The sequence below is a fragment of the Podarcis erhardii genome, assembly GCF_964252035.2.
Source record: "Podarcis erhardii genome assembly, chromosome: 9".
NCBI lineage: Eukaryota > Metazoa > Chordata > Lepidosauria > Squamata > Lacertidae > Podarcis > Podarcis erhardii.
In genome coordinates, this window is record NC_138512.1 from 7,907,979 (window position 1) to 8,052,157 (window position 144,179).

Below are 144,179 nucleotides of genomic sequence, written 5' to 3' on the forward strand. Positions count from 1 at the left end.
CATTGTAATCTTCCCCTAACTTTTAACTCCTTCCTTCTGTGCCTTCTTTCTAGAATGTTAGCCTAGAGTCAGGGACTGTAGCTTTGTTTTGATTTGTATCTAAAAGTCTCCTAACCTCTGATCCCTTGTGCATGGAATTTTGTTGTATTAAACGTTAACTGATGCAAGAAGATTTTGTAGAAAATTTTGACTGAAAAACAGCACATTTTTTAAAAAAGAAAAGGAATCACAACCAGTCAGGATATGATAGCCACCACTATCTGCTGTCTACTAACGCAACAGAATTAGTAGCAGTAAGTTGTATGTCATATTCACATCATGAGACCTCTGGGTATAGGGCGGTATAGAAATTCAATAAATAAAAAGAATCATCCATACATTAAATTTATGCAAGTGCTAAAAGCGGGCAAAAGTAGGACCAAGTAACTTGGCAAGATCCTTTCAGAGGTCCCTTTTACCAATCCTTGCATCTGGGTCATGTTCTAATCTCAACCGTAGAACATAATATGACCAAGAACAAGTAAACATTCAGCCTCAAGACAAGCCCAGATCCATTCCAAGCAAATGCTACTGTGTTTCTGCTCAGTCTGTTAGCTAGCCTTTGGGCACATTATGGATATCTGTGCTCCCATTAGTGACCACTCTACCTTCAAACTTCCAAGACTGCTTTGCTCTGCTGCTTTAGATGTTGTTGTTGGCATCTGTCTGTCTTGTGAGACAATGGAGTGCACCTCTGAAGGTGAAGTCAAACCACTGCGCCAGCAGCACTGAAGTGACCTCTTCGGGATGCAAGCCTGGGCAGTGTATGAAGGTCCTGAGCTGCCCAGATGATAAGATGATCCCCCTACTTGGCCTCATTGATGTAGTCCAAAGGGAAGCAGAGCCATACATTTCATACCTGCTGCAGGAGTTGCTGGAAGGATGCATACAAGGCGCCATCCAACCATCTTAGGGTCCCTACTCTAGATTTGTGTACAGTTTACTCCTTAGTCTTTTCTTCCCCAGATGATACCCATAAGGTAGCAGAGATTTAAGATAAAGACTTTTCCTTCTTCTGAATGGGCTACCTTCCCAGGTTGACGAACCTTTAGATCAGGCACCCCCAGACTCGGCCCTCCAGCTGTTTTGGGACTACAATTCCCATCATCCCTAGCTAACAGGACCAGTGGTCAGGGATGATGGGAACTGTAGTCCCAAAACAGCTGGAGGGCCAAGTTTGGGGGTGCCTGCTTTAGATGAAACTTGGTGCAATCATTTTACAAGGCTGGTCATCCAAGAATGGCAGTAAGGCTGTCCCTATGGTGGGTGTTCTTTCTGGACTTATTGACAGAAAAACTGAACCCAATGTAGGGGTTTCAGCATACCAATTCCTGCTCTACTCCCCCCCTTCCATTTTCTTCTGTGCTCCTGACATTCTATGTCTGAACTGCACATAACTGATGGCTCCATAGGGACCAAGGGGTCTTCAGCCTTCCCAATAAAATATTTGAGGGGGCCAGACTCCCCAGTTGATGGGCATTGCCATTCAAAAGGTATGTGTGCACCATGTCATGTGATCAATTATGCAGGGTGGGGCTTACCTGCCCCCCATATATTTTATTCAAGTTGGCACCCCTGATGGACTCATAGTCTGCTCAACTCCTTGGTTATTATTCAGTCCCTTCCCCCTTCCCCTACTGATTCAGCAGCCAGCAACAATCTCTAAGTCCTAGGACCTCCAAGATGTTGACTGTGTACCATGTAAGCTTTTCTATATATAGTTCTCCATATCTAGGGTGTGTCACTCCTGACTGCAACCAAGTATGCGGAAACCACTCCCTTGTTTTTGGGTGGCCTCGTATTGCTTTCAAATGGATAGGTCACATCGAGGCTACGAAACTCAAAGCGCAGAAAGCTTGTGGGGCATTAATGAAATTCTATTTTATGGTGGGTGGTCAGCTATTGGAACCTTTATGGCGGGTGGTCAGCTATTGAAAATCTTTGCCACTGAAGTGGTCTCCCAGATGCTTCATGGAGTAGCGATATGGGGTAAGGACCCAAATGCCAACAAAGCCTTAGAAATAGTGCAGAACAAATTCCTCAGGAAAGTGCTCTCGCTCCCCAACGGGACTCCAGCTGCTCTTCTCCGCGTTGAAGCTGACGTGACAACAATACAGGCTAGAATTGATTACCTGAAAAGACTTCAATTTCTTTCGGAGGAGAGATTCCCCGCTATGTCACACACAGAACAGAAGCAGACCAACTGTTGGATGGACAGTATCCAGTGCCTCTTGTCCCAATTACAATTACAAGATTTTCAGGTGACTATGAAGATGGAGAAGAGGCACTTAAGAGACTGTCTCTTTAGGGATCTAACCATGATGGCTTCCACCAAGAGTTTGCCATGGTTTCCACTTATTAAAACAGAACAGACCCGGGCCAGTTACCTGTCAAAGCTCCTACTTGCCGTGCTTAGAATCGCTTTGAAAGAATTACAATTCCAATCGATGCCCTCAGTGGTGCTGGATGGACGCTACAGCAAAGTACATTATGAAGAGAGACTTTATCTGTGTGGGCAGACTTGTGTGTGGAGGACCTGTGCCACTATTTATTGCAGTGCCTGTTATATATAGACCCAAGAGACCGATTCATAAAACCCCTGTTTCTGAATGGAACTCACTTGAATAGGGTGGAAAGGGTGAAATGGCTGCTGAGCGATACTGATGACTTTGCAACTTATAAAGTAGCACTCTATGCGTTGGCAGCCAAGAAGATCAGGAGGAAAGAAGTAGATAAAATAGCGGTCAACTGCAAAGGGGATTCGGATATTTAATTTGGCACATCTTACTAGAGAATCTTCTGCTATTCTATTTTATGCAACAAACAATCTTAGTAGTTGTGACCGTGGTTTATATTGTATGTGTGGTGCCTGATGATTTTTATGGTTATTGCTGGTTTTCCTTTTGTTATTTTCCTGAATGATGGCATGGCCTATGGCTAGCACAATAAAAGTCTATGATGATGATGATGATGATGGATAGGTACTCAGTGTCACCTGTGTTCACTGGACTCGCATCAAAATGTTCCAATGTATCCCCCACCCTCTAAGACACATGGGTTATGAAAACGGCTCCTGTTCATGGCCTCAAACAGTCTGGAACAGACTCTTTAAGTACTGCTCTCTCTTGTCTTTTCCCTATACAGTGGTGCCTCGCAAGACGAAATTAATTCATTCCGCAAGTTTTTTCTTCTTGCGAGTTTTTCGTCTTGCAAAGCACGGTTTCCCATAGGAATGCATTGAAAATCAATTAATGCATTCCTATGGAGACCGCTTGCCAGGCTGGCGGTGCGGAAAAGGGCTTTTCTCCCCACCGCAAGCCTTCAGGACAGGTACGGGAACAGAGGGGAAGGCGCACAGCGCTTCTCCTCTGTTCCCGGGGCTTGCGGTGGGAGGAGGGTTTTTCCTCCCCACGCCAACATTCAGAACAGCATTCTGAAAGTTGGCGGTGGGAAGGAAAACCCTCCTCCCACCGCAAGTCTTCAGGACAGCCTTCCGAAGGCTGGCGGCGGGAGGAGGTCTCTCCGCCCCACCGCCAGCCTTCGGAGCAGCCATCCCAAGGCTGGCGGCGGGAGGAGGTCTCTCCGCCCCACCGCCAGCCTTCGGAGGAGCCTTCCCAAGGCTGGCGGCGGGAGGAGGTCTCTCCGCCCCACCGCCAGCCTTCGGAGCAGCCATCCCAAGGCTGGCGGCGGGAGGAGGCCTCTCCGCCCCACCGCCAGCCTTCGGAGGAGGTCCGAGGACAGTGGGGAAGACGCGCTGCGCTTCCCCGCTGTCCCGGAGATTTCCCTATGGGCTTTCATCTTGCGAAGGAAGCCCATAGGGAAATTCGTCTTGCGAAGCACCTCCAAAACGGAAAACCCTTTCGTCTAGCGGGTTTTCCGTCTTGCAAGGCGTTCGTCTTGCAGGGCACCACTGTATTTTCGCTCTCTCTCTTCCACACAGAAGTATTTTGTTGTTTTGATGCTCTGTATCAGGGATGGGAAAGCTGTGGCCATCCAGATGTTGCTGGGCTGCGACCCGCTCACCTGGGGCTCATCTGGGGCTGGTGGGAGTTGGAGCCCAACAAAGTCTGGAGGACCACAAGTTCCCCAACCTTGCTATGCGTAGTGGATGGTCTACTCAGTTCAGGAGAATGAGACAGGAAAAATATGTCCTTTTTCTTTTCCTTGTCTTCTGAAGCATGGAGGCGCGGGTTTCACCTCTGCTAAGCTAAGCAGTTGGCTCCTTAACTCTCTCGCCCTGACCTAGCCACTGTGATCCATGCGACGGTCACCTCCAGACTGGATTATTGTAACTCACTCTACTTGGGGCTGCCCCTGAGATTGACCCAGAAACTCCAGCGGGTGCAGAATGCCGCGGCGAGACTCCTTACGGGGTCCTCACTGCGGGAGCACATTCACTCAGTGCTATACCAGCTGCACTGGCTCCCGGTGGAGTACAGGATCAGGTTTAAGGTGCTGGTTTTAACCTTCAAAGCCCTATACGGCCTAGGACCCTCGTACCTACGGGACTGCCTCTCCTGGTATGTCCCACGGAGGACCTTACATTCTTCAAAAAAAAACATCTTGGAGATCCTGGGCCACAAGGAGGTTAGGCTGGTCTCAACCAGAGCCAGGGCTTTTTGGGCTGTGGCTCCAATCTGGTGGAACGCTCTCTCACAGGAGACTAGGGCCCTGCAGGACTTGACATCTTTCCGCGGGGCCTGCAAGACAGAGCTGTTCCACCAGGCCTTTGGCCAGGGCACAGCCTGACCCCCTCCTTCTGTAATCCTCATAGAACTCTAGCCCAGTGGTTGCCATTAATTTGATTTGAAATGATTTTATAATGAAATGATTTTAGAATGTTGTATTATTTTACTGTTGTTAGCCGCTCTGAGCCCGGCTTTGGCTGGGGAGGGTGGGATACAAATAATTTTTTATTATTATTATTATTATTATTATTATTATTATTATTATTATACTCCACCACCTTAACCCCACCCAAAATACTTACCAAAGGTTGTTCAGTGCTTGAATAAACCATTTTGTTCATCCATCAAAGTTGGCAGCCCTGCTCTAGAGTGATAAATTGCCCTTCTATGGACACAAAGCCCCTTCATCATTGTTTGCAGCATGCGGCTATCCATTTTTGGCCCAAGGGCTTAATTCACCCGTAGCCATCTATGTCCAAAGCTTTTCTTGCACCTTTTCTCATATAGAAGTGTCTAGAGCAGCCACTGTTCTTGCTAGCTAGTGAAAGAAAGCTCTGTGATGTCCAAAGGAAATGATGAGGGCAACCTGCTTAAAAAAACAAAAACACCCCAAACCCTGACATTCACTTTTTTGGCAATTCTATGGCAGGAGGAGGAGCCACAATTGTGGGTTCCTTCCTGCATGGTCTGGAACTTTGCCTTTGGCAGAGCTGGGTTTAGAGAAGTGTGATTGGTTGGGTCATGCTGGGCGCAAAGCCTCTGGGGAATGCTAAAATTGGGCAACCCCTGAAATTTGAGTCCCTAAGATCTGCCACTGCTTCTGGTCATAGGAATAAGCTGCTCAGTTTCACCATGTGAAGAGGTTCTCAGGGGTCTGGGATAAAAACTACTGCCTTCAATAGAATCCAAATGTCATCCACATTGATATATTGGTGGTAAGGACAGAGTGTGCATCAGGAATAGCTTTATCAACATGCTTACAACTGCACCTTAAATTACCGTATTTTTTTGCTCCATAAGATGCACTTTTTTCTTCCTAAAAAGTAAGGGGAAATGTCTGTGCGTCTTATGGAGCGAATGTGTGGTCCCTGGAGCTGAATTGCCCAGGGGCAAAAAGCAGATCATGCTTCTTTTTTTTGAAAGAGGGAAGTGGGTGTTGAAACAAAGCCGCTGATCAGAAGCGATTGCAAGCGAGATAAGGGACGCTAGCAATAAAGGAGGCTGCCTGGGAGGGGGGAGGTAAAGACAGCAAACTTGCAAGGAGAGGAGACAGGAAGACTAAACCAATGAGGAGAGAAATTAGAAGAAAAGGAGGAACAAAAAAACTGCTCCAAAAGACACTAAGGCAAACAAGAGGGAAGGGAGTGTTGAAAGGAAGCAGCTGATTGGTGGGATCAGGAGAGAGATAAGGGACGCTAGCGGAGGCTGCCTGGGAGGGGGGAGGTAAAAGCCCATGGATCCTCAGGATTTTTGCATTGGGTCACCCCAAATTCACCATCAGATCACATAGCATGTCCATGGCTACAGTCTGCAGCAACAAAATCATGCACCCACTGTTGTGTGGGGCCGCAATGGCGCAAAAACGTGGTTACAAAGCATGGATCCACATGGATTCTCAGGATTTTTGCATTGGGCTACCCCAAATTCATCGTCAAATCACATGTCTATGGCCACAGTGTGAAGCACAAAAATTATACATCCACTGTTTCATCAGAATATTTTTTTTCTTGTTTTCCTCCTCTAAAAACTAGGTGCGTCTTATGGAGCAAAAAATACGGTATATTTTTGTAGCTCACTTCTCGCTTCCTCATTGCCTTCGACCCTCTTGCTACTTCAATTAACAGAGTTGTCTAAATGGAAATTGACTTTCTTAGCCCATATTATGCAATTTCAGTAAACACACATGGATTTTTTTTTAATTAGTTGTACAAACCGGAACAATATTTATAGCTTGGTGTTCAGCGAGCCATTAGTGTGTTCAACATAGTACAATTTAGTGCACAGTATCGTTAAATTGGCATCTGCTATACTGACTTGTAGCTATCTCCTCCTGGAGATCTTTGGGGCTATAGTTTAAAATACTCAGAGATAAAGGGGGGGGGGGGGAGAACAGATGCAAAAATGTAATGCTGTTTATATAAACCCAGCTGAAAAAAGTAATGCTGTCAGGAGCTCAGCAACTGTAAGGCTTTTGCCCTGCAAAACAAGAAGAAATAAATAGTTTAGAAAGCTGTCTCCTTAAAAGCAGACACTGGATCTTTCTTTTCTATAAAAATACATAGAATTTAAATATTGCATTGTACTTCATGTGCCACAAATATTTTATCATAAGTTGTACCAAGATTTTGGCAATAGCAGCAGATTGACGATTTCAAAGGAGGCTTCACATGCATCTACTGGTAAATTCAGCTTGCATTCTGTAAGCATAAACCCAGGTTTCTGGAAACTACCAGAAATTGATAAACACACTCATTCCTGCATGCACAATTCCAAGGAGCCACATAATTCATAGAATCGTAGAGTTGGAAGGGACCTTGGGGGTCATTTAGTCCAACCCCCTGCAATGCAGGAATCTCAACTAAAACATCCTTGACACATGGCCATCTAAACACTGCTTAAAAATTTTCAAGGAAGGATACAGTGGTGCCTCGCAAGACGAAAAGAATCCGTTCCACGAGTCTCTTCATCTAGCGGTTTTTTCGTCTTGCGAAGCAAGCCCATTAGCGGCTTAGAGGATTAGCGCTATTAGCGGCTTAGTGGCTTTTAGCGGCTTAGCAGCTTAGCGGATAAGCGGCTTAGAAAAAGGGGGAAAAGGGGGGGGGAGTCGGAAAAACTCGCAAGACATTTTCGTCTTGCGAAGCAAGCCCATAGGGAAATTCGTCTTGCGAAGCACCTCCAAAACGGAAAACCCTTTCATCTAGCGGGTTTTTCGTCTTGCGAGGCATTCGTCTTGCGGGGCACCACTGTAGTTCATAACTTCCAGAGGGAGTCTATTCCACTATCAAACATCTCTTCCATTGAGGGATTTTGTTTGCTCTACCCTGGGGTCCGTATTATGAACTCCACACTTACGTCCTGAATGTTGACTATTGGGTACCATTGTTCCATTTTCAGCCTTTACCAGCAAGCACAATGTTTTGGGTTCTAGATCTAAAATTTTCAGCATTCACACCATCATATATTCTAGGGAAGTGCTATTTAAGGCTTTTTAAGACTCACACGTTTATCCAGAATAGACCTGCAAGGACAGTTCCTAAGCATACATGTAGCAGAGGGGTTTTTTCTTGGGACAATCACTTCCAGGCTACCGGTATAGAGGTCCCTTCTGAAGGAAATGGCTCTTACTTCAACCATAGCATGGATGCTGAGGGTGATTTCTGGCTAGAAACTACCAACCAAGTCCACGGCCAAACTTACGGTAGATGAGACCCTACGTTTTCCCACAGTCAATCTAGTGAACACCCCTGGCTGCATAGTTTTCTGTACAATGTTCTTTTATATTCATTTAACACATTAAAATGCATACCTCTTGTATTTACCTTCAAGCCAAAAAATTAGGACTATGAATTTTAGATGTTTAATGATCTGCTTTGTTGATTGATTAAGTTAAGGATACATTTGGAAATCAACAACCTGCCTTTCAACCTACAGTTTAACAATAAATTACCATTGCCAGAGAGAAACTCTCTCTTTCATTCCCCCCACCCCCCATTCCTTAATACAGTTTGACACCAAAATGGAAACAGTTTTTACAAAACTGAAAACACTGAAAGACAGAACTTTTGCCTGTTCTTCCTTAGGCGCAACTGGCTTGAGTGCCCATCTGCTTTGGCTGAATGATCTAACAAACTTAAAAGCCAACAAATATAGTTAAAATACTATATTCTTGGAGAACAGAGCTCAAAGTATTCTGGTGGAATAGCTCTTTAGCAGGAAATGTCCTATAAGAAAAGCATTAGAGTAATACCAGTTAATAAGGTCTTATGTATAACTTGAGTAGAAATAACTTGGGTAGAACTTTTGGTGCACCTCAAAACTATTAACTGAAAATATATCTCACTGGAAAGTGCTCGTTTCATCAGTAAATAACTAGGGTTCGTCACTAAACAACCTGGTTCATAACTAAACAACTTTATCCAGCTAAAGATAAACCAATCTTTTGTCACGTTGATTTCAAATGGAGAATTAAGTGCACATGCTTAAATAGTTCACATTAAACACACTATTAAACTCATTATAAACCCATTATATAAACCCATTAAACTCTATATCCCATTTGGATATAGAAGCACTTAATTTAGTGGGATTTTGCTAATACATTTTCCCCCGATACTCTTATCACAGTAAACCCATCTTGCCATTTCCTTTCTTTTGGGTTAAGACATGTTCCTGCTCTGGTTATCTCCTGCTTGGACTACTGCAATGCACTCTACGTGGGGCTACCTTTGAAGGTGACTCGGAAACTACAACTAATCCAGAACGCGGCAGCTAGACTGGTGACTGGGGGCGACCACCGAGACCACATAACACCGGTCTTGAAAGACCTACATTGGCTCCCAGTACGTTTCCGAGCACAATTCAAAGTGTTGGTGCTGACCTTTAAAGCCCTAAACGGCCTCGGTCCAGTATACCTGAAGGAGCGTCTCCACCCCCATCATTCTGCCCGGACGCTGAGGTCCAGCGCCGAGGGCCTTCTGGCGGTTCCCTCATTGCGAGAAGCTACAGGGAAACAGGCAGAGGGCCTTCTCGGTAGTGGCGCCCGCCCTGTGTAATGCCCTTCCAGCAGATGTCAAAGCGATAAACAACTACCTGACATTCAGAAGACATCTTAAGGCAGCCCTGTTCAGGGAAGTTTTTAATGTGTGATATTTTACTGTATTTTTTGTTTTTATGGAAGCTGCCCAGAGTGGCTGGGGAGGCCCAGCCAGATGGGCGGGGTATAAATAATAAATTATTATTATTATTATTATTATTATTATTATTATTATTATTATTATTATTATAGCTGTAGTTCTAGAACCAGCTCTTAGAAATTCAGAACCACATCTTAGTATGATAGAGACAAAATTACCTTTTCCTCCTCAGCCTCTAAAGATGCTGATGATGTAGGAACAGATGTCATGAAGGGACTCCCAGCAATGCTTCCTCGCTAACTTCATCGCTTCAGAATCGTTCCCAGACATCTGACCTTCTTGGGTTGCTTTTGTAGGAGGCAAAGGAGATGGTTTGGGTCTCCCTGGTTTTTTAAGCAAGGCTTTCCCTGCTTGGCTTTTCTTAACTTGCTTTGGAGAAGTTGCGGGGTTCGGGACTGGCTTTGCTTGATTGACAGTATCTGCCTGTGGGTTTGGCTTTATGCTGGATGCCACTTGCTTCATGTGGGCTTCAGGAGGAGCCCTCTGGCACATGGACGGCTTCAGAACTGCATTGGGCTGGCAGGCGTTTCTCTGTTTCCTTCGGTCCATGGCAATCTGATTCCAATAAATCCTTTGGTTCTTATTAAAAGAACGACAAAGCGATGGATTCCCAGTATATTCACACCAGTAAATTTTGCCTTGACTCCGGCATTCTATTCTGAGTTTCACTTCGCCATTTCCACTCATATTCATCGTGCAGGCATCTTTCGCTTTAGTATAAAAATTTATTTCGTCACCGTTGCTCCTTTTCTTTGGCCTTGGATTTTTCCCTAAGCCTCCCATGAAACTGATAAAAATTACGAAAAAGATTGTGGCCGTCTTCATGGTGAAGCACAGAGTGAGATCCTTAGAGAAACTTAGCAAGAGAAAGATGAATTGGGCTGCTTTAATGGGCTGACGTAGAAATAAGTCTCTCTTCTTTTTCAAGGGTGTGTGTGTCGTTTTCCTACTCCAGACTACTTTTAAACAAACTCCTTTGGTTCAAGCTTATGGCTGTAATTTATAGCTCAAGGGAATGCCAAATAACCTGTGAACATTCAGGAAGGAAACAAGACAAACCTTGCTGCTCCAGCACAGCACAGCAGTTGTGTAACTAAAAGAAATATTTCTGTCTAACATGCACACATCACATTGGATCTTTAACAGATGACTTTTTCTATTCTCCAGTTGCCTTCCATGTCAGGTCTTGTCAGATTACACAGAAGTAGCCAGAAGTATGGTCAAGGAATTAGGGATGCTGACCTGGCTTGTATAATAGAAACCTAGATAGAAAGAAGGGGAGTGTAAATCTCTTCCAGATGCGATTTCCAGGGTACAGAGTGCAGCAATAGGCTCAGCTGGGGGGCAAGGAGGCAGAGGTGCTATACTGCTGTCAAACCTTCTGCCAATGTGGTGCCCTTCAGAAGTTGTTGAGCTACCAACACCCAATATTTCTGACCACTGCTCAGGCTGGCTGGCACTGATGGTAGTTGCAGCCCAACAATATCTGGACGGCACAAAATTGGATACCAGTTGTGGTTTTTTAAAATACTTTTATTTTGCTTTAAACAAATACATATAGACAACCAAAATTACAAAATAAAATTCCTTAATAATGATGATGAAAAAAACTACAAAAAACTCAAAGTACATGGCACAGAACATAACCAACTATGGGAAAGAAAAAAGAAAAGGGAAAACGGAAAAGGAAAAAAGAAAAAAGAAAAAAAAGGAAGATGAGCCAAAACAGGAAAGCTCATCTATTGTACACTTCTGTCAAGTTCACAACAGATCATTATTCTTATCAATTCTCTCTATCTGCACTCCAAAGGAATCCCTCATCTTGGTATCAGGGAGCATTTCTCTATGCGGTATCATTCTAAGCATAACCAGTTCTTTCTTGTTGAGACCTTGTCCCCTAAATAATTATTTAAACATTCCCATTCTTCTTTCACCAATTTTTTAGGTTTATCTCTTATTGCATCTGTCAGCTTTGCGAGCTCCAAGTACTCGCACAATTTGACTACCCATTCCTCTTCAGTGGGTGTATTTTTATCTTTCCAGTGTTTTGCCACTATAACCCTTGCTGCTGACGTTGCATACATAAATAGCCTGGTTTTACCAGTTTTGAGTGTCTTCAACTGGCATTACCTTAACGCAGAACTGAGATTATGTTAGTTTGCCACCAAGCTGTCAGAAGTGGTGTTGACAACCCCAATGCTTTGGTACAACATATATGCCAAGGCCACTTGCTGGTTGGAGCAGCTCTGAATTTCTTGGCCACTGTGACAACCATGGATCTGCCTCAAATCACATTGGGCTCAACATATGCAGCAGGAAATACTCTGGATGTGGCATTCTGTACTCAGTTGCAGGCAAGTGATTTGGGGAGGATCCAAAAAAGACTGTAGCTGTCATGGCCTTCATGATGCTCTTGATTTACACAAGGGTGGGGGACCAATTAGGATGTAAAAAAAGAGAAGAAGCTTGCATCAGTTTCGACTTTGATGGCACAGTCATCACAGAGTCAGAGATGGATGCACCTAGGATACTGTACATGGGTCATGTAATTATGGCAGACTTTCTTTTCTTTTTTTAAAAAAATAATTTTTATTAACAGACCAATCAAATCACATAAATTCCAAATTACAAAGCCAAATTTTAAATTTTTGCTGGGGGTACCCATATTTCAAGTTCCAAAAGGAATCCAATCATCTTGTTGCTGCTGCTTTGATGTCCACAAATCTGTCCAAATGATGTTCACAATTCTATCCAATCCTTCCTTGTTGTTTTCCACATCTCTTCTTGTTGTTTTCATATATTTTTCCTTTTTCTTTGTGACCTCTGATAGTCTCCACAAGTGAGTTGAAACCAATTGTAGTCCTGTGTGGGTTTTTCCATTCATCCAAGGGTCATATTCAGACGGCTGCTGCTTTTCATCACTTCCATAAATAAACACACTCTTGCCGTCTACTCGTTAATCTTCACAGGTCTTTCACTCCCTTTCTCAGTCTTCTGAGGAGGTTCTGCCAGAAGTCCCATATAAAAACAGATCCATAGCTTCCTCCTCCTCAGTCATCAGTCTTTCGACAGAACCTGCCAACATGGCGACTCCCTTTTTATTACTGCACCATTCCAAAAGCCCTTATTCTTTTCCGGATCTCCATACGCCAAACTTTTGGTTGATAATTCATTTCCACACAGTTTTTAATCGTCCCGCTTAGGTCAGTTATGCGATGGTTCTTTTTGGGGAGGGGTTCTTGGGTAATCACATAGAAGAAAAGAAACCCCCCCCATCCAGTCCCGTTCCGACATACCAGCCCTTTGATGTTCTTCTTCATGATGAATTCCTGTTAAATCCAACCCATTGCTCTTACTTCACAGAGGTCACTTCAGTTAGCAGTCTTAACTCCCGTTCTTCACTTGAAATATGTGCATTTGCTTCTTCTCTAATTGTTTAATTTGAGTTCCTGCAGCCAGTTCGCGCGATCAGAGACAGGGTCTGGGAGAGCCGGCTCCCACGGGGTCTGTGTGCCTAGTGCCTTCACCTCCTTCTTTCGAACCCGGGGGTGATTTATGGCAACCACAGGCAAGGCAGTGTTTCCCCATTCCCTGGGGTAAACAAGGGAGGCTGCATACTCCCATATCAGCCTCTTAATTACCCCATGTGAGCCGGAGAGATGGTATTGTCGGCCATCTTCCAATGCGCCCCTGGTGCCCCCCCCAATTATGGCATACTTTCAGCTTGTTCAGCTTATGGATGTGAATACTATGGTTTAATAATAAATGTGCCACCCCCTCACCCACCCCAGTCCCTGCATAGTGCTCACATGGCGCAAGCGAGGTGTTGTATTCTCTAAATCGTGATTACCATGGCTTTGTAAGCAGAAATTTGTCTGAACCCCTGTCAAGGGGCTAGGGCCACGCAAGAGCCACTGGGAGCATTTGGGGAGAGGTGAGGGCATGGTACCCAGCTCCACCTTCCCCCTAAAATGTTTTCCCTTTCTGACTTTCACAGGTGTGCAAATGTCAGTCTATCCCCGGGCGGGGTCAGATAGCCGCAACCAATGCCTAAGCAACCACTCACATTTTTTGTATTTTAATAAAGTTGTGGCCAAAATTATGCTAAAAACCTTAAACAAAAATTCCATGTGAATTGTGTTTTATTGGGGTGGCTTGGGGACCTCGACGCACAAAACCTTTTCGGTTTCGGAAACCTTATGCAGACATGTAATCAAGCTATGTATACAGGTGGCGACCATTTTGCACGGGGGTTCCCTTACTGCTCCTTTTGTGCATTGGTGGAGTGTGCATAAACATGCCTTGCCCCATTATGCCGCCACCTCCTTCTGCCCCTGTTATGCCCTCTTCCAGGTCCAAAAGGACCTGCGTATTGGTGATCACGTGGCAATTGGACACGCCTAAAATGGTCGCCGCCTGTACCTATTTTTAAATTCTGTGGACTTCCATTTGTATATTGATAATCATTGTTTTATGTACACTGCTTGGGGATTCTTTGATCAAGCGATTTATAAATTATTCTCACCGGTCAAAAAATCAGTAAAACCCCAGAAACATTCTGTGGGGGAACTCTGATACCATGTGAACATGTGAACAGTCCCAGGAGAGGAAAGTGATGTAAACAGTGTGGAGATGTGAGGTCAGCTTTGCCATAGATTGCAAACCCCTCCACCTGCCATAGATTGCAAACCTGCCATAGATTGCAAACCCCTCCACCCCCAGAGCATTGAGCATTGCAAAGTCTGGTGAGCTGTCTGCCTTTAGGAGCAAGCTGCTTTTCAAACTCGGGAGAGCTTTGAAACCAACTTCTAGTATAGCACAGGGCTGCCATTCAGGGCAGGGGGAAGAGCAAAATGTTGTGTAACTTATACAAGTAGTAGTAGTAGCAGTAGTTGTAGCAGTAGTAGTAGCAGGAGTAGTAGTAGTAGTAGTAATAATAATAATAATAATAATAATAATAATAATAATAATAATTTTATTGTTTATATCCCACCCATCCGGCTGGGCTCTCCTAGACACTCTGGGTGGGTTACAAGTAAGTTGCAATGCAATGTTTCTCAACTTACCAGTTACTACAAAATGTACCTCAGTTCTTTATTTAAAATGGACTAGGTTCAACTGTAGGCCAAAATCAAATTATTCCAAATAAAATGAGTCCCTTTTGGAAAGAGGCAGAAATCCATTTTACCTCTGGTCGGAGGCGATTTTAATGCCATGCACTAGCTTCTTGCATTTAAAAATTACACAAACGTTAATCAAGGTATTTTATTTAAATGATTTGAGGACATTATCAAATTAAAAATAGGAACTTATTAAAATCTACAACTTGGAATGTCAGATATTGAGATATAATACTTACATACTTTAAGTACAGTATTCTACTCATTGCCTAGTAGAAATAATCAGTTTCCCTAGTGAAAAACTTGATTTATTCCCTATATAATACCAATTCCCATTCAGTTTGAGGGCTGCTTCATGTGCGTCATTTTCCCACCACTGAGATATGGGGGAAAAGGCACCAATTCTGCACGAGGCACAGCACAATAATGCATTTGGTCCCAAGTGTGCAGACTGGGCAAACAATGTGCCATCATCATGCAATTAAGCAATTCTAAGATTGCCAGAAATTATCTTTACAAGAAATTCTACCAAAAGGGTTTCCAAATGAATGGAGACCATCTAATAAAATCAGCAAGTCATGTGTAACTTTAGAAGACCCACCATATTCCCCAGTGCTGACTGTTGCCTTAAAACAGTGATGGCCAAACTTGGCCCTCCTGCTGTTTTGGGACTCCAGTTCCCATCATCCCTGACCACTGGTTCTGTTAGCTAGGGATGATGGGAGTTGTAGTCCAAAGACAGCAGGAGGGCTAAGTTTGGCCATCACTGCCTTAAAAGATAAAAAGCCCTCCCCAGTTTATTGGCATAAAAGCCATGCCCCCAACAGCCCATATTTCCTCACATAGCTTTTAGTTAGCATCAGATAGATAGCTCTTGGCAGCTTTTTTGTGCAGATCAATCCTATTCACAACTTTTACATGTAAGTAAAAGGACAGTGGGGTGCAACAGCTTTCATATATATTCTCAACACTTTACACCTATTTAACAAAATATAGCCAATTCTTTATTATATATATAACATGGTTTACAAGTTAAACCTATGAACACCTCCTCAGGGCCATAGTGTATTAACTTTAGGCCTAGTCACACCTTTGGCAAACTGAGTGAAGCAGCTGCAAAGTGGGATCATGCCCCGCAGCCATTTCATCTCCACACCGCTGTAACATCTAAATGAGGTCAGTAAGTGTGCCATCCCTATGCAGATATGCTCAGTACAAGCTTTCTCTCTCAAAAAAGTGTGTACAAAAATAATGATTATGCATGTATAGCTAGGGATGTACGCACATATGCTACATTTAGGTGTTACAGCAGGCTTCCTCAACCTTGGCACTCCAGATGCTTTTGGGACTACAACTCCCATGATCCCTTGCTAGCAGGACAAGTGGTCAGGGATGATGGGAATTGTAGTCTCAAAACATCTGGAGGGCAGAGGTTGAGGAAGCCTGTGTTACAGCAACATAGGCCAATAAGTGTGCAGTTTGGCACCCATCACACACGCCCTCTAGGAAATTTGCTGAAGGTCTGAACAGGCCCTTTCCACTTTTCTTACTCCTTGCTATTATTCAGGTCACAAAGAAAAAATTGTAGCATCTTCCCGTTGCACATTTCTGCAGAATTTGGGGTTTTGGGGGGTTTGTTTTTTTAAGCTAACTGCTTGCAAGAAAACAATATGCTTCTGGTCATAATGACACCGTACGTTAATTGGTAATTCAGAAATAGGGAAGAATAATCTGCCAAACTGCATTCACTTTTCTGAAGACGACACAAAATATACTGCAGGTTTCCATACGTTTCACAGTCAAATGCAGCCACCCAACAGCACCGAGGAAACACTGGTCATGCTGAACAGGTCGCTTGTGAAGTATAACAAAAAGTATTAAAAAATCTGCTGCGATACAGCTGTAAAAAACACAGATACAAAAAAGTGTCTGTACACAGGTTGTATTCTTCATGTAAACACATATTTTATACATGGTTTTAACATCTCTGGACATGATAACAAGAACCGAGTTAATTTTGACTGGGCAGCGAATCTGAAGAAAAACAACAGCCCACAGAAACGAATATAAACCAGAGACCAGTCTGTTTACAATAAATAAATATATTATGTGACGAGAGACAGAAACTCCAGTGGAAAAATGGTATTAGAAAACAAGAATGGAAGCCACTAATTCCATGTGTTAATGGTAATCCACACACACACACAAATAGATGCCGTGTGGCTTGGCATTTCATGGCATACGATTGCACAGTTCTCTTTCCATTCAACATAAGTTTACTAGACAGGCCCCAGACAAGATGGCTCAGAATTCGGAATTCAGCATTGATGTGTAAGGTGCTTCCCAGAGGAGCTACTTGCACGATTATTTCCTGGGGCTGCAAATGAAGCCACAAGAGACAAGTCAGAATATGCTCCTAACCACCACATTTACAAGGGAGCGGAAATAGAATGCAGTGACCTTCGGAGAACTAGGGGGCAGTTCAGACACGGGCTTTGCGGACCCCCAGAAAAGAGCCCTTGGTGCCGCTGGGCTCGTGATCTAAAGGGTCACATTTGACAAATCGGGTCCTCCTTTAAAGTGGGCACGTGTTGCAGTGAGACCTGGAAACCGACACCCTGTGTTGTGGGTGGGTACGTTTGGATAGCCACAACATCCGGTTGGTAAGTCCCTTGATGCAGGGTTCAATCAGGCCAATGGGACGCAGGCTAAACGGATCAAGGGACTTATATATACCCATGCACATGACCCAGAGCTTCCTCTTTCGGTGCGTGCATCGGAACACCCGCCCACCTCTCCCTATATTTAGGGCTTGCGTGCTTGACCTTGCTATGCCATCATGTGTCATCTGTCGTTGGGACAGGGGCACGGCAGGAATGTTCTCCACTTGGCTGATTGGCTGATGCCATTTCGGTTTTGCCTGCCGTGTAGCAAATCGACACAACTTGTAAAGTTGCAGATGTGAGGAGAATCAGAACTTACAGGGTTAAACAGTTCTGAGTGACGTCTCACATTCCGAGGCGTGGTTATGTTCACATACGGGAGTCTTTCTCTGTGTGTGTGAGTCTCTTTCGCTTTTGACTGAGAGGCGAAAGATGCCGGCTCTGTCGCCGGGCTGATTTATGATGTTTTCTACTCATTAAAGACTGTTGGAGATCAGAAAGAATTCCTGCATTCAGTCTGATTCATTACCCACACAAGGCAACAGATTTTTTGCTGCTGTGTGAACTCTGCTAAAGCCTTAAGTGAGAGAGCCAAGGGAGCTGAAGTTATTTTTCTATCGGCACGGACGTATAGTGGCGCAGGAAAACGTGCCGGACGCCATTTTATCTTCACAGCAGATAGGCTTTGGTTCAGGTGATGGGAGAACACTCTCGCCATCCCTATGTGAAGGGTATTCCGTTAAAGGAATCCAGGGACTCAGTGGTTTGGTCTATCCCTGTGAGGGGGTTGTGCCCGTGCCTGAGTCCAGGGGGACATTTGGGTGGCGGAGATAGCTTGTTCCCGGCTTTCTGCTTATCCAGGTGTTCACCCTTGGCTGACCAATGCTGGTGCCCTGGGTCAGTGCTACCTGCAACAGTGTAGGGAGCCAGTCGAACCAGAGCCTATGCAACCAGTCACTTGCTGTAATCAATAAAGTTGTGGCCTAAATTCTGCCAAAAACCAAAACAAAATTTGAGTCTTGTCTGAATTTATTTAAGGGGGAGGTTTAAAGGTCTAAACACGCAACTGTTAATTCCATGAGGAGCCATACTTGCTAGGTCAAATGAGCTAAGCTGCTCATCTTTTAAAATAGGCTAATTTTTTAGCAGATAAATGAACAATGACACTTACCCATCACATTTCCAGTATGGACTACCACTGTTCCACAGAGCTATACACGTGAGAGAGAAAGAGAGAAAGAGAGAGAGACATATGAAACTGTGTGGGGCAACTTCAGTATAGAAAAGTGAATGAATGGAGAAAATTGTGGGTGGGTGTTTTTATAAAGAAAGCAAAATAAGAATTATCTGCTTTTTCTGAAAGCTCTTAAGATCACCAACCCTTTTCTACTCCACCCTTTCAATGGCTGCTAGATATAAATTCTTAGGCAATTCTGTTATAATTGCTAAGTTAGGTCTGAAAAATACAAACAGGTCGTTAACGTTCACCACAAGTAGCACATGCATTTGCAGTCAGAAAATCCAATGGGAGATCTAGACCTTAGTCTCTTTTTTTTAACAGCAAGAAGACAAAGTCCCTTTTAATCAACTAAAAGCAGTAGTGGAAAGTGGAAAAGCATAGGAGGAGCGTGGCCGAGCAGGAAACAAAGTGGAGACGACTAGACTGTCACACTAAGAAGCAGGGTAAAGCAGTCCAGGCAGGGTTTTTCAAACTCTGTCTCAGGTACCACTCCTATTCAAGTTTTAGGTTTGGAGAGGGAAAAGAAAATAAGGTGCCTGCTTTTCAGTTAGACCAATTTTTCACTGATATTTTTAAAGTTAAGTGTTTTCAAAGTTGGCGATTTGCTTCTCGGCATATTTCAAATAATTAAATCACGCTAAATCAATAACCTTCTACACAATTTTGTTGTGTCATTTAGTATTCTCTCTCAAGGTACACCAACACTTATGCAAGTTAAATGGGGGAATCAGGAGGCTTGTTATTAAATATACCAAGAAAAAAGCACACCAAGAACTCAGGCCAATGTTGAAACTTACATTGGCCTGAGTTCTTGGTGTGCTTTTTTTCTTGGCATCAGGAGGCTGGCTGGTATGTGTGTGTGTGAGAGAGAACAACCAGGATATTATATTTAGGAGCCTGATATAAAACGTAGAGCACTCCTGATTTCATCAGTAAAAAGAACTCTGCAAGATGAAAACTGTTATGTACTGAAGTTCTCACCCTGGGCCAGCAGGGGGATACTGTAGATAGTTATGCAAATAAGGGATCGAAAGTGACATTCAGTGATTGGATAGTTTTAGAAAATTGTTACAGTTACATTGTACTGGAGCTCTATATAAGCAGGCTGATTGAACCCTTCAGTTCAGTTCTGTCCTGGCCTGTGAATAAACAAGAGCTGTTTGAAGAATCGTTGTGTTGTCTGATATGCTCACCCACAACTTAACAAAAACACCCCCAAATCAATTTTTGCCACTTTCACACAGATGCTACCACAACCTTCTGCAGGTCAAGTGCTTTCTTGAAGTGCAATTTTATGTGACCAGACTCAAATTTATTTGCATTTGCTTTAACCGCCTGCCTGCAACTCCCGACTCAGGGGGAGGTACAATCGCGCCCGACCAGGGTGATGGCCTGGCCGGGGGGTGCAATACAGTGTGGCTGCGATTGGACCTGCCAGAATTTTGTCACCCTCAGGGATGTCACGCGGGGCAGGCTGCCCCCACCTTGCTCCACCTCTGTGTGTCGTCTGCAACCATGTTTGTGGTTTGCTTTGCCCAAGCAAACCATGATTGATAATTGAAGAACAAACCTCAATTGTCACCAATTATGTGGAAAAGACAAATCATAAGTTTGGGCTCAGATAACATGACATATCAAAGTTTGGCTAGGATTTTTTTTAGCATTGTGCACCAGCACACTGCTTGTTCACATTAAACCATAGTTTCTTTTAAACCAAGCCAGCATATAATGCGATATAAGGCATATATTGAAAGAGAGAGCTAAGCAATGAGAAATCATGCAAAACAAAAAGTGGTTTAAAAATGTGCAGAAAAAAGGAGTGAGTGATTAATACACGATATATTAAGAGTGCTTATAAGGCAGGCAGTTTCAAATTGGTTTACCTTGTCAGAATTGGATTGTGTATACCATATAAATGCTCTTTATGATAACCATTATTACCATTTTCCAAACTGTAATAAAATAAATATACCAAGAAAGGACTGTGTTAATGATAAGATGCAACTCCATACACACTATGGTTACAAAGATGATAATTAAAAAAATTAACAAGGTGTTTGTTTTAAATGGTATCAGTTGCCCTTCCAAAATCTTTGCCTAAAGCAGCTGAGAATAGCCAACAAAAACAGAAGAATATAAGACAACTAAAACACCTCAGTATATATATTGTTAAAAAACAGTGTTAACTAGTCATGTCCATAGCGGAGCCTGTAGAATACCAAGGACTGTACGGTATGTCATGTACATTGAATTAATTCTACAGAAAGCTCTACTTCAACATGATCCGCATGAAGCTATTTGTGATAGGTATGGTGAGCAATATGCCAAAAAATGTAGAAAATAAATGCAATATATATCAAATATGTAACATCTACGAATTTAAAAAAAAGACCCTCCCACTTTACATGCTATAATATCAATTAAAATCTCTTACTTTTTCATGGGCATAGTTTCAACACTACAAAATATAAAAAAGAAGTAGTTATCATATGTGTTAATAAGTAATGGTACGTGATAAATATTTGGCTTTGCAGTATTTCCCTGTTGTTTTTTCACTGCTATTGTAGCAAAAGTATAATGTCAAAGTGATCTACACAATAAAAATAAACAAATGAGGAAAAGGCACTGGACAGACTTACGGGGAAATGGTTTTGTTTTTTTAAAAAAAGGTAAAAGTGAAGACAAGTGAAAAATAAGTAAAAATAGCTATCATAAAGTAAAATGCCAAGTCCCTGAGACAGAGGAACTGCAAATGGAAGAATAGAAGACTGGTTAGGGGAAGCAGAATAACTACACACAACAAAAGCAAAGGAAAATATGAGATCAGACATAATATGTTTTAAGTTCATAGCTACCACAAAGTTTCTATTGCATTATGGAATGTTTTAAGTGCAGGTTATTCTCTAAAGGTTTAATCCTGAATAACTATTCACAGGACCTGTCTACACCTCAAACCCTCAACTGTCTTGAATTATCCGGAAGAACCACTATTTCCAGAGCTCTGTACCAGGAAAACCCTCCCATTCCAGTTGTCTCTGTTTACTGTGTGTCTGTGCACTATACATGCCAAAGCTGAAGCCTGGGGAGTAAGCATTGCAGAAAATACCCACCTACCAGATTTATAAAAACCTCTGCATTCTATTCTTAAAAATAAAGTAATATATATATATATATATATTGGAATATCCGGGGATTGTAGTACTGTGAGGGAAAGAGGGTCCTTCAGATTTCTCAGTGCTCTCTGCAGACTAGGATTGTCTAGGGAGCAAATCACCGCTGCTGAATTAAATGAAAGCTATATAACACTGGGTTGAATCCAATGGAGCAATAAGTGAACATTCCATCAGTGCAAGGATTTCTGCTTGTGCAACAGAACCTTCTCCTTGCCCTCACCCCCAAATCAGTTCTAGGGTTCACTACTTTTTGCCTACGTTTCTCGCATCCCCCCTCTTTTTATTGCCTCCATTTCCCCTTCCTCTGTCTTCTCATATGCTGTTGAAATTTAAATGGGCAGCTACTTGCCCATGAAACTGTAAAACTCCTGTAAACGTCGGTGGCCCCGGATAAATAATGAATTCCATGCAACCTGTTCCTTTGAGTTGCTCTGAGACACCCTGATTTGCAGTACTATACGCAATCACAAAAGGAAATTATAAACATATTTCACATAAAGTGCTTTCTTGCATTTCTGCAGTCTTCCATTGTGGGCATTCTGCTTACTTACTCATCGTAAACATCTTCTGTATCCATCCGACGGTAGAATTTGGCTAGTTTCACAGCACAAATGATGGCAGGGATTAGAAATACTGAACAGCCCCCCAAACCAAACCAGAAGGCATTCTAGGGAAGACAAGAAACAACATTGAGGCACTTAATATATTCTCTGTTATCCAGCTTCCCTCATTCACTGGAACATCCCATATACTGGGCCTCATAATTTGCAACCGAGCAAGCTAAATGTGAGATGCGGGTGGCGCTGTGGGTTAAATCGCTGTGCCGCATGAGCTTGCCTGTAAAGCGAGATGAGCACTGCAACCCCAGAGTCGTTAGCGACTGGAGTTAATTGTGAGGGGTCCCTATTTATCTACTTGCACTTTGACGTGCTTTCCAAATGCTAGGTTGGCAGGAGCAGGGACCGAGCAACGGGAGCTCACCCCGTTGCAGGGATTCAAACCACCTACCTTCTGATCAGCAAGTCCTAGGCTCTGCAGTTTAACCCACAGCGCCACCCGTGTCCCTAGGGGTCCATTTACCTTTAAGCTAAATGTGAGCCAATAGCCATGTACTGTGAGCCTGCTCAGTGTTTAACAGGCCTCTGGTTATCTTCCTCAGGAAAGCGGGCTGACCTTCATGCCAAGTTGTGCTGCGCTGAGTTGGAGGGCAGCTTTCAAGCTATACAGCCCTACAGTATATGCAGAAGGGCTCCTGCACTGCAGAGCCAGACTACGAGTTGGGCAGAGTGAAGCAGCCACCTCAGGCGGCAGAAACGCAAGAGGCGGCATTTCCAGAAGCCCTTGTGAAGCTTGCCCTTTGTTTGCCTGGTGGTGGTGAGTCTTTGCAAGGGCTTTTCCTTCAAGGGAAGCTCTTGCGGAGATTCCCCCGGCACACACATTGTGTGGCTGGAGACGGGACCTTCTGCCTCAGGCGTCCAAATGTCTGAGGCCCCGCCTGCTGTGTTGTGTTGGAGTGGCAGGCACCAGGATGCTATTGCAAGCCCTGCGCTGGCAAATGCTCAGTTTTTACAGAAAGTAAATAAACCAGGGAAACACCTCACCCTCCATAACGTAAGCAGCCAAACCAAAATATACTTGTAAGCCAAGCTAAACTCAACTGGAGTGTGCCATCAGTCTAGCGCTACCCTGGGATGAACACGGAATGCATGTGAAACCCTTACAACAACTTAAAAAAATAAATAAATCACACAAGCACATTGCTTTATTCCAACCAGCCTACGACAAACCGCAATGTATGTGTAGGCCTCAGAAGATTAATATCCTAGCCAGGCTTTTCTCCTTCTGTAAAGAACAACAGATGTAGCTTTATCCCTGCTTGCAGTGGAGTAAATTCCTTGGTATCTTAGTGCAATTTTCTGGGTCAGGAAATATTGTTTATACAAGAAATAATAATTTAATGATTACACAGACCAGCCCAATTAGTTCCAGCTGTTAAAAAGGTGGTTTTACACTTTGCTTTCAACAGAACTGGAGACAGTCTGAACTTGTTCACCCAGTTATGCATGAAAAATCCAGGCCCATCCTAAATTAAGCAGGAAAGAAAACAACTCATGGTCCTTTAGGTGCCCTCAATTAGTAGCAGTAATTGCAGGAAATTTCTGAGGAACATTTAGCTTATTCCTTTCTGTGTCTTTTGCCAGTTTTCCCCCTCACACAAATATACAACTTCTACATTTCTCAAGGCAACTAGAAAATGCAGATGTTGCTATTTCAGGACAAAAGGAATCAGTGAATGCTGCCACTGTTCAGGAATGCATCCAAAATGTCTTTCTGTAAGTCAACAGAAGAAAGTTTTCCATTGCATTTAAATACTGTAAATTTCATTATAAGCTGCTTGATAAAATGATTAGCTCCAAACATATGTCTCCAGACTGGGCAGATGGAAAACCCAAGTTAAAGCTCAAACTTTTGGGACTTTTTAGCTTTTATAAAAAGAGAGAGAGATGAATGAAGATGAAATTGTAAGGGCTTGTTTATTGATTTAGTTATGAGATTTATATCCTGTCTTTCCTTGGGGTTATCAAGGCTCCTATAAAATTATGCATGCTATCTCCCATCGCACTAAAATTCCAGGCCACTCAATGAAATTAATCAGCAGATAATTGAGAAAGATGGAAGTGCTATTTCATAAAATGCATACTGCCTTCTGCCTTCCCAGCCACATGGAAGAAGCACATCTGTGGAACAGATTCCATGTGACTAGGAGAACATCTAAGCAAGTGGCCCGTGCACTTAGATAATTTAGATGGCCAGGAGAACAGAAAGGGCATGTGAGATGGATTTTCAGAAGGGATAGAACCACTGAAAAGACCACTTGTCTTGGAAAAGTCTAACTGTTGAATCTTTCTTCCAGGGTGGTGTCTATAAATGCTAATAGCCACAATGGCTAAGTGATAGCTAAGTGTGCCTCTGAATATCACATGCTTGGGGGTAAACAGATGCAATTTGTGCTTTTGTGCTCTCCTTGCAAGCTTCCAATAACCATCTATCTGGCCACCACTGGAAGCAAAATACTTTGGTCCGATTCAGCAGGTCCGTTTGTGTGAATAATTCCTCTAAAAACTGAGGTTTCAGCTTAATAGTTTTTTTGAGAATGGGGTCAGGAGAGAGTCAACCAGAGATATCTGATGCCAAAAAATGGCTGACCACTCCATTTCACATTAGGTCAATTGGCTTGGCTTTTCAGCGGCAATATCAAATCTTGTATCAACAAAGCGTGTTCTCCTTCATGGAGAGCATGTGTTGCGGTGGGGTCTATCAAGACATCCCCACTGTTGCTGGGCGGGTGAAGATAGCTGGCCACCACTGTGATTGGGCTCCTCTTGTCGTTGGGGAGAAGCTGATGTTGCCATTTTGTGACTGACATCCAAGAACTCTTAAATTCCCTGCGCACAGTGTTGAGCTTCCACTTTTCGCTGTGCGGACCAGATCACCCACCCTCCCTATATTTAGGGTTGTTCGCATTGACCTTGCTATGTCTCTCATGGGGTCGTCTGCTCTTGGGGCAGGGACCCGGTAGGAATTTTGTCCATTTGGCTGATTGGCTGGTGCCATTTCTTTTTTGCCTACTGGGTAGCAAATCGTCACAACTTGTAAGGGTGCGGTTAGGCATTGGTTTTATGAATTGGTTGGTGGAGGGGCATGGATTGGCTGTGCCTGCCCCTCCGATGCTGATGCTGCTACAAGGGTATTCCATTAAAGGAATCCAGGGGCTCGCCATGCTTTTGTCCGAACCCCTGTCAAGGGGCTAGGGCCACGCAAGAGCCCCTGGGAGCATTTGGGGAGAGGTGAGGGCATGGTACCCAGCTCCATCTTTCTCCCCAAAATGCTTTCCCTTTCTGATTTTCACAGGTGTGCGAATGTCAGTCTGTCCCCGTGCGGGGTCAGATAGTCGCAACCAATGCCTAAGCAACCACTCACATTTCATGTATTTTAATAAAGTTGTGGCCAAAATTATGCTAAAAACCTTGAACAAAAATTCTGTGTGAATTGTGTTTTATTGGGGTGGCTTGGGGACCTTGACACGCAACAAGCTGTTTCTCAAGATTACCGTACTTTCCGGACAAGTGATTTCCAAATTCCTGAAAGACATGTGAACTGCAACTCTTTGGGAGATACTGTGTAATACACATGTACCTTTCTTATTTCCCAAGTCTACCTTTATGCAAATGCTACCGGTTCTCTAGTCTTAGCATAAGCTGTCTCAGCAGAGAAATAAAAAGATTTAACCCTCCCTCCTTCACAATTAATTTTTTTTTGAAGAATGCAAAATATTCTTACCACAGAATCTGTTATATAGCTGCATAGAAATATATCTATAGCAGTATCAACCACATTCGCAATGGGCTTACAAGGTGCCACTTCCACAGCAATCTAGAAGAGATCAGAAAAAAATTTCAAGTGCTGAACATTAGATACAGAAAATTCCCAAGAAGAAGCATTTTATACTAAGCTGCAAAGATAGATATATGATTCTGATACCCAATCTGAATTAATCATATTTGGTAGGATAATTAATGTTATGTTCTAATCTACTATGTTGTTTCTAGTAGCAGTGTTGATACACCAATATGTTTAATTTCCCTCCCCCCCCCTGCAATGGAAGTTCTCTAAATGGCCTTTGCCCAAGAGGTGGGGGGTGGGGAGATATCTTACCGATTCCTTTACCCATTCAGCGTACTGCTCAAAGTAACCGATTATAGTATCCATATACTTTTTAGTTTCCTTTTTTGGGGAAAAAAAGAAATGGACATGTTAAGTTACACACATAAGAATTCCAAATACAATGCACTGTGTGTGGGTTTTTTGTTTTTTTAAAAAAACATTAAAACCTACCTGAATAATAACGAACGAAGCATTGTTGTTTATAAGAAGTTGTGCACTATTAACAGCAGTGATCACACTTCTGACTTTCCCCTGGAAAAGGAGGAAAAAGAAGATTATGGGGTGGTGAAAGAAAAAGTATGCTGTTGAACTACCCAAACTGCTAACCATTATACAGTTAAAAGAAAAATTCTGCAACACACAGTCAGAATTACACAAAGGGGAGTAAAAAGCAAACAACCCAGACACCCACGGCTGGTTCATACATGCATGTTCATTACTTGATGATATAGTGAATCTTGGTTTTGGATTTGAGACTCTTGTCATTCATATGTAAGAGTTTCAAATCCAAAACTAAGATTTCACTGTATCATCAAGTACAGTCATACCTCGTGTTACGTTTGCTTCACGTTGTGGTTTTTCAGGTTACAAACGCTGCAAACCCGGAAGTGTTTACTTCCGGGTTTGCCGTGTGCAGAATCAATCTGCGAACTTTGCACATGCGCAGAAGCGCTCTATTGTGCTCCGCGCATGCGCAGTAGTGGCACTCTACTTTTGGACTTTTTTGGGTGCAAATATCACCCCAAAATGGATCGCATCATTCGTAAATAGAGGTACCACTGTAATTATATAAATATATATGAATTATTTCAAAAAAAGAATGATATAGATTACCATACAGAACACAGAATGCACAATATTCATATTCATTCATATATATATAAGCAGTGATTCAAACAAATGATCTTTCCAAAATAAAAGAACAGTTTGACCAGATAAAATAAGGATCATTTCCAGACAGATACAAAATCTCTAAATTTATGGCATCCCCTGATACCTTAAAACCAAGTATAAAATATGTAGAATTTGTATATACTGTATGAATAAATACCCTTCTAGTCTCACATTACCATAGTTGAGATTCCAATAGTTGGTAAAAAAGTTCCATCTCTCTAGTAGATCACATCTGCCACTCCTTCCTTCCTTCCTTCCTTCCTTCCTTCCTTCCTTCCTTCCTTCCTTCCTTCTAGATCAGTCATTTGATTCATAATGGCCGATTGAATACATTTCACTGACCATTCCTATACTACAAGAACATTTGGGTCCTTCCACTTCCAACTAAACTATCGTAGCTATCAAAACAGAAACCAATTCTATCAGCCTTATATTAGCATTGATTTTATATAGTTCATTATTTTTATTGATGTTTTAAATAGCCTCAAAGTATTTTATACAAAGTCATTCATAAATGGAGTGATATAAATAATGCCACTTCAGTCAGTTATTCAGACCTTAATGTATGTCAAACTACATGTGATGTGGGAGGTCTGCAACTCAGTCTCCCAGAATGTTTTTCTTTGGGTGAAAGCAGCTGTGAGGGGCAGGAAAATTTGGACTGGGGCAGGCCAGAAATTGTAAGCTCCTGACCCAGGAGCTGTAAGTCAAAAGAAGGGACAATGCAGCAGTCTTTTCCATCTCCACAGCTAATAGCAGCTTGTGAATAGGGGCATCTTAATTCAGGAAAACAATGCTAGAGAAAGGGTTGCAGCCCTGATTCAAATTCTTCCATAGCTGCTTTTAACCAAAGACCATAGATTCCCCCATATCACTTATGGTCCTGAGAGACAGGCAAATGGCTACACTTATGATATTATAATACTACATCCAAAAAGTTATAAAAGCTTTGTGTGTGGCTGCCACACTGCTACGATTGTTCGCCATCATGAGATAAACAAGCCAGTTGTGAAAGCTTCACGCTATACATTTTTAGGTGTTTTGGAATATATTTAAGTGTACACTTAAAAATTTGAAGGCTGCATGCAGACAAACCACAGTTGGAGGGTTGGGAATGGGCCCTGTGCTCACATGGACCCTTCCTGTCCCTCCGTTTGTGCAGCTTAATCACCCTGTATTTTTTGCTTTATAAGACTCATTTTTCCCCTCCTAAAAAGTGAGGGGAAATGTGTGTGCGTCTTATGGAGCGAATGCAGGCTGCGCAGCTATCCCAGAAGCCAGAACAGCAAAAGGGATTGCTGCTTTCACTGCGCAGTGATCCCTCTTGCTGTTCTGGCTTCTGAGATTCAGAATCCCCCCCCCCTTGTTTTCCTCCTCCAAAAACTAGGTGCGTCTTGTGGTCTGGTGCGTCTTATAGAGCGAAAAATACGGTAATTGCTTCCTGGTTTGAGCAAACCATGGTTTCCTACATTCCACCACAACTTCAGATAAGGAAGCAATTCCATAGACTGCACAATAAGGGGAGGTGGGAGCACTCAAGCATAGGGATGATTTCCAGTCCTCTAAACTATAATCTGGAGGATCATGCAGTCACGGCTGGAGGCCTAATTTTCACTAAGGTAGCAAATCTGTAGTCTCAATACTTCTTAGTATTAACAAATTCCCTTTGTGTAACAAGCTAGCATATCAGAGAGATCACTAAATTTTAACACTTCCCCCTAACATGTAGTTTCCTATGTGGAGATTATTTTGTCTGGTGGACTTTAAAGTGCTCAGCATTGTCTGAATGGAACTGATAATGTTTGGACTCGGTTATCAGGTGAACTTAATGTACAACGTTCCATCTCTTCACTAGAGTAAAATGAACACAAAATACTGACTAGCAAATATGTCGCAAAATAGGTAGTTAATGTTTTAAAGAAACAACCCTAACAGGGGTTTTATTTCAGAAGAAACAAATGAACAAAAACTTACAGGAAGCTCTGATGATGTTTTCTGCAGGAACCTTATGCTCTGGTTTAAAGTGCTCTGGTTAAAGACACAAAACAAAAGGAAGTCTATCACACAAACCTCTTATACCATATTTCAGAGAAAAAGCTTGATCTGTAAAGCCACATTTCCTGAATATAAAGCCTTGTAAATACGTATCTATTTTAAGTAGAATGGAAACCATTCTCGTGGTGTAGTTTTATGTAGTTTGAAATACAGCTGGAACATGAATTTACGGTGTCAGCTTGTTTTCAATGCTACAAAGTTCAGGCAATGGAAAACGAGAGTGCATAAAAATTAAGAAACTACCCTCCCTCCCATTTTATAGACTACAAAGATCTAGGCCAGGAGCTGCTAATCTTTGGACTTGCTGGTATTATCAAACTGCAATGTCCACCCGGCCTAGCCAGAAAGATGAACAGCCAATGGTAGAGATTGTAGCCAACAGCACATGAGGACCACAAGCTTCCTCATCCCTTCTCTCAGTGGTCCTACAATTCCATGAAGCTGCAGTGTGGACAGGTGTCCACTGTTAAGATTACAAGCACACTTCAAGATCTCTATGGGAGAGGTCATTCAGTGTCACGGGTGCCACACCAATTAAAATCCAGGCTTTCCAAGTTCAAGGTCAGAATTACATGTCATGAGAAAGATGGGCTGCCCAATATCAACACCCTATGAGTTTCCACAGTGCCAGCTCCATGTCATGGGCTGTCAATGGTGAAAAAACGTAACATAGTGACATGAATGCAGGCATAGGCAAACTCGGCCCTCCAGATGTTTTGAGACTACAATTCCCATCATCCCTGACCACTGGTCCTGTTAGCTAGGGATGATGGGAGTTGTAGTTGTAGTCCCAAAACATATTGTACATCTTGCACATCTTGTAACTTGTACAACATGTTGAGGGGAAGGGGAGAAACTTGGACTGGGCTGGTGTTTATGGAGTCAGCCCTAATTTATTGGAACATGTAATTACACCCAACTCAGCTTTTCTTTATTGGAACATGTAATTTATTGGAACATGTAATTACACCCAGGGATGTGGGTGGCGCTGTGGGTGAAACCAGAGAGCCTAGGGCTGCTGATCAGAAGGTTGGTGGTTTGAATCCCTGTGACGGGGTGAGCTCCTGTTGCTCGGTCCCTGCTCCTGCCAACCTAGCAGTTTGAAAGCACGTCAAAGTGCAAGTAGATAAATAGGTACCGCTCCGGCGGGAAGGTAAACGGCGTTTCCGTGCACTGCTCTAGTTCGCCAGAAGCGGCTTAGTCATGCTGGCCACATGACCCGGAAGCTGTACGCCGGCTCCCTCGGCCAATAAAGTGAGATGAGCACCACAACCCCAGAGTCGGCCATGACTGGACCTAATGGTCAGGGGTCCCTTTACCTTTACAGCTTTGTACTATGATGTTGGCTTATAACATGTCATATGCATTTAACAGAGCAGCTGCAAGATGTTATTATGGACCATATGCAAGGACGCAGCATCTGTCTACAACCAAGTGTACCACTGTCTTATACTCTCCCTGTCCCCACTGTTCTGGTTTTTTGCTCAGGTTTCTCTGCAAAGTGCCATGTACCGTATAACATCATCAGGTTGATAAAAGTATCACACTGAGGCTGAATGTGGAGTCCCTGATCTGAAATGTGTCTAATGCCCCCACTCGCAGTGTAAGAAAGGAAAAGCACTTACCCTAGCTCTAACATATTTCTTGACAGTCAGTTTTTGGAAAAAAGAAATATTGAGAATGATTAAGAGTTAATTAGAAGAGCGAGGGGGGAGCGAGGAAACAAGCAAACAAGAACACAAGAACAAGTACTTTTAGGCGAGGAAATTATTTCAAAACAAAATACAGCATCTTGAAGCAGCAGTAAAATCATAAGAAAAGCCAAATTATAGCCTAACGTGTAGAAAGATATGAAATGCCACAACTGGCCCTTCCCCGGCTCAACTCAGCTTTAAACAACTTGTATGCTGGATGTTAAAAGAAACTCTGCTTAGTTTTAAAAGCAGAAACGGGAGAGAAAGCTTCAGATTTCTTCCTCATAGCTGTGCCAGGGAATAAGAGGGGAGTGCGCTAAACATAAAACCATAGTTTAGTTTACACACAAAAAAGGACACTAAAACTTTACTCCAGAAAATATTTGTACAAGAAGCATCTTTGTGTAAAGTCAAGAAATAGCATGAATGGAGGCAGTCTTGACTGATATCCGAAACTGATTTGTAGCTTGTTGAATACACTTTCCCAATCATGCCCTAGCCCAATAACTGCAAAGTTGTTTTTTTTTTACCATTGCTTGCTCCAATGGAACAACTTGTTGGTTATGTATCACGCGGATACTATTTGCATGTCCTTTTAATGCATTTTCTAATGCTCCTTTAGGCTGCAAAGACAAACAAACAAGTTACTAAACATCTTACAATTCTAGATAAATAAGTCTTCTTTTCCAAAGAAGTGAGTCATTTCTCATTCTGTGTCAGAAACAGCAAAATGCCATTAAGGTTCTAAGAAAATATACGCCCTTCTACCAATTCTTGTGAGTTGTTATTTAGATACGTTCCCCACACGGCTGTTTCTCTTTGCAATACTGAAAAAAACGAAGTTCAAATACTGAAAAATATGTTCTGGTAAACTTTAATTTTTATTCAGTTATTGGGATAAATACATTTTCCTTTAAGATAAATGACAATTATTTTTCCAGTGGACCAAAAGGTGTAATGGCGCCCTCCACTGAGATATTTAATTATGGACAAATACTTATTGGAAGCAAATGTACGCTTCCTGCCCCTTTTTCCTGGATGAGTTGTTGAAGGGAGAGAGTGCCAAGCAGGAAGATGTTATGCCTCATCTTAGCAACACTGGCCAGGTGGAACATGCAAAGCTGATTCAGGTTAATGCCCACTGCCAGCAATTATTTTTATGCCAAATAAAGTACAGATAGATTCACCCAAGTTCTGCTTTCGCAGGCATCCTACTTTGCTAGCTCATATGGTCCACTTTAAGGACATACACAGCATCTTGTATTAATCCTGTCTTCCAGGTAAGTCATCAGAATGCTTTAGGTGAGCTTGGCTAAGCAGATATCTACTTTAAAAATATATTCTTCCATTTACAGCCGCGACTCAACAATGGAAAGTGGAATACATTCAGAATAAACACGTTGTGATTCGAGTACCCATCCCCCACTTTGGGTTAATAAAGACACGTGGACACAGTATATTAGGTTAATGGGTTAGAAAAGGCCACAACTTTATTGATTACAGCATGTGAGAAGGTATTGGCTTAGGCAGTGGATAAGAGCAAATTTGACTCCACCCACTCGGAGAGGGGTGAGTCTGACGAATAAGGGGAACCTGTTGATGCCAATACAACTATAAGCTCTCCCCTGATGTCACCGGGGGTCGTGCCATGGCTCCCCGCCACACAGGGCATCGGACAGGATCCACGACCACCGGATTCCTTTAACGGAATACCCAAAAGTGAAGGGGTAGGCGATGGCCACACCTTGCCCCTCCATACACCAACAACACATTCCAATGCCTAACCGCCAAATACCAGGAAAGTTGTGACGATTGCTACGAGGTAGGCGGAAAAAACCAAGAGGCTGGTGCCAATTTGCCAATTGGAAAAAACTCCTACCAGGCCCCCTGGGCAACCAGGGCGACCAACCATGGGTCCATAGCAAGGTCAAGCGAGAAACTACACACTAAAGGGAGTGCTGGTGGGTGACTCGCGAAAATCGGCAGCGCAATGGCGGGGAGAGCTGGCGTGGCCGCATTTGGGCGGCTAAACCACGCCCCCCGCAGTGTCTCCCGATTGGGTGCGCCAGCGATGATGGCAGGGCAGGGGGCAGAACGCCCCCTGCATGACGCGAGGATCTGGTCCCGTTCACAACCCCTCCCCTCCGGAAGGAGGAGAGGCTTTCTCATGACAGTTTCATTTCAATCAAATCAAAACTCACCAATTGGTCTGCCCGTGCTTCCAAATCATTAGCAAAGGACAAGAGATCCACTTTGGTAACACTCTTATTGATCTGCACAAGACAGAAGCAAAAATCAGATCATTGTAGCACTGAGAGAATGAGGATTGTTAGGCTTCTGGTAGTTGAGCATTATTGCTGCTCTGAATTAAAATTGGAGGCACACTCGAGTCTTACAACTGAAAAGGCTGGAAGAAAGCACACAACATCTTGCACAGCAAATACACAGCGGATGACCTCCTTAGAGGGAATGAAGTTTTGGTCTCCCAGTGTGAGAGAGATGTGACCTTGCAGGTGTCTAAAAGGTGCACACCCAAAGTCCAATAGGTGTATTCAATACTGAATTTATTTCTCATGGTGAACTAGCCATTCCCTCAAGCCACACTAGGGAGCACTAGTACATAGAGCTTAAATCAATTGCTTCAAAGGTTTATGGTGATTTCATTGCAGTTTGAGATGAGTATATACAGGCGAGTGCTTATATCTTTAAAAGGCATGCCTTGGTGTCAAATACCTGTATTTACTGGGGTGAGGGGTTGGAGGGAAAAAACTCTCTAAACCACATGAAAACAGAACTTACCTCCCCAGTGTCTTACCTCTGACAGATATGCTGCAAAGTTTATCTCATTTATTCCCGAGGAACTGAAATTCATCAAATTCTCCTTTCCCCTCTCATCAAGCAAGACTATATTGCTTAGATTTATATTAATATGCTTGATTTTCAGCGATACATCTTCTGCATACTATAGGAGACAAAAGCAGGAGGAAGCAGCTCTTATCAAACATTAGAACATTTACAACAGCAAGTGGAACAATTCCTACTGCCAGCTTCTCATTTGAGACACACACAGCTTTCATCTTGACATGCAGCAGAACTAGTGTGGTAAAGTTATTGTTTGTCATTTTCTGTTCTATCGATTTTTTTTAACTGCCTTGAGTGTTTCATAGAAGAAAGACAGGACAAAACATTCTGAAATGAATAAACGGAATATCACCACTTGAGACTGCAGATAGGAAATATTTTTTTTCTGAATGCATCATTTCATTTCATATTATTTTTAAATTATTCCTGCAGGAAAGTGCTGTGCTAGACGCTTCTTTTCTATTAACAAATATTTTTTTACTGTATGTAAAAATGTATTCTACTCTACATGCTATGAAATACCCAGACCCTATTCTAATTAAATCAGGACTCTACTGCCTCATTCAGACAAAATTCAGTGAGTAACTAGTGTACAGAAATGGCCAGAAATGGCCGTCACTATAAAATTCAGGTGTGCCCAAACCTTTTTCAAAGAGGGCCAGATTTGATGAAGTGAACATGTGTGAGGGCCGAACAAAGTTACCCCAAAGTTACTGAGCTTTTTTTAGGATTGAAGTTTACCCCAAAGTTGTTGGGATTTTTTAGGATTGAAGTTGTTGAGCTTTCTTTACGATTTTACCCGAAAGTTGTTGAGCTGTTTTTAGGATTTTACCCTAGGACATATACTGCCACGGGGACCGGATTAAATCAACTGGTGGGCTGGATTAGGCCCCCAGAGCAGACTTTGGACATGCCAGATGTTGTTGGACTACAACTCCCATCCTCCCTGAGCTCTGGCCTTGCTAGCTAGGGGTGATGGGAGTTGTAGTCCAACAACATCTGGGGACCCACAGGTTGAGAAAGGCTGTTCTACAGGCTTGCAGCTACTGGACTGCTGTCCAGGAAGGAAGGAAGGCCTTTGGCTGAAAGAGGTTTCCTGCCCATGATCTGCTGGCTTGGGCTGATTTTTCATCAATATGGCACTCACCTCAACCGGAGGGGCAGCAAAAGTAACACGTCAGCTGAGGAGTGGATGGGCGGGCGGGCTGAACAAATAAACTAAATCCAGGTAAGACCTAAGTTATTTATTTTTAAAAGAAGACTGCAGACATTCAGCACTAAAGTACCCATTATACTATAGGTTATGCTCACAACCGGGACACGGGTGGCACTGTGGTCTAAACCACAGAGCCTAGGGCTTGCTGATCAGAAGGTTGGCAGTTCGAATCCCCGCGACGAGGTGAGCTCCCATTGTTCGGTCCCTGCTCCTGCCAACCTAGCAGTTCAAAAGCATGTCAAAGTGCACGTAGATAAATAGGTACCGCTCTGGCGGGAAGGTAAACGGTGTTTCCGTGCACTGCTCTGGTTCGCCAGAAGCGGCTTAGTCATGCTGGCCACATGACCCAGAAGCTGTCTGTGGACAAATGCCAGCTCCCTCAGCCTATAGAGCAAGATGAGCGTGCAACCCCAGAGTCGTTCACGACTGGACCTAACGGTCAGGGGTACCTTTACCTTTACCTTATGCTCACAACCGATATTAACTTACCATGCTAACATTCAGAAGTTCATGGATGTTGAACAGGTTTTCCAGGCGCAGGGTAGTATAAAGGCCTTTGTTTTCCTTGCAATCACTGAAGACACATGTAAAATAAACACCAACAGGTTAACAAAAATAGCTGGCAACATTGGCCATCAAAAATCCCCCTTTTTAGATAAGTATGCCAGATATCCAAATGCACTTGTGAGAAATAATAGTGTCCTTGAGAACTATTTCCAGGTGAAACTTGTGTTTCACAAACATCCACAACCAGACCTCCCTGGAAAACCCATATACCACCTCTTTTGAAACAGAAAGGAGCTAATCAGTTTGCAATATGTTGTGGAGGTCTGCCAGTGGTACTGGATTACCCAAGAGGCAGTCTACGTATGTGCTTAGGGCACCAGCAAAGCAGGGCAACAAAAAGTGTTTTAAAAAAAGCATTGAAGCAGTCATTATGGCAAAAATCAGAATTTTCTTAGGCTTCCTTTCAGTCCACTACAGACTCCCCCCCCCCAATTTTTTTTCTGTCCTTGCTGATTCCCATCTAAACCTGGAGGAGTCCTACTAATTTATGTTGAAATAATATGAGGAAATCAGATTTGGCAATAAATCTATTTTTATTTACAGATAGGTAGCCGTGTTGGTCTGCCATAGTCAAAACAAAATAAAAAAATTCCTTCCAGTAGCACCTTAAAGACCAACTAAGTTAGTTCTTGGTATGAGCTTTCGTGTGCATGCACACTTCTTCAGATACACTTCTTCAGATATCTATTTTTATTATTGATACACTCTTCGGACTTATATGTACTTGAGTGATTTTTCTTCCTTTGTGTGTGTGTGAGAGAGAGCAGAGATTTAAAGGGCGGCATCTATAAGAAATGGAAGATGACGAAGGAGGAGAAGACACATGTAGTCCACAATTGCAGGGAGGTCAGGTGGGCTAAAGCTCAGAACGAGTCCAGACTTGCATAAAGAGGTTAAAAATAATTAAAATGGTGGCTTTTTGTCTATGTTTGAAGTCGGAGGAGTAAATCTGCGTGGAGAAGAAGAGAAATACTATTGGGTGACAGAGAAAAGGTGGAACTCCTCAACATCTACTTTGCCTCTGTCTTCTCCCAAAAGGAAAAGAGTGCAGAACCTGGTGATAACAGAATAAATGTTATGGCAAGGGAGTTGCAGCCCAAGACAGGAAAAGAGGAGGTCTCACAAAAAAGGCAGTTTTAGTGACATTTTGAAACATGTAAACCTCAGTTTAGTCAATGAGCTTCAATCGTGTAGCAGTGCAAAATTTCAAATAAGCCATAACTGCATTTGTTTATATCATAAGACATGCAGAGTTACCTGTAAACTTTTTCAAATGTCAAGTCAATGTTTGGATTTTTTAAAATGATTCCAGAAAGATAGTATTTCAGCTGCTGATTCAGCAAATATGGCGTATCCAAAACCTGGAAAACAACGAAAAAACCAATGTTCTTTTTCTCTACATGACAATTCTAAGAGCTTTACATATAAAATTGAAGCATCTCATGTGATTTCTTGAGTCTACTGTAGTTTGGTTTCAAGAAAAACCATGGACCTTAAGGTTAGAGAAATCATGCACAATCTATTCATGTCTTAATTGGTTATAGACTTAAACCAATCCTGAGTTTGGTTTTATAAGCAAATAGGTAACACACACCTTTTCTATAATCTGAACACCTAATTTAGACTGATTAGGAACTCATTAAAATAATAATGTCTTAGGATATGAGAAGTTTTAGATGATATGAAGGCCGTGAGACCAGCAAGAATTTGCTACGTCCAAGTGAGACACATTTTATTGTTGCTTAGGAAATTTAACAATTTGAGAAAGAGAAAACCCTCAGCTTAGGTGAAAAGTCTGGTAAGTCAAATTTGTTCTTTGCTGTTGAGCTACCCCAAAATTTCGTGAAAACCTAGGAAAGGATCTACAAATGACAGAATGGACTTGGAGATCTGGAGAAATGTAATTTTTGAATTGTCCTCTGCTGACCTGAAAGAAGACTTCTTTTGAAATTCAGTTTCGCTTGCATTTGCCCCCATTTAAAATTATAACCAGTCATACGATTTGTACTGGCACTTTTAAACAATGCAGTTTTTGGACATGGTCTATAACAACCCCTCTGGAATGTGTTATTAATCTAGATTTATTTTGTAGTCCTGACTTCACTGTTATGTATCCTAAGTGTGACTTAGAATTGACAGTGACTAGATTATAGTCACTAAGATGTGCACTGAGGCCAATTAGAAGCTAATTAGGGACACAGGGAGCATCTTATACCAGATTATATTATGATGATGGTATAAGATGACGAGGCTACAATCCTATACCCACTTACCTGGGAGTAAGCTCCGCTGAATTCAATGAGACTAACTTCTGAGTTGACAGCGACTGAGGGGTGCTATAAAGAGACTGAAGTAGGAACCTGAAAGTCCAAGTTCAGATCTCATCTCTGCTAGGAACAACACACACACACACTCAGGTCCATTCACCAAACTGCAACAGGGTGATAATACTACTTATTTACCCTATAGTGCTGCTGATGGGATAACAAGATGTAGAGGAAGTGCTTTAAGCAAAAAGCAGCACTATGTAAATATAAATGATTATCTAGTGTAGGTAAACATTGAAGTTATGCTATCTAAGGCAATGCTGACTTCAGTGTGTTTTTCCATTGTTGTTGATCACTTAAAGGCCTTGATATGAGGAATCTTACTTTGAATAAACTCCTGTCTTCAAATGGTTCACAAACAAGCTTCTCCATATTTCCTCCCGTAATGAAAGTGACCACTACTATTAGCATCAGAACCCAGGAGAAAAGAAAACTGAATCCAACTCCGCTGAAACAAAACGAGGGAAAAATAATAATACATCATATGAGTTGGTTTAAGAGGCATTTGAAAAGGACCAACTAAAATCAACTTACTGAATCGTGACAAGGAAAACAAAGACAAGCAAAGTGATTCTTAATAAAACAAGCACGGCACACAAATTTATACCATAGCATTCCTAGCAACGATTGCTGTCATATAAGCTCACATGAGCAAGTATTTGTTGTATCTGTCACACGCAGAGACCCATCCCAGTTGGGGGAAGAGTGTCAACTGTGATGAGAATTTGTGAAAACAAGGAGGCAACTCAGAACCTTGGGGGCAAACGTAGCTTTCGAGTAACAGGAACCAAGAACTTCCAGACTAAGGATTGGAATTGGTGGCAATCTGTCCTTTCAAGTGAAGAAGACAGCATTACAGTGCAATTCTAGCCATGTCTACTGAGAAGTAAGTCCCACTCAACTGGCGCTGTGGGTTAAACCACAGAGCCTAGGACTTGCCGATCAGAAGGTCAGCGGTTCGAATCCTCATGACGGGGTGAGTTCCCATTGCTCGGTCCCTGCTCCTGCCAACCTAGCAGTTTGAAAGCATGTCAAAGTGCAAGTAGATAAATAGGTACCGCTCCAGCGGGAAGGTAAACGGTGTTTCTGTGTGCTGCTCTGGTTCGCCAGGAGCGACTTAGTCCTGCTGGCCACATGACCCGGAAGCTGTACGCCAGCTCCCTCAGCCAATAAAGTAAGATGAGCGCTGCAACCCCAGAGTTGGTAATGACTGGACCTAATGGTCAGGGGTCCCTTTACCTTTAATCCCAGGTAAATGGGGTTAGGATTGCAGCCTTAGTACTTTCCCATAAGTGGACCCCTTGGGGGGGGGGAAGCATTAGAATAATCTTTGAGGAACAGCTTAAAAGTTCTCTCTTCCACCCACTTTTCGATTTCCTCCTTCGAGACTTCAGATGGATTTTGAAACGCCTGCTTCAAACAGGTTTGCTTTAGAGACTGCAGTGAAACACTCCTTTTATACCCTAATTAGCATTAGCTTTTCTGAAGTCTTCAATTCCCAGGATGGTTTAAAAATAGTTGCTTGCTGCCAAAGGCAGTTTCATCACAGCAATAGGATTCAATATTCTTTTCTCTGTTAAAGAAATTAGCCAGATCAGACACTATAGAGCTTTTTCTAATCTCCCCCCCCCCTTTTTCTTCTAATTCTTCACATCTAATTAAGGGCCCCTTCATAAATCACATGACAGCAAACTTGGTTTTCTCACCAAGTGTACACAGAGCAGTCACCTGGAGTTCTCAGACAAGCATACCTGTATGGTACAAGCGGCTGCAAGCAAATATTGGTCACATTTACATGTGACATGTTTAGGTCTGTATAAATAGCATGCACATCTAAACAATATCATTTGTGACACATGAACCCACACTAACTTTCTCCAACGTATCTTTCATTGCTCTGTATAAAGATCAGATATTTTAGAAAGGCTCACGTTTTAATGTCATTAGGCTGTAGAGGGCTCTCTCACTATCTTTTTAGGAATTCAGTCAGCTCTCTAAAGGATCAACAGTGTTTGCTTAAATGACCTTTAATTTTTAAAATAATTTAATATCCTGCCTCAGGAAGGAATTCAAAAGCTCACACGCCATATTGAGAACACCCATTGATGCAAAAAAAAAAAAAAAAAAAAAGATTTCTTTTGTTTTCTTTCTTTCTTTCTTTCTTTCTTTCTTTCTTTCTTTCTTTCTTTCTTTTTCTTTCTTCCTTTTTCTTTCTTCCTTTCTTTTTTTTGTCTCCAAACTTATTTTGTCAATGCAGCCCTCTTAATCTGGTGACATTCTTTGTTTTTTATGTTTTCATTAAAGATTTTTCTTGTTATTACAAAAGTACATATTCAGTCTCTGTTTTCCGTTCATAGAATCTTTGCTACAGATCAGTTATATTTGATGTGAGACACTAATGTTATAGACAGTGTAAGGCTGGGGAAGATTCTGAAACAAACAGGAAGGACTCACGCCATCAGGAAGTTTCCTCCAGTGTTTGAAATACAGCCTCTCGTTGTTGGAGTGGCATCTTTGTCATAACCACAGGTACCACATAACAACCCCAGGTAGTAAAACACAAGGATCAATATCACCATGCAGCAGAGAATTAAGCAACCCAGCCACCTAGACAAATCAATAAAAATACAATTGTCACATTAACATGCATGGCAGTGGGCAATTTAAACACAGATTCAGGACAAGAAAACCTACAAGCTAGAAAGCAGTTGTGTGTTGGGAGAATAAAGGCATGCAAACATTTAAACATTAAAAAAACATGTCACTGGTACGACGTCCTTGAATTTCTAGTACTGGAATACTCTAATTTAGCCTCAAACCAGCTTTAGAAAGCCTATATTAGAGTCCTGCACTCTAAAATGAGATGGGAAGAAGAAAAATATACACAAGGTGACAGAATCTGCTTTGTTTATTTATTTCAGCACCCCCTACTTCTTAATCACTGTGATTGGAATGCACTGGAAAAATCCACCAAAATAAGATTTCCACACCCTCATTGAGATATGAGCATTTACCCAGTCACTTGGGTTTTGTTTATCAGAAAAGAAAAGGGGGAAGTGGGGGGCAGAGGGAGGTTGTGTGTTCCAAAATTTTGGATAAACCAAGGAAAGAAAGCTATTCAGAGGGTTGGGGACTCCCTGAACTGTTTCAACACATCTTGTTCATTGCACAATCCAATTTGGGAGCACAAAAGTCTTCCCTAAGACACCCAGATTTGCTTTGTGATTTGGGATATATACAGAGCCAATCCACAACCCTACTAGACACTTTCGCCACACTGTGTATAAGGTGGAATCTACACACATATAAAAAACCGCTGTGAAAATGCTTTTTTAAAAAAAGTTTTGAAAAATATATTGATTTTGCCATAGCTCACCATCGCCATCAGGTGTCACATTTGTACACTGCACTTTACAACACACTTAAAACATTTTATCTGCAGCGGTACAGCTGAGTCATCAGTCACCTGTTTAGTATCAGTTTTACTGGTGTTAATCCCCAGTGCTCGCACTATGCATTTTTACCACTTACAAGACTCACAGAATATTGGGAAGAAAAGTTTGTTAAGGGTGCTGAGAGTTGCTAGGATACGCTGCACACAGATACAGTTTTCAGCACCTTTAACAAACTACAGCTCCCAGGATACTTTGAGAGAAGTCATGCCTGCTAAGTGGTGCAAGTGTTTTAATGTAAGATGTGGATGTGAGCCGGCACACTCACTGCAATATGGCCCTTTGCGCATCAATATCCAGATAGTATTACGTACCTGTAGAAATCATACTGCTCCACCACTGGAAAATATTCTTGAGCATATGTCTCACCCTGAGTAAGATATAGGGTGAAGTCAGCTATTATCTTGTGGATGGGAAGCCTTTTAGTAAAGCTTGTGATATTTGAACCAACAGCTTCCAGTACATTTTTAATATCTGAAATAAATGAGTGTGTTTATGATGATTATTATAAGGCTACACAAGATAAAACGATTTGTCACATACTAAAAAAAAAAAAAAGCTTGTTGGGTTGCAGCTCTAGGCAGCAGAATAAGGCATGGAGAGAAGCATGAAACTGAAAAAAAGCAAGCCACAAATACAATTTCAATGTAAAATGGCATTTTAATGTGTGCACTCTCTCTCTCTCTCATACACACACAAAACATACATACAAATGTAGTGCTAAATGTAGCGCATGTTGATGCAGCCACAGTTTTTGGCTTATGTGTACTGAAATTGTGGTCTACAGGTAAACCTGTGTCTGGGGTATTCCACTTCAGATTGCGCTCTCTCTCTCTCTCTCTCTCTCTCTCTCTGTGTGTGTGTGTGTGTGAATCTCCTGAGGTTGTACAGCCCAGACACAGATTTCTCACTTCAGTGAGACCAGACCAAAGAATAGAGTGTCTTCTCTAGGCAGTTTCTGTTTTATAATCGCCAGGTTAAAAACTTGAAAGGTGTTATGTACTGAAGTTCTCACCCTGGGCCAGCAGGGGGATACTGCAGATAGTTCAGGTCCACAAATGCAAATAAGGGATCGAAAGTGACGTTCAGTGATTGGATAGTTACAGAAAGTTGTTACTGTTGCCTTGTAGTGGAGCTCTAGATAAGCAGGCTGGCTGAACCCTTCAGTTCAGTTCTATTCTGGCCTGTGAATAAACAAGAGCTGTTTGAAGAATCGCTGTGTCGTCTGATATGTTCACTCACAACTTAACACTGGTGACGAGGATGGGATGGATGGACAACAGAGCAGAGCCAGATGCAGACACCCTCTGCGCGGAGCTGAATCACTGAGCTGAAACACTGAGCGAAATCACTGAACGTCACTTTCGATCCCTTATTTGCATATGTGGATCTGAACTCTCTACAGCATCCCCCTGCTGGCCCAGGGTGAGAACTTCAGTACATAACAAATCCCAATTTACCATAAGCCTCTTACTTTCTAGAGAGAAATCTCTATCTGGTCCACATTTTGGATGTGCATGCAATCCTCACCCAATCCATGAACTGGGTTGTACCATGTTTATTTGCACACAATCTCTGATTAAGCATCCAATAATAGTAATAAAAACAGTTAACATATGCAAACACTGCAAAGCCCAGTTTACCACTTTCTCAACCCAGCATTGGGTGGGAGCGCAAGACAGGGAGATTCACTGTGGGCTGAGAGTGTGTCTGGAAGTAACAAGTAATCCAGACCCATAGAGTGAGCGCTGCGTTAAGCCCCACCTCAGAAAACAGAAATAATGAACATTGGCTGCTTTTAAATTACTAATAATTTCAATCAGTCTGTGCAACAAACATGATAAATTTCATCCCTAATGCCTACACAGTAGCAGCAGATATTTTTAAAGCTATCTAATGCCACTTTGTTGGAAAAACAATATCATGCAAAAGGAGTGTAAGCACACTGTTTAAAGTTCCTATGATGGAAAGAATGGGCAACCGTGACTTTCAATATGCATTAAAAGTAATTTTAAAATCCAACCATTGTGTCAACCTATGCCAAAATGAACCCCATTTCAAAAATTTAGTGTCTCTACATGAAATCTTAGAGTTCACATGCCCCCCAAATCGAGGTATATCTCTTTTCACTGAGATAACATGCCATAATCATTCTATTTGAGAAGTAAAGTACTTGGAACTGCTGTCACTTATTTTATTCATCTGCACTGAATCCGTTGTAAGCGTGGGACACAAGTCAGACCAAGTGTGAAGACAGACAGACATATTTAAGAGGAAGTGTAGAAGAAGAACACCAGTGAATCAAAATCCATATGGCTTCCAGTATTTTTATATAACACACGTGTGTGCGTGTGCACCTGTGTACATGCGTTCAATTTATCACCTTTAATGAAAAACCAACGTGAATAACTGGGAAACTGCTTCAAGGACTGAGATATATCAATATCGACTACAGTGGATGCTCGGGTTGCGAACGTGATCTGTGCGGGAGGCACGTTCGCAACCCACAGCATTCGCAACTCGCAGCACCATGTCTTCGCACGTGTGGGTCGTGATTCTGCGCATGCGCAAAGCACGATTTAGTGCTTCTGTTCATGTGCGAGCTCCGAAACACAGAAGTAACCCGTTCCGGTACTTCGGGGTTCAGTGCGGTGCGCAACCCGAAAACATGCAACCTGAGCATCTGTAACCTGAGGTATGACTGTACAACTGGCTTCCCCCTTTTAAAAATCAACCACATGGAAAATGGCACACAATGTATGTTAATCAGAAACGGCCGCTCATCCGGCAAAGGGGTCGTGGCAGTTGCGACCCGGCGTGGCGGTTCCCCCTACTCCCAAAGCCATGCCATATTTGTCCCTGGGCCACCCCAGTGCCTGTTGGGTTCCCGCCAAACCCAGTTTTGAAATTTCTGGCCAATCCATGGCGGCCTTGGTGGAACGGGCCATTCGGAGCAGATTCACTCTGCTCCAGGAGTACAAAAAGGGGCTGGCGCTGCTCTCAGCTACACAGTCATCCCCAGAGCGTCACCCACCCAGCCCACCCTCTAATCTTGTTTTCTTGCAGGCTAACTTTTGCTTTCCAGGCACGGAGGCGTTGCTCTGGTCATACGATGGTTGCTGTTTTCAGAGCCGGGGAGGAATTTCCCCTGTTCTGCAGGTTTTGCCTTCCCCATAGCAATTGTCAGAACTTTGGCGGTTTAGACCTTGGGCGGAATCCTTTAGTCAAACATCTGAAGAAGGGGTGAACGTGTCCAGAGGAGGGCAACCAAAATGGTCAAAGGCCTGGAAACGATGCCTTATGAGGAACGGCTAAGGGAGCTGGGCATGTTTAGCCTGGAGAAGAGGAGGTTAAGGGGGGATATGATAGCCATGTTCAAATATATAAAAGGATGTCACATAGAGGAGGGAGAAAGGTTGTTTTCTGGGGCTCCAGAGAAGCGGACACGGAGCAATGGTTCCAAACTACAAGAAAGAAGATTCCACCTAAACATTAGGAAGACCTTCCTGACAGTAAGAGCTGTTTGACAGTGGAATTTGCTGCCAAGGAGTGTGGTGGAGTCTCCTTCTTTGGAGGTCTTTAAGCAGAGGCTTGACAACCATATGTCAGGAGTGCTCTGATGGTGTTTCCTGCTTGGCAGGGGGTTGGACTCGATGGCCCTTGTGGTCTCTTCCAACTCTAGGATTCTATGATTCTATGAAATGGTGACTCACCCGCTTCCTGTGGTGGCAATAACAGGGTACCCCGTTAGAGGGGTCATGAGGGTAGTCTCTGTCCACAAGTGCACGGCAGAGGGGCCACAGAGCTACCTTCAGCGATTTGGGAGGGACCAGCTGCATAAACCCGCGCTTTGCGTTGGTCCCATAAACTGCTAACTGACCCTGTCATGCCTCAGACGCCCAGCAGAAGGCTGAGAGGGATACCTGCCCAATGCCCCTTGCAGGGCGTTCCTACACCTGAATTCAATAAAGTTGTGGCCATTTTAATCCCAGATATATGTTGTCGTGTCTTTTCCTTTCAACGCGAGGCCTGGCTCCTGGGGGAGGGGGTGTGCGTCTGGGTTTGCAAGGAGTCAACTTCTATAATAATTATAACAATTATTATTTATTATTTATACCCTGCCCATCTGGCTGAGTTTCCCCAGCCACTCTGGGCAGCTTCCAAGAAAGGATTAAAAATACATTAAAACATCAGACATGAAAAACTTCCCTGAACACGGCTGCCTCCAGATGTCTTCTAAATGTCAGATAGTTGTTTATATCCTTGACATCTGACAGGAGGGTGTTCCACAGGGCGGGCGCCACTACTAAGAAGGCCCTCTGCCTGGTTCCCTGAAACCTCACTTCTCGCAATGAGGGAACCGCCAGAAGGCCCTCGGAGATGGACCTCAGTGTCTGGGCTGAACGATGGGGGTGGAGACGCTCCTTCAGATATATTGGACCGAGGCAATTTAGGGCTTTAAAGGTCAGCACCAACACTTTGAATTGTGCTTGGAAACGTACTGGAAGCCAATGTAGGTCTTTCTACTTCCACCCTTGTTTCCACCACTCTATACATTCATGTCTGTCTTCACCCAGTGCTGAACAGTTTCGAGTCCCAATAATTTCAATGGGAAGAATGAAAACAATGGTGCTTCACAAGCTTAGTTTTGTTATAATTCTGCCCTTTGCTTTTACTCCCCTTCTCAGGTACAGGAGCATGAAGATTATTAAAGCTTAATGCATATTAATAGTAACTGAGAAATAATGATCTTGCTTTGAAAGTCCCCCAGGTTGAAAAATTAAGGAGGAACATGACATTTTGGGGGGAAAAGCTTGGCATTTCTTGATGAGTTGCACAGTATGCCATACGCATATATACATACTGTGAATTGCTTTTTGCAAACTTACAAGGTACGGCTGGTTATATTGGTAGAACAGGTCCACAATGCAAGAATAAAAATTGAGAGAGGTTAATAAATATTTTCTCACTCTGGATACACCAACCCATGCCCATCTGGAAAACGCTAGCATGTTAGCTATTTTAATAGTGCTTGGGGGCTTAGTTCTGGAACATTTATGGGTTAGTGCAGAGCTTAACTGAAAAGGAAGAATCCTGCAATTAAGCGATAGTCTACATTTCTTCAGGTTTTATTTGTGACATGTATTTCATTTCTAAATGTGCCTACTTGTAAACAGTGTTATGCCTATGGCGCCCATGTTCCTAGGCTATGAGCCCCCTCTTGTTAGAAATGGACAAACAGTCTTGCATTTGTGTCATAAAAAATATTTGCCAACAGTTCAGCTCTCAGAGAGTGCTACCGCCAGCCCTCTTTTGCGGGTGAGGCAGTTTCTCCTCTCCAGGTAAAGGTAAAGGGACCCCTGGCCGTTAGGTCCAGTCGTGAACGACTCTGGGGTTGCGGCGCTCATCTCGCTTTATTGGCCGAGGGAGCCAGCGTACAGCTTCCGGGTCATGTGGCCAGCATGACTAAGCCGCTTCTGGCAAACCAGAGCAGCGCACGGAAACGCCGTTTACCTTCCCTCTGGAGCGGTACCTATTTATCTACTTGCACTTTGACGTGCTTTCGCACTGCTAGGTTAGCAGGAGCTGGGACCGAGCAACAGGAGCCCAGCCCGTCACGGGGATTCGAACCTCCAACCTTCTGATCGGCAAGTCCCAGGCTCTGTGGTTTAACCCACAGTGCCACCCATGTCCCCTCTTCTCCAGAGCAAAGCAATAAAGAAGTTCCTATGCCTTGGGGAAGGGAAACAGAATAGCAGGTGCCAGAGAGGCTCCAACAAAGATTGGCATGTCCCCAGCAGGCTACCCATTTTGCACAGAGTGCCATTTTCCTCCTGTGAAATCCTGGGGTTGCAGCCTTCCCATCTTCTCCAAAGTGAGGGTTGGGGTTCTTCCTTGGAGGAGAGGCAGCAGCCGCTAGACGGCATGGGCTGCAAGAAGAATAGAGGCAAGGAACCTGCTTGAGATGGGCTACGTCTGCCCATATTCCACTCCCAACAATTTGAGTACCCCCACGTTAAGAACGTCCGAGTTCTCCTCCCATCTACATTCATGGCTAGCTTATGCTTTTTTATTATTATGAAGGTTGACCTCTGGCCTCTGAACCACTATCTAGAGACCAGAATGGCCACTGAAAATTGAGAAAATTGCCACCTATGATTTAAGGGATCCTACACAAAGACTGAAGGGTTAGGACTTGCCGATCAGAAGGTCGGCGGTTCGAATCCCCGCGGTGGGGTGAGCTCCCGTTGCTTGGTCCCTGCTCCTGCCAACCTAGCAGTTCAAAAGCACGTCAAAGTGCAAGTAGATAAATAGGTACCGCTCCAGCGGAAAGGTAAACGGCGCTTCCGTGCGCTGCTCTGATTCGCCAGAAGCGGCTTAGTCATGCTGGCCACATGACCCGGAAGCTGTACTAAAGCAAGATGAGCGCTGCAACCCCAGAGTCGGTCATGACTGGACCTAATGGTCCTTTACCCTTTACCCTTACCTTGCACTAAGACTGAATACCAGTGCTAAGGCATTGTGTTTTTTAGGTCTTATGTCAGTGTACAAAGATGGGGGGAGTGTACCTCATCACTGCCACACCACAGTAAGATCCTTATACACTTCTTCCAACCTTCCCCCTCTCCCCTCCCACATTACTCATGTTCCTTCTGGTACTTAGCATCCTCCACAATTGCCTTCACCCAAAGAGCTCCTTGACCTCTCCCTACATTGTATGGACACAGTCAGCACTCTTAAGCCATATTTTGGTGCCCCTTCCCTTCATCTTATCAACAGAGCCTCACTTGTGAGTAGATTAGACTACGATTTCCTCTCCTAGCTGGGAGAGTGTTTCAGGTCATGGCATTCCACTGCTCCTGGGTCATGGTTGGATTACTGACTCCTCCACCAACCACCCATCCATCTCTTCCTTCTTCTTTCCCTGGAATGAAGCCTTTTCCATAGCCTTGATGCAGTGAATATCTCCCTCAACCCACCGCAAACAAGGAAATACCCTTCTTCAATAAAAAAGTAGTCAACTTTGTGATTAAACATTGCCCAAATGGAGAGGAGCAACCTATATTTTAATGGCTTTTCTTTAATAGTTCTGATTTAGATAAGAACTTCCCTAACTAAAAATGATAGCTCACACCAATAATTTTAACCAATCCAGTTGGAGAACTAATTATCTCATCCTCCTTACCTGATAAAATGTTCCTTGTCTGATTGAGCACCAAATCAGGTGTATCATTAAACGCTGCATAACCCTGGAATAAAAAACTGAGATGTCCAACAGTGTCTTGACAACAAAATATCAGTATGCTTATTTCTACCTTTAAAAGGGCCACATTCAAAAAGTTCACCACATTTTAAAGTTAGCTTTTTGCAAAGGAAGCTGGGCTAAACTGGAAGCTGGACTTATTCTATCAGACTGTACCACAAGCTTTCATAGTGCTGAGGCACACTCACTCTACGTCTGGTTCATGCTACCAGTGACAGCCTTTCCATGGTGCTAGACAGAACACCTCTCTCTCCTATCAGACACTTCAAACAATGTGGAGACCTCAGTTCTCACACAGATGCTTAATCACACAAATGACATGTGCATGCTTGCTCTCTCAGCACGTTTTCACAGTTGGGTGGGTGGTATCACATGAGTAGACATCATTATAGAATACATGGCTTACATATTCTTGGAGGTGTGTAGGGATAATGCTTCTTTGAAGAATCTATGAACTTCATTGCCCTGAACTGCCTGTGTATTATATGGAATGCATATTTTTGCTTATGTGGATTATGGAAATGTATGTCAAGCTGGCATGCCTTGTTGCAACCCATGGGGGGATTTCAGAGATAACTTAGAGGCCTAGCAATTGCACTGACACTCTAAACATCAACAGAAAGGCACCCACAATTGTGTCTGCCCTGCCGTTCACATCCCTTGTCTGCGGGTGGGAGATTTAAATGCATCTGGCTCCAGGTCTGATGCTACAGTGAGGGGGGCGGGAATTGATCCCCTGCTAAATTTGCCCATTTGCCCTCTGACAAAGAAATGACCAGTCCATAATTTTAATGGTAGGTTTATTGTAGCTGTGAGAGACAGAATAACAACAGGAAAAACCCCAGAAACCCAGAAGACAAAAGTCAGAGATTGATGTGCATTATAATGAGTGAAATAAGTATTTGATCCCTTTGCAAAAGATGACTTAGTACTTGGTGGCAAAACCCTTGTTGGCAATTACAGAGGTGAGACGTTTCTTGTAGGTGGCCACCAGGTTTGCACACATCTCAGGAGATATTTTGTCCCACTCCTATTTGCAGATCCTCTCCAAGTCAGTAAGATTTTGAGGCTGATGTTTAGCTACTCGAACCTTCAGCTGCCTCCACAGATTTTTGATGGGATTAAGGTCTGGAGACTGGCTAGGCCACTCCAGGTCCTTAATGTGTTTCTTCTTGAGCCATTCCTTTGTTGCCTTGGCCGTGTGTTTTAGGTCATTGTCATGCTGGAATACCCATCCTCAACCCATTTTCAATGCCCTGGCTGAGGGAAGGAGGTGCTCACCCAAGATTTGACGATACATGGTCCCATCCACCGTCCCTTCGATGTGGTGAAGGTGTCCTGTCCCCTTAGCAGAAAAACACCCCCAAAGCATAATATGTCCCCCTCCATGTTTGACGGTGGGGATGGTGTTCTTGGGGTCATAGGTAGCATTCCTCCTCCCCCAAACACGGCGAGTTGAGTTGATGCCAAAGAGCTCGATTTTGGTCTCATTTGACCACAACACTTTCACTCAGTTCTCCTCTGGGTCATTCAGATGTGCATTGGCAAACTGCAGACGAGCCTGTACATGTGCCTTGAGCAAGGGGACCTCACAGTCTCTCACAGCTACAATAAGCCTACCATTAAAATTATGGACTGGTCATTTCTTCGTCAGAGGGCAAATGGGCAAATTAAGCAGGGGATCAAATACTTCCCCCCCCCTCACTGCATGTACCAGAGCAGGTAAAACAGCCCCAATGTAGTTTTATTTTATTATTTTATGTAAGCTGCCATGGGAGTCCTTCTGAATCAACAGGTGGGATAGAAATTTAATAAATAAGGCATGCCTCCAATTTTACTTTAGGAAAGTGTAACATTGGCACAAAGGCTGTGCACCTCCCTTGTCTTATGTTCCTTGGTACACAAAGATACTCGAGCATCTATTTGCTGACACATTTTCTTAAGGTGCAAAATTCGACAGCTTCTTGAGCACCAGCTGTTACCCTGTAATTAGAGTAAATGGATTTATACCTTCTAGTAACATACCTTTTGAACCAGACTAGAGAGGTCTGTTTTAAGGACTTCATTGACTTTGGCAAGTTGAGCACTCACTCCCGGCAACTGAAAGGAAGAAAAGAGATGTTAAAGTTAGTTTTAGTCTGTTCATCATTTTTTTTAAAAAAGTCAAGTCTTCCTTTGTTCTTTACATCATTTGTTCAGCTTCACTGTAATCCCCAATATCATCCTGTGGGCTTCCCTCTCCTGCAAAAAAATGGTTAAATAATGGCAAACAACAGCAACCAAACTTCCCCTACAATATCCAGCCCCTGAAAAGCACTGGGCATGTTGTGTACTTGTCAGCTGCCCTGCATGTGCTGAGAAAACATTCTAAAATATGATCCCAAGTCTGCTGCAACATGGAACCACAGAATTTTAGAGTTGAAAGGGATCGTGAGGAATCTTTTGCAGGAATCTTCTGCCCAACATGGGGCTCAAACCCCTGACCCTGAGATCAAGATACTTGTGCTCTACTGACTGAGCTACCCGGGAAGAAAGGCTCTTCAGCAGGCAAATCAATATGGAAGAGGTTTCTAAAGGGTGGAGTGTTTTTAAGGAGGTGCTCTGCCTGCCAACCTAGCAGTTCGAAAGCACGTCAAAGTGCAAGTAGATAAATAGGTACCACTCCAGCGGGAAGGTAAACGGCATTTCCATGTGCTGCTCTGGTTCGCCAGAAGCGGCTTAGTCATGCTGGCCACATTACCCGGAAAAACTGTCTGCAGACAAACATCGGCTCCCTTGGGCAGTAAAGCAAGATGAGCGCCGCAACCCCAGAGTGGTCCGCGACTGGACTTAACTGTCAGAGGTCCTTTACCTTTACCTTTTTTATGCTAGCCTAGGTCTCACTGACATGGTAAACCCATGTCTGGGGTGTACCACATCAGACTGCAAATAGCGGCTCACATGAGTTTCCCTGCACATAAAAAACATTCCCTGGCCAAGGAAAAACTTACACACCAGAGAGAAGGTTAGACGAGAACCACCCATACTCATCAGCACCTTGTTTTCCATGTCCCAATGAGCATTTTTGTCTGGAAAGGTGCTTGGTCACGAGGCCCTACCTTCAGTCTGAATAGACTGAGGGAACTGACCTGGACTCTGTAATCATCATCAGAAGCCCTTCTTCATGTGCCTCCCCCTTTAGAGATCCAGAAGGCCTTTTCTACAGTGGCTCCCCATTTGTGGAAGTCTCTCTCTTGCCCGATGCCTCTGTTATACATCTTTAGGCACCAGGTGAAAATGTTTCTCCATAGCCTGGCCTTTGAATGACTGACATTCTATGGCCTTTTAAATGTGTTTGTGGGAAGTGGGGTTGTTTTGTTGTTGCTCCAATTTTTTTACTAAGCATTTTGTGTTTTTATTTTGTATTTTTTGATGCTGAGAACTTCAGACGAAGGGTGACGTGCAAATTCATTCATTCATTCGATGGCTAGAAAAAAGGCTGGCTTCTGATTGAGAATTAGGCCGCTGAGAAGAACTGCTGGAATGCTGATGGAGTATCTCCCTCACCTTGCTGAAGTTGGCATTGATGTTTAGCTGATCTAAGGAATTCCTGATGACGTTGCAGGTGGATGCTGCCTGGGCAGCTGTGCAAGCTGAATCCCCGAGTGTGTTGATCAGGTGCTCTTTGACATCTGTCAGGTTGGCATGCAGTCTCTCAGTGCCCTCTTGCAAGACCTCCACAGACACGCTCACGTTCTCCAGAGCCTCCTTTGTTTCTCGAATAGCTGGGATGATTGAATTGAAAACAAAACGAAACAAAAAAACACCCAAGAACTTTAGCCATATGGTAGTCTGGGAAAGCCTGGACATGTCCTCTTTTGGGGGGCCCACATTTCCATCCGGGTGGATTTTTACATTTTAAAGGAAATGTACAGGTTGTTTTTTTTTAATTTGGGGGGGGGGGTTGGCTCAGGCTTGGGCAGCTTGGGCTGGGGCTGCTCTGCATGCTACAGCCGCTGCCAGCCCGAGCTGGGGAAAGAGGCACGCAGATGCGGCGGCTTTGCGCGCCTTCACATCTCTTTCCCCGACTCAGGCTGTCCTCTTTTTTGCTCTCCAATTTTGGCAACCCTACCATATGGCTTAGACACCAGCTCTGTGCATCATCTAGCTACACAGAAAGGACTACTGCCAGATCAATGTACCAATACTACAATTAAGAGGACAACACAGTTCTGGAAGGAGAGCTTGAAATTCGCAAGCCACATTTGTTACCGAAGTCCTCTAATCATGTTCTATCACTAGAGTCCCAGTTAGCACCAGTTTCTCTGGGACGGCCATTTACAAAGTGAGTAAGGGATGGTGGACTGGAGCCTCAAGACCCGCTCCTGAATTTGTCTGCTGGCAAGTAAACTTTTCCTGTAGTTTTCTGATTCTTGGTTGCTTGCTAAGTGGGGCCAAGCAAGCTCTTTTCAAGGGTAGCGGAACAAGTTCAGGAGCTTATAGATGCCAAACAAGCTACAATATCTACTTCCACTGAAATAAACATATTATTACAAGCTACATTTATTGGAATCAGAAACATGAGCAACCCCTTTATATCCATATCTAATATCTAATCCACAATTAACAACTGATCACATGAAACAATGGTTTGAAGTGTGTTTATAAACTATGGTTGCGTTAACCAGCATTCTAGCCTCTCTGGCTGCAAAGTGACAGGCAAGTCTCACTTCCTTTGCATGCCCTCTGGGATTCATTCAAAAAGAAATGGTTTCACTGGACATTTCACAATATTAATCAGGGTTAAAGCAGCAGGAAGCCATGATTGCCATCAACCATTGTTAAGTGTCGACTATTGTCTGCACCGGGGAAAACACGAAGAAGGGAAACAACATCCCCCTCCATTTTTGTTACCCTAAAAATGTTTTTCCTCCCATTCCTGTTCATCCAATTTATTGCTAGCCCAAACTCAACTTGCCCACTGCAAGAGAAACACAACCAGCACACTTGCCTATGAACTCTAGCTAGCTTGCCATCCCTCCCATTATCCATATACAGTCGTACCTTGGAAGCTGAACGGAATCCGTTTCGGAAGTCCGTTAGACTTCCAAAACATGCGGAAGCCAAAGCGTGGCTTCTGATTGGCTGCGGGAAGCTCCTGCAGCCAATCAGAAGCCACGGAAGCTCCGTCGGATGTTTGGCTTTCAAAAATAGTTCGCAAAATGGAACGCTTCCGGGTTTGCGGTGTTTGGGAGCCAAAACGTTTGAGAACTAAGCTGTTCAAAAACCAAGGTATGACTGTATCTGCTATGCTGAACTGACAATGTACAACATAAGTTTCCAAACTTTTCACGTTAATGGCATGCATCATTTTGCAACACAGTAATGCAGTTTTACCAGCAAATCAGAGGTTAAACTAGCCTCTTTCCAGCCCTGTGAGGAGTGCAAGTGTCACATGACACACGCTCATACTGCATCTGACACACTAACGTGTCGCGACACACAGTTTGGAAAGCTCTGGTGTACAAGTTATTACCCACAGACTACAAGTCCTATAGCTTCAATCCACAGCCTGCTTACTCCAGATCAGAGTTATTTCCCAGAGTATATTAACTATAGTTTGCAGCTGATAACTGGTTAGCCTTTGCTTTTGGGATCCGTCCTATGGAGCCAAAACAATAAAGGGTTGAACAAAAAAAGAAAGATGACAACAAAACAAACTGCACAAGGGGGATTAAGCAAGGAAGACATTTAACACAAGTCATTTGTGATATTTTACCTTTAATGGCCCTTTCCACTTTGACTTCAAGACAAACAGAGAAATAAAGCAAAGAGCGGAGGATGAGAAAAGGTTTTGGTGAGGTATGCAAACACAGTTGCCAACACACAGCAAAATAATAATAATTATAGAGAGAAAGAGATGCCTCTCCATTGACACAAAACCATTTAAGATATCTTGTACCAGGACATTACCTTCATACAGAATAGAGTCTAATTACAGCCTCGATCCAGTATACCTGAAGGAGCATCTCCACCCCCGTCGTTCTACCCGGACACTGAGGTCCAGTGCCGAGGGCCTTCTGGCGGTTCCCTCGCTGCAGGAAGCCAAGTTACAGGGAACCAGGCAGAGGGCCTTCTCGGTAGTGGCACCCGCCCTGTGGAACACCCTCCCACCAGATGTCAAAGGAAAAAAACAACTATCTGATGTTTAGAAGGCATCTGGAGGCAGCCCTGTTTAGGGAAGTTTTTTATGTCTGGTGTTTTATGTATTTTTAATCTTTTGTTGGAAGCTGCCCAGAGTGGCTGGGGAAATCTATTATTATTATTACTATTACTATTATTACTATTATTATTATTATTATTATTATTATTATTACAGACCATGTCTGGAACTATGTTTTTGGCAGCAGAACCAGGTCTGGAAACATAGGCCTCCAAACACCTTGAAAGTGTATTGTCCAAAACCGTTTTGAAGTCTGTATTGTGATATTGGTTTCATAATTTTTTACCTGGCAATATATTGCGAGTCATGGTGTGCGTGTGTGTGTGCGCTATGCAAAAATGATGATGTGGGAAAACCTGTGAAGCCAGCCAATGCCTCTTCGTAGCTCCTCCTTATTTCAGACATTGTGATATATCAATATATGGCAACGTTTAGCTGGTGATAACTTGCAATGTTGAAAACCAGATATCGCCCAGCCCTAACTTTTCCTCCATCCACGCCAAAACTGCCATTATTGTTATTGTTATTTGAATTTATATACCACCCTAAACCCAGAGGTTTCAGAATGGTTTATCCAGTGTGTTTTTTTCTGGGGAAGACGCAGGGGTATGCATACCCCTAAACATTTTGTGAATCTCTGTACTTTTGTCCATTTACTGTATTTACTTTTCCAGATTTGAACTATAAAATGGCGATTTTCTTGAGTCAAAATGAGAGTACCCCTAAACATTTTTTTAGGGGGAAAAAAGCACTGGGGTCAGCAACCTTTCTTAGCCTTGGGCCAGATCTAGCATCCCTCAGACCATGTGGTGTGCTGGACTATATTTTTTGGGGGGAAATGAATGAATTCCTATGCCCCACAAATAACCCAGAGATGAATTTTAAATAAAAGGACACATTCTACTCATGTAAAAACACGCTGATTCCCGGACCATCCATGGGCCGGATTGAGAAGGCGATTGGGCCGCATCTGGCCCCCGGGCCTTAGGTTGCCTACCCCTGGTTTAACCCATGATGTGACAGTCACACCTCCAGAATCCCATTCGGGGAAAAGGTGAAGCAAGGTTAAGCAGCTGCACACTCCTAAAAGTTTAATTTATTAAAATAAATAAATGATGGTCTTGTGGATTTTTAATCCAAAGGACTACATTACGAAAACATAAAGAAATATTTCGAAGTGTGTGCAGTCCAAGCTGCATGGCAGGGCTGTCATTCAACCAACGTGGGAGCCCAGGGAGCGTGAAATGAGTTGATCCCGGCCTTATTGCAGAAGCTCCCATCAGAACTTATGAAGTGGACAAGTAGATTGGCAATGACAGTGTTCTCTTTACCTCCTGCCATGGTTAGGGCTCCATCGAGCGCCGGGCGCACCTCCTTTGCCAGCTGCTCTTGGACTCTTCTGCCAAGCAACGGCCCAACATCTGTTAGAAAAGGACACAGGGAGAAATAATCCAATCTAAATTGCTGCTTGATACAGTTGGGTATTGTGACGTTAACATATGAGAGTGCTGGAGGTGAAATAGTTAAACAGGTTACCCAATCAGGACCGAGGGGGGTGGAGTCAGAGGGACTATAAAAGCAGCTCTGGGGGGAGTTCGTGGAAGAGTTTGTTGGGAGTTGGTTGGAGTGGGAGTGAATTGGGATAGAGTCTGTGGGTAGGTTGAGTTAGTGTCGTGAAATAGGCTCTAGGCTAGGCAGACAAGTAAATATCTGAGAGGTAGTTTAGTGAGGGAGACCAGGTAGCGAAAGTTATAGGTCTGGATAGGCACCCCATGAATGTAATTGACTGATACTGTTTATGAAACCACACGCCTGTTAAACTGCAATAACTAAACAAAAGTTTATGTTTCAATTTAACCCTGACTGGACTCAGTATTGTCCCGGGTAGGGCCTGGGTGGTGGCAGCGAGGAATAAAGTGGTGGCACCCAGATGGTGAAACGTCTGGGGATCCTGTGTGATTGCCACAGGCATCACCAACATGGCATGCAATGATTGAATGCTAGTAGACTGTACTAGCACATTTTACACTGCATAGAGCTGGTGTCTTTTATATCCCCCCCCCAAAAAAAAATTCAAGAATTAAAACTGGAAGCAGGAAGAGCGCTGTCATTTGATTGCACTGGATTTAAAAGTTGCAGTGCTATTTGCAACCATGACACAATTTGCAGTTGAAGGACAGTTGAGTATTGGCTGCCTTAGTATCGTCTAAGTGAGAGCTGGACCATCAAGAAGGCTGATTGCTGAAGAATCAGTGCTTTTGAATTATGGTGCTGGAGGAGACTCTTGAGAGTCCCATGGACTGCAAGAAGAACAAACCTCTCCATTCTGAAGGAAATCAACCCTGAGTGCTCACTGGAAGGACAGATCGTGAAGCTGAGGCTCCAATACTTTGGCCACCTCATAAGAAGAGAAGACTCCCTGGAAAAGACCCTGATCTTGGGAAAGATGGTGGGCACAAGGAGAAGGGGACGACAGAGGACGAGATGGTGGGACAGTGTTCTCGAAGCTACCAGCATGAGTTTGACCAAACTGCGGGAGGCAGTGGAAGACAGGAGGGCCTGGCTGCTCTGGTCCATGGGGTCACGAAGAGTTGGACACGACTAAACAACAAGTATCGTCCTCATGCTTTTTGAGATAGAAATCATTGAAAAGTACTTCTTCCTCCTCTTTCTGAAGAGACTTCCTAAGCTAAAATGACCCACCTAGAATACACCAACTGCCAGTACTCCCATCATTAGGACTTTCAAGAAACAGTAAGTTGCAAAGACAAATTTTCCTTTTAGTGTTATGTCCAAAAGAGCCTTTGCTCTAAAGAGAAACTGTACGAACAGACCTCATGTTTATTGAAGCACGGCAGTTCAGTTGCTCATGGTCACCCTATTTTTTAGGTTTGATCATGAAGATCAAAAGGAATAAAGACAGATGTCTCTTCCCTGTCCTGAAGTCTTTGCCACCTTGAAATTTGGGGGAGATCTCATTTCTCCTCCAGGAACTGCATGTTCCACTTTAGGGAAGAATGTCTTTATTTGGAGAACCACTGTTTTATCTTGCAATGTGGATGCAAACTATGAGGCTCTTGTCCATGGTATGTAACCCAAACTCCCTCCCTAAAGATGTTTACCTGGCATCAGTCAGAGTTAACCCGATTTCCCTGTGCTTTTAATGGTTTAAAAAATCTCTTTACTAGTTTCTAGCAGTTTTTGCTGCTTTTATCCCAACGGTTTTATTGTTGTTTATTTTAATAGGTTTTTTTTTTTTAACGCTTGCAAGTCACCTTGAAGATGCTTATATAAAATGGCAAGGGTTTGCATTCTAAATTCTAATAAATGATCAAAATTACAGTAGCTAGTGGTTCTCTTCTGCTTGTTATCTCACATGAAAAATATCCATGCATACACTCCATTCCAAGAGCTCAGGTATGACTTTCATGCTGTGCTAGAGAATTCCCTAAGGAACACACACAGAATCCCTTCTTTAAAAAGCAGATAAGAATTTACTTTTCTAGCTGAAACTGAGCACGACTGGAGCAAAGCAATGATAATGTTGTTTCATTATATTCAATGTTAGTCGTAGGTGGAATAGACTGACGGGAATTGATGGACTCAAGTAACTTTACGTCCCATGTGTTTTCAATGGGTTTACTCCAGGTAACTTAGCTGGATATTACCCAAATAATTTTTCTTGGTGTTTAACATAACCCACTTACAACCACAAGTTTGTTTCAGATCTTGGTAATAACCTAGGTTCGTTCTTTTAACACATAAACCTGCTATTTAATACTTCAGTATTTTCTTGGTTATTATAACTTGTATTTAGAATTTATATGATGTATTTCAGCTGCAAGGTTTCCAAATTTCATGCAGGGGAGCTGAGATTGAGAGAACAGTGGTTTCCCTAAGGAAAGTTTTAAGTACTCCAATGAAATGCTGTTGATTATACTTACTATTAAGGTCAGAAAGTGCTTTCTTCTTGGTAGTGTCATACTGACTCACCAAATAGTCAATTTGCTGCAAGATAAAATAATTAATGGTTTAAATGTTACTTTTTAAACATATAGAAGAACACCCCAATACATATCAGCAGCAAGCTCCTTCCTACAGTTTATTCCATGTTGGGACAAGGTGTTCTCTAATGTATGTGCTAATTAGACAGCCTTGATTATTCTGTTGAGTGGCCTGTTGAATGAACACCTGAAGAGGTGGCAAGAAATCAAGCACAACTATAGGTTTGGCTTCTATAAAAATGTTGTCCCCACAATAGTCAGTCTGATCTTGGAAATGCATTCTGCAATCTAAAACACATCCAAGAATAACTGCTTTATGCAGTAAGCTTCAATTACCGTATTTTTCGCCCTATAGGACGCACTTTTTCCCCTCCAAAAATGAAGGGGAAATGTGTGTGCGTCCTATGGGGCGAATGCAGGCTTTCGCTGAAGCCTAGAGAGCGAGAGGGGTCGGTGCGCACCGACCCCTCTCGCTCTCCAGGCTTCAGGAGAGCCGCAGCGCCAGCCCCACAAGGTCGGGGGACAGCGGGGAGGCGGAACGCCGCCATCCCGCTGTCTCCCGATGTTGTTTGGAGGCTGACGGCGGGGAGACGCGTGCTTCTTCCTGCCGCCAGCCCCGCAAGCTCCGGGGACAGCTGGGAGGTGCAGCGCGTCTTCCCGCTGTCCCCGGACCTGGTCTGCAGGCGGGCGGCGGGGAGAAGAGCGCTTCTCCCCGCTGCCAGCCCCGCAAGCTCCGGGGACAGCTGGGAGGCGCAGCGAGTCTTCCCGCTGTCCCCGGACCTGGTCTGAAGGCGGGTGGCAGGGAGAAGAGCCCTTCTCCCTGCTGCCAGCCCCGCAAGCTCCGGGGACAGCTGGGAGGCGCAGCGCGTCTTCCCGCTGTCCCCGGACCTGATCTGAAGGCGGGTGGCGGGGAGAAGAGCGCTTCTCCCCGCTGCCGGCCCCACAAGCGCCTGGGGGGGAAATAATTTTTCCCCCTTTATTTCCCCCCCAAAAAACTTGGTGAGTCCTATGGGCCGGTGCGTCCTATGGGGCGAAAAATACGGTAACTATATAGTTCTATCAAACATCATAGCTGTCAACTTACAGATTTGAAAATAAGGGATCAGCAGCCAAAATAAGGGATTTTAAGAATACAGTTATGCTCAACTTCTGAGCCCCTCCGAGCCAAAGGCAGAAAGCCCAGCCAGCAGCCAAACAAAGCCTCAAATGGTGGTTCCCACAGCGCAGCAACCCGGCAAAGGGGATGCAGCAAGGAAAACCACCCTCACCTCTCCGCTGGGAAGCGCTGAGCAAAGGTGATTCCGCAGGCAACGCGGCCGATTTGATGGGCACAAGGCATGCAAGCTCCACCCCCCAGTCGTTCTTAGACTCCTTATTGGGTGAGCAATGCAGCCAAGCAACACAGTTGGAGCCTCCCTCCTCCCTGGCCGGCAGGGAGGGAGGGAGAGGAGCTGCTTCCTTTGAAACCCGGGAAATTTAAGCGACATAATCAATAAGGAACAGCAGCGGGAAATGGCGCTGGGATAAGGGACTTTCCCGCCAAATAAGGGACGGTTGACAGCTATGTCCAACATATGTACACCACACCAAAACAAGGTGTATTGGTTTTCCAGTTGCCATGGGCATATACAATCTTTTAGAAAGGTAAATAAAAGCTTGATCTTTTTTCTGCATCTGGTGTTTGCTGGCAAATATTCCTCTGGAATGTGAAGGGTGAACTCAACCCCTTTGATGATGCTGTGGACACCAGAAATGGTCCCAAGCTCTGTCTGAAGGAGGGTGACCATTCTGTGAAGGACTGGTCAGGCTCCCATCCTCATGTTGGAACGAAGTGGTACACCTTTCTGCCTCAGCCAATCATGTGTTGTCAGTGTGTGCAGCAGCATCAGGAGGGTGGAGTCAACCCACACATTCCCCCAGGCCCTTTTGCGAGTTGTAAATAAGGTTTGTTCTTGGATAGGGAGCTTACAGCTTGCCTGGTGCGAGACAAACTGTGAACCCAGGTTCCGAGAGAACATCATGACTTGGCTCACAAAAGAGCACTAGCAGCCGAACCAGGATGGGGAGAAAAACAGGCACGTTCATTTCTGGGAGCCCGTACACTTGCACATTCACACTAAGGAATTGTTTGGCCTGGTGTTACTTGCAAACCGACTCATGGTGGCTTGGGTTCTACCATACCGTGAGCACAAGCCATTGTTTGATATAATGTCTGAAATCTGCAGTTTTGCTATGTGCATTACCGCTGTGCCCACCTTCTTTCTTAATTGCTATAACGAAGAAAGTATCACTTTACCCCAGGTGTCTCATTCAGGAAAATCCTCAGGTCTTTGAAATTACTGTTCACCAGCTTCCTTGCTCCTCTGACTTGACTTGTGAGGTGCTGATTAGCAGCATAAGCAAAAAGCACACCGATACTATGTGTAAAAGGGGAGGAAAAGCGAAGGTTTTACTTTACTGTTGCCAAATAGTTCTAGTTTCAAATCAGAGTAAAACTATTAACATCTACAAAAAGAACAATATCTGATGAAGAAGATAAAAATGCACATTCAAACTTTCAAGACATAATCCACTGTTAACCATTATGTGGTGTCAGAGAAGTAGCTGGGACAGAGTTAACTGGACATTTGTGCCAATTATTTAACCAGAATAGTTTTAGCTTCAACTTGTCAGACATATGTGTATATTTCCAGTTCCCAAGAATGCATAGGCTAAAGACTAGCAAACTAAAAGAGGATGTTAAGACAACTGGGAAGTTGCCATGATTCTCGTAACAACTCTCATTGTGCTAAGTCAACATGAACTGCCACTTCTCAAGGGATCTTGAGAAGTGTCACAACATGGGCTCAACATGCACATATCCTGATACATTCAACCATATTTTGCAAAATTGTTTTCCATGATGTATTTTGTCACAATCTGGGCACACACTAAAGCATTCGCTCAAATGGAAAGCTTGAGAGCTATACATAAACAGCAACAAAATTAGAGGAAAATGTTCGATTATTTGCTATCCGGAATAAGTAAGCTTTTTTTTTTTTAAGGACATAGGGACTTAAAATATGGACCTGTAGTGGTCCACAAATTCAGCTTAATAATTCCTTTGTAAGCCCTCAAGGTACAGAATAGCAGAGAAGCCTGTGCCCTTAGGCCAACTCAACCCATTTATTTTTAATCACGATGATTCCTCCCATCTTCAGGTGAGTGGAGAAATTGTGTCCACAGGTCAAGGGTTACAAGAAAATGAACAGCTTATCCCTCTCTCTGATATAGCTTGGCAGGATGGGGATGAAGACATCTCTTACGTTCTGATCTAGAGTTGCAAGAAGAAGTCACCTCTGGAAAAAGCCTTGACATGATTTTGTAGCTTCTCATATGTACTTTGAATCTAACAGGGTACAATTTGCTATGAACTAAAGGCCACGGATTGGCCCAGGATTTTATTTTTTTTAAAGCTGTCCAATTGGCTTGCGTGGCATCAGCTGCTTAGACCTGCCTCACAGTGTTTCATGTAACCTCCTATCCAACTTGTGGGCTTCTAAAGGTTGGAAATGATGGTGCAATAGATAGACTTTGGTAAGATTCAGCAAAGACTCTTATGTGGGGCTGTGCTCTGTGGATGCCACTATCTCAAGATGATTTGGCAGAAGGCAGAGACTTGGGCACAGAACTGGACACCTACAAGGGTAAGCAATGCTTTCCAGTTTCGCTGCCTGCACATTCTGTACTGGGGGTTATTATCTATTCTTGGCTGCCTCTAAAAAGGAAAACATTTCACAATGGACAGTCAGATGAAAAGTGTATTTCCAATTCACATGGCTAGAATTACAGTAACAACTATGTTCTTTGGAGGCGATTGTTTCGGTCTTTGTGCTCACACTACAAAAACGTCAGCAGCTCAATGCACCATGAAGGTTTTCTGTTTGCAAAACTTTGATAATTTCTCATTTTGAGCCTCTCCAACAGAGTGGGAAAAACACTTTACAAAAATGAGGAAAACCAGTCACCCCACTGATCACATTTATGAAGACTATTAAACCGAGTTCTCCTTCATGTTTGGTGATATGAAAAGCAAACTTTTGCTTAACATTCCTTAATAAAGCAATGACTAGAGACCTTGCTTTCCCAGAAATGAGGATAGTATGCTACTCAATCACACTTTGAGAAGCCAACTGGCCCATGCACAAGCGCAAGATTTCATTAAATATATAAAAATGTTTCCATATACAGTACATGTTCAGCAAAGAGGTGGTGGGTGCACATACTTTGGTATGTCAAAGTGCCAGTTACCGGGGGGGTGGGGGGTGGAGAGAGACAGAAATCCTGCCTCTGCCCCAAATTGGTGTGGGATGTGATCCATGAGAGGAAGTCAAGTACAACACTCCTTGTAATGCTAGAGAAGACATGTTTGGTCCAGTCAGTAAGAAACTTCCTGTTCCTCCTGGGTGGAGCATCCTTCCTTTTGCATGTGACAGAAAGTGGGCGTGACTTTACCTGTCCAGGTTACAAAAGGATGAGACACGCAGCACACTTCCCTCTTTTTTTTTACTTTTCTTCGTTTGACCAGCTTTTAGCTAGGACTGCTCTGCTACCTTTCAGCTAGCAGAAGCACTGGGATTATTCCCCCATATGGGATAGATCTACATGTACATATTTGTAACTAAGTCTGCCTTCAGGAATCCAACTGTGAACTGATGTGAGTAAACTTATTTTATTGACTTGGCATAAGATTGTGGTGTCTTTATTCTTTTAAGAGGGATTCAAGGGAATTTACCAGGAACGTACAATTCAATCTGAGACAGATTGAATTGTGTAATAGTGAGAGGCTCACACGAGCCTGCAACCAGCTATCTGCTGTGCATGTAAGCAGGGGAATGTAACTCTGCTACAGAAAGGAACTTGCCAGCACAAGTTAGGAAGGATATTAATAAATAATATATCCTCTCCTGCCCCCCTGAACATCCCCACATTCAGAAAAAGGGCAGGACTCAGAAGGAAAGACATACCCAGAAGCCTCTTTTCTGGCAACAATTGCCCTCGTGGAAGGGGAACAAAATATTTTAGATAAGCCTGCTTAATGTTCAAGGATTCTGGTTCCCTTCCACCAGAAGCCAAAGGCTCCTACATGTGTGTTTACTCACTCAAAGACACGGACCCCATGGGTCCTTGCAACCACAAATGTACCCTTTATTCTCTTCCATACAAGATAATGGAAACCACTTGCTTCTTTTAGGTGAAAACAAAGAGCTACAATTAGACAAAATGTTGAGGATTGTGTGCATATACGTGCATAACCCTTGATATCTGTTTCCAAAACCCTGGTGAACGAAAGGACAAGAACAGAGGACATTTTAGGAACGTTCCCGACTGTAGTCCTGGACAGAGGTAGCCTACAGAGGTTAATGGGAATCAGTTGTGTTTAAGAGACAAAATGAGCAGAGATGCTCATTTCAGTTAGAGACAGGCAGGCTGTCCTTGGTTCCTATTGGAATGAGTTAAGACCATAACCCAAAAACTGGTAAACAGTTTGGTTCATCACGTTAAATCCAGCACTGAACAGGATGCTAGGTGAACCAACAGAATATGGCCTGTGGGTCACCTGTGGACCACAATCTACTTTCTGCCCACATGACTCAAGGTGACTGAAAGTTCAAACCAGGGTTTAATTCTGGAATCCTGAGTCAGCTCCATCAACCAGAAAGCACTATATATTGGTAAGTTAGGCTGTGTTGCCCACACTGGGAGACATGTTTTGTTATGTTAGAGAGTACAGTCTAGTCATGAAGGGGCCAGGGGTTCTGAGCGCTTCTAGCTCACAAGGAAAAAGCAGGATCAAGTTTCGCATTGCCCATCCTCAGCAACAAAACGGATACATTCAGAATGAAAACGGAAGCAGCCTTTTGTTCAAGAAAGCTATGACATACAAAATTAAAATTGATGCAGGTATGATACATTGATTTTGCAGTGAAAAAGCTAGCACAGGCAGTTCTTATAAAAAAAATGGCAAAAGCCTTGCGCACTCAGTTCCAGAACAATAATCATATAGAGAAGCGGTATGGTCAGCAGTCTCACATGATGTTATTCTCTTCTGTATTGTACCACTGTAGGCGTCACCTGGGGGACTGACTGAATTATCGTCTCCTCACATTCAAATCCTACATAAACAACATTAGCTATCCTAGAACCTTTTCCTTGGTAATGGTATTGCTATTGCAGAGTGGGAATGTATTAAAAGATAGATTTGAGGGGGACCCCACTAAACCCTGGAAATTAATAAATTGTGGGGGTTTGATTAATTGGGATATGGATGAAAGTACAAAATCCAGAGCTGTGTCAGACAAGGAATCTCAGTGCTGACTTATGCAAACTAGCCTGGCTGGCCTCCTGAAGAGCAAATCTGTTAACATGACAAAAGGTGTTGATGGGCCATCTGAGAAGAATCCTTTGGCCTGGGGAGACTGATGGGGCGGAGGTAACTGGGTGTGAGATGACAGGAAAAGGGAGCCTTTCAGTAACATGTTCTGGGGAGAAGAAAGAATGGGATCCATCTTGGGCAGGCTGGCTGAAGGCTGGCTGGGACGCCAAGATGGCTTGGACTCCAGAGCTTCACTGTTGTGGGAGACAAGCTCCTTTTGAAATGACCATGCTGTTAGATCTGAATTACCTCCATGCAGACTGAAGGTGTAAATAGGTGAATAAACCATATTTCTTAAAGCATGACAGTCTCTGTCATGTCTCAATTCTCCAAAGGAACACAGACCCTGGGTGAGTGCCTGGAACCCCCTGGAATCTGGCAGAGAGTGGGGGGGGGTGGCCTTTGTAACAATATTCTATATCCTCAACTATCATTAGTACAAAGTGGTACATTCTAACAACTAAACACATCCAATGGGCCTGCTGATCCTGTAGCTTGGCTCCAGATCTTTCAGCATAGTTATGCAGTCAGCCTGTGGGCATCAAACAGAGCGGCTCTCTTTTAATTAGTGACTTTTATCTCCCTTAAGCTTGTGCACATTATTCCCAGCCTAATAAAAACTCCATAAATAATAAACCAGACTTAACCCACCTTGCTTATATGGCAAAGCAAAATTCACACTGTGAACAGCTTGGCTATACTTGCCTGATGATTAAAGCGGCAACGAAAAGTACTGTAGCAAAGCAGCCCCTCTGACAGTCTGCATTTTTCTTCTGTCTTTGGTGCATTTCCCCACCACAGTTCTCACAGCAACGACACATGCAGAAGCAAAGCCCCACCAGAGGCAGCAACAGAACAAACAGCACTCCCAGAGCAGCAGAGACTATAAAACCGATCTCATAGTAAACTGCCTGCAATGCGGACAGAAACAATAGCAAAAGCAGATATATTATAACTGAGATTCACATTACAGACATAGTTTCAAAACCGAACTCAGACTACATGCTGGAGGAAAAGAATTGTGCGATGAAAGGGGCTGAATGGTGCCTTGACTAACTAAATCAGCACGCTGGATGGAAGTACAACTTTTGCCCAATTGGAGAGGCACTGTGCAGTATTGATCCGGCTTTCTCAGCTAAAGGAACTGACATCATCCCAAGGGGTGAATGATGCACATTCCCGGATGCAGCCCACACTACCGAGAAGAGCCGCAGGAAAACTCTAGCAGCAGCAGCATAATCCCATCCTTGAGCTGCAACTGTAAATTATTAACTAGGATATCCTGGAGTTGCAAAGAAGAATCCTTCTCATTGTTCTGGAAAATGATAAAAACAATACATTTGTTAGTCCAAGAAAGAAGCGAGCTGGCCGTTCCAATTTGGAGGCCAGGAAGGACACCGCTGCACTAAGTGTCCCGTCCCACCCAAAATACACTTTGAAAAGTTGCCTGTGTTAGGAGTTCTTGTAGTGCAGCAAAAAGGAACACAGTCTGGAAAATCCTACATTAAACCAACAGTTCTCAAAAGAAGTCATGCCTAAAGGCTTTCTTGGTTGATACAAGACTATGTGCTTTCTGCACTACCCCCCCCCCCGAGTTTTGCAAGTTTTTAAAGAGAGGTTGGATGTCCATCTGTCACGGGTGCTTTAGCTGAGACTCCTGCATCGCAGGAGGGTAGATGATGCATGGGTGCCTTTCAACTCTAGGATTCTACTCAAGTTAACACAACTTCTCTTATTTTGCCTAATTTATTCCACTTCCGCTAGTTGTAGCAAGACACACTACGGCGCCATCCTTGACCATTGGCGATCCTAGTCAGCAACCCTCCCCAGGTTATGAGGAGCAATGCAAGACATAAAAAGGTAAAGGTAAAGGGACCTCTGACCATTAGGTCCAGTCGTGGCCGACTCTGGGGTTGCGGCGCTTATCTTGCTTTATTGGCCGAGGGAGCTGGCGTACAGCTTCCAGGTCATGTGGCCAGCATGACTAAGCCGCTTCTGGCGAACCAGAGCAGCGCACGGAAACACCATTTACTTTCCCGCCGGAGTGGTACCTATTTATCTACTTGCACTTTGACGTGCTTTCGAACTGCTAGGTTGGTAGGAGCAGGGACCAAGCAATGGGAGCTCACCCCATCATGGGGATTCGAACCGCCGACCTTCTGATCGGCGGGTCCTAGGCTCAGTGGTTTAACCCACAGTGCCACCCACGTCCCAATGCAAGACATAGGGCTGGTTTATTTCATACTAGTGAACATTCCCTTGCTCCTTCAAGCCTGTTTCCTCTGAAGCAACCCCACATGCAGGCATGTGATTGAGGAGTTAATTAACAAAATGTTAAGGGTAAATTAGCTCCAGAAAGGAAAAGTGCTGCAGAGCAGAACTGCACACTGAAACCACTCTGGGCTGTTTTCTGACATTCCACACAATTGCAATAATGTACTTCAACATAAACGTAAGCCAGCGTGGTTGTTGCAGCCTCTGCAGTTTCCCCCCATATCGGTTCAGGTGTAAATGGATCCACCCACATGGCTCGTTCTTTGGCATTTACCTGCCTTTAGAGGTACACTGCTTATGTGGTATGTAAATACAGGATCCAGATCAGCACTTTTAGAAATAACCTAAAACAGCATGAAAGCGACTGTAGAGGTAGCAAAAGAGCCACACTAGTACAGCTCAGCAGTGCGTGAAGGGATTTCCAAGTCAGAGACAGAAATAGGAACTCAGGAGTACTGCAGTTTAGGTGCTAGGAATTGAAATATCCCTACAGATAGAAATGCAACCATGAGGAAAGGTAGCTGGATGCCTTGAAGCCAAGCACTGGTGTGCACGTCTTGCACACATAAATAAGAACGCCTGGGAAGAACTTGGGGTCACAGAAGAAACTCATCTTAAGGTCAAAAGGGAATAAACTTCACACAATGCAATTAGCTTGGGGAATTCGCAACTGGAAGATGTGATGGTGACCTCTGCCTTAGTAGCTTTATGAAAGGGGTTAGACATTGTTTGCTATCAGCTATGACAGCACTATACAATTTGTGGGATAACCAGCCTCTTATAACCAACATGCTTACGTCTAAATAATGCATGAAGGAGCTCATACCATAGAGTAAGCTGTCCTGCTCAGTTCTACCTGACAAGCTCAGCATGTGAGGAGGTCTGAGTTGGTTGTTCCAAGCTCACATTGCATGGCTCTCACAAGCCACTCTTGAGTTCCTATACTCAAGAGTCCTATAATTTAGGACTTTTCACCAATCTAGCTAAGCCTAGTTTTACTGCCTGTGCAACTTTCTGAAGCAACGTCAATCTGACCTTTGAAGAGGGAAGCTTTGGGACTCACTTTAAAGGGCCCCTTTACAGTCTATATTTCCACACTCTTCTGAATACTTTTTCCTGAATTCTTTCTCCTTTTTATATACCTATTTTTCCTTGAATGAAGCAAAACTCAGGATCTTCCATTTCTGGGTAGGAAAGAGCAGGGGAAAGCCAATGACTTCATATGCTACTTGTAGACTTTGTAGAAGCATCTGGCTGGTCACAGCTGAAAACCTTGAAGCTGGTCTAGACCATAGCTGTCAACTTTTCCCTTTTCTTGCAAGGAATCCTATTCGGAATAAGGGAATTTCCCTTTAAAAAAGGGAAACGTTGACAGCTATGGTCTAGACCAGTGTTTCCCAACCTTTGGTCTCCAGCTGTTTTTGAACTACAACTCCCATCATCCCTAGCTAGCAAGACCAGTGGTCAGGGATGATGGGAATTGTAGTCCAAAAACAGCTTGAGACCAAAGGTTGGGAAACACTGGTCTAGACCATGGGTAGGCAAACTAAGGCCTGGGGGCCGGATCCAGTCCAATCACCTTCTCAATCTGGCCAAGGACAATCCAGGAATCAGCGTGTTTTTACATGAGTAGAATGTGTCCTTTTATTGAAAATGCATCTCTGGATTATTTGTGGGGCCTGCCTGGTGTTTTTAAATGAGCTGAATGTGTGCTTTTATTTAAAATGCATTTCTGGGTTTGTGGGGCATAGGAATTTGTTTATACAGTATATGTATTCCAAAATATAGTCTGGCCCCCCACAAGGTCTGAGGGACAGTGGACCGGCCCCCTGCTGAAAAAGTTTGCTGACCCCTGGTCTAGACAAACTGTTGATCTAGCAGGAGACCTGCATGTTCTGAAGACCCTTCCTTGATTTTTGATGCTAGCTGGGCAGTGCATTGTCCTGGTGACTATTCTGTGAATCGCTTTAATTTACCAACTTGGAAAATGTTTTTGTTTTGTAGATTAGTTGGCTTCTCTCCCACTGCTATTACACATTTGTGAGTGTCCGCCTATCACAAGCAGGGAGGGAGAAGAGCAGTCGGACACCTTCCTCCAGGGCTCGTTGTAAGTCAGTTTCCCACCAGCTACATTTACTCATGCTCCAGTTCTACTCCCAGTGAATCTGCTTCAGATCCCCCCATTTCCTCAATGAAAATAGCTCTAAGTGCAAACAACTGCAACACATGGCCATTTATACCAGTGACCTAATTACAGTAACAAGGAGAGTTAAGGATTTTTGTTAGATAGCGGGAAATGGGAAGGTTAGGTTCCTTTCGAAAACCACAACAAAATATACCAACTAACCAAATTAACAATTCTGAAAATACTCCACCTAAAATGTTAGAACCCATGATCAGAAGAGGTTACATGTTAGTTAAGATAGGCTTGCCATACGTCAGGAAAATTCCTGACATGTCCTAGTTTTCAGATCTAAAAATGGCGTCTGGGGGGAATTTTGCTGAATTGGTGAAATGTCTGGGAAAACCAGTATGTATGGCATCGCGATGGAAAAAGCAGCAGAAACAGTTCCCAAAGCTTCCCCCCGAAAAGCTCAACAATTTGGGTTTGTCCCCCCCCCAAAAAAAATTTGGTGGTCTCCTAGAAAAAGCTAGACACCTGCAGGTGTCAGGAATTTTACTTTTTGAAATATGGCAACCCTAGTTGAGAATATATATTTTTCCAAACAAAGTGTGCATCGGAAACAATAAGAGGTTTTACCTGAAGGGTGAGGACAACATTTTCTGGCTGTGGAAGTCAAGGCAGATGGAAAGTATATATGATGCGGAGGCAGCATGCATAAAAAGAATGCAGGTGAGCAATAAATTAAGCACCCAAAGATAATGTTTACGATGCCCATCAAAGTAAAAAAACAATGCACAAGGTCAGTGAGCACTTTAGCACATCAGGTATTCACACTCAAAACCATGACGCAGTGTAGTTCCAGAGGCATCTTGCCAATTTTGCAAAATCAAATGGTTCAGGATTTTCATGGCTTTTACTTATTTGTATTCAATTTACACTTTGTGTTCTGTCAAAGAGGGCCAGATGCAGAATAGCTGGCATTTTCTTCCCAATTCCTCTGACCTGAATGCTACAAAACAACTCATTTCTATACTGTTTGGACTACTCTTTTCCATCACTCTTTTATTTTTACACCCTGGAGAATGTTACGCTTAAGTCTGCAATCCTAACCCCATTTATCTGGGAGTAAGTCCCATTGAATTCAACAGGACTTGCTTCTGAATAAACATGGTTATGTAAGACGTGTTGTTTATCACCTTTAAAACTGCACAACCTTATCTAGGGAATTGAGTTCCCTGTGGTATTTAATCGAAGCAGCTGGGCAAATGGAGCAACAAACTCCTGTTTGCCTCAAACCAGGGAAGGAATCACCTTGCATGAGGAGAGGTGTTAAGTTGGAGGAAGAGTCAGAATTTGAAGTGAGGGTGATGTTCAGCTGTGCAAGCAGCATGCTACACACACACAAGAGCACATGTGCACAGGTCTTGATGTTCTGAGAAAGTCACTCTTTATCAAGGGCATCTTTTGTGTTTGACCCTATTGTCTGGCTTGGGAAAATCTCCCCCTTCCCTTCCCAGTCGTGGTGGTAGTGATGAAGGCACAAAGGATGGTTTGTCTCCTTCTGTCTCTCGAATAGTGCACCAGGGCACAAAGCCTGGACCCTAGGATAGGTGTTGCTCTTCCGTGATTCCTTGAGTTTTAAACCTCACAGCACTGAAACCCAGTGCATCAGGAAAAAAGGAAAAAATGGAGCAAAGAGACAAACTTTCCTCCTCTATTTGTTTATCCAAGCTAGGGAGAATTCAATGACTTCACAAGCTCGCTTATCATTTAATGCAGGCTTTTACAAATTTCTGAAGTCTGTATCAAGCCTGGATATTGGGAAACTTCCAATAATGGTTTCTTTTCCACAAAGCACATCCACACAGGAGACAAGTATATTATAGCTATTTGCAGCAGCATACACTGTAATGGGACAGAGATTCTTACTTGGCTTTCAAGCAGGTAAGCCACTGCTGCTTACTGGGAGAGGCAGCGGCAAGCCAGTGGTCAGCATGGTGCAAACACAGCGGCAGGGCCAATCTGATGGCATGTTGATACTGCGCCAGCCTGCCCACAACCTTGCATGGTAAGCAGCAGCAACTGATTTGCCTGGAAGTCAGGTAAGCCTCTCTATCCCACTGCACTGCTTGCTACTGGCCAGTTGTACAAACCCCAACGCAATTTGAGCAAAGAGTTCATCAGGAGATACTGTCAAAAGAAGGCAAAATCTAGGTCTGCCATTTGTCCGGACATTATCGGGATTTCAAAGGTGGAATTGATGTCCATTGGGGATTTCCAAAAGGTGGTGCTTTGTCCTGGCAAGTCAATTGAAAGTTCACCTTTTTTGCATTTTTAAGAAGCTCCTGGTTTAGACTTTTTGAAATACGGCAACCTGAAGGAATCACAACTATTGCTATTTCCTACCTACAAAACTTTTCAAAAGGAGCCCATGATTTACTGACTCCAACACTGATGGTTAAAAACACCTGAATGATGCCATGATTTATACAACCAGCATTATGAAGTTCAAGTGATTTTCTCTTTGTTTTGCATTTCACAATTCGAGTTTCCTTCTTCCCAAAATAACAAAAAAAGCCCTCAAAGGTTTGCAAGCTGCAGCCACTCCTCATGACCATGCCTTTCTGCAGTCATAATTACTATGTTCTGATTAGTCAGAATGGGTGCATACATCCACAGCTGTGGGCGTCCAAAATTACAGGTAGTTTTTCACCCGAAACAAGCACTTAAATGCTCTTTGAAAAGGTAAAAGGACTGGTTCAGTTCAGAAGTCACTGTGCCAATTAAAAACCACGGTTTAGCAATCAGAATCACCTCTGTGTGCACCTCCCCTCCCTACCGCCATGTGAGATAACCATAGTTTGCTGCGAAGGCAAAATTGAACAAACAATGGTTTGCTAGCTAAAGACTGCCTACAAACCAAAAACTGAAGGAGGTGCATAAACCCACAGCACTTATTCCAATCACCAAGTTAGAATCAACTAATCTTTTAAATAAATTTACGCCAGTGGGTTTTCAAGATTTCCGCCTTTAGGGAACACTTTCTGCAGTCTTCCATTCCAACCCTGCCTATTGCAAAGGATGCAGGAATAGGTTTTAGAGTGTTAAACCTCAGTGTCGCCCTTCATGAACTGACCATGCACTTGGGAACACACCGAGTAGCCAGTAATCACAGGGAAAGATTGAAAGCAGTGGGCAAGCTGTCTTTCAAAGACAGTCATCTACCCTTCCTGAATGTATAATCAAGAAATACAGTTTGAAAGCCATTCAGTGAAGTTCATCCTATCTTTGCCTGTGCCTATGGCACACACCCCTCCCCCCCTACTTGGAAGATGGCCCCTGAAAAGGAGTAGTTATTTTAAAATGGGAAGTGCAGTGTGTAGTGTGTGTCTTCTGGAGTTGATAATGCAATGGGGAACAAGATATGGACCAATATCAGATGCTTAATAACCACTCTCCAGAATTGGAAGACATGGGCTACATAAATAAAATCTACGCTACGAAGGGAAATACTAACGTGTTCATATATTTCAGTTTGCCTAAAAATCTTTACTCATCAGTATCTTAATCAGCCATTCAGATGAAAGGTCACAGAAAACCCTATGCAAAAGAAGCAAGAGTTTCTATTTACACTGATCAAAAATATCCCCCAAAATCTTCTTGGAAAATATTTGATGCAGAAGCTAAGCAAAATGAAACCTTATCATGCAGTTTTGACACACTTGCTTCTGGAAACTTTCTATTTAAAAGATAAACAAGAAGCAGATGTGGCAAAGTTAACATACTGTGCTCTGTTGTTGTTGTTGTTGTTAAAAAGATCAGCTCCACAAATACAGACACAGAGTCATGTGCAAACCATAATAAATACATGTGAAAGAGTTACCTTTTGATAATCACCAGGGTTTTTGCCAAACGATTGCTGTGCTAGTTTTTTGATAAGATCTGAAAAAAAGCAAGAACACTTCCAAATTATAGAGAACAAACTCAAGATTTTTGTAAATATAAAAACCATTCAAACAAAATATGCTGATCAAATATCATTGGTGGTTATTGATGAAATACAAGAGTCTCTGTTTACATATGCAGTTTTACACTTGGAGACATAGGGAAATAAGTTTTGCAAAAATGTTTAGAGGTCAAAGCTAAGCATTTTATGGGACGTGCTACCCAGCCTTTATCAGTCGGACTTTGTCGAAATTTGGGAGGAGGTCTTTCTAGAGAAACTCCCTATTTAAAGCAGAAAATGAAGTGCTAGAGTGGACTGTACCACTCTGACCATAGAGATGAGTATCGTATTTCTGAAATATATACATAGGCATTATTTATTTATTATTTATTTAGTCCATTTATAGGTTATGCTAAGAGACAGTGACTGGTCCAAGGTGCATACACATACACTGGAAGAAAGAATTAAAATATCATGGAGATAAACTGTGGCTCAACTCACTCCCTGTTATGCCAGTCTCTATTTGCAGGGAGGCATTTTGCTACTTGGAGAGCATTCAAAAATATGATAAGCTCCTGACATCTGGAATGGTACAATCCTTTTTATCACTTCACTTTAGGATTTTACCAGCTCATTTTGTCACATATGTAGGCCAGGTCTAAGTGACTAGATGCTGACTAACCTGAAGAATCAACTAAGTTCATACCCATCGCAACTGATCCAAAAGTAATCCTTACAGTTTGGCTAGTACAAAGATTCAGCCCAACTTTTATCGTTGTTGATGGCATTAAGAGCTCTTTAGCTATTGCAAGCACAATTTTCAATGTCAGCTAATCAAGAGATTGAGATGAAAAGTGCCGTATTTTTCGCTCCATAAGATGCACCTAGCTTTTAGAGGAGGAAAGGGGGAAAGCCCCGTTTTTTGGGGATCAACTCACAGTTGTGCAGCTTCTTTTGCAAAGGGGACAAGTCCCATTTTTTTGAGGATCAGCTCAAAGTTGTTAAGCTTACTTTGCAAAGGGAAAAAAATCCAGTTTTTATGGGGTTCAACTCACAGTTCTGCAACTTCTTTAGAAAAGGAAAGGGAGCCGTTTCTACAGTTTCCAGACAGATAATCTAATCAGCCAGTCACATGTCACGGGGGAAACAAACAGCCTCCATCTGCAGAACATTCAACAATGGAGGCCTGGGCAAGCAGGCGGGGCTGGAAAGGGAGCCAGCGAGTGACCACGCATTTGCTCCATAAGATGCATAGACATTTCCCCTTACTTTTTAGGAGGAAAAAGGTGTGTCTTATGGAGTGAAAAATATGGTGAATTAATGAAACAGAATTTTTTTGAATTTGCTAATAGGACCATAAATAATATTGTAGATGAGGATAAGCATTTGACTAGCCCAAAAGAGATAAGAAAAGCATTTGAATTTTTTTATACTTCATTATATCATTGCGAAAAGGAAGACTTTAAGAAAATGGACTCTTATTAAGGTAATTGTAATATATCCTGAGCATCTAAGAAAATTCAGCAAATTTTGAATGCATCCATATAGATATTGGAATTGCAAATGGCAATAAACCGAATGAAGATGGGAAAAGCACCGGGGCCAGCTGGACATTGCAATTTATTATAAAAAGTTTTAGGATGCACTTATTGAACCACTTAAGGACACCATGAACAGAATTGATCCCCACACAAGAAAGTGATTTAACAAAGAGAAAAAAATTATAGACCTATTTCATTACTGTATTGTGACTACAAACTATTTGCTACAATCTTGGCTTAAAGATTGAAAAGGATACTGACTGACTCAGTCCACAGAGACCAGTGTGGATTTTTACCAGGCCAACAAATGAAAGACAATATGAGAAATATAATCAATTTAACAGAGTACCTGGAAATAAAAAAAAGAAAAATGGACTACATTAATCTTCCTAGATGTGGAGAAAGCTTTTGACAATATTTCATGGTCATTTATGATTAAGGTTTTAGAGAAAATGGAAATAGGTAATTCTTTCCTAGCAGGAATTAAAGCAATGTATACAGATCATTCTGCAAATATATTAGTAAACAATATTCTTTCAGACAAATGCCAAATAGAAAAAGCAATGAGACAAGGCTGTCCCTTATCTCCACTGTTGTTTATTATAACATTAGAAATACTGCTTCAGAATATAAGGAGAAATGGGGAAATTAAAGGTATTGAGGTGGGACACAGAGTCTATAAATTAAGGGCATTTGCTGACGTGTTGTGGGGGCTGTGGTGTTGACCCTGGAACAACCTTTGGAGAACGTTCCCAAAGCATTAGAAGAAATTAAAAGGTTTGGAGAAGTGGTGGGTTTCAAAATAAACTCAGATTAAAACAAAATGTTGGTTAAATACATGGATGAACAGTCAAATATTTTTTTAGAAAGGATGTCTGGTTTAAAAATAGGCAAAAAAGTTAAGTATTTGGGAATTTGGCTGTCAGTAAGAAATCTCAACCTATTTGAAAATAATTATATTAAATTGTGGGAAAAGGTTAAGAAAGAGTTGCAGATATAAGGGAGAATGAAACTCTCCCTGTTAGGTAGAATTTCAGCCATTTAAATGAATATACTCCCTAAAATACTGTTTTTATTCCAATCAATCCTGATTGTAAATAATTCAAACCGCTTCAAGGAATGGAAAAAGTATATTTCTAAATTCATCTGGCAGGGAAAAAAGCCAAGAATTAAATATAAAATTCTGATAGATACAAAAGAAAAAGGAGGCCAGATTTGCAATTGCATTATGAGGCAGCTTGTTTGTATTGGTTAAAAGAATGGACTGTATTGGACAATGCAGACATTTTAGATTTAGAAGGTCATAATTTTAAATTCAGCTGGCATGCATGTCTTTGGTATGGGAAGGCTAAAATGTATAAAAGTTTCATGAACCGCATTCTTAGGAAGAATTGGTATAGCGTCTGGGAGACTCTATACAGCTGGGAGACAGTATATAACTGAAAACGCTGGCCGCACTAAGATAAATTCAACAGAATAAATAATTTGTGGTTGATGCTAAAGTGGAAAACTGATTTGAATGGTTATAGTAAAATATTCAGGAATGTATGATATGTAAAATGAACCATGGAAGGAGAAGGAAAGTCACTGTAAAATGTTTATTTTGAAATGTAAAACTGAAAACTTAATAAAATTATTATTATTATTATTATTATTATTATTATTATTATTATTAAAAAGAGCTCTTCCCATTGCCCCAAAGTAGAAGCCAATACTGACCACTTGATTGGGTGATAATAATAGAAGCTAGATATATACATGTAGCAGAATGAGGTGGAAGAAACCCTGTGGAATGAGCTGGAATGAGTAGAAGACTACGTTTCTGAATGGCCGTAAACATGAAAAGAGACTCTCTGAAATGACTATCTCATCAGAGAGAAAAATTCTTAAAATGTCTCCCTGTTAAGCTACTTTTCTCCTAGAAGGGTGTTTATACAGAGAGTATTATAACCCTCCACCTGCAGTCTACTTACTATCTCATTCTGCTATGTGCACAAACCAGGTCAGAACCAGGTCTGTCGGGAAAACTGGAAACCAAAAATGGCTTTCTTGTGAGGACGATGACATCATATATCTACTAATTAACTAAATTACTTTTGCTCTACGCCACAGCAGATGTAGGAGCTCGTTTTGAAAGACTAATAACCCAAGGCTTTGACACAGCACATGTTCTTATAACAGAGGTTAAAAGGGATTTATCTTTCAAAGCTTACTGGAAGGACTAATTACATTAATTCTTTACTCAGTTGCTTTCCTGGTATCCTTGCTTTTTCAAGGATGCCATCTGCCTGATCAGATACATTGCTCCTAATGAAGTACTGATACTTTTTGAATACATATATGCATACATGTGTGTAAATCACTTTAATGAAGTGCTAAAGAAAACTTTATCTGAACTAACAATTGCACTCAGTGTTCGAACACTCAGAAGAACTGGGACATCAATAAATTAAAAAAGGTTTGCGTTGCCACACCACATCGCTCAGAGACTAAGAGATAGGAAGAAAGAGCAAGGGCTTAGCAATAATCTCTGTAGACATTAAGCACCAACAAAAAAATTGGTTTGTCATTCCACTGCCAAAAGAGCTTTGAGGGAAGGGATGACAGGTAAACAGTTTAGCTAATAAACAATGTCTTCTCAGGGTATACAAATTCTCCCATCTGGATGTGGCTTATATCAGCAAAGAAGCTTTTTAAACCCCTCTTGCCCTGGAGTTTAAGGTTACGTCACAGGATCCTCCATTCCAAGATACTTCTAAGCTGGGGGTGGGGAAGAAACATTAAGCTGCACTCTACTTTTGATTCTCATGGACCAGAGGAAACTGGCCAGGATGACATGAAACTAGGAATAAGGGTTAAAAAAATTTAAAAGTAGCAACCATCTTAGCATTTAGGCAGCACTATTTAGAGCATGCGTAGGCAAACTAAGGCCCGGGGGCCTAATCCAGCCCAATCGCCTTCTAAATCCGGACTGTCCGGCGTGTTTTTACATGAGTAAAATGTGGTGTAGTGGTTAAGAGCGGTGGACTCGTAATCTGGGGAACCGGGTTCGCGTCTCTGCTCCTCCACCTGCAGCTACTGGGTGACCTTGGGCTAGTCACTTCTTTGAAGTCTCTCAGCCCCACTCATCTCACAGAGTGTTTGTTGTGGGGGAGGAAAGGAAAGGAGATTTTTAGCCGCTTTGAGACTCCAAAGCGGAGAATCCAAACTCTTCTTCTTCTTTTATTTAAAATGCATCTCTGAGTTATTTGTGGGGCCTGCCTGGTGTTCCTACATGAGTAGAATGTGTGCTTTTATTTAAAATGCACTTCTGGTTTATTTGTGGGGCATAGGAATTTGTCCCCCCCCCAAAAAAAAATAGCCCGGCCCCCCACAAGGTCTGAGGGACAGTGGACCCCTGCTGAAAAAGTTTGCTGACCCCTGGTTTAGAGTGTTTGAAGCATTTCCTATCCATAGTCATTCTTACAAGGGTAGGCCAGTAAATATGGACCTGAAATTGCACACTCAACCTTATCAGGAAGAACTGGAAACTTCAAACAACTCACTACTGTGAAAGCAAGAGTCCAGGATAAACAAGACCCTTGAATGCTCATCAGCACAGCCTCAAGTCATCAGGAGTACTGGACAGCCCATAATCCTGCAGAGCCTTTTGCCTTTATAACTGAAAATTTCAAAAGGTCCAGTTCATATATTTAATATGGCGCTGTGGTCTAAACCACTGAGCCTAGGGCTTGCCGATCAGAAGGTCAGTGGTTCAAATCCCAGCGACGGGGTGAGCTCCCGTTGTTTGGTCCCTGCTCCTGCCAACCTAGCAGTTCGAAAACACGTCAAAGTGAAGTAGATAAATAGGTATCGCTCTGGCGGGAAGGTAAACAGTGTTTCCGTGCGCTGCTCTAGTTTGCCAGAAGCGGCTTAGTCATGCTGTCCACATAACCCGGAAAAACTGCAGACAAACGTCGGCTCCCTCAGCCAGTAAAGCGAGATGAGCGCCGCAACCCCAGAGTCGTTCGCGACAACTTAATTGTAAGGGGTCTTTTACCTTTTTACATATCTAACATGAGTATAAAATGGCAAACCTGTTGGATACTTGAGATTAATTAGGATACATCAGGATTGCTTTCAGCTCCTTGATGAGGATACGCTCCATGACAAACCATATAACGTGTGAAACAGCCAACAGAGTGTCTGCACTTTAAATTTTGCCAACTTCTTTCTCACTTACATGATACAACTAAATTGCGAATGTAACTTCAGGTGAGGGCTCACATTGAGTTGAACAGTACTTTATGCAGATAATCCTCTGCAAGTAGAAAGCTACTACATGGAGAATTAGAAAACAGATCTCTTCTTAACATGCTAACTTCTCTGGGTGTGGGCAACTGTTTTTGCACACAGGGTAACCATCTCAGGCCTTGAACACATCCAAGCCTATTATCCTCCCACATTTCTTCCATGAGGCCTCTCCCTTCATTGATATGCAATATTTATATACCACATTTCAATAAAAAGTTATCAAAGCAATTTGCAGAACAAAAGGGGAACTTGCAAATATGTTTCAGGCTAGTACTAAAGGAATATAGCACAGCTACAAAATTGGGGTGGGGGGGGGGAGAGAGATTGCTTCAAATGATTCAGCATTTTACTTTGATTGAAAGACATAATATCTGCCCGATATTGGGAGGGGTGCCTTGTCATATGTGTGATGTAACACGTGTGATGTCATGTGCGTCAGGAGGCGGCCCAGTGGGGCCTGCCACCAGAGGGAAGCCCAGTCCCTCCTCCAAGATAGGGGGGGGCGCTCTGCCCATCCCCACATACTTTGAGGGGGTGAGGTGTCATAGAGCTGGCACTTATGTGGAAAGACAAAGCTTTTCTGCCTGCCTGCCCCCATTAACCAGGTTATTTTTCCACTGCTACTGAAGCTGAGAACAGACAGACAAAGCTTGTCCCAGTACAGTGGACCCTTGGGTTGCGAACATGATCTGTGCCGGATGCACATTCGCAACCCGCAGTGTTCACAACCCGCAGCGGCACGTCTGCGCACACGCGGGTTGCGATTCGGCGCTTGTGCGCATGCGTGATAGCCGAAACCCGGAAATAACTTGTTCCGGTACTTCCGGGTTTTGGCGGTCCGTAACCCAAAAAACCACAACCTGAAGAGTCTGTAACCTGAGGTATGACTGTATTCTACAATAGGCTTGCTTAGCTAAAATTAAGTATAGCATTAAATACAAGGTCCTTACAATCCGCTTCTTCAAGCGTTATTTTGAAGAAGACAGCCAACACATATTTAGAAATAGCCACTCCATATTGTTTACACTTCTATATGTTTCCAACATCATTATATTTTGCTTATCATGGCTATCCAAAGTTCGTTCTGCAAGCCACCATTTGGTAGGGATTTGCAATAGATTAAGGGCAAGAGTTCAGATAAGGGTGCCACTCAGGATGCCCAGTCTCAACTGGTTAAACTTTCAAAAAGCATATTTTTCACTTTTCATTGCCCTGGATTCTCTCTCCAGAACCATAAAATGATTTTTAATCTATACATTCAGCAGTTCCCCACCCTCCTGATAAACTAAAACTCAATTCTGTCAAAATACAGTGGTGCCTCGCAAGACGAAATTAATTCGTTCCGCGAGTCTCTTCGTCTTGCGGTTTTTTCGTCTTGCGAAGCACGGCCATTAGCGGATTAGCGGATTAGCACTATTAGCAGCTATTAGCGGCTTAGCGGCTATTAGCGGATTAGCGGCTTAGAAAAAGGGGGGGAAAGGGAAAAAACTCGCAAGAACTCGCAAGATGTTTTCGTCTTGCAAAGCAAGCCTATAGGGAAATTCGTCTTGCGAAGCATCTCAAAAATGGAAAACCCTTTCGTCTAGCGAGTTTTTCGTCTTGCGAGGCATTCGTCTTGCGGGGCACCACTGTAGAGGCTTGTGTGTGGTGGTTACTCTCATTCAAGAAGATGGGGATGAACTATTCTGGATACGTTTGCATTTTCCCGAAAGCAGGAGTGGCCAATTCAATGCCCACAGGCCACATCTGGCCCCCCAAGTGATTTCCGGCAACCCCAAAGCCTCCCAGAAATTTGGCTGCTGTGTCCCACTTAAAACAATGCCATCACCATGCTGATGAGAGCAGAGAGGTGTCCATCTCTTTGCTCAAGCTAGAACTTCTTGGCCTTCAGAGGTGTGACTCCAGCTTGAGACAGTTTAATTTGGTACATAGGGCAGTACCAGTTAACGGCTTTGAAGCCATGGGCCCACTGGACTCTACCCACCCTGAGCATATGGTTCAGGATCGGGAGAAGTCAGTGAGGCATGCTTCAGGCAGCAGGCCACCCAGCTGCCGGCCAATGTCAGGTGGGGAAGAACTTCACCCCTTTGGTGTCCTACCTTCTGGAAGTCATTGGGGGCAGAGGTTAAAGATCAATAGGGGAAGGAGCAGGGAAGTGGAGATCTCCCGAGGTGACAGACTGGGAGATGGGAATTGGCTCCCTTGAGAACTGGAAGCGCCTGTCATTTTGTGGGGGGAGGGTGTGATTTGAGGAGATTTCACCCCTCCCATATCCAAGAATCTCCTGAGGTCTCTGCTGACTCTCCAGAGAGGAGGAGGCGTGTCCTGCTATCTACTTATTCTGCCCAGCACCACATCTGTGTGAGAGAGTCAGTCAGTCAGTGTATCGGAGAGAGAGTGTTAGAGATCGTGTCTAGAGATAAGGTTGCTGCTAAGAGCAGCTGCAGACTCTCAGTATAGCATTGATGTATGCTTAGATCTTTTAGCTCTGTATATAGTTTTGTATCATAGTTGTAGCTATAGAATAAAAGGAAGATATTCTACAGAGCTGCTCTCCGAGTGGTTTATACTCTGCAAGACTCTGCAAAACGCTGCTGCGCAATGACTGTATAATTGTGGAAGCGAATCCAGTGCTCTCAGCTCTAAGCTGTGAGTCCACAGCACTGTGACCTGTCCCTGTGAGAAAGGTGGTCTCTGGCAGTGCTACCCAGCTCGCCTAGCCCAGTCGGGGTTGAGGTGCATGAGTCCAGTTGGTGCACTGGCTCAAGGGTGATGCTGGCTCAAGGTATGGTTAGCAGACATCCCAGTTTCCCGGGGAAGTCTCTGGATTTACAAATCTGTCCCCGGACAAAATCCGTCCCTGGATTTCATTTAATGTCCCCGAATTTATATTTTAAGTGTTGTAGATTTATTAGTAGGGAATGAATGTTGCATGATTGGTTCAACGGCACAAGACACATCATATGGGGACTCCTGGCAAGGCAAAATGGCGGGCGCCACGGCAGCGAGCAGCTTCTGAAGCCAGCCAGAGCCAACTGCGCTACCAGGCTGGCTCCGGGCTGCTGAGACTGCCACTGCTGCAGGGGAACGGGGGACGCCTGGCGCATCAACTGGGGGAACCGCTGACACCCCCCTATGACCCAAATCGAGCTGGGAGTGAGAGGGTCTGGCCACCTGGCCGACTGCCCAGTGGTGCTCCAAGGCCAGTAAAAACCCCAGAGCCGATGCAGGGAGGAGGAGGAGAGGAGAAGGAAGAGAGAGAAAGAGGAAGGAGAAAAAAGAGCGGAGCCCCAACCTTGCCACATCGCCACCACTGAGGAGAGGTAGGAGAACACCGGGAGGGCAAGGACACGTGGCCGAGCCCAGGCCTGACCCGTGCCTACTCCATGGCGGCTAGCGCTCCAAGAGAGCAGGCTGGGGCCCAGAGGAGACCACAGAAGAGATATTACTTTTTTATAAAATAATTTTTTTTCCTCTTAAAAAAAAAAGCATCCCCGGATTCTTTGGAAAAAAATCTGGTAACCTTAGATTAAGGGCTAATCTTGTATACAGAGAGGTACAGTGGTGCCTTGCAAGACGAAAATAATCCGTTCCGCGAGTCTCTTCATCTAGCGGTTTTTTCATCTTGCGAAGCATCCCTATTAGCGCCTTAGCGGATTAGCGCTATTAGCGGCTTAGTGGCTATTAGTGGCTTAGCGGTTTAGAAAAAGGGGGGGAAAGGGGAAAAACTTGCAAGACTCGCAAGACGTTTTGTGGGCACCACTGGGCACCACTGTATGTGCATTTTGCATGTGGTTTCTGCTGCTGAAGTTGCTTATGCTGCTGCCTGTTTTTCTCTCCCCCCCCCCCTATTTTTCGTAATGCTGCAGCAGTATTATATTTTAACCAGGCCTTGGGTTGATCTGATTGACATCCTATACCCTTTTAAAATGTGGCTCTGTTTTTTTGGGGGGGGTGTTATTGGGTTGTTGTTTTTATTTTGATTATATATATTGTGGTTTTTATGTTGATCTTTTCTGTGAACTGTCCTAAGACCTCTGGGTGTAGGGCGGTATATAAATTCAATAAATAATAATAATAATGTTTTATAGCTGTACCTGAGATGAATATATAATAACTGACTCCTGTATTTCACAGAAGATTAAGGTAACATGACACTGTTTCTCATTACGTATTATCTTACACAGTTGGACCTTGGTTCTTGAACGCCTTGGTACTCAGACGTTTTGGCTCCTGAACATGGCAAATCTGGAAGTGAGTGTTCCGGTTTGCAAACGTTTTTCGGAAGCCAAATGTCTCACGCAGCTTACACGGCTCACGATTGGCTGCAGGAAGCTTCTTCAGTCAATCGGAAGCCGCACCTTGGTTTTCGAACGGTTCTGGGAGTCGAACGGACTTCCAGAATGGAACCAAGGTACGACTGTATTATGTATTACTGTGCATTGCATATTATTGTGAACTCCATTGATACAACTGTGTTTTTTTTTTTTTAAATTACAGTGGTACCTCAGGTTAAGTACTGAATTCGTTCCGAAGGTCCGTTCTTAACCTGAAACTGTTCTTAACCTGAAGCACTACTTTAGCTAATGGGGCCTCCCACTGCCGCCACTGCGCGATTTCTGTTCTCATCCTGAAGCAAAATTCTTAACCCAAGGTACTATTTCTGGGTTAGCAGAGTCTGTAACCTGAAGCGTCTGTAACCTGAAGCGTATGTAACCTGAGGTACCACTGTGTGTGTGTGTGTGTGTGTGTGTATACACACACACACACACACATATTCTATAAAGCACCTTGCAGCTTTTTGATTAAGGGTGGTACAGTAGGCTCGTAATTTATGTGAGGGTTATGTTCTGGGGATCATGGCTAAACCCAAAATCATAGTCAAAACCCATTGGGTTCCATGGTGGGTAGGATTGCTAACGCCAATTTTCCTGGAACCCTGTCCCCTTTCTGCCCCCCCTTTTCATCACTTTTAATTTTTTGCCACGTGCGCAAAGCTGAATGTGCACAAATTAAATGTGCGCAAGTTGCGAGCTTATTGTATATAAATGTCGAGAGAGAGAGAGAGAGAGAGAGAAGGACAAAAATCTCAAACTGCACTCAATATATTTCAAGTGAGACCTTGAACGTGCTGGATTTGTTTTCTATTTCCATTGGTAGAACAGGAGATTCTTCATCTCAAGGTCGTGAGTTCAAGCCCCACGTTGGGCAAAAGATTTCTGCATTGCAGGGGGTTGGACTAGATGATCCTTGGGCAGTGGCGAAGCTGCATGCTCCCCTACCGGGGGCGGAGAGGAGGCAGGGATGTAGCTGGCACTCCGCGGGGTGTGGTGCATGCCCTGGGGGCATGGCACGCTGCCCGCAGGGGCATGGCGCACATTCTGGGGGCATGACGCACTGTCTGTAGGGACGTGGCGTCTGGCAAGTGGGGGGTGCACGGTTCGTGTCCAGGGGGGCCGCCACGATAGCACCCTACCAGAGTAGTGGTGCCGGAGGCAGTCCGCTCCCTCCGCACCCCAGTTCCTCCTCCAGCGCCCTTGGGATCCCTTTCAACTCCAGAATTCTATGATTCAATGATTCTAAGTTTCAGATATGATATATCTATTAATATAACCCAAAGCAACACTGGTGATTTTTGCCCTGGCAACGCAGGTTCACATTTAAATTTTGCCATTCGGAATGGCAACAAAAGTTTGACAAGTACCGTATTTTTCGCTCTATAAGACGCACCAGACCATAAGACGCACCTAGTTTTCGGAGGAGGAAAACAAGAAAAAAAAAATATTCTGAATCCCAGAAGCCAGAGGAGCAAGAGGGATCGCTGTGCAGCGATCCCTCTTGCTGTTCTGGCTTCAGTGAAAGCAACGCAAAGCCTCTTCAGTGCAGGGGGAGTGTTCCTCCCACTGTCCTAAAGAGGCTTCGCACGGCTATCTCAGAAACCAGAACAGCAAGAGGGATCGCTGCGCAGCAAAAGCAGCGATCTCTCTTGCTGTTCTGGCTTCTGGGATATCTGCGCAGTCTGCATTCGCTCCATAAGACGCACACACATTTCCCCTTACTTTTCAGGAGGGAAAAAGTGTGTCTTATAGAGCGAAAAATACTGTACTTTTAATGAATATGGATTGGATGCATGCATGCATTTTGCCAGTCGTTTATATCCAATTTAAGCACGTCTGAGGTCAAGAGCACTCTCACCTATTCAATGCCCCAACATTAAGAATACTCCTGGCAGGCCCCTAGTATCCTCCAATGAAGTGAAGAGATTACTATCTCACCCGTGTAGACAGAAAGCCCCTGGGGAAGATATGTTCTCTCCCCCAGCCCCCAGTGTAACTATCTTGCTTTGCATGTGGGGTCTGTGTTTTTGCCCCTTCTTTCCTGCATGCCAAATGGTATTTTTGTTCTGATTAAGTTTCACTGCGATTTATCTTCTGAGTTGGGTATCGTTTCAGAATTTTAATCTTAATGCTAAAATTGCATCATACTCGGTATTTGTCATTCCTTTCAAGATATTTATCATCTGTAAATTGGATGACTGTGTTCCCTTAGGTCAGTAATGCTGAACAGCCAGGGAAAATGTCCCTTGTTAAGATGCTGGAAGCAACAGCAGTTGAATACTGATTGTTTAAATAAGTCTTCAAAGTCTTAGGCTAACGATATTTTCTAATGCATGTCTTATTAAAACATTTTTAAACTTTAGTATGCCTAATAAAGGACCCCTGATCATTAGGTCCAGCCGTGGCCGACTCTGGCGTTGCGGCACTCATCTCGCTTTATTGGCCAAGGGAGCCAGCGTACAGCATACAGGTCATGTGGCCGGCATGACTAAGCCGCTTCTGGAGAACCAGAGCAGCACACGTTAACGCCATTTACCTTCCCGCCGGAGTGGTACCTATTTATCTACTTGTACTTTGACGTGCTTTCGAATTGCTAGGTTGGCAGGACCTGGGACTGAACAATGGGAGCTCACCCCATCGCGGGGATTCAAACTGCCAACCTCCCGATCGGCAAGCCCTAGGCTCAGTGGTTTAGACCACATCGCCACCAGCATCCCAGTATGCCTAATACTAATGTGTAAACTACACTGACTATAACAAACACTCCATTAGAATTGTCACCCTTAGTTGACTCGAATAATTTTTATTTAGTTTGTAAGAAGGTAAAGGCAATCCCTGAGTCTATCTTCTCTAAATGGGGGGGGGGGGAGGTGAAATGGTGACTCTCACACACACACACAACCCACAGCGGCGATTCCAGGGTCCCCTTTTAAAGGGGTTTGTAAATAGGGAGTCACTAGCCATACACTGAAAGGTTGTCAATGAACTCTCCTGCATTGCAGGGATATGGGGGTGGGCTGCCTGCATACACAAGCGTCTTGCAGTGCACCCCCCCATATCCCATTCACCTTGAGGAGCCCCAGTTCCCTGGCTGGGGACTGGGAGGGATACAAACCCAATGCCTAAGCCAAGGTCTCCCTACATCTGAAAGGTTTAATGAAGTTGTGGCCAATTTTTAATCCCATAACACGTCACAAGTGATTATTCTTTCTGGTGGTCTCTTGGGGCCGGGGGATTCTCTGCCTGGACACGCAAAGGTTCAACTAATGTTGAAGCACACAGGCAAATTCTCCTTTGAATGCTGACTTTAAGATCCTGCAGGTGTTTGACCTAGAAGGCTTAATTCTATTATGGGGGAACATATTAAACAGAGAAAAAAATATATGGAACATAGCATTCACCGTGTCACATGCTCCCCTTAACAATGCTTCACACTTCAGCTACAGGAAATGAAGTAGAACTGAGGACTTGCTGCCCAAATCCGACCGTAAGAGAAAAAAAACCCCAGATGAGCATCATCTTATTTCTAAGACCACCTGGTTTCCATAGTGACAAAGCGGAAGCCACTAAGATATTCCAAGCAAGCTAAGAATCAGATGAAGTTTGCCTCACTTCTTAAATAATTATTTCAACTCATAGTAAGCTGCAATAGTCAAGGGAGAAAACACACATGCATACTTTCCACACACTCGGCAACTGCCTGCACAAACAACATACACTGCTTGACTTGGGTAGGCAACCAAAGGCTCAGGGGCCGGATGCGGCCCAATCGCCTTCTCAATCCGGCCCGTGGACGGTCTGGAAACCAGCATGTTTTTACATGAGTAGAATGTCTCCTTTTATTTAAAATGCATCTCTGGGTTATTTTGTGGGGCTTGGGAATTTGTTAATTCCCCCCCCCAAAAAAATAGTCCGGTCCCCCACAAGGTCTGAGGGACGGTGGACTGGCCCACGGCTGAAAAAGGTTGCTGACCCCTGGCTTGACTAAACCACTTCTGGTGCAACGGAATTGTTGTTGTTTCGTTGTTTAGTCGTTTCCGACTCTTCATGACCCCATGGACCAGAGCATGCCAGGCACTCCTGTCTTCCACTGCCTCCCGCAGTTTGGTCAAACTCATGTTGGTAGCTTCAAGAACACTATCCAACCATCTTGTCCTCTGTCGTCCCCTTCTCCTTCTGCCCTCCATCTTTCCCAACATCAGGGTCTTTTCCAGGGAGTCTTCTCTTCTCGATAACCAGCGCGCATGGAAACGCCACTTACCTTCCTACCACCTATTTATGTACTTGCACTGGCATGCTTTCGAACTGCTAGGTAGGCAGGAGCTGGGACAGAGCAACAGGAGCTCACCCCATTGTGCGGATTCGAACCGCCAACCTTCTGACTGGCCAGCCCAAGAGGCTCAGTAGTTTAGACCACAGCGCTACATTGCTTCTAATTTGCATGTCACTGATAGCATTTGCTATAAATATGCATCTAAGTGACCAGTAAACACAATATTGGTGATGTTTCATGGGACTACTGTAAATTCACTGTAGTCTCACCATTATGACTGCCAAGGGGATTTAACATGTACAATGTAGGATTCAAGAAACCTTTGCAGCGACAGCTGATTGTTCAGCCAAGCACATTTCTACTCTGCTTTTTGAAGCATGCCCAAAGCACCATGCACAGAACATAGATAATTTCAAAACTTACCTCTAAATCACAAGGATAGGTAAAGCAATAAAGAACATGTCAACAACACAGCCAAATGTGATTAGAAATTCAGAGTTTTGCAGCCTTTTCAAAAAGTGGGCTTACTTTTTTGGTTCATGGTTAAAACCAGGCACTTTAAATGGGACTCAGTTTAAAGTGCTGGTATTAACCTACATTAATAGCAAGAGACCAGGTTACCTGAATGATCCATCCCATCTATGCACACCCAAACTTTGAGATCCTCTTTGGGGAGCCTGTTCTCTGTTCCCCACCCCAAGTGAACTGTTATGGTTCACCACCATAGAGAAGACTTTTCTGATACTGTACCCAGGTAATTCAATAGGTTCCACACATAAAGCCTCACCTGGTGCTTCTCTGTGGTCTTTTGTAGTGCCAGGTGAATACCTTTTCATTCACCCAGGCTTTTATACAGTGGTACCTTGGTTCTCAAATGCTTTGGTACTCAAACAACTTGGAACCCAAACCCTGCAAACCCGGAAGTAAGTGTTCCAGTTTGCGAACTTTTTTCAGAAGCTGAACATGCTCCGTTTTGAGTGCCACACTTCTGTTTTGAGTGTTACATTGAGGTCTGTCTGTTTTTGCTATTTATTTAGCGTTTTTGTTTTTGCGGCTTTTCTGTTTTGTTTTTGTGACTGTGTGGAACCCAGTTCAGCTACTGATTGATTGATTGTATGACTGCAGTACATTGTTTATTGCTTTCATTTTAGGGATCAATGGTCTCATTAGATAGTAAAATCCATGTTAAATTGCTGTTTTAGGGGTTGTTTTTGAAAGTCTGGAACAGATTAATCCATGTTGCATTACTTTCTATAGGAAAGCACGCCTTGGTACTAGAACGCTTTGGTTTTGGAATGGACCTCCGGAAGAGATTAAGTTTGAGAACCAAGGTACCACTGTATTGCATTTTAAATCCAGGCTGAAAATTGTTTTACAGTTTACTGTTACAAGGATCTTTTTCTGTAAACGGCCCAGGGAATATTTATTCCTGGGTGGCTATACATAATTAAATAAATCTCTGCACAATAGAGAAATAATTCCCTAACCTGGTGCCTAGAGCAGTAGAGGCCCTGTTCCTAGCTGACAAAACATTACTAGAGCAGAGGCATACTGGCTGTAATGAAAGGACACCCCCTGTGTCGGGGTCCCAAACCATTAAAAAGAAACATGTCAAAACCAGCATTTAATTAGGCCTAGAATAGTAACAGACAGCTCGTGAAATCTGCTTCACACAGGTTAAGTATGAGAATCTAAATCAGGGTTAGAGTCCCCCAAACAGAATGCCAAGTTGCCATTTCTGAGCCAGATGGCTCAAAAGTCTTATTTTTCAATACTACTTGGTTCCTGAAATACATTCTGATTCTGCAGATAAAATATAATGAATGTAACACTACAGGATGTGTTGCTTGTGTGTGAAAACAATCAAGATCCAAGGATCCCCAGGCAGGCACCTCCAGATGGGGGAGACCCTGGGCATCTTCACTTGGTTGCAAGAGACTAACAGCCAGGTGCAAAATGTGCTTAGTGAATTTTGAATGGCGGCTTCAAATTGCCTGCTTTGCCATCCACCATTTCCCCCACCTCCTCTTCCTCATTGCTGATCTAGAATATGTGCTGGAATGTTGCTCAAGAGCTCCTTAACTCACTCCCTTTCTATTGCACCTGGGCCCTCAATTATAATATAATAATAATAATAATTTATTATTTATACCCCGCCCACCTGGCTGGGTTTCCCCAGCCAATCTGGGCGGCTTCCAAAACACAGTAAAAGATCAAACGTTAAAAACTCCCCTAAACAGGGCTGCCTTCAGATGTCTTCTAAAAGTCAGGAAGTTGCTTATTTCCTTGACATCTGATGGGAGGGTGTTCCACAGGACGGGCACCACTACTGAGAAGGCCCTCTGCCTGGTTCCCTGTAAACTCACTTCTCGCAGGGAGGGAACCACCAGAAGGCCCTTGGAGCTGGACCTCTGTGTCCGGGCAGAACAATGGGGGTGGAGAAGATGCTCCTTCAGGTATACTGGTCGAGACCATTTAGGGCTTTAAAGGTCAGCACCAACACTTTGAATTTCCCCCGGAAATGTACTGGGAGCCAATGTAGATCTTTCAAGACCGATGTTATGTGGTCTTGGTGGCCACTCCCAGTCACCAGTCTAGCTGCCACATTCTGGATTAGTTGTACAGTGGTACCTCGGGTTACATACGCTTCAGGTTACAGACTCCGCTAACCCAGAAATATTACCTCTGGATAAGAACTTTGCTTCAGGATGAGAACAGAAATCGTGCTCTGGCGGTGCGGTGGCAGCAGAAGGACCCTTAGCTAAAGTGGTGCTTCAGGTTAAGAACAGTTTCAGGTTAAGAACAGACCTCCAGAATGAATTAAGTTCTTAACCCAAGGTACCACTGTAGTTTCCGGGTCACCTTCAAAGGTAGCTCCATGTAGAGCGCATTGCAGTAGTCCAAGCGGGAGATAATTAGAGCATGCACCACTTTGTAGAGACAGTCTGTGGGCAGGTAGGGCCTCAGCCTGCGTACCAGATGGAGCTGGGAGACAGCTGCCCTGGACACAATTGCCTTTCCTACCCCACAGTGGTACCAGCAAACAACTGCAGCCTCTCTTTTCCTCCTTTCCTTCCACCCCAGCACTATACAGTGGTACCTCGCAAGACAAATGCCTCGAAAGACGAAAAACTCACAAAACGAAAGAGTTTTTCGTTTTTTGAGTTGCTTCGCAAGACGGATTTCCCTATGGGCTTACTTCGCAAGACGAAAACGTCTTGCAAGTTTGTTTCCTTTGTCTTGCAAGTTTGTTTCCTTTTTCTTAAAACCGTGCATTCACTTCGAGGAGCAACTCATAGCACGCGGTGTGGTAGCCTTTTTTGAGGTTTCTGAAGACTTTGGTGATTTTTGAAGCTTTTCCAAAGTCTGTGCTTCGCAAGACGAAAAAAATCGCAAGACAAAACTCGCGTAACGAATTAATTTCATCTTGCGAGGCACCACTGTACTCTCTCCAGCTGTGCTCAGATCTTTGGCCAAGGGGTGTGTGAGTTAACAGAGATACAATATCTCCCAATTATTCCAAAGAACAGCCAAAGCATAAAGTTACAGGAAGCAAATAACAAGCAAAGGTTTCTGAGCTTACCTGACGTAGTTCAGAAAATGGGGGGCAGGGGAGGGAGGTTAAAGCACTATCAATGACAGAGGCGGGGACACAATGAACCCTTGGGTTCATACACACAGCTCATGTATTAGCCTCCAGAGAGTTCATGGCCCACTATGGTGTGGTTTGAACCAGAGATTGCCAGTTTTCACTCTTACAGCCAACTTGCCAGTATAAAGGCTCACATTCATTTCAGCAACTCTTAGGCGACAGCTTTGCTCTGATATCCCACGCTTTGCGATCCTTCATCTTGAGAATGTAAATTCAAGAACTATGATTTTTGTATCATCTGGAGTTACAGATAGGACGGCTCTTCCTGAATACAACTCATGTGGCACTAAATGGCTGGTACATTTTCAGCATGGCACACTTCCAGTATGGCTCGACTGCTCTGTTATCTCAGGAGGCAATGGGATACTAAAGAGAACATTTACTTAGCACAGAGATTCTGCTTCTACCTCCGTTGGCACTTGGGTGCTGGAAGAGGTGGAATGACATAAGTGTAAATGGAAGTCATTATTAAAGAGTTTTTCTGAAACGGTAGCAGTGTCAGTCTTGTATCCTTTTAAATATTCCCAGTTCCAAAATAATTCCCCTCAGGCATTTTTATTTTTTACTAGTTAATGATGTTAGTTTAGATTTACATTTAGGCAGTACAGTGGTGCCTCGCAAGACGAAATTAATTCGTTCTGCGAGTCTCTTCGTCTTGCGGTTTTTTCGTCTTGCGAAGCACGGCCATTAGGCTTAGCGGATTAGCGCTATTAGTGGCTTAGCAGCTTAGCGGCTATTAGCGGCTTAGAAAAAGGGGGGAAAGGGGAAAAAACTCGCACGAACTCGCAAGACGTTTTCGTCTTGCGAAGCAAGCCCATAGGGAAATTCGTCTTGCGAAGCACCTCAAAAACGGAAAACTCTTTTGTCTAGCAAGTTTTTCGTCTTGCGAGGCATTCGTCTTGCTGGGCACCACTGTACTTTTTTTCTGGGGGGACGCAAGGGTAAGCATACCCCTAAACATTTTGTGAATCTAATGGGAGAATAAACTATAAAAATTGAACATTCTAGTTTCTTCTCTAGCACAGTGAATCGTCAGTTCCATTGCTACCCTCGATGGCGGCTTCATTTCCCTTCCCGGTGTTTCCTGAATCTCAGACAGAAATGAGAGTACCCCTAAACATTTTTTAAGAAAAAAAGCACTGGGTCTAGGTCAAGATTAAATCATGCTTTCTGAAATGCTATTCTCTTAAAAGTGTTTGGACAGCGGCAGAGCGTGAGCCCGCGCTGCCCAGGGCGGGCGCACTCCCGAGGGGAGCGGAGGATGCGATGCCCTCCCAGGTGCAGAATAGCCACTCAGGTGCACAGAGCCGTGTGCATGCCTTGCAGCCGGGGGCAGAGCAAACCGCCAATGGCGGACATTTGGTGAGCCGCCAGCCCACCTGCAATTCCCCAGCCTCCCCCAGGTGTCAAAATGAAGGGGGGAGGGGGGGACACCGCTGGCAAAGCGGTGCAGCTCCCCCCTTCCCCCGACTGCTCGGGAGTTATGGGCACTCAGCGCGCTGAATGTCACCCCCCCCCCCTCAGGGATGACACCCGGGGCAGACCGCCCTCCCCTTGCTCCGTCGCTGTGTTTGGATAGTGTTTCTCAAGCCACAAATCTTCTCCAACCACAAAAGATCCACAGCAAGCCCTACCCCACAAACCTAGAAACATTATGTTTTCCTGTCTTTTTTCTGTGCCCTATGCCACACTTTTCTTCCCGGGTTCCTACGGACAATTTCCAATTCATCTCATGCTGGCAGTTTCTCACTTCTAAGAAATCCCCTCAAAGTTGCAATGCAAACTTTGGAAATTTCTTCACATGCCTTATGCGAATGTCCCCATCGAGAGGCATCGTGCTCCAACAAGTCTAACCCACTGCATGCAAGGATCTTTTGCCCAATGTGGGATTCAAACCCACAACCCAGAGATTAAGAGTCTTATGCTTTACTGACTGAGGTAGGCTTGACCCTGCCCCAGGGCCATACAAAACAGCCCTTGAGAGCTAATGACATTTTATAAAAGGAAATTTGGCATTCTTGGAATGCTGAAGGAGCGTCTCCACCCCCATCGTTCAGCCCGGACACTGAGGTCCAGCGCCGTTCTCTCACTGTGACAAGTGAAGTTACAGGGAACCAGGCAGAGGGCCTTCTCAGTAGTGGCCCCAGCCCTGTGGAACGCCCTCCCAACAGATGTCAAGGCAATAAGCAACTATTTTACCTTTAAAAGACAACTGAAGGCTTTAGGGAAGTTTTTGATGTTTGATGCTGTATTGTTTTTAATATTCGGTTGGAAGCCACCCAGATATTATTATTATTATTATTATTATTATTATTATTATTATTATTAGGCAATGGTCAAATAATTATTATTAGGTGGTCAATTGACTTATGTACCAACTCTATATCATGGCAAATGAGACTACAATCAGGAGACAGGGAAGGCTACTGAACTGGTCACATGCAGGCAAATACATTTGCTCCATCACTGCCATGATTCAGAACACCTTGGGCCAATGGCACCTGTCACTCTGAGAAGCATCAGGAAGAACTCTGAAAATGAACCTATCTCAAGGTAGCTTATAAGAATGCTACATGCCTTCATCCATACACGGACCTAAAATACACTAAAATGCTGATCAACTTTCATGAAGATTTTTTTTTTTTTTAAATACAAATTGCTTCAAAATATAGAGAACTGAAAATTGGAAACATGAGGAACAGACAGAACTGAAACCAACAAACATTTCCATCTCTAGCTGTAGTTCTGATGATAATTAGATTCATAGAACTGTAGAGTTTGACGAGACCTTGGGGGTCATCTAGTCCAACCCTCTGCAATGCAGGAATCTCAACATGTGGTGCCCCATCCAATTTGAAATCATACCAGACCCTGCTTAGCTTTGCATATGTGCTGGCAGTTTTATTGCTGCACCACTATTGGTGCTGATTTCTTCTTAATGTTTTATTTTTGTTCACCATGCTGTATTTTATTGGAAACTGCTTTTGTTGATTACTAGAAAAGCAGCACATTGATAAACGAATGATGATCTCCTAATCTACCTGGGATTAAGCCCCATGTAATTTAGTGGGATTTACTTCTGAGTAGACACGGTTAAGAATGCAGCCTAAGTCTGGCACAAAAGCCTGAAGGGCACACCTAACAACCAAATAATGCATGCAGAATCCCAGATTGCTCTCATTTCACACTGCCACCGTGGAAACCTGCTTGCTCCGACATGGTTTGCCCACAGATACAGCAGCAAGCCTCTTGCAGGGTTGAGTCGCCTTAATTTTCAGAGTGGTGTATTTTGGGGAGTTCAATAGACCTCCATTATTTCGCTCAAACCCAGCTGGACATCAGACTTCGTTTAGAAAGCAGTCCAAAAATACCTCTGTGTCACTAACACACTTAGAAAGAAAAACAGAGCAACATATGGCAAGAGAGATTATGGATTAGCCAATTAAGTGATGTTGCTCAAATCCACATGATCCGGGTTTTGGTTGGAAGGGAAGGGAAAGGCAGAGGCCACGGAGAACTCCAGTAGTTCCCTCTAAAAGAGCGAAATATGTTAAAGCATGCCAAGAAAAGTTTTCATCAAAGCATTTATTAGCTCCAAGTCTCATTCACTTCTCTTTCCTGCTACTCCCCAAGCGCCATTAAGCACATAATTTATTGAATGAGCAGCCAGCTCAATATCCACTAGATCGCACTTTCAAGCTTCAGTCCAGAATCAATATTTATTGGGCTCTCGTCCTATTCATTGCTATCAAAATTATTAATTGGATTACTCATAGACTGGAAGGAACTGCAGGGCCTGGTAGCAATTTTTATTTATTTATTCTATATAAAAATATATATCTCACTCTTCCTCCTGAAGGAGCCCTGGGCTGCAGATGTTAGCATATCAAGGAGTCATGATGGCAAGTTAACTTATTCATGCTTACTCAGAAAGTGCAGAAAGCAAGGAACCTTTTTTACACACACACACACACACACACACACACACACACACTATAGTTTCCATTTCTCCTCCCCCTCCCCCCACCAAATGTTTAAGCCCTTCAAGCTTCAGATCAGTTTCTGAAGTACAGAGCGTCCCCTGCCAGCATTTGAAATTCGCCAAGCGCATTTTGCACCTGGCTATTGGTCACTTGCAACCAAGTGAAGATACCTGAGCACCAGGATAGCGCTTGTTGTCCCCATCACCTGGTGGTGCTTTGCCTGGAGATCCTTGGATCTCGACTGTTTTCACACACTAGCAACACATCCTGTAGAATTCTATCGGTTATATTTTATCTGCACAATCAAAATGAATTTCTGGAACAAAAAATGGCAACTAGGCATTCTGTTTTGGCGACTGTAAAAGTAAAGGGACCCCTGACCATTAGGTCCAGTCGTGACCGACTCTGGGGTTGTGGCGCTCATCTCGCCTTATTGGCCGAGGGAGCCGGCGTACAGCTTCCGGGTCATGTGGCCAGCATGACTAAGCCGCTTCTGGCGAACCAGAGCAGCACACGGAAACGCTGTTTACCTACCCGCTGGAGCAGTACCTATTTATTTACTTGCACTTTGACGTGCTTTCAAACTGCTAGGTTGGCAGGAGCAGGGACCGAGCAACGGGAGCTCACCCCATCACAGGGATTCAAACCGCCGACCTTCTATTCGGCAAGTCCTAGGCTCTGTGGTTTAACCCACAGCGCCACCTTAGGCTAACACTGCCTCTGGCATATGTAAAATTTACATATGCCAATCTTTCAATAAACAGCAAGCTTCTCCTTGCGCCATTTTACTCTAGTTTTCCCACCAGCAATTAGCATATCTATGATACACTAAGCCTCAGAATCATTGGGTTTTAGAGATCTTGCTTAGTTGTAATATGTGTTCTTCTTCATTGCCTACATTTCCAACTTCATTTTGAATAAAAATTCTAGAGCCTTGTTTCTAATGTTTTATTCAGAATGCAAGCCTGAGGTTAAAACTATATGTTTCATGGGGTTTGCTAATTCTGTCATCAGAAATGGTGATTCTTTTTTAATATAAAGCAGCCTAGATGGACTATAGTTGCACCTCAGCTCCCAAACATTCAAAAACTGAAAGTGAGTGTTCTGTTTTTTGAATGTTCTTCTGGAAGCTTCCGCAGCCTCCAATTGGCTGCAGGAGTTTCCTGCAGCCAATCAGGAGCCGCCCTTTGGAAGTCAAACATTTCGGAAGTCAAATGGACTTCTGGAACAGATTCTGTTCGAATTCCGAGGTACGACTGGGAAGCAGAAGGGCACAGGCAGCTTAAACTCTTCCAAAACATAGCTACTGGGCTGCTGGCTGAAAACTGGTGGTGGGAACAGATTGTGCTGGTTCTTAAAACAACTTCATTGGTGGCTCATCCATCTCTGAGAAAAACTCAGAGGGCAGGTGCTTGCTTTTACAAAATAAATCCTCTATTGCAGCTTGAGAGCTGGGCACCTGAGGGGTTGCCTTCTCTCACATGAACCTGCCTGTACTCTGCACTATCACCTGCTCCCCATATACACGGCCTGCATGATGCTCACCTGATCCCAGTGCATGTCTTTTCAGCACCAGGTGAAGATCTTTTCACTGCTCAAGGCCTTTGAAAGAGTGAGTCTGGCACAAAGGCAATCATCCCCAGCTTTCAACTGTTCAGCCGCTTGCTGTTATAATTCTGCTCTAAGTTGCATAACTTTTATCCGAGTCCGAAACAGTAACACAGTGGTACCTCTGGTTACGTAATTAATTCGTTCCGGAGGTCCGTTCTTAACCTGAAACTGTTCTTAACCTGAAGCACCACTTTAGCTAATGGGGCCTCCTGCTGCTGCCGCGCAATTTTTGTTCTCATCCTGAAGCAAAGTTCTTAACCCAAGGTACTATTTCTGGGTTAGCGGAGTCTGTAACCTGAAGCATCTGTTACCTGAAGCATCTGTAACCCAAGGTACCACTGTATGTTTTGAAACCTTTTAAATTCTGCAATTTTTTACACGTTTCTCAAAAAAGTGAGGCAAAAAATGAAGAAATACACACACACACACACACACACACACACACACACACACACAGACGGTAACTCAAAATTGAAACTTTGCTTTCAAAATTGCTACAATAATTAGGAGAGATCTTGATCTTTGGAGAAGAAACTTTATCCACTGATATCCTGAAATGAGCCAAAGGTTTGCCAGTCACTTACATAAGGATTTTGAAGAGTCTATGAAGATCAAGGTAAGGACCCACTCCTTAAAAATGAAACAATGTGATTCCCTTTAACTGGATGAAGTTTTCTCCACAATGACTTCCCATATTTGCTCATACCAGCCCTGAATCATTTCCACATTGCAATGCTTTTGCAACTTGTATCTGACAGCTATTAATAACTGGACTTTTTAATACAAAGATTCTCCAAGGTTCGAAAGAATTTGATAGTATTTTGTAACCAATGATATTTTTAATACCATCTACTTACTACCTTCCCTAAACCTTGCATGGCCATCATGTGCCAACAGAATCACATCCCTTCCAACATAGAACGCCTTAATGTGCCTTACAAAGCTCATCTGGTGCTAAATACTACATAGCCAGGAATTTAAAGATGAAGAGATTACGGTTGGGAACAACCATGCATAATTCCATGCTACCTTGATAAGAATATCACCCACTTCATGACCCCACTACAAGATATATAGTGGGTCCATGGCTCAGAGGATGAAACCTGAAGACTTACAGCAGGCATAGGCAAACTCGGCCCTCCAGATGTTTTGGGACTACAATTCCCATCAACCCTGACCACTGGTCCTGTTAGCAAGGGATCATGGGAGTTGTAGTCTCAAAACATCTGGAGGGCTGAGTTTTCCTATGCCTGACTTACAGCATATCTCACCCACAAACAAGAGAGTTCCTGTTCAGAATTTTAACCAGCTAGGTCCTTCTCCAGAATACAGTTAGCTATGAAAGTCTCAAGAAAGCCAATTTGATCAACCCACTCAGGTTTTCTGTCCTGTCAGGACTCACACACCAAATTTGCTATAAGGAATGATGTAAACATGATATATTTTTAGTAGATTTACTCCTTTCAGGTATTGGAACTTCAAACCTAAGTAAGTTTGTCAAATTCTTACTTAGCAACTTGCTGTTAGAGCTCACTCTTGGATTCATCCTGCAAATGTCATGATATCCAAAAATCTATTTCAAAAAGATTACACACTAGTCATTTCTCAACTCTAACACAAACCCAACTTGCTTTCCACCCACTGCAGAAAGGATACAAGAAAGCCATCTTCCCCCACCCTCAAATGAAAGAGGAGCTTTTGAACTGGAAAATAACCAGTGAGGAAAGAGTTAAGCAGCTTCTCCACAGCTGCCCTTAACTCAGTCAGGCATCCTTCTTAAATTGCTTGGTTTAAAAAAAAAAAAATGCTGCAAAACTTTTATACAAACTCCTTAGATAAATGAAAATAAAGACACGGAACTCCATGTATTCTTTTGCTTGTACTTCAATTCTCTTACAAAATTATGCATAGCTAAACAGAAGCAGACAGAAAGCACACCTCATCATCAGTTGTATGTACCCCTCCCTTGCCAAATAAATGCCTCTACTTGTGGTCTTAAAATCACAGTTGAAGGCTTTCCATTTTAACCCTTTTACCATAAACTTCTTAATATGTTTAAAAGGCTGAGAACCATGAATGATGAGCTCTGTACGCAACGCAACTAAAGCACTCAGTTAACAATTTACAAAGTCAGCTTCAAGTCGCACTGAAAGCATAATAAACTTGAGTGTTCATATCTTCAAATCCTCTCATTTGTATTTAAAACATTTGCAGGTGGAACCAGGCATGCACTTTGAATGCATTAAAGTCAATCTTATAGGATTTATTGAAAAGCAACCAAATAATTCATGGAAGCACTTTCATGGAATAATTCATGGAAACAGAAAGGCTGCGTCACAAGTGTTTTGTATGGCCAGTTAAGGCCTCCTGTGATTTAAGGGCACATTGAGAATGCCACCATGCACAAAATCTGATCAAATATGCCAGCTGTCAGACCATTTGTCCTGCCAGCTCAGTACTGTGTCTACACTAGAGATAGCTAACGTGCTGCATTCCAGATATTGTTGCAGCCCAATTGCCCTCAGCCGATGGCCAGAGCAGGTGGCAGTTGTATTCCTGTAACATCTGAAGTTTGTTAAAGTGGAAGGGCTGCAGAAACCACCTATGATGCAAACACTTGTCCACTACTTCCAACATGACTGCTCAGATCGAGGGAGATGGAACCTGCAGCAAGGTATTGTGTTTGCTGCTGATGCAACTAAAACAACTAATTGCCATTATTTGTTTTTTGGTTTTTTTTTTGCACTTCTCTGAATTTTGCACTGCAGTTCTGTAGCCATGTTATTTTTTAAAAAAAAATTATTAAAGGTTTTCTTGTTTTACAGAAGTAGGTGTACTGTCTCTCATTTTTTCCATGTAACATTTTTACAAATCCGTTTCATTTGTTGAGACATTAGGGGGAGAAAAAAAAAGAAGGGGTGGAGGGAGGGAAGATGGGTGGGGTTGGGTGGCGAAGTTTCTATTATGCTTAATGTATGTAGAATTTGGTGTCAGCGTTGCTTGTGCTGTTCAATTGTGTTCCTTTGGTGGTGAGAGAGGTTGGGGTTGGCCTAGGGTGTGGTTGTTTGCTTGTGATTGGCTGTGGTGATCTTTGTTTTCGTGTGTGGGTGGGGTGGTTTGGGTGTTTTGGATCAGGTTAGCCATATTGATTTGTATGCTGTTGGTGGATTATTGTCATTGTCTTGTTGGGCTGTGTATGTGATAAAGGGGAGCCATACCGGGGCATTATTTGCTTTCTGCAGTAAAGATGGCCAGGTCTTAACTAAACTAACCCTGCCGACGTCCTTAACCCTAGCGTGGCACTTTGGCAGAAGCTTTCCTCACCCCAAATATCCCTCCTAAGAATAGTCTCACCTGCTAACATGCTGCACAACGTGCTGCAGCGCTAAACGCCCCGGATCGAGACCAGCAAAAATGAATGGGAACCCTCTGTGCAATATTTGCATGGCTCATTGCATAGAAGTCTTCAAAGAGATGCAAATGAATTAAAAGCTTGCTCAAGTAATTAGCATGCAAGGGCAATCTTTCAAGGAGAAATCTTAAATATTAGCTGAATCAACCAAGGAGAATTAAACCCAAAGGAAAACACATTAAAGCAGCAAATAGAATGGCAAGAATGGCAGACCCTCTTTTATGCTAGGGTTGGTGAATCTCTCCCTTTGGCAGATGTTGCTAGACTGCAATTCTTGTAATCCCCAGCTATGCTGGTTGAAACTAATGGGGCTCTGAAGTTCAAGTTCATATAGAGGGATGCAGGTTGTTCACCCCGACTTCCTGCTGTACTTCCTGCTCAAATGTTTTCAATTCCCCCTCCCCTTTCTAAAAAGTCATGCTACCCTATGAACCCATCAACTCAACTTCCTGGTAGTCATTATCTTAAATCCCATAGGAAGGGGAGCAGGGCACCCCAGATTCCCTGCTAAAGTCTGCCTGCCAAGGAATGGGGTTGACCAATCCTCCCATATGCTCTCTGCCTCTCTTCAGCTCCCACGATTCACCTAGCTAGTTGGCCACCCATACGACCCTGAACACGCCCGATCTCGTCTGATCTTGGAAGCTAAGCAGGGTCAGGCCTGGTTAGTACTTGGATGGGAATACCTGGGAATACCTACAGCAGCCTGGGAATACCGGCTGCTGTAGGAAGTAAGTGGTCTCTAGCACTGTCCTGCTGTGAGATCCTATCTGTCCTTGGCAACCTGTGCCACACATATCAACATCCCTAGGGCCTGCTCTATAATTTGAGAATGCTCTGTGCTGAGCATTTTCACAAGAATGTGCAAAGCAATGCTAACCTGCTGCTGCCACCACCACCAAGACTGTGAAGAGCAGTGGAGTTACTGCAGCATCTACAACCTGGCAGCAGCTATGGGAGGTCAGGAGGGGCAGGCACATCAGGATAGTTCCCAACACCAGCTTCAGGCTGGTCCCTGGCCCTTTGTCAGCCAGGGCTGGCTAAGAGAGTGGCTTGGGATCCAGCTCAGCTCCATCCATTGGGGTCTGCATCAACCGAGTGACACCAAGTGTAGCGTCACTCCATCGGTGGCAGACAGCCACTCAATCAGCGCCCCCGTCCCTTGCCCCATTGACCAGCATTGGGTGGGAGGAGATTGCAGTTTCTCCAATTGAGTGCGAAAGAATCTTATCTAAGGGCTCCCTTATCTGGATCAGGATAAACTCAGAGAATCTTTGATAGGATATTTTGTGGAATTCTGGGATCTGAAAAAAGAGGAAGTGGAAGATTGGGTGGAGAAAGCTTACAGATTTGGTCCTAAAAAAGAGACTAAAATAACCTCCGATTGTATTGTGGTCTTTAAGACCAGGGAACAAAGAGATATCATTCTGGGACATCATTATAAAAAAGGCCTCAAAGTCCTCGATAAATCCGTTGTGCTCTTCAAAGAGGTTCCTAGGCATTTTTTGAACCTGAGATCCCAGTATAGGGACCTGACAGATATTCTGAGGAGAAAGAATATTTTTTTTTTAGGTGGGAATTTCCAGAGGGCCTATCTTTCAAATTTGAAGGAAGAAAGCAGAAGATTAAGAACCTTGAGGATAAGCACAGAACCATGTTTCAAGCCAATGTGATGGTTCTCGTGCTGTGGATCAGAATCTGGGCAGGGGGACAGGCAGAAGGAGGAGGTTGCACAATACCTTAAAAGGGCTGCCAACACAACTCTGGGAAGGTCTGCCATTGTTAGAAGATGAACATAAGCCATATTGATCCCCCTAACAACTTCTGGGTTGTTGTTGTTGTATACTATCTAAGGTTCAAGTTAGACGAGATGCCAAGATATCTCTTAAAAGAAGCAACATGGACCTCTCAAAGTGGATCAGGAATGTGCCTGTGTGGTGGTGATCCTTTCTCCCCAGTTTCACAATCTAGATCCAAATCCAGCTGCTCCTTTATGGAAAACGTATGCGCATGATTTCCCCCCAGCAGAACAAAAAACAGCGCAGGGGAGGGGGAGAACATTGAAGGATAAAAAGGGTACAGCACCATTTCCTTAGTACCACACTCTTGTTCAAATTCCACGACCCCTACAACTACTTTTAAGAGAAATCAAAAGAGATCTGATTGCTCCTTTCTCACTTGCCTGACCCTTAACCAGCTGGAGGAAGAGACATCACTGACAATCTTCTGAATCTATTAATTGCAGTCCAAAAGATTCTCACACTACTGCTCTATAGTGCAATCTTGCTGCAGAGGTCACTGAGAACCCATGTAGGAGAATATAATGGTGCAGACAAGTGTAACATCTGAAGTATGGCATGAGAAGTTAGAATTTGTACTCTAGAATGGGCTTTCAGATGACCAACTAATTCCACAATACATAAGTCTATCATTAGTGTAATATATTTTTATTTTAAAAGGTTTACACCTATGGACAAGAAGGTCTATGTACCCACTCCAACTGGCTCCCCCAGTTTAGAAAGTTTAAATCACACTGCTCTCATCTACATATTTAGAAGTCTACAAGAAAAAAAAATCTGCAACAGACTAAAGAAACTTCCACACTCGTACTATTTAATGGACTGCCCATCACATGTCGATTCTAAATTGCTGACTTATAGGGCTGTCTACATTCCCTTTGCAAGTTTTTTTCACCTCATCTATTATTTATTATTATTATTATTATTATTATTATTATTATTATTATTAAAAGACAACTGCAGTTCCAGCCCATTCAGAGCTGTGGGTATAGGGTGCTATACAAATTTAATAAATAGTTGTTGTTGTTATTATTATTATTATTATTATTATTATTATTATTATTATTATTTTCTGAAGGTACGCTCACAAACTATAGTCTGAGATAAGAGCTGCCATGCCAAACTGAAGCCTCAACCAGCACACATGCTTTAGGACAGTTCAATATTAAAGACTTACCTTGAGGAAAATAATTTGGTTGCACTAAATAGAGGAAAGTGTGGACTAATCGAAACAAAATCCCTATTGCTCCAGGTTCGTGGTACGCTGCGGTGTCGTAAGTCTTTGCAGGAACAAACCCAAAATCCAGAGTTTCAGAAGGCGGTTGGTATAAAGGCTGCACTTCGGAAATCGTTCTTCCACAAAACAGTAACAGGAGCAGTAGACAGAGTTCCCCAGCCATGACTGACCAAAATGCATAAAATGAGGTAGAGGTTGGGGGGGAGCGGGGCTCAAATATTCTGCACAGATCCGCCAAGCAAAACAGGAGTCTTTCCTCGGCTGTTTCCTCAATCCAGAAAGCGCACTTGCTTCCGAAGGCTTTTTTGGCAGCTCTTCACAGGATTCAGTTAGGGCTCCATCTCTGGCAATGAGAGAAAACAGCTGTTTATTAAGTGGCATTTCAACCCACAAGGAAGCTTAACAACAGTGTGAAACACATGCAGTTGCCTGTAATGTTTTAACACACTGCCCTGTTGGAAAGCTAAACATCTGTGCAACACTGAAAGACAGGGCTTTCCACTACTGTAAAGAGGGAGGGTAAAGATTGCTCAGAATTCTTTTGTGCAACACTGAGTCTTTGAAAGAGAAAAACTAAAATTAAAAGCAGCATTTCCCATTAATGATGATGATGATTTTACTATTGGTACCCTGCTCATCTGATTGAATTGCCCCAGCCACTCTGGGTGGCTTCCAACAAATTATAAAACACAGTAAAACAGCAAAACATTTGAACTTTCTCATAGAGGGCTGCCTTCAGATGTCTTCTAAATGTCATATAGCTGTTTATCTCCTAGACATCTGATGGGAGGGTGTCCCACAAGATGGATGCCACTACTGAGAAGGCCCTCTGCCTTGTTCCCTGTAACCTTACTTCTCACAGTGAGGGAACTGCCAGAAGGCCCTCAAAGCTAAATCTCAATGTCCAGGCTGAGTGGAGGTGGAGACCTCCTTCAGGTACACTGGGCTGAGGCCATTTAGGGCTTTAAAGGTCAGCACCAACACTGTGAATTGTGCTCAGAAACATACTGGGAACCAATGTAGATCCTTTAGGACCAGTGTTATATGGTCCCAGAAGCCTATCCCAGTCACCAGTCTAGCAGCCACTTTCTGGATTAGTTGTGGTTTCCAACCGCATTGCAGTAGTCCAAGCAGAAGATAACTAGAACATGAACCACTCTAGCAAGACAGGCAGGTAGGCTCTCAGCCAGCGTACCAAATGGAGCTGGTAGACAGCCATCCTGGATGCAGAATTAACCTGCACCTCCACGGACAGCTGTGAGTCCAGAATGACCCCAAGGCTGCGCACCTGGTTCTTTAGGTGCAAGGTGCCCCATTCAGGAGCAGGGAGTCCTCTACACCTGCCCCTCGTCCCCCCATCTATTGGGTTTCAACCTCAATCCATTGACAGCTATCCGTCCTCCAACCTCCTCTAGACATCCACACACAACATTCACCGCCCTCACTAGTTCCGAATTCATCTGCATCCTGGGGAACACCCAGCCCAAATCCCTTGATGATCTCTCCCAGCGGCTTCATATAGATGTTGAAAAGCATGGGAGAGAGGACGGACCCCTGAGCATCCAGGGGTCCGAACGCTCATCCCAACATCACTTACAGAGGCGGCACCAAGCTCCTCAAACAACAGACATTGGGGGCTTCTGGCTTCTATATGTAGCTCAACTACAACTCCCTTCAGCCCTAGCTTTCATAGCCAATGGCCAGTGATGATGGGAGTTGTAGTTCTGCAATATGTGGAGGGCATATTACCAGAAACATGTCTTTTACAAGGATACCCTCTGCTTTTGCAGTGGTCAACGCAACAGAGCCCTGTTCAGCAACCAATTTTCATCAAGGATCATTGTTTCAAACTCTGCAAAGGCCAAGGCACGGGCAAACAGAAGTGAATGGAAAGGCACAGGGTGGGGTATTATCAAAGTCTCTTCTGCTGCTGATTGGGGGCCAGGTGGGGAAGGGAAGTGGTTAAAGATGCCACTTCCCATAAGCTCTCTTTGCAAAGAAATGAACCCAATCGTTAAGCATCAATATATATCCCAATCTAATGGCCCCCTCCTTTTTTAAAAAAAAATATATTTTATTAGGATTTTTAAACATAAATGCAAAGATAAAAAACAGTATTACATATATCATGACATACTTTCTTGACATCTTTGGACTCCCTCACACCTCCCGCTCCCATTTGCATCATTGTCAATTCTTGCCCGCAATTTATCATCTTATTTACACTCTTGTGTCAGATTCATTTAATTATAATCTATTAATTCTCCAGTAGGTTTATAATTTTTCCTCAAACTTACTTATCATCTTAATTCCATCTAGTTTAGTGGTGCACAATTATTTATGATCTAGCATCCTTTCTTAACATTCAACCAAATTACAGTGTTTTTTTAAATAAATCTTGAATTTCTTCCAATCTTCTTCGACCCTCTCTTCTCCCAGGTCTCGGATTCTGCCAGTCATCTCGGCTAGTTCCATATAGTCCATCAGTTGCATCTGCCACTCTTCCAGTGTGGGTAGATCTTGAGTTTTCCAATTCTTAGCAATGAGTATCCTTGCTGCCGTTGTTGCGTACATGAAAAATGTTCGGTCCTTCTTTAACACCTTCTGGCCGACAATGCCCAAAAGGAAGGCCTCTGGTTTCTTGGTGAAGGTATACTTAAATACCTTTTTCAGCTCATTATATATCATTTCCCAGAAGGCCTTCACCCTAGGGCAAGTCCACCAGAGGTGAAAGAATGTTCCTTCATTTTCTTTACATTTCCAACATTTATTATCAGACAAATGGTATATCTTGGCAAGTTTGACTGGGGTCATGTACCATCTATATATCATTTTCATTACATTTTCCTTCAAAGCATTACATGCAGTGAAGTTCAACCCAGTGGTCCACAACCTTTCCCAGTCCTCAAACATGATATTATACCCAATGTCCTGTGCCCACTTTATCATAGCTGATTTAACCATTTCATCTTGTGTATTCCATTTTAACAGCAAGTTATACATTCTTGAAAGTACCTTAGTCTTTGGTTCTAGCAATTCTGTTTCCAACTTCGATTTCTCCACCTGGAACCCTAACTTTTTGTCGTTTTTAAAAACTTCTTTAATCTGAGCATAATGTAACCAGTCTCGCACTTTATCCTTCATTTTCTCCAAACTCTGCAATTTCCAATTGTCCTAATGGCCCCCTCCTGTTCATCCCAAAAGCAAGCCCAGCGCACACAGAGTGCCTGCCTGAGTAAACGGCGTTTCCGTGCGCTGCTCTGGTTCGACAGAAGCGGCTTACTCATGCTGGCCACATGACCCAGAAAAACTGCGGACAAACGTTGGCTCCCTTGGCCTGTAAAGCAAGATGAGTGCCTCAGCCCCAGAGTCGTTCGTGACTGGACAGCGGTCCTTTACCTTTACCTTTTTATATGTACAAGATATAATGCAAGATAGTCATAGCCCAGACTATTTTCAAATGGAATTTAAACTTGATTACATATGAAAAGGTTATCTACCCAGCGTATTCAGTACCTAAACCTCCACACAACATAAGAGTAATTTTGAGCTTCAATTTGTGGCATTTAATTTCTTATATAAACATCCTACTTACCCAGCCTCTCCAGTTACTTGGATAATAAAGTTTTTGAGCCATTAAATGTGTACTTTCTTTTCCCAAGCGCAAAGATAAACCTGTAATAAAAAGAGCATATTTCTCTAATGTGTCTGACCAATGCACAAAGAGTAATCAATTCTTAGAAGCAGAAAACAACAGCATGCCTACTTCATGACAGAAAAATAAAGGGCGTAGTTTTGCTATATAAATAATGTTTTTAACTGGCAATGTATTTAGTTCACACACAGAGCTTTATTGTAGTCCGTAGACCCAAAATACACAGTACAACAATAGTAAATATCAACAGTTGGCCTTGGTAGCCAACAGAGGAGCTTTAGCCTGTACATACTGATTTCTGATTTTTACTGCCTCTGAGAGAAATTTTGCTATAGCCAGTGTAATAGTATCAAACTTATCCTCAAGAATAGTTAGCAACTCAGCATGCATGGGTGGCACTGTGGGTTAAACAATCAGAAGGTCAGCGGTTCGAATTCCCGCGACAGGGTGAGCTCCCGTTGCTCGGTCCCTGCTCCTGCCAACCAAGCAGTTCGAAAGCACGTCAAAGTACAAGTACAAGTACGTCAAAGTACAAGTAGATAAATAGGTACCACTCCGGCGGGAAGGTAAATGGCATTTCCGTGCGCTGCTCTGGTTCACCAGAAGCAGCTTAGTCATGCTGTACGCCGGCTCCCTCGGCCAATAAAGCGAGATGAGCGCCGCAACCCCAGAGTCCCTTTACCTTTACAGCATGCAAAACTAAGCCATAAAATACTTCTCACTAGTTCCATGTCTGTGCGTACATTCCCCAAACAGCTACTTTGCTCCTCTTGTCATGTGAATGGGTAAGCAAAGAACAGCAGGGCTTGTTCATCATGAAATTCAAACTCATGGTCACGGCTTGCTTCACCCTAGCAAACCACAATCGCCAAGTCAACATGAAGCCATGGTCTATTGTTGAAGGCTGGCTAACTATCATGGTCTCTTATGGTGAAGAAACCAGACATAGTCTGTTTAACCTGCTAATGTGAAAAGTAGAGAAAAGTGGAAGTGAATGCCTAATACAGCTGACTTAGAAAACATGTTGTGGCTTAGTATTATGTGTAGAAGCAACCAGAGTCTAGAATCTTTAAAAGTAAAGTATGCTGTTGGTGTGCCCAGCGCCCCCAAATTTAGTTTAGCTCCCAAATTAACTTTTATTATGCTTATGTCAGACACCGCGCTTATGCCTGATCTCTTGTTTACGAAAGAAGGGAGGAAAAAGAAACAAACTTTTTTATTTGCTCATTTATTTACAATACATTTATATTTAAGTATACAACACCACTACACTTAAACTTATAAGTATTGATTAGGCACCTACTTAGGAGAAACATCAGTTGTGTCAAAGGTGCCGCTGACCCTGCTGCCACATAGCAGCTCAATACAATACGTAACATAATATTTTGATGTAAGAGTTAATTTCGCGTGCATGGCGCCGTTGAGAATAACAAGCGCCGTCGTTGAGTCAAGCGCCACGGTTGTGAATGACAAGCGCCGCCACTAGCGTGGCGCATCTTTGGTAGATGAGTGCACAAAGTCGAAAGTCCTTTAGTGAAGCAGTAGGTATACATTTTGGTAATACCTAGGTATATATGTATTTTGTTTTTCTAGCTTGATCAAAATTATTTATTATTTCATAACAGGTATATAGTTAAAAAAAAAAGGGACGCAGGTGGCGCTGTGGGTTAAACCACAGAGCCTAGGACTTGCCGATCAGAAGGTCGGCAGTTCGAATCCCCGCAATGGACTGAGCTCCCGTTGCTCGGTCCCTGCTCCTGCCCACCTAGCAGTTTGAAAGCACGTCAAGTGCAAGTAGATAAATAGGTACCACTGCGGTGGGAAGGTAAACGGCGTTTCCGTGCGCTGCTCTGGTTTGCCAGAAGCGGCTTAGTCATGCTGGCCACATGACCCTGAAGCTGTACGCCGGCTCCCTCGGCCAATAAACTGAGATGAGCGCCACAACCCCAGAGTCAGCCACGACTGGACCTAATGGTCAGGGGTCCCTTTACCTGTACGTAGATAGTTAAAAGCTTAGGTGGCTTCAGGGTGCCTGGTGCCCCCCAGAATTTGGTGCGGAAGTGTCCCACACCCCTTGCACCCTGGGTAAAGATGGCCCTGCTTCCAGACTGAGGCACACTTAACATTCAAATGAGCTTCCAAGGGTTCAGAGCTGCTTCTCATGCATTATCTTGTTATCACTCAACCAGCAGTCCTGTTGGCATTATTATCTCTCATACTAGATGGGAGGGGGCAGTAGAAAGAGAGCAGCTTGCTTAAGGCTACCTAGTGAGTTCATGGCAGAGGCAAGATTTGAACCACCCGGTTTGCATCACAATTGGGCTGGGTGATAACTCGTTTTCAACACTATGATATATCAGCAGCTAAACAGTGATAAACTGATAGCATCAAAAGATCTGGAATAAGGACAGAGGTACTGGCTGGCTTCACGATTTTCCCTGCATCGTGATTTTTGCCGGCGCCTGCTCTTGTGACTGGCTGCCCCCTGCGTGAGGCAGGGGAGAGCTGAGTTGGCAGAATTCGCAGGGGCTGCAGGAATCAAGAGAAACATTGGCGGCTTAATGGTTTTCCCAACATTGTGCTTTTTGCATATCATACACACACACAAACCAAGGTTCACAATATATTGCTGGGTCAAAAATTATGAAGCCAATATCACGATATGGGCTTCAAACTGGTTTTGGACGATATACTGATTTATTGCCCAGCCCTAATCACAATCAATAATTCAACAAGGAGTTTACAATCTACGCTTCAGCCCTGGGAGAATGGGAGATGCAAGGATAACCAAGAAGGATCAAATGTAGGCATAGGAATTCTCAAATCACATGGGCATGCTTTTGCAAAACAGACAGAATCCATCCCTGCAGCATTTATTTTACTTTAGAGTAAGTCATCTATGTTTTATAGAACAAATGAAGGATAGCAAGTTTTAGGACTGGGGTTGAGAGAGTAAAGGCATATTAAGAAGTAACTGCTACGCTTTCATCCTGCCATTCCTCTGTAAGTGTGTTTCTCAAACTTGGGTCCCCAGCTGTTGTTGGACCACAACTCCCATCATCCCTAGCTAGCAGGAACAGTGGTCAGGGGTGATGGGAGCTGTAGTCGAACAAAAGCTGGGGACCCAAGTTTGAGAAACACTGCAAGTCTAGGAACTCTCAGTCTAGGACATGGGTAGGCAAACTAAGGTCCAGGGGCCGGATCTGGCCCAATCACCTTCTAAATCTGGCCCGCAGACAGTCCGGGAATCAGTGTGTTTTTACACGAGTAGAATGTGTCCTTTTATTTAAAATGCATCTCTGGGTTATTTGTGGGGCATAGGAATTCGTTATTTCATTTTTTCCCCAAGATATAGTCCGGCCCCCCACAAGGTCTGAGGAACAGTGCTGAAAAAGTTTGCTGACCCCTGGGTCTAGAAGCTGCCCAGAGTGGCTGGAGCAACCAGTCACATGGGTGGGGTATAAATAATATATTAGTAGTAGTAAAAAAAAAAAAGTAAAGTCTTAGTATTAGTATTATTACATATAAGATGCTCCCCTCTTTTATCCTAACCCTCCTAAGATCATTCAGTAAGCTTCATGACCACTATAATGGCTATCATCTGTGTTGAATTAGCATCTTCAGAGATGTAGTTGCACATAAAGGTAAAGGTAAAGGGACCCCTGACCATTAGGTCCAGTCGTGACCGACTCTGGGGTTGCGGCGCTCATCTCGCTTTATTGGCCGAGGGAGCCGGTGTACAGCTTCCGGGTCATGTGGCCAGCATGACTAAGCCGCTTCTGGTGAACCAGAGCAGCGCACGCAAACGGCGTTTACCTTCCCGCCAGAGCGGTATCTATTTATCTACTTGCACTTTGATGTGCTTTCGAACTGCTAGGTTGGCAGGAGCAGGGACCGAACAACGGGAGCTCACACCGTCGCTGGGATTCGAACCACCAACCTTCAGATTGGGAAGTCCTAGGCTCTGTGGTTTAACCCACACTGCCACAGATTAATTAAGAAGAGGAAACTCATTTCAGGAAACTAACACCACCACAAAATCAGCAATTTGAAGAATTGTGGCTTTACAAGTCCATTTACTATGCACTCATTTGTAATAAAGAAGTAAAATAAATATCACGCCCCCCCCCCAATTACACACAAAATGCATCTTGAACTAACGGAACCTCTTCCTGGGATTGCCCAAGATTCAAGAAGCTGCAACTTGTGGAATACAAGGAGAATTTAGCCTTGAAAACAATGCAATAATGTGGGGTGGTGGTGGTTTTTACTGCTCTTTTATAGTGTGGTGGTGTAACTTTAATTTTTTGACATCAGCCTGGGCCATGGGGAATTTATCAAAAGAGAGGGATACAAATCAAATAAGTAAATAAATGACAAACGATAATTGAGGGTACCTGATCGCCTCTCAGCTGAGTGATCAAGCATTGCTGGAGATCATTTTATTTTATTTATTTTTTAAATGGTATTTATTCAGAATTTCAAAAATACAAAAAAAATTACAAAAACCAAGAAAATAACAACAAAACAGAAAAAAGAATTAAAAAAAACATAGATAACAAAGAAAAATACAAATCCAAATTACATCCTTTCATTAACTTGTTTCTTGGACCTCCTCACACCTCCCTTTTTGTATTCTAACTTCATTCATTATTTCAGCAAATTCTTCCCATACTTCTCAATTTTTATTTAAATAATTTATCTTAACAATCTGTCTCTTTTCCTTTTATTTTTGTTAACTCCACATATCCTTTCCACCTTTTCTATAGTCTGTTATTCAATTTACCGTTAATTTCTTTAACCTTATCTTACCTTCAAAACCATAAAATTTCAAAATTTAAACCATATTTATACTTAACTCCTTCAAACCTTTCTACTAAAGCCAATTAATTCCTTTCCAGCACATTCTAATATTTCATTAGTATTACACTAATTCCAAAAATAAAAAGATATATAAAAAGAAATTCTCTTCTAATTTTATCCAACGTCCCTTCTTCCTGGTTTTGGGTTATGTCAGTCCTTTCAAACCATTACATCCTGTCCATCAATCTGGTGTTCTAATGTCCGAGGCTCTCAGGTCTCTTCTATGCCCCCTCTGCAGGTTTTCTTGTTCCTGTTTGTACTTGCACCCTTCCCTGTCCCTTGTTGGTTTCTTTCATAGTTTCTTCCCTTTCTCCTTGAGGAGTGGGTCTCCGGGGAATTCCAAGCAGTAATAGTCTTCATTTTCTTTCATCAGGTTAGCCCATTCCCCACAATCCCACTCCCCTATGTTAATTTTGTAATCCAAAAGACAGTTATTCCAGAAATAGTTATCAACTTGTTTCACAGTCCCACCAGAGCTAGGAGCTTCCTTAACTCCAGAGACTTGCAGACACTCTCCAAATTCAATCTTCCAATGTTGCGGCTTTTGGTCATGCAGGACTTTGGATCTCTCCCTTTGTATCTTTTGAGGTGCAATCGCAACCTCTTCCATCTTCATCTGCCCTTGGAATTGCCTTATTGAGCCAGTTTCCTGAGTTGGTTGTTGTGAAATTTCTTCGTCTTCGTTTCCTGTTAGTTCATATTTACTGGCTACAGCAGTCATAAAATCCAACTTTTCATTCATCAAGTTCATTTTCTCATGCAACTGCTGCAGCATAGCATTTGTTTTGCCAAGGGCAGAAGCTAAAACTTCCTCCCTGCTCATTTCTATTCAAGGTCAAGTAACTGGTCCCATGGTCTAATTTTCACAGCTGTTATGTCTCCCTGTGAACTGCAGCAAACAAACTGACAAGCTCCCTCTAGAGGACACAGTTTCTATTTAACGTCCATCTTTAAAATGTATCCAACAAAGGGAAATTTACTTTCGATTTTCAAATACTTTGTTTCCTTAAAATACAAAAGTGCAGAAAGCAGCGTTGAAGTTAACTTGTTTCTCTTTTTTTAAAACTATCTGTCAAAAGTGTTCCGTTTTCAATCAATGGACATCTCCAACGATTTCTGTCCTGACACCCTGTCCCCAGGTTTGGGACGATGGAAACTTATATTCCTTTACTCTCTCTCTGCAGGATTAGACGGTCAAAGTCCCCCCCCCCTTTTCTCCTGCTGTCAAGAGGGTTTTGTTGGTTATGGATGCAGGAAATTTCAGTCTTAGAATCAATTTTCCAGGCTATTTAGCTTGCAAGATCTTTGCTTCAGTCTATTTACAAAAAGCGGAAGGCGGACCTCCTGTTTAGACCTTCCCGCTTCGTTGCCTAATTCATAAATTTTCTTAGTCAAATCTTCCGTTTTTACTCACGGGTACTTGTTTAGAGTCCAATTGTCATCAGGAAAAAGTCAGCGCTCTCCGGCGATGGCTGTGCGGCTTCCCTCCGTGAAAGTAGCAATCGGTTCGCTGCACCGCGCTGCTCACCCCACTTTGCTCCAGAGCCCCAAAAAGGGGTCTCCCCGCGAGTAGGGGAGGCGCTCTTGGTGCTCTGCTGAACCCCACGTTCCCAGGCTTCTCCGCCTGGGATTTCTAGCGGGATAGGTAAACTAAGGCCCGGGGGCCCAATCCAGCCCAAACACCTTCTAAATGCGGCCCGAGGACGGTCCAGGAATCAGAGTGTTTTTACATGAGTAGAATGTGTCCTTTTATTTAAAATACATCTCTGGGTTATTTGTGGGGCACAGGAATTCGTTCATACAGTATATATTTTTCAAAATATAGTCCGGCCCCCCACAAGGTCTGAGGGACAGTGGACTGGCCCCCTGCTGAAAAAGTTTGCTGACCCCTGCTTTAGAAGACTTAACACAATGATTAGGAGCTGGGCGACGTTTTCAAAAATGGTTTTCAAGTCTCTGTTAAGACTGGAAGCCCCTCTTTGTAAAACATGAGCTGCGCTATAATTGGCTTATTAAAGCACAGTAAAAGCATCAAAAAAGTGATAATCTCCAGAAGCAAGATTCAGCCATCTCCAGACTGGCAGCTGGTTTGAATTTCAGTCAGCTTCCCAAATTCTTGGGATTATAGTTTTGCTAATTGGTATAAAGTCAATTATTATTTATAAAGCACACCCCATGAGGGCACTGCGAAGCAAGTGAGGAAACATTAATAAGCAACATAATATCATCCCTAGAAAATGTCAAGAGGGAAAACAGGAGGAGGGCTTTCAACTCACTGGGGGGGAGCAGAGATGGGGCAGGGAGAGAGAGAAAAGAAACGAAAGACTTCGAGGAGAAAACAAATTCAGTTGTGTGAATCAGTCCTCCTCTTTCTCAAGCCCCGCGCCAATTGGCAGTAAGAAATGCCTCTAGACATTGTTGTTGCTTATCCTGCTTTTAAAAATAAATATAAAAACCTTTTTAAAAGAAAAGACTTGCCATTTTTTATATGGAATGGGTGGCAGGATGGCTAGAAAAAAACAAAATCACAGGCTAGTAACTTTGGGGAATTTACAACACTTTATTACCCCCAATTTGGCCTTGCAATTTGAAGGCATCACCCACTTTCCTGTTTCAGTTTCCGCTTGATTTAGGTGTCATGAAGGAATTACATTGCATGGGCCACAGATGAAAAGAGACAATAGAATTGTGTCGTGCTATTTTTCTAGAAAAAGAGGTGCCAAAACTCACCATGAACACCTCCCTTGTTCTCTTATAATGGCAATGGTGCCCAACTGAGAGGAGCCAGAACTGAGTTCCACCTGGGGAAAAAATAAATGCCCTGGGATTGGGCATTTCATCAGTCAAAATAGGGTTTTGTTCAAGTGACTTGTGAAGAAAGATTTGGTCAAATATTAATTTTATTAGCACAAAAAGAAACACATGCTGGTGCTTGCAGTTAGCTTAACATACTGGAAAAGTATGAAATTGTTTTAATTGAATTTATAAAGAATCAGCAAAGTTGTTCAGTGGTTCAAAGTTTCTGTTTCTGCCTGGAGAAGGTTGCTGTTATTGTGGATAATTTGGCTGCTATGTTTGCTCTCGCATGACTATGGTGGCTCAACCCTCGCTCTTGGGCAGGGATCAGCAACCTTTTTCAGCCAGGGGCCAGTCTACCGTCCCTCAGACCATGTGGTGGGCCAGACTTTATTTTGAAGAGAAAAAAATGCCCCAGAAATAACCCAGAGATGCATTTTAAATAAAAGCACACATTCTACTCATGTAAAAACACCAGGCAGGCCCCACAAATAACCCAGAGATGCATTTTAAATAAAAGCACACATTCTACTCATGTAAAAACACGTTGATTCACAGGCCGGATTGAGAAGGCGATTGGGCCGCATCTGGCCCACAGGCCTTAGGTTGCCTACCCCTGCTCTTGGGCCTTGCTATTGTGTGGCGTTACAAGGGGAAAAAATTAAAAGCTTCCATTAACACTGCAGCATTCTTGGCATTGTGGGATATGTGACAATGGTTAAATAACAGGTGGTCAATTGACAGCACTTGCCTGGTCAATTAGCCAGTGTGCTAATCTCAGGCAAAAATAGCAAGGTCACTGCCCTGCAAGTAGCTTACAGTCCGAAAAGCTGAGATGGAACTGAAGCTGGATAATGAAGTAACATGAAGACAATTCAATTCAGAAGAGTGGAGAGAAGATCTGGCGATTCTTATGGACTACTTTTGGCCAGGCAGCATCACAGCAACTGCCACCTCACTTAAAATAATAATAATAATCACACTGCATCTCTTAATTTAATTTTTGGAATGAGAGACAAAACAAAAGTTCACTATTGCTCTCACAGTGACACAAATTTGGTTACCGTAAGTACGCTAACAAAGCTTTTCAACAAACAAACAAAATAAAACAAAGACCCAAAGCTACATCTCTGAAAGTTTGATGAAATAATAAAGTTGAAATAATAATATTATTGTTTCAATAAAGATGAAATAATAAAATACCACACAGCCTTCACCATAAACATAACAAAATTAAAATTAAATATATCACCGAGACTGAGCAACTACATTGATAGCAGTAACAAGTATTCCACTAGTTCTTTAGAGCTAGTAAAAAAGAGAAGGTTAAGATCCAAGGGTAATAATTTTTCTGAACGCAATCTTTGTTTTCTTTTGTACCACAGGTAAGAGGAGTGGCTAACGTACATGTTATGTAGTTTATCTTTTAAACTAGCAAACATTTTTAACAATGCTTTTAACAACTTAAATTAGTTATTATTTATCACTTGAGTTAACCCAGACTTTTGTTTATACAATTATGGTGGGTAAAGAGCAGGAAAAGTACCAAGTTCAATAACCTTGGTGTTGGGGAGAAATGGGCCAACACTTAAGGTGGTGAGAACACTCTAATACACATTTAACAAGGAGGAAGAGACGACAGTCTTTTAATAAAAACAAGTGGCTGAGCTAAAAGGTTAGCTCCTCCATAACAAGTGAGGTGCAAACTTGAGAAATCCAACATGAAGTTGTGCATGAAAAGTAGATGTTCTTTGTTATCAAGTACCAAACTGGATAACGGTACTTAGGTAAAGGGACCCCTGGCCATTAGGTCCAGTCGTGACCGACTCTGGGGCTGAGGCGCTCATCTCGCTTTCCACCAAGATCAGAAGGGACACCACACACCTGAACACAGAGTAGGTGCTAAGGGTGGGAGAGTCCTCTCTGCTGCCAAGGGAAAGCCATATTTGTACCTGCCCATTATGCATTAACCAGTTCATGTCAGCTCCCAAGAACTTTATCGTATCTGTGAGTATGGTAGACGTGCACATCCCACAGAGAGCTAGGGGTGGCTGGCAGCTCCTGTAAAGCAAACAGTATCCCAAACACAGTCCTCCTACCCTATAATAGCGGTGCTGAAACAGTGTTAATCTAAACAAACCAAATTCCTTCCAGTAGCTTAAAGACCAACTAAGTCAGTTCTTGGTATGAGCTTTCGTGTGCATGCACACTTCTTCAGATACACTGAAACAGAAGTTTCCAGACCCTTCTATATAGTGAGAAGGTGGGGAGGGGTATTACTCAGAAGGGTGGTGGGAATGGGTGATTGGCAGATAGCTGTGATGAGCCTGTTGACGACTCTTAACGACTGCAATAGGTCTTACAGGAAAAAGCAAGGGGTGAAAAGGTGAAAAATGGCTTTGTCATGTATTCAGTGTATCTGAAGAAGTGTGCATGCACACGAAAGCTCATACCAAGAACTGACTTAGTTGGTCTTTAAGGTGCTACTGGAAGGAATTTGTTTTGTTTTGACTATGGCAGACCAACACGGCTACCTATCTGTAACTAGTGTTAATCTAAAGCAGGGGTCAGCAAACTTTTTCAGCAGGGGGCCAGGTCCACTGTCTCTCAGACCTTGTGGGGGGCAGGGCTATATTTTTTTGGGGGGGGGGAATGAACGAATTCCTATGCCCCACAAATAACCCAGAGAGGCATTTTAAATAAAATGACACATTCTACTCATGTAAAAACACCAGGCAGGCCCCACAAATAACCCAGAGATGCATTTTAAATAATATGACACATTCTACTCATGTAAAAACACCAGGCAGGCCCCACAAATAACCCAGAGATGTATTTTAAATAAAAGCACACATTCTATTCATGTAAAAACACACTGATTCCCGGACTGTCCGCGGGCTGGATTTAGAAGGTGATTGGGCCAGATCTGGCCCCTGGGCCTTAGTTTGCCTACCAATGATCTAAAGCCACTTCATGCGTATTTACTAACATTTCAGATTGACCCAGTGCTCCTACACCCAGTTTTTCAATTCCAAAGCTATCTGAGTGGAAGCCATAACTGAAAATATTCCATCTAAAAAACAACAGCTTCCCGAAAGTTACTCCATGTACAGACTAGCACCCTACTAACCTTATCTCCAGGTAAGGCATTTAAGACACTCACCTAAACTAGCCTTGGATATTGCTCAACTTCGAAATTCCTTTCCACAAGCAACCTGCTGCACGACACTCTAGAGTCTCTGGATAAAAAATCGATGTGAACCCAGTAGTGTGACTGTCACAATTTGGGGGAGAGATTCAATCACATACTGGCAAATTCAGGTTGTGCGATTAAAGCGGATTTGAATGTCCCGCGGAACAAACCCACTTCCTCAAAAGATCAAACTTTTTGCAATAAGGAAAGTGAGTGGAATGCACTTGATTTGATGCAACGCTGTTTAACCTCCCCACAAACAAATGAGAGTGAATGATCATTAAGCAGCAGTTGCCCTCTAATCCCCCCGCCAGCATATCAGGAAGGAATGCTCAGTAAACAGGTCATCTGGAAGTGGCCAGGGAAAAGTTGTGTTTATATTTAAAGGCTGATGGAGTGGGGGGTTTGACCTAGGAGAATTTAAGAAACCCAAACACATTCAAATTCTTGACTAGCTCACTAGAGGCAACAATTTGCAGAGCAGAAAAGGAGGGCAGATCTCCAAGTCCCTTCCCTTCTCCCTTTCACTCCTGTGCTTGTTCCAGTACTACCGTATTTTTCGCTCTATAAGACGCACCAGACCACAAGACGCACCTAGTTTTTGGAGGAGGAAAACAAGAAAAAAAATATTCTGAATCTCAGAAGCCAGAACAGCAAGAGGGATTGCTGCGCAGTGAAAGCAGCAATCCCTTTTGCTGTTCTGGCTTCTGGGATAGCTGCGCAGCCTGCATTCGCTCCATAAGACGCACACACATTTCCCTTTACTTTTTAGGAGGGAAAAAGTGAGTCTTATAGAGCAAAAAATTCAGTAAGTGATAACAGCTCAAATCGAACCCTTCTCAGGCAGCGAGTTCCAACCTTCTGAATTCCTCTAACACCGCGCATGCACTGTTGGTGGATCACAACCTACAGCAATCTTCTAAACATGGGCGGAAAGGCAGTCAATGTCACACATTTGCCGTGCGCTCCAAAAGACGCTTTGAAAGGAAATTATGATAGAAGTGTAGAGTCGGAAGGGATCCCAAGGATCATCTAGTCCAACCCCCTGCAATGCAGGAATCTCAACTAAAGCATCCATGACAGAGGGCCACCCCACCTCTGTTTAAAAGCCGCCAAGGAAGGACTACCGGTCAGTTGCGCTGTCGAACAGCTCTCTTCTTCCCGCAATGCCCAGGGCAGGCTTTGCGCGAGGCTTCAGCCAGCAGGGGGAAATGGGAGCCCCTCCACGGCGCTTTCCACGCGGGTCCCTGTCCTTCCCTCCACGGCGGCGCCCACTTGCGCAGCGCAAGCCCGCCTAAGGGCGCAGCAGTACCTCCTGGGCAAGCGAGCCCTGCGGGAATCCTCGCCTTAAAGCAAACGGAGCAGCGGCGCGCGCCCTGCCCGGGGAAATTAACTCCTGCCGGGACCCCTTTGCTGCGCCTTGGAAGAAAGGAAGCGCCCTGGCAGCCTCGGGGTGCAGCGCGCTCTTGCGCCTGTTTCCATCTCCCAAGAAGAAGCGTGCCTTTGCAGCACGAGCCTCGCATGCATTTACTCGGGAGTAAGCCCCGCCGAGTTCGAGGCTTCCCACGGTATGTGCCCTCGGGGCTGCACAGCTTCGCTTTTCTTTGGGGATGGGGAGGGAATGCGCGCAAAGTCCCGAGGATTGCGCCCTTTTCCCCAGGAGAGGCTCTACCGCCCTAGGAACCAGTGCTTGGGCATGGAGAGGGGGGTCCCCCATCCAACCCGAGCGCGCAATCCGGAGCGGAGGGTGGGCGCGGCGCAGGCTACTCACCCGGGTCGCAGGCACCCGCCCCTTCGCCGCGAGCGAGGCTCCAGCCGCGTAAAAAACTCGCTCTTGCCGCGCCCGCGCTGCTACTGCCGCCGCTGCAGCAGCTTCTCCGCCCCCTGCGCGCGGCATCTGCTCGCCTCCGGTCCTCTCTTCCCCGCCGCGCGCTCGCGCGCTCGCCTGAGCGCGATCCCGCCCCTCTCCGATGCGTTGCGGGCTCGAGCCACCTGCGCAGGGAGCGCGCCTGGGAAAGCGGGTGGGTCGAGCTGGCTGGGGTGTTCGAGGGATGCGAAGCGAGAGCCGGGCAGGCTTGGAAGTTAGAGCCCGTGGGGCGCAAGGAGGCCGGGGCGCAATTCCTGGCGCAAAGCGGGCAGCTTTCCTGGGTGGGGAGCAGGAGCTTCGTGGAAATGAGCGGGATTGGGGCCCCTGCGGGCGCAGGCTGCATACCAGGGGTCGTGGGCGTAGCCAGTGATGTGGAAAAATAGCTAAAGAAGCTGAAAACCAAGACCAAATAAACCAAATGAAGGCAACCTAAGAGACATACCGGTATATAAACCTTTTCCTCAGTTTTGCCTTTAGCCTGCTCTCCTTTTAATTCGCTTCTCCCGTTATTCCCCTCCTTCGAATTCCCCCCCCACCCCTTATTGTCAAATAAAGCATTTTTCTTTCCTCCCTGCATGCCCATTACTCTATTTCCTCAATTTACCCTATCTCTATTTTTATAATTGTATCCAAGTATTCTGAACTTAGCTTTGGGTGGGGTCCCTCATACCCTTTTCCACCTTTGCGTGGGGAACCCAGTTGCAACCGAATAAAGGATCTGTGCTTTTGAAAAGCTACTTGTTTCTTTCAATCCTTGGTTGGAAATCACCCGTCTTCTCCAACCCTAGCGGACCCCGGTGAGGCCCCGAACCCAAATTCTAAGTGTTTTTTCACATCACCATGCCTTTTGTTGGTGGGAGAGGACCTCAGTTAGCTATGTATTTTTATTGAGTGGGGGGGGGAGAGATGCTCCTCCCTGCCCCCCTACACCCATGCCAGGGGTGCCAACTTGAATAAAATATTGTGGGGACCCAGGTAAGCCCCGCCCCACATAATGGATCACATGGTGCAGTGCACACACATTTGAATGGGAAAACCCATCCATTTTTGGGGGGGGGAGGTGGCCACCTCAAATATTTTAGTGGGGGGGCTGAAGGGACCTTAGTCCCTAGGAGTTGGCTCCTATATGTTCTTCTCTTGGGAGGGGGTGAGCACAGGCATTTCCCAAGTGCATGTGGGGTTGCAAGTAGAGGCAGAAACTTAAACTTCAGGGCCTCTAATCCCAGAGGGGTCCCCAGATTAATTTTAGGCCATATCGCTTAAAAAAATTGCTTTAAAAAGTGCCTCATGCATGTATATTAAAAGGTAAAGGGTAAAGGGACCTCTGACCATTAGATCCAGTCGTGGCCGACTCTGGGGTCGCGGCGCTCATCTCACTTTATTGGCCGAGGGAGCCGGCGTACAGCTTCTGGGTCATGTGGCCAGCATGACTAAGCCGCTTCTGGCGAACCAGAGCAGCGCACAAAAACACTGTTTACCTTCCCGCCAGAGCAGTACCTATTTATCTACTTGCACTTTGACGTGCTTTCGAATTGCTAGGTTGGCAGGAGCAGGGACTGAGCAATGGGAGCTCACCCCGTCATGGGGATTCGAACTGCCGACCTTCTGATCAGCAAGTCCTAGGCCCACAGCGCCACCCGCGTCCCTTCATGCATGTATATTACATTTCCCTATTTTTCCATAATTTTCATCCATCCTCATAACTCGAAAACTATAATGCATGGGACATTTTTATTCACACCAGTGACTTTGACATGTGAGATAATCCAGTGCAGCCATTTTAATCAAAATCTGAGATGTAGTAGCTAATGTTTTACTTAAAAAAATAAATGTGGTGATCTGTCGTGGAACAACCCCATAGAAAGAAATAACAGGTGCCCCAGACCTTGCTGCTGGTTGTGAAGGGAAGCCCCATATCAGTTCTGGGCTTCTAAAATGTAGGTCCGTCGCTGGTTGCAAGGGGGTGGGGAAGGCGCCTGGCAGGCTGCTTCTGTGCGCATTTGCTCAGAAGGGAGCCCTGCGGAGTCCAGTCCCAAACCCCAGCCAGGAATGCAAACTTAAAAGCAAGCAAGGAGCAGTTCAAGGGATTGATCCCCCTGGAGATCTGCACAAAGGATGGTGACTAACTGCAAAAGGCAATAAATAGTTCATTTAATGTGTGCTCAACCTGGGAGGGGGAGCAGATGTTAACATAGACCATAAATTACTTTATCCATCGATTTCCTGTCCTTGCCATTCCTTGGTTTCCGTATTTACCCTTGAATGCTGCATATTTCACTACCAGCTCTTCTCACTTCTTCCTTGGCAGGGGGAGAAGCAAGGAGAAGCAACTGCAGGTTCCAGCAAGGTCCCACAGACCTCTTGAGAGATCTCACCAGAAGCACCAGAAACCACTTGATCCAATGGGCTGCTTTTTAATGCTCGCTTTTGTGGGTTGTAACATAAGCAGTCAAGTACATCACTTCCTGTTTGCCTAAAGTGGACGCAGACAGGGGGGTATTGATCCAGCCAGGTGAACTTCCTGTTACACCTGGTCTGGAGCATCCTCTCCCTGCATGTGACCAGGTAGGTGGGCATGACCCTTGCAGACCCCACAAAAGGCCAGTCAGGGAGCTACCTTCCTCTTTTGATGCCGTTTCTTCTCTTGGACTGCACTGCTGGCTCTCTGCCAGCAGCACATGGGCCCATCCTTACAAGGATGTAAGCTACACCGTATCTGTAACTACAAGCTAAAGCCTGCCTTCAGGGATCCAGCTGTGAACTGAATGTGAGTAAACTTCTTATTACTTTTAAAAGAAGCTTCATGTGTCTTTATTCCTTTTTAAAGGTGAAGGTAAAGGTACCCCTGACCGTTAGGTCCAGTCGCGGATGACTCTGGGGTTGCGGTGCTCATCTCGCTTTATTGGCCGAGGGAGCCGGCGTACAGCTTCAGGGTCATGTGGCCAGCATGACTAAGCCGCTTCTGGCGAACCAGAGCAGCACACGGAAACGCCATTTACCATCCCGCCGGAGGGGTACCTATTTATCTACTTGCACTTTGACGTGCTTTAGAACTGCTAGGTTGGCAGGAGCAGGGGATTTGAACAATGGGAGCTCACCATGTCGCGGGGATTTGAACTGCCGACCTTCTGATCGGCAAGCCCTAGGCTCTTATGCAGTCCTAAACCATGTGCAGCATCCAGCCGTGTAGCGTGGGTTGTCAGCACCCGGGGCAAGGCAAGTAATTTGCGCCCCCTAACCCAGGGCAAGGCAAGTAATTTGCGCCCCTAACCCCTAACCTGCCGCCGCTGCCAGCTTCTTCTTGCTGCTGCCTGGTCTGGTCTGGTCTGGTTCTCTCCCGCGCTCAGCGCTGTGCTGGGCGGCCGCTGCACTGTCCCTCCCCCAGATACTCCCTCTCTCTCTCTCCGCACCACACGCCTGGCACCCCCCCTCTCCACAGTGGGCGGCAACCCGGTGGCTCGGATCGGATTCGCACAGCCAGCACTGCAGTGAGAGAGAGTGAGTGAGCCAGGTAGGGGCAGAGAGCTGCGAGTGCGAGCGCGCCCCCCCAGATGTTGCGCCCGGTGCTGCTGGCCCCCCTGCACCCCCTACGCTATGCCACTGGCAGCATCCTTCCCCAACCTGATCCCTCCAGATGTGTTTTTGACCAAAGTCACTGGCTGGGGCAGATGGAAGTTATGCTCCAAAACATCTGAAGAATGGGTTCTCTGCCGTGCGTGTGGAGGAAAATCTTAAACACATTGTAGAGTTCCCAAAAATAGACCAGAGCCAATTGTCCTTCATCAAGCAGAGCTTTACTGCTACTGAAGGCAAATGAGCATAATGGTCACAAATCCAGTACATTCAGTATTGGCACAGTCCATAAGAAGTCCAGTTGCAGCAGATTTGCAATAACTTACAATAAGACTAAACCTTAACACTATATGCAGAACAAAACATCACACCAGAACAAAGAGATAAAAAGAGAAAGTAAGTGAAGACCCAGGTTCCTTTTTGCTTTGCTATTATAGTCAACAGAAAGAGATAACAGAACAAGTTTAAACCAGCTGTACTCTGCTTTTCAGAAGGAATAACCCAAACAAGAACCTTCTTTCACATAGAGAAGAAACCATCCAGAACCCTCTTGAACTAAGCAGAACAGGAAAGATCTTTACACATCAGATCAATAGTTTCTGTACTAAGAAATGCAAACTGACATTCTCATCTTCTCAAATGCCCAGAAATTCTGCAATAGGCGCACCCTTCTATTCAGAGATTGAATATAATCTTCATTGAATCATAGACCCTGGGAATCATCTACCCCCTGCAGTGCAGGACTATGTAGCTGTCCCTTACAGGAATCAAACCTGCAACCTTGGCATTAGCAGTACCACACTCTAACCAACTGGACAATCTGGAGAGCACCAGGTTGGGGAAGCTGATGGGAGAGGTTTGGATGTCCAAATATGTAACTATTGCATGTGTAGCCCACGTTGCATCTTCAGGGAGCTCAAAGTGGTGCACATGGTTCTCCCCATCCTCAATTAATCTCCACAACAACCCTGTGAGGTAGGTTAGGCTGAGAGGCAGTGACTGGCCCAAGGTCACTCAGTGAGCTTCCTGGCCAGGTGGGAATCCCAGATCCCAGTCTAACCACTACACTACACTACCTAGAGGGTCTGACCTCTCTCTCCACATTCCATTGTATGTGCAGCAAAGGTCTTACAAATTGTCTTTCCAAGCAGGGTTTCCTAAGCTTCAAACTGAAAGCCACATAAACCCCGACTCAATTTGTATTATATCTATCTATCTATCATCATCATCTATCTATCCATCATCTATCTATATCTATCTATCTCTATCTATCTATCTATCTATCTATCTATCTATCATCTATCTATCTATCTATCTATCTATCTATCTGTCTATCTAATCTATCTATCATCTATCTCTATCTATCTATCTATCTATCTATCTATCTATCTATCTATCTATCTCTATCATCTATCTCTCTGTTCCAGTGGGCCCACCTCTGTAATGTCATAATGCCAAAAGGTTTGTGTTGGCCCCCAAGACACCTCAAATTATTATTTTAATAACTTTTTTTTTTACTGCCTGCTCCTATATGTTCCCTGCTGTGATACGGTGATGCCAAAAGTTTTCTGGTGACTCCTCTGTCCTGCACCAATTTGGCATTTCTTTTAAAAAAATAATACTAAAAAACCAAACTCTTTTTTACTGGCCACTGCCATGGTTTCCAAAAGATGTTTGTAACCTCCCAAAGACCACTACGATGTGCCCTTAAAATAAAATTTTAAAAGGCCACACCTTCTTTTACACTTCAGTCACAGGATTAACCCTGAGTCAAACACCAATAAATGTTAGGAAGCCAAGCTTTAAAAAACGGGGGACAGAACAACCAGAGCATGGATGAGGAGCAACAAATATGTACTTTCCCAGTCCTTTACACAAAGGTATCTCAGGAAAAGGAAGAGGCGTGTTGCGCCTGGCTGTTTGTTCAACCTTATAGGCAGTCACACTGATTTCCAAACTCAAGTCATGATTAGAAATGGGAACAGCAGCCAGGGGAGTTTTGCAGCTGTAATCTTGACAGGTAATCAGAGCAGCTAGTCCTTTTCTTATAAACTAAACGTGATAGTTGCTTTCACAGAGTTACTTTGAAATAAGTTGCTCAGGTCTGAAAGCCAGGGTACAAAGCTGCTTCTTTAAACCTTAAGCAATAACGTTAAAAATAAAAATAAAATACTACATATACCCAGAAGAGTTTGTGGCATCCTTCCCCCCCCCTTTTTTTTCCTTTCCTGAAATGCAAATGCATACTTAGTCTGAACTCTAGGTGGGGTTAGGCCTCCCTAAGACCATTGATTTCAACAGATGAAGACGTTAGACTTTTTGGAGCTAGCCGACCTGACTGGAAGAATCCGCGATCAGAAAGAAGAGGAATATCAAGAAGATTGGAAGAAATTGAAAGACTATTTAGCCAAATATTGTAACATACAATAAGTAGAAGTTACTTGAAAGTATCAAATGGGCCTAGGACTAGGGTAAGAATGAATTGTAAAATACTATGGATTTAGATAATTATGAAAAGAGAAGAAGATTGTAAATTAAAGGTGTCAATTTGATTAGAAAGAGGATATTGGAGAGCTGTTAAAAAGTGATTCAATGAAACTCAGTAAAGGAGGGGTTCGAGGAAGTCAGTTAACAATGAAAATTAAACTAGAAAGTATTAGGTGTTTACATGTTTGTTTTTGTTGCCTTTTATAGTATTGTAATGTCTTTTTTCTTTATTTGTGTGTTTTGTTTGTTATAAACTTGGAAAATCAATTTTAAAAAATTGGAAAAAAGACCATTGATTTCTAAACTTTTCGGCATGCTTTACTTTGCATAGCATTGAGTTGCAAGTTAAGTTTTAATAACATTGTACTAAACCATGCTGCTCCTTTTCCCAACTTCACTGGTTTTCAGCATACAGTAGCAAACTCTTGCCTGCTGCATCGTTGCTAAACTGAGGGGCACCAACTGTGGCTCAAGCTGGAACATGCCTGCACTTGTAATTGTACATACAAAATCTGCATAAATCCCCTCAGCTGCCCAGTGCAGACATATAGCCTGGTTTGCAAATTGGAAACAAGCCATAGGGCCATACTGAGCAAGCCCTTTCCTCTGGCTGCCCCGCTCCCCACTACAAAATTCTCCATTATCAGATGCTGACAATGGATAATGCTAATCAGGTTCTTTCTTCCACTCCACTTCAAACCTCAATTTAAAATCCAGGCTAAAGCTGAAACCCTTGCAAGGAAGTGTACAGGAAAGGAGAAACTTTACATACAAGCATCTATGAGTAGGCTAGGTCTTACATTTGAGGCAAAGGATGATCACAATGTGGTTTGGGTAATAATAATAATAATAATAATAATAATAATAATAATAATAATAGTTTGATGCTGCTTTTATATGTCCAGAATGCTATACATAAGGTAAAAGGTAAAGGTACCCCTGCCCGTTCGGGCCAGTCTTGCCAGACTCTAGGGTTGTGCGCTCATCTCACTCTAGAGGCCGGGAGCCAGTGCTGTCCGCAGACACTTCCGGGTCACGTGGCCAGCGTGACAAGCTGCATCTGGCGAGCCAGCGCAGCACATGGAACGCCGTTTACCTTCCCGCTGGTAAGCGGTCCCTATTTATCTACTTGCACCTGGGAGTGCTTTTGAACTGCTAGGTTGGCAGGCGCTGGGACCGAGCAACGGGAGCGCGCCCCGCCGTGGGGATTCGAACCGCCGACCATGCGATCGGCAAGTCCTAGGTGCTGAGGTTTTACCTACAGCGCCACATTGTGCAATTACTATAAGGTAGGTCAGTGTTATCTATATTGTAAGGGAAGTCAATCTTATCCCTATAAACAGTTTACAAATAAAAATGTACATTGATATGGTGCACAGTCCAAAAGATTTTAACTCACATGGGCTTTGGCTAAGGAATACATATAGGTTACTTTCTGAGTAATTGGTTTATTTCTTTTACCAAGTGGATAATAAAACCTGTTGTTGCTAAATTTGACCAAGGTCCATTATCTTTTTTATTTATTTATTTTAAAAAATGCAAAATAATTTTTACCAGTCACTGTGAAGCAACAATGGGGAATACTATTGAGATCATGTAGGCTGGGGGTAGACAATCTGGGTGGATAGCTGTCAACATTTTCCTTTTTTTAAGGGAAATTCCCTTATTCTGAATAGGATTCCTCACAGGAAAAGTGAAAAGTTGACAGCTATGTCTGGGTGGCTGCCTTGGGGCACCAATGCTGGATTCTTAACTTATCCTTTATATCATAGAGGGGACCCAAAGGTCTTCTAGTCACCCCCTGTGATGCAGGAATCTCAGCTAGAGCATCCATGACAGATGGATGTTGTGGCCGAGGACATACTTCGGATAGATAATGTCACAAAGCTTCAGTTTTAATGTTTTTACACTGCATTTCTGAGTTTGCTTGGAACTCACTGCATTCAGTTAGACTTGCACCCTAGTAAATATGCTTAGGGTCATAGCCTCACAACCCAGCCATGAGCATTAAAGGTAAAGGTAAAGGGACCCCTGACCATTAGGTCCAGTCACGGCCGACTCTGGGGTTGCGGCGCTCATCTCACTTTATTGGCCGAGGGAGCCGGTGTACAGCTTCCGGGTCATGTGGCCAGCATTGACTAAGCCGCTTCTGGCGAACCAGAGCAGCGCACGGAAACGCTGTTTACCTTCCCATTGGAGCGGTACCTATTTATCGGCTTGCACTTTTGGCGTGCTTTCAAACTGTTAGGTTGGCAGGAGCAGGGACCGAGCAACGGGAGCTCACCCCGTTGCGGGGTTTTGAACTGCCGACCTTCTGATCGGCAAGTCCTAGGCTCTGTGGTTTAATCCAAAGCGCCACCTACGTCCCTAAGCATTACTCAGAAATAAATTCTTCTGAGGTGAGTGGGGCTTACTCCCAAGCAAGTGTGCTTTGGATTGGATTCTCAGTCAATAATTCATAAAAACCAGACCTCCAAGATTTCAGGAATATGCCAATTTACACAGTCATTTCATGGGTTTACATTACATTCTCCTTGACTCTTGAATTAGGGGTTAGCATTGATCATGTAATGAATATGAACAGAAAGAACCATAGGGAGTATACTTTGCAGCTGTCTGAGAGTCTGAGAAATAATGTTTAAAATGCTTGTCGTTAATTTATTGGAATAAACTCAGCAATAACCCATTCATTGAAAACCTTGATTCAAATTAGGAACAAAAGACTGAGCGTAATTATTTTCAGGACAGTAGCTGAAAGCTATTGAGGAAGGTGTCAACTTGAAATTTGAATTCAGTGGGTTTTTGTGTGTGTGGTTTTTTTTTTAGTAATCCAGCACAAAGGGTAGCATTGCTATTATTTCCACAAATGTTCTTACTCGCTAAAATAAAAATCATCACCAGTGCCCCTCAACTGAACATTGCTTTTTCCCATTGTGTGCCTGTACTCTACCTCCATGTCTTCTTCTTTTTTAATATACATTTTTTATTAGTTTTTACATATATTTTCCAAACAGAACATATAATAATCTCATCTCATTTTATGCACCTCCATGTCTTCTTTACTGCAAATGCTGCCCTGACACTGCTCTAAATTCAAAATTATTAGATTCCTCATGGGCTTTTCTGTGAACTGGTTGCCATAGTATTTGAGTGCTTAAGACATCCATATATTCATAGCTGTCAACTTTTCCCTTTTCTTGTGAGGAATCCTATTCGGAATAAGGGAATTCCCCTTTAAAAAAGGGAAACGTTGACAGCTATGATATATTTATCTTTACTCATGGGAGAGAAGGAAAGAGACAATGGCTCAAACGCAGAAACATCGAAACACAGAATGGGTGTTTTCGAACCCAGAACCCCTTGTGTCAACCTGACTTCCAGGTGAGAGGTGGGATGCTGTGGAATTGCACCTGGGATGAGAGCACAGATGCCGCTCACAAACACTCACCTAGCATCACTGGTGAGCTGCATTAGAGGTTTTCGTCTTTATTTTGTGAAAACAAGCAAGTTCCTGCACCCTGTTGTTGAGATAACTGCATTGTCAGGATCCCTTGGTAAGGCAGGGGGCACCAGTGATGGCTCACGGTTTGTTAGCCCTGATGTAGTGAGAGGGGAATAGAGACTACAGAGCTGAACGCTGGGGTAAAATGTGGTGCCTGGGTTGGGTGAAACAGACTATCATATTTTGGCTGGTTTCCTGCGTTGGTACAGCCTCTTGGATACTTTATTTTGCTATACAGTGGTACGTTCTCAAACGCCTTGGTACTTAAACAACTTGGAACCTAAACACTGCAAACCAGGAAGTAAGTGTTCCAGTTTGCGAACTTTTTTCGGAAGCTGAACGTGCTCCATTTTGAGTATTGCGCTTCCGATTTGAGTGTTTCACTTCCGATTTGAGCGTCTGTCTGCTTTTGCTATTTATTTTGCATTTTTGTTTTTGAGGCTCTCTTTTTTTTGTTTTTGTGACTGTGTGGAACCCAGTTCGGCCACTGATTGATTGATTGATTGATTGATTCTGTGACTGCAGTACATTGTTTATTGCTTTCATTTTATGGATCAATGGTCTTGTTATAGAGTAAAATTCATGTTAAATTGCTGTTTTATGGGTAGTTTTTAAAAGTCTAGAACGGATTAATCCATTTTGCATTACTTTCTATGGGAAAGCATGCCTTGGTTTTGGAATGCTTTGGTTTTGGAATGGACTTCCGGAACGGATTAAGTTTGAGAACCAAGGTACCACTGTATGATTTTGACAAAAATATTGAAGATTGACTTACTGCAAATATTGAGATACTGTTGTATCTCAAGGGCAGAATGCAGACTCCCTCAGTATTCCCAGGCTAGCCAATCTAAAGGCTTATTGGACAACTTGTATCCAATACTTTTTGGGGCTTTTTTACATGTCCGCCATGCATGATAAACCAGACAACGATTTTTTTTTGCCTGTTGTAGAAGTTGTAATGAGCTGTGCTAGATGCCGTATGACTTTAAATTGTATTTTTACAGATGTGCCCTTGACCATCTGAATGAACTTGCATCCTTGGTCTAGAGTCTGCAGAATATAAATGAAATAATATATAAACTAAATAAACTGAAGTAGCAGAATGAATATAGGTATATTCCATTTGGACAACTCCTGCTTTCTAATCCTATTTCCTTTCATTAAAAACTGAAAATTCAATAAGTGCAAAATGGGTGGGAAAGGAAAACTTTCAGAAGAAAAATGATCAGCTTCTCATTTGACCTCAGACCGAGAAATGAACATTTGGCTGTAGGCATTTCATTTGTCCACTTTGTGTCAAAACACACACACACACACACTAGCAAGGAATGCTTTCATGTTGAGTGAAATTTACCCAGCTGAATATCACTTTGTAATCCCTTGGGAAGTGTCATCCCACACGGGCCTTGTTTTTAGGCTGGGCTCCCTTTGCCCTCTCAGAACCAGGCAAGATAAAAATGACAACACATCATGGAAGATTTAAAATGATACTCATTGTTTTTCAAGCCACAGCTTGTTCTCCAGGCTTCACAGCTAAATAAAGATGTGAAATGACAAGGGATTACATGTGCGCTATTGTGAGTTGTTCTCCCCTCGTGATTTTCGGTAATTTGTGTTTTCATTTCTACCGGCAGGATTTGACATCCTGACTTATTGGTACATCAGAAACAGAGAAAATAGGAATTGAATAAGGGGGAGCACACATATCTGCAGCAAACCAGATGTCAATGTCCTCTACAAGGTCTGTTTTTCTTAGCTGGGCAGCTGGAAGAGATGAAAAAGGATGGATATTATAATAATGTAGAATGTAGCCTTATTAGTGCCAAAGTGGTGGCCCAATTGAGGCATCTAATCATAAGCCTGCATTTTTATCAAAGCTTCTATATTTTGATCAGGGCCTGAATTTTAAAATGAGCTTAAAGATTTTCAAATGTTTCATGCCAGGCAGAAGACTAAAAAACCTTGGCAATGTTTTTTCTCCTAGACAAGGGGGCCCCCTGATTTATAGCAGAAAACAATTCTCAAAGTCGTAAAAAAGGGAATTACAGGCTGAGAGCGAGGACACTGACCTTGCATGTTACAGAAGATAAAAAAAGGCTGAGAAAACATAAAATTAAGAATGGGTAAATAGTAAAATAATACCATGTGCCTCCCAGTAAAATGAGCCATATCTTCTTCCTAAGGTTAAAAAGGCCAAGAGCAAATGGAAAAGAAAAGCAACTGGTCTGGCTGGAAGAAAGAGAGCATTTTTGGGAAAGTCTTTTCTAAAGCTGTTTCTTTCTTAAACTGAGATCCTTTTAAGATTTCTTTTCCTTTTAAAAGGCTACCTATGATAATGTATGAAATATATTAGCTTAAATGTAATTATGCAAAGGATTTAAGAAATGCTAGATTCTTATTTCATAGAGTCATATTGCAATAGGAGACCAGAAGGGCAAATGAGCCCAGCCTCCTGCCAGACAGGAGACGCCATCGGGCGCTCCTGATATATGGTTGTCAGGCCTTTTTGTTTAGAAACCTTCAAATGAAGGAGATCTTTCAATGTTGATGTGAACTCAAGATCCTTGACATCTGTTTAAGATAAAAGTTCAAGATAAAAATTTAAGATTAACCATTTGTTTTGGAAGGCAATAGGGCAAGGAGGGCAAGAGGTGAGCTGGTAATTAAGATTCCTTGTTGAGACACATGTAAGATATATTACTACTTATTTGTCATTTATAGATAGCTCTTTGTGTCCCATAAAAGGGCGAAAGGAAATGGGTGTATCTTTTGTGATTGGTTCTAGCAAACAGCCAATAGGAATTTCAACTAGGCTGATTGGACAGAGGCAGCCAAAGGAGGAGCAAGGGGGCTGGATTAAGGAAATATAAGTGCTGGCCAGAATGGCAGGAGGCCAGGCCAGAGCTTGGTAACCATGTACCACTGTGCCTCTCATTTATTTGTCTGACAAATAAATTACTATTTTAATTTCTCTATTGCTGCGTTGAATATTTCATTCCAGCTAAGCGTTAACCACAAGCAGGGTGCTACACAATCATGCCATAGCAAACAAGCATCTTTCTTCAGCATATGACCTGAAACCCTCCCAGTGCAGGGATGTCCTCTCGTGATGCAAGAGAGATGATGTAGGAAGCAACCAGGGCTAGATTTGGTTTCTGCAGGAACAAGAAGACCCAAATGGAAAAACGGACCATCCTCTTTCGTAATGCTCATGCGAGGAGTGATAAGGACCTCAGTGGCCAAACCATTTAAAACAAAGTAGCCCCTCAGAAGCCCCCTCTGCCTGACAGTCTCGTTTTCTCAAAAACATATAACTGCATTTCAAAGCAGATTTGACAGTTCTCTATGGCTGTCAGATTTATTTTGTTTTCAAATGTGTGCCCTTCCTCCTAACTCCAGAGAGCTCAGGGCAATTTACAGCATTTAAATAATGGAGGGAAAGCTCTTCTGAGCGGAGTGTCTCTCTTCAACAGCATAGCTGAGGTGGCCTTGCAGATGAATTTGGTTCCTCCTGAGCAGGGGTCAGCAAACTTTTCAGCAGGGGGCTGGTTCACTGTCCCTCAGACCTTGTGGGGGCCCAGACTATATTTTTGGGGGGAAAATGAACAAATTCCTATGCCCCACAAATAACCCAGAGATGCATTTTAAATAAAAGCACACATTCTACTCATGTGAAAACACGCTGATTCCTGGACCGTCCGGGGGCCCACGGGCCTTAGGTTGCCTACCCATGCTCCTGAGGAATGCTTGGAAAGTTTCCACATGGAAAGATTCCAGAACTTCAGACTTGTTTACTAACTTTGGCAATGAAGGTTTTGCTCTGTGCTTAAGCATCCTGCCAACCTAGCAGTTTGAAAGCACGTCAAAGAACACCACACCCCATAGTCGCCTTTGACTGGACTTAACCGTTCAGGGGTCCTTTACCTTTTCATTTTTACCTCCTGCCCCCCACCTCTAGGGTTGTCCTGGACATATCCGGAATACTGCAGTCAGCAGCAGTGTCCTGCTGAGTGTCTCCACCCCCATCGTTCTGCCCGGACACTGAGGTCCAGCACCAAGTGCCTTCTGGCGGTTCCTGTGAGGAGAATCAGAACTTACAGGGTTAAACAGTTCTGTGTGACGTCTCACATTCTGAGGCATGGTTATGTTCACATACAGGAATCTTTCTTTGTGTGTTTCTTCTCTTTCGTTTTTGGCTGAGAGGCGAAAGGATGCCTGCTCTCTCGCCGGGCTGATTTATGATGTCTTTCTACTCATTAAAAGACTGTTTAAGATTAGCAAGAAGCCTGCATTCAGTCTGATTTATTATCCAAACAAGGCAACAGTTTCTCCCGCTGCTGAACTCTGCTAAGGACTGTGCTAAGAGAGCTAAAGGGAGCTCAAGTTTTCTATCGGCACGGACGTCCAGTGGCGCAGCAGAAGCGTGCCGGACGCCATCTTATCTCACAGTTCCCTCACTGAGAGAAGCCAAGTTACAGGGAACCAGGCAGAGGGCCTTCTCGGTAGTGGCACCCACCCTGTGGAACACCCTCCCACCAGATGTCAAAGAGAAAAATAACTACCAGACTTTTACACGACATCTGAAGGCAGCCCTATTTAGGGAAGCTTTTAATGTTTGATGCATTACTTTATTTTAATATTGTGTTGGAAGCCACCCAGAGTGTCTGGGGAAACCCAGTCAGATGGGTGGGGTATGTATGTATGTATGTATGTATGTATGTATGTATGTATAAATAAATTATTATTATTATTATTATTATTATTATTATTATTATTATTATTAAAATTCAGACATATGGCAACCCATGTCGGCAGTGCCGTTTTCCCATAAAAACAGCTCAAAAATGGTTTGTTTGCTTTTTGCGATTTTGCCAAAGAAAAGCTCAACACCTTTTCTGTCCACAACTGCCTCATTGGGTGCAAACCGAGAAGTAGCCGACAGATGTAGAACTGGTAGACATGCCAAACCTAACTTGTAGGTCTACTTTTGAAAATAAAGTCTTAATTCCTCACTCTGGACATTTCGTGCCTGACAGTGCTGTTACATTGATGCTGTTACTATGGAGTAAGCTGGTGCGTTTTGAGATGCTGCTGCTGTCAGCCCTTCCATAAGCAGACTCAGGTTGTATATATGTGTAACTAAACCATATGCCATAAAGACACTACAGCCTCTGCTGTGCCTCATTCCCAGAGGAAACCCCAAGCCTGGTTAAGTACCAAGAAACCTGGACTCTAATGCAGCAGTAACATTATGTTACATGTTATACATGACAGGACTCAGAATGTGATTCAGGCTTCATTGTGCCAAACACAAACAAGTCCTCAAAGGTTTAGAAGGCAGAAGCCTAATAAATAAAGCCAAACAATTGGCGTAATTTATTCACTATCTTTGAAGAGTGCAGGGAGATAAAGTCTCCCATGGATTCCCTCTGTAGCACATGCAGAGCAGATTTACTGATACAAGAAGTAACTCAAGGTTGGCTGACATATCGTAGGATTAACCTGACAGGGCCTCTCTGAGCATCAGTTTCTATGATTAACTTTAGCAGCCGTGTGAGGCTCCTGGAGTGAGCTGCCTAAATCTGATACACAGCAAAACGTAATGCATTTTAGTTGAGTGTTCTTTTGGGAATATTTGCTTCTGGGACTGGGGAAGCTGTGGGGAAACTCAAGGAATTGTATGTAATTTGAACTGTGATTTGCAGAGGCACGCTTTCCCCCTGTTGTTCAACAGAAATGGGTTAGGACCTGTCATAAAAGCACCATGCAATTAAAATTCATACTGTATTTTACCAACCTTCCCTACTACCAAAACCAGCATAGCTTAACCCCTCTCTAGTCTCACAACATAGACCTTTCTCCAAATATACATTTTACTTCTCTACTGGAGACCTGCATGGAATACAGTGTGCATTGTAGCATTACCAGTGTGACGAAAAGCATTGTGGTGAGAACGGCCAATAGGTCAGCAGCAAACGAAAATGCCATTTTCACCAACTGTAGCTTCAGGTAGGCAAGTTGTAAATATTATTTTAATGATAAATTCTAAGAATACACATGCAGAGTTCAAAGGCATAGAAAATATAAATTAACTTGCAATCTCGATTTGTATTACAAAAATATTAACATTTGTTGGCTTGTAGCCAGTGCTTGTTATACATTTAAGAAATAGAAAACTACTAGGCTTGACATAAAAAATGATACACTTCAAGTTTCAGCTGTATCACTAGTCAGAAATAAGTCCTATTCAATTAAGATCCCCTATAACTTTAATTATAAGCTTCCTCATGTTTTTTCCGGCCCATGACTGTTTCCTGTTCAGTGGCAATAAGGGACAAAACAATTCTTCACATGCCAACTCAGACGGAAAGGTAAAGGTAAAGGGACCACTGACTGTTAAATCCAGTCATGGACGACTGTGGGGTTGCAGCGCTCATCTCGCTTTACTGGCCGAGGGAGCCGGCATACAGCTTCCGGGTCATGTGGCCAGCATGACTAAGCCGCTTCTGGCGAACCAGAGCAGTGCACGGAAACACTGTTTACCTTCCCGCTGGAGCGGTACCTATTTATCTACTTGCACTTTGACATGCTTTTGAACTGCTGTGTTAGCAGGAGCAGGGACCGAACAACGGGAGCTCACCCCGTCGCGGGGATTCAAACCGCCAACCTTCTGATTGGCAAGCCCAAGGCTCAGTGGTGTAGACCACAGCACCACTCAGACATAAGCCTCATTAAATTAGGTGGAACTTATTTTCAGCCAAATGGGTATAGAATTGCAGCTGCACTCCTTGTTCCTGGGGGGCACAGCTTTTATTACTGTCTTCCTCTCAATTTTCCCCTCCCCTTTTTTTCTTAACATAGCCCATGTGCCTTGCATTTCATACCTGGGTAGACTGCCAGTTAGAAAGTAAAAATAACTGAGTTTAGAGGAAGTTACATCCTAATTGGTACTTAGCCAGATGTTACAGTGTTGCAACAGATAAATAAATTTACACAAGAACACCCTTATTCTGCACAAATTGAAAACTAATAAACACTTATCTTAACCCTGCCTCATTTTCCCCCTACACTTTCAATCACTAGAATGAATTAAAAGCTTGGCGTTATCTTAGGGTCATGTCATCGTTTACCATAGACCCTTTCAGAATCCTCCCTACACATTTTTATGAACACATGGAGAAGAAAATGAGGTGATTTCCACTTTCCCCACATCAACATCAACTTTCCCACCAGCTCCTCCATGCTTTGTGCAAAAGATCTGGATGGGGAGCTAACTTACATGCAGATGAAGGTATTTACCGTATTTTTTTGCACCATAACACTCACTTTTTCCCTCCTAGAAAGTAAGGGGAAATGTCTGTGCGTGTTATGGAGTGAATGCCTGCGGGTGGTGGTGGTGGGGGATCTGCTGCAGTCGTGAGCAGAGGATCCATGGTTCCCCTTCCTTCCTTCCTCCGTGACAAAGCATGGATCCACATGGATCCTCAGGATTTTTGCATTGGGCTACTCCAAACTCACTGTCAGATCACATGTCTGTGGCCACAGCATGAACCACAAAAATCATATATCCACTATTTCGTTTAGAATATTTTTTTTCTTGTTTTCCTCCTCTAAAAACTATGTGCGTGTTATGGTCTGGTGCGTGTTATAGAGTGAAAAATACGGTAATTTCCTCCCAGGGTCGGCCCACATCTGAGGCAAAGTGAGGGGAGAGACTCCATCAGGCAAGGCCTTCTTCCACCTGCGCTGCTCCACCCACTAGTCTCTGCTTCTCAATGTGTATTGTATTGTTTTATGTACTGTGGCTTGCAGTTGTTTTATTGATTATAGTTTAGAAATTATTTATTGTAACTGTTGAGTGGATTTCTGTTTAACTTTTATATGTTGATATTATTATTTTATACTATTCTAATGATTGTTGAATGATACTTTTTTGATGGAGGTTGCTTATTTTAAAGTTACGTTTTATTATCACATTTTTGTATTGCATTAGATCGTTATAAGATGCACATTTTTTGTTTCTTCAGCTTGTAAACCGCCTTGAGTATTGTAAGAGAAAGGCGGTATACAGTGGTACCTCGGGTTAAGAACTTAATTCGTTCTGGAGGTCCGTTCTTAACCTGAAACTGTTCTTAACCCGAAGCACCACTTTAGCTAATGGGGCCTCCTGCTGCTGCCGTGCCACCGGAGCATGATTTCTGTTCTCATCCTGAAGCAAAGTTCTTAATCTGAGGTAATATTTCTGGGTTAGCGGAGTCTGTAACCTGAAGCGTCTGTAACCTGAAGCGTCTGTAACCCGAGGTACCACTGTACAAATTAAAAATGATGGTGATGATGATGATGATGACTGCTTCAGACGGCAAGATCCGCAGGGGCAACAGATCCCACTGCAGATATTTATTCCTCCCTTGTTCCTGTCGTAGATCTTCTCTCACCCTTTCTTCCCTGGCAAGGAGGGGAGCACCATTTTGTGCCAAAATATATTGGGGCGGCCCTGGCTCCTCCACCCAACTGGGAACCTCAACTGCTTGGTTTCTGAATGCGCATGGGATAGCTAATGTACACACAACTGTCAGGTACACAGGTTTCCCATTCAGATGTTCCATGAGGAGGTCAAGGGGCAAAAACAGCGGGCACAATGGCATTGGGAGTCAGGTGCCATGCATTCAAGAACACATGCAGGGTTGTGACTTTAAATTTGCAAACTACCGTATTTTTCCACGTATAAGACGCTCCCATGTACAGTATAAGATGACCCCTATTTTTTGAGCCCCAAATTAAGAAATAATTGCAACATTCCGTGTATAAGACGACCCCCAATTTTAAACTTTTAAAAATTGGAGGGAAATATAGTCTTATACACGGGAAAATACAGTAATATACTTCTCTGTATCTGGGAAGACGTCTCACTATATAGAATCAGTTAGCTCCTTTATGGGTGGCCCCACTGGGTGATATTGAACCTCACAAGTTCAGTAAAAAAAGGGGGGGAATGATAAGAAACAGCCCTTTAAGATAGCTCAGCGATCCTATCCCACACTGTAAGTCTGAAGCTGAGACTTAGGAACAGTAACAACCCTACAACACTGACTTCTGAAAGAGACTAGATTAACTGGAAATTTTCCGGTTTCACAGCTCATAGTAGTGCTAACATGCTATAAAATAAAATATCACAGGATTTAGGTATAATAATATAATCATAATTTATTATTTATACCCCGCCCATCTGGCTGGGTTTCCCAAGCCACTCTGGGTGGCTTCCAACAAAATATTAAAAATACATTAAAACATCAGTCATTAAAAACTTCCCTGCAAACTTTTCTTGCAAGTTTGTCTGCCTCCCAAGTCCATTCCGGGAAGCCCTGTAATGTCATTCATGATTAGCTTTTTGAACAGCACTAAGAGGTTTACAGGAGCTAATTTTTAATCTGTCTCATTTAACCTTCATATACATACTGCCTTAGTTGCATTCTAAGATCTGATGATGTCACTGCTTGTAATTGGCTAGGACAAAATATAGTCCAGATTTATGAATGCTTTGATGGCAGTGGAATTATACAATTATTTTGATCCAAATGGTCTCCAAAGGGAAAATATCTACCAGCTAATTTATGTGTTATTAGCCTAATTGGAGGAATTTTCCCTCTTCGTTAATCTCAAATTGAAGAGAATTTGCAAATCAGAAAAGCACACCAACCTGTCTTTGGCCAAATGGATTAGTATTTCCTGTGTGATACTGCAAGGAATGCTGCAATTACTTCTTGGGTAAAGATGGGGAGAAGCTTTTTATGGGTCAAAAGGAAGGAGACATAACATGGTGACAAAGAACTAACCTGGCTTTGGTTAAAAGAAGGCAAATTCTCACAAGGTGGGAGGATGGGAATTCATTATATATGGCTTTCCAGATAATGTAGGGCTCCAGTTCCCACCAGTTTTACCCATTATCTTGTTATGCTATCGGAATTGTACTGCACACAATAGTTTGCTGTGTCTTTCTACATGCTGCATGCTTTCCAAAGGAACACAATCCCTGGGAAAATCAAATCTTCATCTTCCCAACTCCTACACCTCTACCAACTTTTAGCTCTCTTTGCCCTGCTACAGGAACTTTTTTTTTTTAAAGAAGAAGATAGAAGAGTACTTGGAGCTGAATAGATCTAATCCTTTGAAGACAGAGGTCCTCTGGCTGGGTCAGGATGGCGTGGGGATGAGGGACCAACTCCCTTCTCTTGCGGGGGCCCAATTAGTACCATTGCCTTCTGTTAAGAGTTTGGGTGTAATCCTTGACGCCTCCCTTTCCATGGAGGCGCAGGTTACAGCAACAGCCAAGGCGACATTTTTCCACCTTCGCTGCATCAAGCAGTTGGTCCCTTACCTTTCCCGCCCCGACCTGGCCACAGTGATCCATGCGACGGTCACCTCCAGGCTTGACTACTGTAATTCGCTCTACGCGGGGCTGCCCTTGAAACTGTCCCAGAAACTCCAGCGGGTGCAGAATTCTGCAGCGAGGCTCCTCGTGAGGTCCCTGCCATGGGGGCATATTCACCCAGTGCTTTTCCAGCTGCACTGACTCCCAGTGGAGTACAGGGTCAGATTTAAGGTGCTGGTTTTGACCTTTAAAGCCCTTCACGGCCTAGGACCCTCGTACCTACAGGACCGCCTCTCCCGTTATGCCCCATGGAGAGCTTCAAGGTATGGACCTTGAACACCATAAACAGCAACACCCTAGAGGTCCTGGGTCCTAAGGAAGTCAGATTAGCCTCAACCAGAGCCAGGGCCTTCTCAACACTGGCTCCAGCCTGGGGGAACACTTTGTCTCATGAGACCAAGGCCCTGCAGGATCTGATTTCATTCCGCAGGGCCTGTAAGACAGAGTTGTTCCACCTGGCCTTTGGCTTGGAATCAATTTGATTCCCTCCCACTCTTCCCCCCCCCCTTTCTCCTCCTGTGATGAGGCTGCATTTTAACGTTTTAAGGTTGTATTTTAATCTTGTTTTTTAAGTTGTATTTCAATCAACTTGTTTTTATTATTGGTTGTTACCCACCCTGAGCCCAGTCTTGGCACGAGTCCCGGGGGCATGGTGTGTCGCCCACAGGGTGTCCTGGGGGCATGGCACACCATCTGCGGGGGTGTGGCGGGGGGCAGCTGCGATGGCACCCCTCCAGGATCACGCTGCCGGGGGCTGTGCGCTCACCCCGCACCCCTCTTCCTCCGCCAGTGGCTGAGATCACACCACACTACCCGAGAAGTGGGTACCGTATTTTTCGCTCCATAAGACGCCCTTTTCCCCTTCCTAAAAACTAAGGGGAAATGTGTGTGCGTCTTATGGAGCGAATGCAGGCAGGAGGCTCTGCTCATTGCTCACTTTCATGAGCCGTGTGGAGCTATGTGTGGCACTTGCAGGCTTCTCCCTCCTCAGGGAAAAGCCCCCAAGAGCCGCACACACGCTCAGCGCACTCTTTAAAGGGAACGTGGCTCTTGCGGGGTTTTCCGGGAAGTGGGGGAAGGGACAGAGGGCAGCCCCTCAGCCCCTTCCCCCACCTCCCGTAAAAGCCCCCAAGTCAGTGACGAGCTGCCCTTCTCCCTCCTCGGGGAAAAGCCTGCAAGCGCTGTACACACGCCCCTCACGCAGTGGTGTAGCGTGGGGGGTGCCAGGGGTGCCGGCCGCACTGGGCGCAACATCTGGGGGGGTGCAAGTCCAGAGGGAAGGGACAAGTTCCTTCCTCCGCCGGGCTCCCCGCCGCCACCGCCAGCCTTGCGCCCTAGCGTGCGCGCGCCCCCCCCGCCGCCGCCGCTGCGGCTGCGCTCCACTCACTGCTCGCAGGAGGAGCAGCCGCTGCAGCAGCGCCAACGCCGCCACCAACGCCTGGTTGGGCACGGGCAGCCTCCACACCCCGACGCCGACGCCATCCCCTCGGCCCAGCCACAGGCGGCGGCTGCTTCTGCCGACTGGGAGGGAGGAGAGCTCCAAGGGGCCTCGCCACGCCCTGCGCTCCCCAAAACCCTCCGAGAGGAAGCTGGCGGGCGGGCGAGGGTCTCCCGGCGGAAGGGGGCGCTGCTGGCTCCGGCTCTCAGCGCAAGTCTCAGCCGCGGGGGGGGGGGGTCGGGCGAGGACGGAGCGCGGCTGGAAGCCCCCGGACCAGGCCGGGGGGAGGAGAGGCGCTCGCCAAGCCCGGATCTGGAGCGCCTCGGAGCGCGGGCTCCACCTACAGCCCAAGGAGGGGAGGGGGCTTCGGCTGCCTCGGCCCGTGGGGGCTCCGCAAATAATAAATTTAATAAATTCCTGCTGAGCCTTAAGGGGGGGGTTCCTTGGCTCCTTCGCTCGCCCCCAGCCCCAGTGGCGTAGCGTGGGGGGGTGCAGGGGGGCCGGCCGCAACATCTGGGGGCGCGCGCTCGCACTCGAGTGCTAAAATCCAGGGGTTAGGGGGCGCAAATTACTTGCCTTGTCCCGGGTGCTGACAACCCATGCTACACCACTGCCCTCACGGCTTTTTAAAGGGGGTGCTTTAAAGCGCTCCCTTTAAAGAATTCTTTTTTTCTTGCATTCCCCCTCTAAAAACTAGGAGCGTCTTATTGAACTGCACTGAACTTGTTTTACAGTTGCCAGTTCAATAATGGAACGCTAGCATTTTTATTCATGATAAATCTTTGGTGTTCCATGTGCATTTGCATGCAGCAAGTGTCTCCTCAATGTTTCAGTCTGTGACAGGGTGACACTGGATAAAGGCTAAACTGATCACTGTGATGGCAAATGTGTTGGTGGTTTCTCAAGGCAATCTCAGCATCAGCAGACCAGTCTTTCAAAGCACAACCCTTTTTATTTTAATCTGGTTCTCCCTCCCCTTTCCCGCTTCATTTCTGGTCCTCGAGCAAATTAAAACACGAAGCAGAGAAAGAGAAAAACCCTTAATCAAAAGGCTAATTAGGACAGCTGATATGCAAGATCTAGCTCTAACCAGCTGCTAGATTTATTTGAGCCATTTAATGAAGATATCTATCTTTGATTTCTTTTTTCTTTTTTAGTAGATTATAATGTTCATTTATATTTTCATTACTGGACAAAAGTAGTCCAGTTATTATTGTCAACCTTTATTTACATTGTGATATATCAGTATATCATGTTTAGCTGATGATATATCACAATGTTGAAAACCAGATATCACCCAGCGCTACTTGAGGCATTGCTGTTTTGGCAAATGCTTGTCTATGGTATTAAAATACACATATATTTAGGTTGCTGAGGCACCATGAAGTGCTTCAAGTGTCTCCAATTTGATGTGCCACCTCATATGGATCCTGTTTTACCTCTGGCAAGCCAAAAATCTCTTCAGAACACCCCTTACCTCTTCGCCACAGGATTTGGAATTAATCTGAATCAGATCCACATCTGTATGAAAGTCCACAGTGCTTATGTCACCGACTATCTACACTGACCTAGGTAAAAACCCAGGTTCTCAAGGCCAGAAGTGAGATGAGCGCCACACCCCATAGTCGCCTTTGACTAGACTCAGCCGTCCAGGGGTCCTTACACTGATCTTGTACAGATGTGCAAGTTTTCAGCATCATTTACCAGGTGGTTTAACAAAGGGGTGGGGATTTGACTTTGTCTCGTTCTTGAGCTCCCATTCAGATTGCTAGCATAGGCTTGCGTTAATGTTCCCAGGAAAACTGGTTCCTTTTGAAATCCACCTGAAGTTCAAAAATGGTCTTTTAAACAGAAATGTTAAGGCTAAGTACATTAGCTCAGGAGGGAATGTAGGCATTTAAAGGCCAAATATAGTCTCAGCTTTTCATTTTTCTTCCTAATTAGATAGGTCTAGTTTCCAGCCCCCTCCATTTGCCTCACAGCAAGCAATTAGTTCTCGGAACAATGGCAGGAAGAAGTAAGACTCCGTTTCCTCCTGTGCTGAGAATGTACTATTAAAGAGAACTGTTAACATGCCCTGTTGCTTTTAGATTACTTCATTGTAATTTCCATTACGCATAAAACTACCTTATTTGAAAAATTGAATGGAAATTGAAATGACTCTGTGGCTAGATTCACATCTTATCAGATTAAGAATTTCTGTCATATATTTCCTGCTTTTTCACATCATTGCCAACATTTTACCACCTCAAGAAACAGTTTTTATCAGTAGATTCCTGCTACAGGTGGGGACACGGGTGGTGCTGTGGGTTAAACCGCAGAGCCTAGGACTTGCCGATCAGAGGGTCGGCGGTTCGAATCCCCGTGATGGGGTGAGCTC

General features: G+C 43.7%; 2 protein-coding genes across 2 annotated transcripts; both read right to left on the reverse strand.

Annotated features, from left to right (window-relative positions):
- Positions 1-6,649: 6,649 nt before the first annotated feature.
- Positions 6,650-10,539, reverse strand: FGFBP2 (fibroblast growth factor binding protein 2). The gene is made up of 2 exons (XM_081876043.1): positions 9,799-10,539; positions 6,650-6,923 (listed from the first exon to the last, which is right to left on the reverse strand). The coding sequence occupies exon 1, from the start codon at positions 10,463-10,465 to the stop codon at positions 9,809-9,811; it is 657 nt and encodes a 218-aa protein (XP_081732169.1). The 5' UTR covers positions 10,466-10,539; the 3' UTR covers positions 6,650-6,923; positions 9,799-9,808.
- Positions 10,540-14,891: 4,352 nt separating this feature from the next.
- PROM1 (prominin 1) lies at positions 14,892-120,422 on the reverse strand. Its single transcript, XM_081876513.1, has 29 exons — positions 120,275-120,422; positions 107,592-107,671; positions 103,937-104,339; positions 73,796-73,854; positions 70,549-70,575; positions 66,219-66,424; positions 61,395-61,515; positions 59,039-59,102; positions 56,426-56,515; positions 52,439-52,656; positions 50,918-50,992; positions 48,815-48,878; positions 41,943-42,102; positions 40,631-40,783; positions 38,501-38,624; positions 37,107-37,210; positions 35,772-35,856; positions 34,020-34,166; positions 33,406-33,477; positions 31,735-31,827; positions 29,430-29,483; positions 26,733-26,813; positions 26,553-26,621; positions 26,178-26,270; positions 22,388-22,503; positions 21,098-21,121; positions 20,547-20,615; positions 18,595-18,634; positions 14,892-17,137 (listed from the first exon to the last, which is right to left on the reverse strand). The coding sequence occupies exons 3-28, from the start codon at positions 104,157-104,159 to the stop codon at positions 18,616-18,618; spliced, it is 2,610 nt and encodes an 869-aa protein (XP_081732639.1). The 5' UTR covers positions 104,160-104,339; positions 107,592-107,671; positions 120,275-120,422; the 3' UTR covers positions 14,892-17,137; positions 18,595-18,615.
- Positions 120,423-144,179: the final 23,757 nt, after the last annotated feature.

Bases quoted from the DNA above. Each gene is read 5' to 3' on its own strand.
- FGFBP2 (XM_081876043.1), bottom strand. From the start codon at position 10,465: ATGAAGACGGCCACAATCTTTTTCGTAATTTTTATCAGTTTCATGGGA.
- PROM1 (XM_081876513.1), bottom strand. From the start codon at position 104,159: ATGGCTGGGGAACTCTGTCTACTGCTCCTGTTACTGTTTTGTGGAAGA. The intron at 52,657-56,425 runs GTAAAGAGAACA...CAATCATCCCAG, and splicing joins AGCCCTAACCATGGCAGGAG to CTATTCGAGAAACAAAGGAG. The intron at 42,103-48,814 runs GTAAGGAGGATG...CATTTATTTCAG, and splicing joins GACAAGGAACATTTTATCAG to ATATTAAAAATGTACTGGAA.